This window comes from Dendrobates tinctorius, unplaced genomic scaffold (assembly GCF_039654945.1).
Source record: "Dendrobates tinctorius isolate UK_male_01 unplaced genomic scaffold, ASM3965494v1 ptg000224l, whole genome shotgun sequence".
Taxonomy (NCBI): Eukaryota; Metazoa; Chordata; class Amphibia; order Anura; family Dendrobatidae; genus Dendrobates; species Dendrobates tinctorius.
Window position 1 is genome coordinate 5924933 of NW_027361891.1, and position 144179 is coordinate 6069111.

Here is a 144179-nt window from a genome sequence, read left to right on the forward strand (position 1 = left end):
AAAATTAGAAAAACCGAAAAACTTCTGGAGAGCCTTCAAAGAAGTGGGCCGAACACAATCATAAATGGCCCGCACCTTGGCCGGGTCCATTTCAATAGTTGACGGAGACAAAATAAATCCCAAAAATGAAATCCTCAGGGCACATGAAAACCTGGCGCCAGCCCTACCCCCCCACAACTTTAGCCAAATAACCCCCAGTTTTCAATGCGTAACTATTATTATAAAGTAAATTAAGGTTGACAAGCTTAAGTAGTGAAGAATTGATGTCGTTGCCATTGAAATGGGCACTGTAGGTGTGTTTCCTGTCCTCCACTCCCTGCCGACTTTGCTTCCCCATTGACTTGCATTGGGTTTCATGTTTCAGTCTGACCCCGACTTTTCCATATAGTTGGCCGATTTCTTTCGACCCCACTTTTAAGAAAGTCAGGTTTCATGAAACCCGACTCGACCCGATAAAAAGGCAAAGTCGCTCATCTCTACTTATAACCATGTGATATTTCCATTTTTCTTTTTTAATAAATTTGCAAAAATTTCTACATTTCTGTTTTTTCAGTTAAGATGGGGTGCAGAGTGTACATTAATGAGAAAAAAATTAACTTTTTTGATTTTACCAAATGGCTGCAATGAAACAAAGAGTGAAAAATTTTAAGAGGTCTGAATACTTTCCGAACCCACTGTATATAGTATGATGGCCCCAGTTCTCCCCATACAGTATGAGGGCCCTAGATCCCCCCATATATATAGTATGATGGCCCCAGTATACCCCATATATATAATATGATAGGCCCAGTTCTCCCATATATATATATATAGTATGATATCCCCAGTTCTCCCATATATATGGTATGGTGGACCCAATTCCCCACATATATTGTATGATGGCCTCAGCTCCCCTCATATATATATATATATATATATACAGTACAGACCAAAAGTTTGGACACACCTTCTCATTCAAAGAGTTTTCTTTATTTTCATGACTATGAAAATTGTAGATTCACTCTGAAGGCGTCAAAACTATGAATTTACACATGTAGAATTATATAATTAACAAAAAAGTGTGAAACAACTGAAAATATGTCTTATATTCTAGGTTCTTCAAAGTAGCCACCTTTTGCTTTGATTACTGCTTTGCACACTCTTGGCATTCTCTTGATGAGCTTCAAGAGGTAGTTTGGTTTACACTTCACAGGTGTGCCCTGTCAGGTTTAATAAGTGGGATTTCTTGCCTTATAAATGGGGTTGGGACCATCATTTGTGTTGTGCAGAAGTCTGGTGGATACACAGCTGATAGTCCTACTGAATAGACTGTTAGAATATGTATTATGGCAAGAAAAAAGCAGCTAAGTAAAGAAAAACGAGTGGCCATCATTACTTTAAGAAATGAAGGTCAGTCAGTCCGAAAGATTGGGAAAACTTTGAAAGTGTCCCCAAGTGCAGTGGCAGAAACCATCAAGCGCTACAAAGAAACTAGCTCACATGAGGACCGCCCCAGGAAAGGAAGACCAAAAGTCATCTCTGCTGCGGAGGATAAGTTCATCCGAGTCACCAGCCTCAGAAATCGCAGGTTAACAGCAGCTCAGATTAGAGACCAGGTCAATGCCACACAGAGTTCTAGAAGCAGACACATCTCAACAACAACTGTTAAGAGGAGATTTTGTGCAGCAGGCCTTCATGGTAAAATAGCTGCTAGGAAACCACTGCTAAGGACAGGCAACAAGCAGAAGAGACTTGTTGGGGCTAAAGAACACAAGGAATGGACATTAGACCAGTGGAAATCTGTGCTTTGGTCTGATGAGTCCAAATTTGAGATCTTTGGTTCCAACCACCGTGTCTTTGTGCAATGCAGAAAAGGCGAACGGATGGACTCAACATGCCTGGTTCCCACCGTGAAGCATGGAGGAGGAGGTGTGATGGTGTGGGGGTGCTTTGCTGGTGACACTGTTCGGGATTTATTCAAAATTGAAGGCATACTGAACCAGCATGGCTACCACAGCATCTTGCAGCGGCATGCTATTCCATCCGGTTTGCGTTTAGTTGGATCATCATTTATTTTTCAAGAAGACAATGACCCCAAACACACCTCCAGGCTGTGTAAGGGCTATTTGACCAAGAAGGAGAGTGATGGGGTGCTACGCCAGATGACCTGGCCTCCACAGTCACCAGACCTGAACCCAATCGAGAAGGTTTGGGGTGAGCTGGATCACAGAGTGAAGGCAAAAGGGCCAACAAGTGCTAAGCATCTCTGGGAACGCCTTCAAGACTGTTGGAAGACCATTTCCAGTGACTACCTCTTGAAGCTCATCAAAAGAATGCCAAGAGTGTGCAAAACCATAGTCAAAGCAAAAGGTGGCTACTTTGAAGAACCTAGACTATAAGACATATTTTCAGTTGTTTCAGGCTATGTGCACATGTAGTTTTTTTGGTGTGCGGATTTTGGAGAGAAAACCGCAGGTAAATCTGCAGGACAAAAGTCTTGCGGTTTATCTGCGGTTTTGCCTGCGGTTTTACACCTCATAATGGATGAGGTGTAAAACTGCAGCGTTTCTGCACCAAACAATTGACATGCTGCGGATTGAAAACCGCGCGGAAAAATCCGCAGCATGTGCACAACGTTTTTTAATTTCCATAGGAAATAAAGGTACTGTACAACGCAGTAGAATCTGCTGCGGACCCGCAGCTGCAGAAACGCTGCAGAACCGCAGCAGAATCCGCACCGTGTGCACATACCCTTACACTTTTTTGTTAATTATATAATTTCACAGGTGTTAATTCATAGTTTTGATGCCTACAGAGTGAATCTACAATTCTCATAGTCATGAAAATAAAGAAAACGCTTTGAATGAGAAGGTGTGTCCAAACTTTTGGTCTGTACTGTATATATATATATATATATATAGTATGATGGCCTCGGTTCCCCCTGTATATATAGTATGATGGCCCCAGTTCCCCATATATATATATATATATATATATATATATATATAGATATATGTATAGTATGATACCCTCAATTCCCCTTTATATATAATATGATGGCCCCAATTCCCCCATATATAGTATAATGGCCTCAGCTCCCCCTATACTGTATATATAGTACTAGCTATGAACCCGTTCTACGCCTGGGTGGCGGGCATTTTTATTGGTATATGGTCTCCCATCCTGGTATGTGCTGCCCCCTCCTATCCTGGTGTGCATGGCACCCCTCTTCCCTTTCCCGGTATGCATGGTACCCTCACCCCCCCCAATCCTGGTAACCTTGGCACCCTATTCCTCATCCTGTTATGCATGGTCCCCTCATCCCCCCTATCCTGGTATGCATGGCCCCCTCACCCCCAATCCTCGTATGCATGGTCCTCTCACCCCCCCCAATCCTGGTATGCATGGACCCCTCACCCCCCAATCCTAATATGCATGGTCCCCTCACCCCCCTTTCGTGGTATGCATGGTCCTCTCACCCCCTATCCTGGTATGCATGGTCCGCTCACCCCCTATCCTGGTGTACATGGTCCCCTCACCCCCCTTTCGTGGTATGCATGGTCCTCTCGCCCCCCAATCCTGGTATGCATGGTCCCCTTGCCCCCCAATCCTGGTGTACATGGTCCCCTCACCCCCCTTTTTGTGATATGCATGGTCTCCTCACCCCCCTTTCGTGGTATGCATAGTCCCCTCACCCCCTATCCTGGTATGCATGGCCCCCTCACCCCCCAATCCTGGTATGCATGGTCCTCTCACAACCCTATCCTGGTATGCATGGTCCTCTCACCCCTCCCTATCCTGGTATGCATGGTCCTCTCACCCCCCTATCCTGGTATGCATGGTCCTCTCACCCCCCCTATCCTGGTATGCATGGTCCTCTCACCCCCCATCCTGGTATGCATGGTCCTCTCACCACCCATCCTGGTATGCATGGTCCTCTCACCCCCCCATCCTGGTATGCATGGTCCTCTCACCCCCCCATCCTGGTATGCATGGTCCCCTCACCCCCCAATCCTGGTATGCATGCTACCCCTCGCCACCCAATCCTGTTATGCATGGTCCCCTCGCCCCCCAATCCTGGTATACATGGTCCCCTCATCCCCCTTTCGTGGTATGTGTGGTCCCCTCACCCTCCTTTCGTGGTATGCATGGTCCCCTCACCCCCCTTTTGTGGTATGCATGGTCCCCTCACCCCCCTTTCATGGTATGCATGGTCCCCTCACCCCCCTTTCGTGGTATGCATGGTCCCCTCACCCTCCTTTCGTGGTATGCGTGGTCCCCTCACCCTCCTTTCGTGGTATGCGTGGTCCCCTCACCCCCCTTTCATGGTATGCATTGTCCCTTCACCCCCCTTATCCTGATATGCATGGTCCCCTCACCCCCCAATCCTGGAATGCATGGTCCCCTCACCCTCCTTTTGTGGTATGCATGGTCCCCTCACTCCCCTTTCGTGGTATGCATGGTCCCCTCAACCCCAATCCTGGTATGCATGGTCCCCTCACCCTCCTTTCGTGGTATGCATGGTCCCCTCACCCCCCTTTTGTGGTATACATGGTCCCCTCACCCCCCTTTCGTGGTATGCATGGTCCCCTCACCCTCCTTTCATGGTATGCATGGTCCCCTCACTCCCTTTTCGTGGTATGCATGGTCCCATCAACCCCAATCCTGGTATGCATGGTCCCCTCACCCTCCTTTCGTGGTATGCATGGTCCCCTCACCCCCCTTTTGTGGTATGCATGGTCCCCTCACCCCCCTTTTGTGGTATGCATGGTCCCCCATCCCTCTATCCTGGTATGCATGGTCCCCTCACCCCCCAATCCTGGTATGCATGGTCCCCTCACCCTCCTTTCGTGGTATGCGTGGTCCTATCACGCTCCTTTCATGGTATGCGTGGTCCCCTCACCCTCCTTTCGTGGTATGCGTGGTCCCCTCACCCCCTATTCTGGTATGCATGGTCCCCTCACCCCCCCTTATCCTGATATGCATGGTCCCTCTCACCCCTATTAATCTACACGCAAACAAAAAAAAAATACTCACCCTTCTTCCCTGTGCTCCAGCGCTGCCTGTCCATTTCTGCTGGAGGCCGGGGGGAGGAGTCTGGCACTGGAGTACGCACATGCCCATAGTGCTGTCCGGCGCAATATTGCTGAAGACACACTGCAAATGTGTCTTCAGTAAAATGGCGCCGGATCGCGCTATGCGCATGCGCGATTCCGGCCGCACTCCTGCGCCGGTCTCCGGCCGAAAAGAAGCGCCGCGGCAACGCTTCTCCCGGTCAGGTAAGTATGTAAGTATGGCGCCGGACATAGCGGTATGCAGTGTGTATGCATACCACCATCTCCGACGCCATACACACTCCTCACCGCGCTGCCTCATTTTGTCTGGAGCCAGACTGAGCAGGCGCGTCGTACTTGCGCAGTCTATAAAGTCTTCGGACAGAGTGACGCTTAGCCGGTTATATTATAGATGATGGCCCCAGTTCCCCCCATATATATATAGTATGATACCCTCAGTTCCCCTTTATATATAATATGATGGACCCAGATCCCCCCATATATATAGTATGATGGCCCTAGTACTTCCTATATATATAGTATGATGGCCCCAGTTTCCCATATATATAGTACAATAGCCCCACAGTCCGTTCATATAAAAAATAATTACGTTTATACTCGCCTCATTCTGATTCCTGACACTGCAGTTTCCGTCTTCTATTCCAGCCTGCAGAGCAGCGCCAAACAATGATGTAAGTGCGCCATCTGCTTGAGCACGCTGATGTAGTAAGCCATGGTCTGCGGCTAATGAGACAGACTGTGATGCGTGCAACCATGTCTACTGCTGGCCACATCACAGTACAGTACAGCAGACACGGCCTGTGTGCGGCCATCAGGCGGACAGGCCAGCATTTGCCTCCCTGCTCCCCGCCGAAGCCCACCCCAACCACATACTATATACACACGGCATAGTATACACAAATACATACACATCACATACTATATACAAACACACCACATGCTTTATACACGCGACATACTATATACACATACTACATACTCACCACATGCTATATACACATACTACATACACACCACACAATGCTGTGCAAAACTTTTAGGCAAAGTACTTGGGGTCAGATTCATTATATGCTTTTTTTTCCCAAGTCACATTTTCTTGTATTTGTTGATTTTTTTTACCAAATTCTTCAAAATGACTCACATGGTTCATGAATTTTGCAAAAACAATTGAATGCTTCATGTTTCTTTGATCGACGTTTTGACTTTTCAGTGCAAAAAGTCACACATTTCTCAAAATAGAGTACGATTTGCACCAGAAAATCTGGCATATGTAAAATTACTCTGGGGGCAACAAAAATACATTTGTGAAAATGTTGCACCTTTTTAAAAAGTAATAATTGATGAATAAGTCAAATACATCCAGAAAACAAAAACAGAACCCCTACTGGTGAGCATGAAAAAGGAGAAAACATAAAATAGGCTTTCAAAAAGGTTCAAATTGAAAGAAGAATTAGGAGCGAAAGAAATACAGGAGATGAACAGCAAAAACTGGACAAAAAACATGTGCAAACACAACAATGAATCAGGTCCTAGAAATTTTGCCTACTACTGTGTATACATATCGAACTTTCCCTCACAAATATAATAAAGGGAAAGAGGAGTGTGTATATCAATCAATAATTTTATTAAACACATACATACAGAAATGAATAAAAGAATGCCTCATATCAGGCTCAATACCAGGAAAAAGTGGCTAACTACTAGTTGTGGATTATGTAAATATTGCCCAAAAACCTAAATGGTTCCATGAATCACATACAGTTGTGGACAAAAGTATTGACACCCCTGCAATTCTGTCAGATAATACTCAGTTTCTTCCTGAAAATGATTGCAAACACAAATTCGTTGGTATTATTATCTTCATTTAATTTGTCTTAAATGAAAAATCACACAGACAATGAAGCAAAATATTGATCATTTCACACAAAACTCCAAAAATGGACCAGACAAAAGTATTGGCACCCTCAGCCTAATACTTGGTTGCACAACCTTTAGCCAAAATAACTGCGACCAACCGCTTCCGGTAACCATCAATGAGTTTGTTACAATGCTCTGCTGGAATTTTAGACCATTCTTCTTTGGCAAACTGTTCCAGGTCCCTGATATTTGAAGGGTGCCTTCTCCAAACTGCCATTTTTAGATCTCTCCACAGGTGTTCTATGGGATTCAGGTCTGGACTCATTGCTGGCCACCTTAGAAGTCACCGTGTTCTTTTCTTTGAATGCCTCTTTTTTTCTCCTGTAAACTCTATGTTGATGCCTTTGCCCAAAAAGCTCTACTTTTGTCTCATCTGACCAGAGAACATTCTTCCAAAACATTTTAGGCCTTTTCAGGTAAGTTTTGGCAAACTCCAGCCTGGCTTTTTTATGTCTTGTGGTAAGAAGTGGAGTCTTCCTGGGTCTCCTACCATACAGTCCCTTTTCATTCAGATGCCGACGGATAGTACGGGTTGACACTGTTGTACCCTTGGACTGCAGGGCAGCTTGAACTTGTTTGGATGTTAGTCGAGGTTCTTTATCCAACATCCGTACAATCTTGCGTTGAAATCTCTTGTCAATTTTTCTTTTCCGTCCACATCTAGGGAGGTTAGCCACAGTGCCATGGGCTTTAAACTTCTTGATGACACTGCACGGTAGACACAGGAACATTCAAGCCTTTGGAGATGGACTTGTATCCTTGGGATTGCTCATGCTTCCTCACAATTTGGTTTCTCAAGTCCACAGACAGTTCTTTGGTCTTCTCTCTTTTCTCCATGCTCAATGTGGTACACACAAGGACACATGACAGAGGTTGAGTCAACTTTAATCCATGTCAACTGGCTGCAAGTGTGATATAGTTATTGCCAACACCTGTTAGGTGCCACAGGTTAGTTACAGGTGCTGTTAATTACACAAATTAGAGAAGCATCACATGATTTTTCGAACAGTGCCAATACTTTTGTCCACCCTCTTTTTTATGTTTGGTGTGGAATTATATCCAATTTGGCTTTAGGACAATTCTTTTTGTGTTTTTTCATTTAAGACAAATTAAATGAAGATAATTATAACAAAGAATTTGTGTTTGCAATCATTTTCAGGAAGAAACTGAGTATTATCTGACAGAATTGCAGGGGTGTCAATACTTTTGGCCGCAACTGTACACATGAATTAAGCTTGACAATGTAAGCTGAAATTGACTATGTACATATTTTAATAAATAGATAATAATTCATAAGCCTACGCGAAAAGCGCGTAGGGGCTGGCATTGTGGTGACAGGTTTGTGACCGATATGGGTGAGGATCAATTTTGAACTATCCACTATACTGGTTGCCTCTTAAAGGCCCATACACACTGGTAATTATGGTTTAGCCTTTAGAACTTGGTCCTACCGGTCATATACTTTCATTATCGTGCTGCCTTCCAGACTTTCCTATTTTTGTCCTGTGTCCTTTGCATGAAATTCTACCTATATAATACTCTTACATCTAGTATTCTAGTGATTTTATTGTTATCTATACTTTGTCTATGTAGAAATAAACTAATTTTGATATACCTTTAAGACAGATTTTATGACTCTAATTGTTCTAATTTTATACATTTATGGGAGTTTTTCTGTCGTTTTGACAAATTTGAGGAAGTCATCTCTGACATGGTCAGACATTGTATGATCTGGATTTTTGCTCTTATTTAAATTGTTCAGGTCTAGAAAATAATGCTGCAAAGGAAGAATGCTTTTCAAAACTAGAAGTTCTAATAGTTTATTGTTATTTATTTTTTACATTTTACAGAATGCAAAGTGAATGAGCATCGGTTCTTCTAGGTACACTTGCACACAATTTTTGTAGGAACTTAGAAAAGTGTTTGTTCCACACATCTTGGAGAAAAGACCACAGCTCTTCTGTGGATGTTGTCTTGTGCAAATCCTTCTGTCTCTTCATTTAATCGAATGCAAACGGGATGACAAACTGGATGACAAACTGCACTCTGTTCTAATTTCATGCCACATGTCATTTACCTTGGTAAAACTGAGAAAGCAACAAGACACAAAGTAGGCTGAGCTCCATAAGAGAATCACAATTTTACTATTACTATGGTAATGCAGTACATCATTGATTGAACAATCACAGGATCAAGTCCCCTAAAAAGGCTAAAAAAAAGTAAAGTATAAAAGATAAATACACACAATTTTAAATCCTCCTCATACAAAAATAACAAACTTATGAAAAATTAAACATATATATTGTTGCGTACCCCAAAAATTAGATCTATAAAATTATACAGTTATTTAAATTATGCATCCCAAAAGAAAATAAATAGTAATGCAAAATTTGCCGTTATTCAGTTGCACTTTCCAAAACAACACAATAAAAACATATGTATGCCTGATACCAATAAAAATAAATATCAGCTCAGAGTATAAGAAAACAAGCTGTTACACAGCTCCATCAAAGTAAAAATAAGTTATTATTTATTACTTAACAGCATTCGACTCCATCTCGAGCCATGGTGACTTTATGGAGGAGCGATCTGTAGGAAGATCAATCTTGTACAAGCCTAGATAGGTCCACCAGGGTCTTCTCTGCCATTATTTTGACTGTATCAAGCCATCGAGTTACTGGTCTTCCCTCTCTGTGTTCCTTCTATTCTTCCGACCACGATGTCCTCCTCCACTGACTGCTCTCTTAGTATGATGTGTCCAAAGTAGGCAAGTCATAGCTTGTTGAGCAATGATTTTGGAAAACTGCAGAAAGTAAAACGTAATTAAACTTATTTTCTGGCTGTAAGTAAAACTCAGAAAAAAACAAACAAAGAGATCAATAGAACATAAAAACAATAAGTCTTTATTAACTATGTATAAAACCAGTAAAAATATTAACTATTATGCCTCAAAAAAGGGAACACTAAAGTAATCTGATCAAGGAAAAAATATTTAAAATCTCCTATGTAATTATTAACAATAGTTGAATATAAAAGGTAAAAAAAAATACAAAATTGAAATATATATGCATAATTAAGTCATGTGACCACCTAATACACTGGGCTAATATTATTGGCAGTTTATATAGCTAACCACTATCAGAAAAAATATGACACTATATTGACAAAAGATGACTTGATTATGTCTATACAAAGGAGGAATAGGACAACAAAATAACTTAACTTTTTTTTATTATTCTATTTTTTACATATTAATTTTGGTCTTTCACATTTATATTCTAATATAAATTCAATGTCTTATCTCAAGTCAAACGCAATTGGTGCCCCTGCTCCTTGACGACTATCCCTTCTAGCCCTATAAGGCCCTGGCAAAGAGGCCAAGAAAGGAATATAGGGACACAAATGTTGGACACTGCCTATGAGCGGAGGTTGGCACCCTATGTAAGCCCAAGTGGCACCCCCTGCTCCTGACGGCTTACCCTTCTGTCCACATTGGCACAATCTGTGAAGGGGGGCGGTCTGGTGCGGTCCGGTCTGATGGGTGTTGCAGGTCCAGGTCCGGCGCCTCCCATCTTCTTGCGACACGCCCTCCTGTTTGCTTCATCACTCTTCGGCATCGCACTCCTGCACAGGTGTACTTATCTGCCCTATTGAGGGCAGAGCAAAGTACTGCAGTGCGCAGGCGTTGAGCAACTCTCACCAGAGAAGTACGCATGTGCAGGAGCACGATGCCGGGGAGTCATGAAGTAAGCAGGAGGGCGTCGTCGCAAGAAGGTGGGAGGCACTGGACCAGGACTTGCGACACCCATTGGACTGGACCACCCCACCGGTGAGTATATTAAAACTTATTTTTCTTATCTTGCAGGTCGGATCGAGGACTTATCTACAGCATTATAGAATGCTGTAGATAAGCCCTGAAAGACAGTGGCCGCATCTTATAGCGGCCAAAACAGCTGACAGGTTCCCTTTAGCTATCAACATTGAGATACTGAAAAATCCTGTCTGTTTCATATTGAATCTGTTCATTATGGTACTAACAAATTACATAATCTTAATCATTAATACCAATGGTAGAGAGGTTTTTTTTGCCATGTGTCAATATTGTAGTATGTGAAAACACAAAACTAGCATCAATCAAAGTGGAAGCTTTATATAGCAGTATCCTACATGAGAACAGAATTCTATCTTAGGTCTAGAGGTGTGCACCTAACTCCACATAATCAATTTATTTGTGAACTCCTGAGATTTATACTAACGCACATTTATTTTTTATTTGATGTCCGGATCCACCACGAGCTCTGAGGCATGGCTATGGGGAGACCTTGCAGCTGCACTTATGTCAACCTGCTCCTGGGCTGGTGGGAGGACACTGTAGTGTTTGGTGAGGACAGATCCTCTCTTAGTGGTGCCCCCAGATATTATTCTGGGCGCACTACACAGACGATATCCTAATTTTAACCCCTTTACCCCCGAGGGTGGTTTGCATGTTAATGACCAGGCCAATTTTTACAATTTTGACCACTGTCCCGTTATAAGGTAATAACTCTGGAATGCTTCCATGGATCCTGGTGATTCTGACATATTGTACTTCATGATAGTGGTAACATTTCTTTGATATGACTTGAATTTATTTGTGAAAAAAATGGGAATTTGGAGAAAATTCTGAAAATTTCGCAATTTTCCAACTTTAAATATTCATGCCCTTAAATTACAGAGATATATCACACAAAATCCTTAATAATTAACATTTCCCACATGTCTACATTACATCAGCACAAATTTGGAACCAAGATTTTTTTTAGTTAGGAAGTTATAAGGGTTAAAAGTTGACCAGCGATTTCTCATTTTTACAACACCATTTTATTTTTACGGACCACATCACATTTGAAGCCACTTTGAGGGATATATGTGATATAAAATACCCAAAAGTGACACCATTCTAAAAACTGCACCTCTCAAGGTGCTCAAAACCACTGTCACGAAGTTTATTAACCCTTCAGGTGCTTCACAGGAATTTTTGGAATGTTTAAAAAAAAATGAACATTTAACTTTTTTCACAAAGTTTACTTCAGATCCAATTTGTTTTATTTTACCAAGGGTAACAGGAGAAATTAGACCCCAAAAGTTGTGAAATTTGTCCCGAGTACGCTGATACCCCATATATGTAGGGAAACCACTGTTTGGGTGCATGGCAGAGCTCGGAAGGGAAGGAGCGCTGTTTGACTTTTCAGTGCAAAATTAGCTGGAAATGAGATCGGACGCCACGTTGTGTTTGGAGAGCCCCTGATGTGCCTAAACAGTGGAAACCCCCAACAAGTGACACCATTTTGGAAAGTAGACCCCCTAAGTGAGCACTTTGAACCCCCAAGTGCTTCATAGAAGTTTATAATGTAGAGCCATAAAAATAAAAATTCATATTTTCCTCACAAAAATGATTTTTTACCCCCCAATTTTTTATTTTCCAAGGGTGACAGGAGAAATATGACCCCAAAAGTTGTTGTGCAATTTGTCCTGAGTATGCTGATACCCCATATGTGGGGGTAAACCACTGTTTGGGCGCATAGCAGAGCTCGGAAGGGAAGGAGCACCGTTTGACTTTTTCAACGTAGAATTGGCTGAAATTGAGATCAGACGCCATGTCGCGTTAGGAGAGCCCCTGATGTGCCTAATCAGTGGAAACCCCCCAATTCTAACTCCAACCCTAACCCCCACACCCCTCTAACCACAAACCTAACCCTAACATACCCCTAACCCTAATCCCAACCCTAACCCTATCTTAATCCCCAACCTTAACCCTAACTTTAGCCCCAATCCTAACACTAACTTTAGCCCCAACCCTAACCCTAACTTTAGCCCCAACCATAACCCTAACTTTAGCCCCAACCCTAACCTTAACCCCACCCCTAACTTTCACCCTAACCCTAATGGGAAAATGGAAATAAATATATTTTTTTTACTTTATTATTTTTCCCTATTTATGGGGGTGATAAAGGGGGATTGATTTACTATTTATAGCGGGTTTTTATGTTTGGCAGCTGCCATACGCTAAAAGATGCTTTTTATTGCAAAAAATAGTTTTTGCATCACCATATTTTGAGAGCTATAATTTTTCCATATTTTGGCACACAGAGTCATGTGAGGTCTTGTTATTTGCGGGATGAGTTGATGTTTTTATTGGTACCATTTTTGGGCACATGACATTTTTTGATCGCTTTCTCTTCCGATTTTTGACAGACAGAATGAGCAAAAACCAGCAATTCATGAATTTCTTTTGGGGGTGGGCGTTTACACAGTTCCGCGTGTGGTAAAATTGATAAGGCAGTTTTATTCTTCAGATCAGTATGATTACAGTGATGCCTCATTTATTTTTTTTAATGTTCTGGCACTTTTATATAATAAAAACTATTTTATAGAAAAAATAATCGTTTTTGCATCACTTTATTCTGACAGCTATAACTTTTTTATTTTTTCGCTGATGACTAGTGTTGAGCATTCCGATACCGCAAGTATCGGGTATCGGCCGATACTTGCTGTATCGGAATTCCGATACCGACTTCCGATATTTTTTCAATATCGGAATTCGGCATCGGAATCGGAAGTTCAGTTGATTGACGGCCTGACGTCATCATGATGCGCGGTGTGTGCGCATCATGATGCGCCGTCATTTCGGGCCTTCCGGGGGTCTCTGCCGGCCTGCCGGGGGGCTGTGCCGGCCTGCCGGGGGGCTGTGTGGACTGCCCGGGGTCTGTACCGGCCTGCCGGGGGGCTGTGCCGGCCTGCCGGTGGTCTGTGCACCCTGTGGGGGTCTGTACCGGCCTGCCGGGGGGCTGTGCCGGCCTGCCGGGGGGCTGTGCCGGCCTGCCGGGGGGCTGTGCCGGCCTGCCGGGGGGCTGTGCTGATGTCCGGGGGTCTGTGCAAGCATCGTCCGATGGGACTACAAGTCCCATCGGGCGATGCCTGCTACCATGACAGTGATTGACACATTAGCCAATGATGGGACAGTAGTAGTCCCATCATCCGGCTAATGTGTTAAATGTTAAAAAAAAAAAAAAAAAAAAAAATACTACATACATACTACATGCATGCTACATACATACTACATGCTACATACATACTACATACATGCTACATACATACTACATGCATGCTACATACATACTACATGCATGCTACATACATACTACATACATACTGCATGCTACATACATACTACATACATACTACATATATACTACATGCATGCTACATACATACTACATGCTACATACATACCACATACATACTACATATATACTACATGCATGCTACATATATACTACATGCTACATACATACCACATATATACTACATACATACTACATACATGCTACATACATACTACATGCATGCTACATACATACTACATGCATGCTACATACATACTACATACATACTGCATGCTACATACATACTACATACATACTACATATATACTACATGCATGCTACATACATACTACATGCTACATACATACCACATACATACTACATATATACTACATGCATGCTACATACATACTACATGCTACATACATACCACATATATACTACATACATACTACATATATACTGCATGCTACATACATACTACATATATACTACATGCATGCTACATACATAACACATATATACTACATACATACTACATACATACTACATGCTACATACATACTACATGCTACATACATACTACATATATACTACATGCATGCTACATACATACTACATATATACTACATGCATGCTACATACATACTACATGCTACATGCATGCTACATACATACTACATACATACTACATGCTACATACATACCACATATATACTACATACATACAATACATTCATACAATACATACATAGACATACAGTACATATAACATAGAGTAACATACTTACCAATACTTGTCACATTGTTCCCCGAAGCCATTGTCGTCTACGGAATAAATATTAACATAACAAACCACAAAAATACTCACCCACGATCCGAAGCAGTCCACGAGTGTGTCCCACGACGATCTTGGGTAGAGAACGGCAGCATCAGATGATGCTGCCGTTCTCTACGGGCTGCAGGAATCCAATGACGGAAGGTAGGTATCCTTCCGCACTGTATTCCTCCGCCACTTAAAAAAAAAAAGTCCCTAGTCTCACTTTATGCCATTGCTGTGTGGGAAATTCCCACACAGCAATGGCATAAAGTGAGACTAGGGACTTTTTTTTTTTAAGTGGCGGAGGAATACAGTGCGGAAGGATACCTACCTTCCGTCATTGGATTCCTGCAGCCCGTAGAGAACGGCAGCATCATCTGATGCTGCAGTTCTCTACCCAAGATCGTCGTGGGACACACTCGTGGACTGCTTCGGATCGTGGGTGAGTATTTTTGTGGTTTGTTATGTTAATATTTATTCCGTAGACGACAATGGCTTCGGGGAACAATGTGACAAGTATTGGTAAGTATGTTACTCTATGTTATATGTACTGTATGTCTATGTATGTATTGTATGAATGTATTGTATGTATGTAGTATATATGTGGTATGTATGTAGCATGTAGTATGTATGTAGTATGTATGTAGCATGCATGTAGTATATATGTAGTATGTATGTAGCATGCATGTAGTATATATGTAGTATGTATGTAGCATGTAGTATGTATGTAGCATGTAGTATGTATGTAGTATGTATGTGGTATGTATGTAGCATGTAGTATGTATGTAGCATGCATGTAGTATATATGTAGTATGTATGTAGCATGCAGTATATATGTAGTATGTATGTAGTATATATGTGGTATGTATGTAGCATGTAGTATGTATGTAGCATGCATGTAGTATATATGTAGTATGTATGTGGTATGTATGTAGCATGTAGTATGTATGTAGCATGCATGTAGTATATATGTAGTATGTATGTAGTATGTATGTGGTATGTATGTAGCATGCAGTATGTATGTAGCATGCATGTAGTATATATGTAGTATGTATGTAGCATGTATGTAGTATGTAGTATGAATGTAGTATGCATGTTGTATGTATGTAGCATGTAATTTTTTTTTTTTTTTTTTTTACATTTAACACATTAGCCGGATGATGGGACTACTACTGTCCCATCATTGGCTAATGTGTCAATCACTGTCATGGTAGCAGGCATCGCCCGATGGGACTTGTAGTCCCATCGGACGATGCCTGCACAGACCCCCGGAGCCTGCACAGCCCCCCGGCAGGCCGGCACAGCCCCCCGGAGCCGGCACAGCCCCCCGGCAGGCCGGCACAGCCCCCCGGCAGGCCGGCACAGCCCCCCGGAGCCTGCACAGACCACCGGCAGGCCGGCACAGACCACCGGAGCCTGCACAGACCCCCTGGCAGGCCGGCACAGCCCCCCGAAAGGCCCGTACAGACCCCAGAGAGGCTGTACAAGGGCAGGAAAGGGTTTTTCTTATTCCGATACCGGAAGTCCCATAGACTTGAATGGGACTTCCGGTATCGGAATCGGCGATACCGATACTTTTTTTAAAGATCGGCCGATACCATCCGATACGATACTTTGAAGTATCGGACGGTATCGCTCAACTCTACTGATGACTTTACATGAGAAGATGATGTTTTCAGTGGTACCATGTTTATTTCTATCCGTCTTTTTGATCATGTATTATTCCAATTATTGTTCGGCGGTATGATGATAAAGCATTGTTTTTTTGCGTTTTTTTATGGTGTTCACTAAAGGGGTTAACTAGTGGGACAGTTTTATAGGTCGAGTCATTATGGATGCGGCAATACAAAATATGTGTACTTTTTTGTTTAGATTTTGTTTATTCAAATATTGCTTTAATAAAAGAATAAATATTTTTTATTTTTTAAATATTTTTAAAATTATTATTTTTTTCAAATTTCATTCTTACTTTTACACATTGTCCCACTGACACTCATTTTGTGCAGGCTGATGGCTTCTATTGCATGCAGATGAAGCAGCATCTGCATGCTAGAGAAGCTTGCAGCGCTGCAATTCGTGCACAGTACTGACATGGAGACTTGCTGGCATGCACTACACATGACAGGAAGTCTCTCAGCTCTGGTAACCCGGATGTCGTCTTGACATCGGGTTACCATGGAAGTGATTGGGACCCAGCGTCATGCCGCGGGAACTCAGATACAAAGGCAGAGGGGCTGTCAGCACTTCTCCCGGCACTGGAACGCTGCTATCTTGTTTGATCGCAGTGTTCCGTGAGTTAAAGTGCCGGAAGCGGTCCGTGACTGCTCCTAGCACTTAGTGCCGAGTGTCAGCTGTGAGAATCAGCTGATACCCGGCCGCAATTGGCCGCGCTTCCCCCGTGAGCGCGACCAATTGCTATTGTGTACTATTCCATCCATGGTCAGACGGGCGCAGGGCACATGGATGGAATAGTACATCAGAGGTCGTAGAGGGGTTGATATCATGGTTTTTGTTTCCTGGAGAAGTGGGCTACACTTCAAAACGCGTAGAGAAAAAAAAGTCCACTATCTCCGGCATTTGATGTTTCTTCGTCACCTGGCAGCGCAGATACAAATCACAAGCCTTCACATTTCTCTGGTGAAATCACCTATGGATCTTTCTCTGGTGAAATCACCTGTGGATATTTCTCTGGTGAAATCACTTGTGGATCTGCAGCAGCCATACAACCTGGGATCAGGTCAGCATATATCTATACCATTTTTAGTAATTACTATCAGACCCTATTTTGCATTATTTTTTCTCTTCATCTGTTTATATCTCAGACTTTTATTTATGACACAATTCATATAAACTACTCCTTTCAGTACATATCATCATGGGCGGACATACCAGCTGTGCAGCCTATGCGGCTGCACCGGGCCTGGAGGTGGAGGGGGGTCCCTGCAGGACAGCTAATAATGAGGGCAATCTGGCCTGTTTCTCCGGGCCCGAAGCACCGGGAGGCCCCTGGCCAGATTGCCCTCATGTGCAGCGGGCAGGGAGCGATCTCAGCAGCTCTGCTGCTGCCTACAAGAGAAAATAGCAGTGGAGCGGACCTGCAGGGATCCATCCTGCTTCCTGCCCGGTGCCCGTGCTTCCTGTCTCTGACACAGACAGCAGCGCCGCTGGATGATGTCATCATTCAATGGTCAGCTGCGCTAGAGCAAGGAAGTAGCTGGCGATGGTGATGCTGCGGATGCAGATAGGTGAGAGGTGCTGTGTGTTTTGTATGTATGTGTTGTGTGTGTAGAGATGAGTTGTGTGTGTGTGTGCTGGAAGGCATAGCGCTGCGGGGGAATGTGCAGAGAAGTGAAGGGCTCTGTGTGTGTGTATGGTAAGAAGAGGGGAATGATTGGGGAGAAGGCAATGATGGGGGTGCTGGGGAGGAGGAAATATTGGGGGTGATGGGAAGAAGGCAATGATGGGGTGATGGAGATGGCAATGATGGGAGTGACGGGGAGGAGGCAATGATGGGAGTGATGGGGAGGAGGCAATGATGGGAGTGATGGAGAGGAGACAATGATGGGGGTGATGGAGAAGGCAATGATGGGGAGTAGGCAATGATGGGAGTGATGGGGAGAAGGCAATTATGGGGTGAAGGAGAAGGCAATGATGGGAGTGATTGGGAGAAGGCAATTATGGGGTGATGGAGATGGGAGTGATGGGGAGAAGGCAATGATGGGGGTGATGAGGAGAAGGCAATGATGGGGGTGATGGGGAGAAGGCAATGATGGGCATGGTGGTGGAGGAGGAAATAATGGAAGTTGTGGAATGGGCAAGGATGGGGATGTGGGGGAGGAGGAAATGATGGAGAGGGTGGAAGGGCAATGATGGGGGTGGGGGAGAAGGCAATGATGGAGATGGGGAGAAGGCAGTGATAGGAGTGGTGGGGTAGGAGATAATGATGGGGGTGGTGGAGAAGGCAATGATGGAGGTGGTGGAAAGGGAAATGATGGGGTGATGGAGAGGGCAATGATGGGGTGGTAGGGGAGAAGGCAATGATGGAGGTGGTGGAAAGGGCAATGATGGGGTGGTGCGGGAAAAAGCAATGATGATGGGGTGGTGGGGGAGAATGCAATGATGGTGGTGGTGGAAAGTGCAAAAATGGGGGAGGTGGGGGAGGAAATGTTGGAGGTAGTGGAATGGGCAATGATGGGGTAGCAGGGGAGAAAGCAATGATAGTGGTTGGGGAGAAGGCAATGATGGAGGTGGTGAAGAGGGGCAAGGATGGGGTGGGGAGAGGACAATGCGATGCGGGGGAGGAGGACAATGAGGGGTGTGGGGAATTGGGATGGGAGGATGGGGGACTTAAAATGGACTTAGGAACAGGGGGAGATGGCGGAAGACATTATTATCGCTTATTATGTCTAACATAGTCCCTTATTATATAGTGTACATACTTATTATGTATAACACAGTCCCTTAGCATATAGTGTACTCATTATTTCTAACACAGTCCCTTACTATATAGTGTACATACTTATTATGTCTAACACAGTTCATTAGTATAGAGTGTACGTACTTATAATGTATAACACAGTCCCTTAGTATATAATGTACTCACTAATTCTGTATAACATTATCCTTAGTTACATAGTTTCCTCTTTTATTATGTATAACACGGTCCCTTAATATGTACTATCCTCTCTATATATTGTGCCATCCCTTATTATATAGCTTCCTCTGCAGTTATGTATAGTGCTGTCTCTTACATAGTGTATTCTTGTTAATTTTGTTATTCACAACGCCCTCTTTTATTACATAGTCCCTTTTTTTTTAGATATAAAATGATTGCTGATGGAGGAGCCGGTGACCAGACTACCAATCCATCAGCTACTCCATTAGAAAGGAAGCTTTCCCATGCTCCATCAGCCATCATTGCATTATACAACTAACAAGACAGGATGGTATGTAATAAAAAACAGGGCTCTATATAATCCAATATGTAAGGGACGGTACTGTACATAACAAGAGATGGCCCTGTATAAGGGACAGCAATATATAGTTAGATCCATTTATATTTGGACAGAGACAACATTTTTCTGATTTTGGTTCTAGACATTACCACAATGAATTTTAAACAAAACAATTCAGATGAAGTTGAAGTTCAGACTTTCAGCTTTCATTTGAGGGTATCCACATTAAAATTGGATGAAAGGTTTAGGAGTTTCAGCTCCTTAACTTGTGCCACCCTGTTTTTAAAGAGACCAAAAGTAATTGGACAGATTAAATAATTGTAAATAAAATGTTCATTTCTAGTACTTGGTTGAAAACCCTTTGTTGGCAATGACTGCCTGAAGTCTTGAACTCATGGACATCACCAGACGCTGTGTTTCCTACTTTTTGATCCTCTGCCAGGCCTTCACTGCGGTGGTTTTCAGTTGCTGTTTGTTTGTAGGCCTTTCTGTCTGAAGTTTAGTCTTTAACAAGTGAAATGCATGCTCAATTGGGTTGAGATCAGGTGACTGACTTGGCCATTCAAGATTATTCCACTTCTTTGCTTTAATAAATTCCTGGGTTGCTTTGGCTTTATGTTTTGGGTCATTGTCCATCTGTAGTATGAAACGACGACCAATCAGTTTGGCTGCATTTGAGCACAGAGTATGGCTCTGAATACCTCAGAATTCATTCGGCTGCTTCCGTCCTGTGTCACATTATCAATAAACACTAGTGACCCAGTGCCACTGGCAGCCATACATGCCCAAGCCATCACACTGCCTCCGCCGTGTTTTACAGATGATGTGGTATGCTTTGGATCATGAGCTGTACCACGCCTTTGCCATACTTTTCTCTCTCCATCATTCTGGTAGAGGTTGATCTTGGTTTCATCTGTCCAAAGAATGTTCTTCCAGAACTGTGCTGGCTTTTTTAGATGTTTTTTAGCAAAGTCCAGTCTAGCCTTTTGATTCTTGATGCTTACAAGTGGCTTGCACCGTGCAGTGAACCCTCTGTATTTACTTTCATGCAGTCTTCTCTTTATGGTAGATTTGGATATTGATATGCCTACCTCCTGGAGAGTGTTGTTCACTTGGTTGGCTGTTGTGAAGGGGTTTCTGTTCACCATGGAGATTAATCTGCGATCATCCACCACTGTTGTCTTCCGTGGGCGCCCAGGTCTTTTTGCATTGATGAGTTCACCAGTGCTTTCTTTCTTTCTCAGGATGTACCAAACTGTAGATTTTGCCACTCCTAATGTTGTAGCAATTTCTCGGATGGGTTTTTTCTGTTTTTGCAGCTTAAGGATGGCTTGTTTCACCTGCATGGAGAGCTCCTTTGACCGCTGGTTTCCTTCAAGGCATAACCTTCCAAATGCAAGCATCACACCTCAAATCAACTCCAGGCCTTTTATCTGCTTAATTGAGAATGACATAACAAAGGGATTGCCCACACCTGTCCATGAAATAGCTTTGGAGTCAATTGTCCAATTACTTTTGGTCCCTTTAAAAACAGGGTGGCACATGTTAAGCGTCGCTCCTGATCGCAGCCTTTGAGCGTAGCAAGGCTCAGAGGGGGGGCCCCTAGGAGGGGTGGTAATGTTAGGTGTCGGATTCCTGCAGCTGCACAGCGGGAATCCAGAGCCATACATCCAGCGGTCTCCCATTCCTTTCCAACCACTCAGGGACCTGCACAGCAATCTCAGTGATCCAGGCGCCCTGCTCAGACCAGCTCTCTGGGTCTGGATATTGCTGCCACCTCTGGACCAGCAATGGTAGCGCAACCTGCTTTGCAGGAAACCACTCCAGAAGCTAAGTCCTTTCGCTGTGACGACCTCTCAGTGGAGATCGGGGGTCACGTGCTCAGGTCCTTCTCCTGATCTGATTGGCCCATCTCAGAGGTCTGGAAGGTCCCGGAAGCACATGGCTATAAAAGACCCGCATGGCCGCTTGGCCATGCGCTAGTATAGACTATACTTGCTATGTGTGAATGGTGACGGATGTATGATTCTGGTGACTGACTCATTTGAAACCCCTTCCCTCTGATATTAAGTATGTGGTTAGGGAATTAGAGTTATAGTCAGCGCCAGTCAGTGGCAAGCCTTACGCCACAGTGCATACCACACCGCTACACTAGCGTCCGATAGTGTTATGCCTCACGGCACTGTCGTACAGCGGCAGTAGTTACCGCCACTCTGCAGTTAGCAGCCGCACGCACGGTAGGTCAAGACGGACACAGACCTCTGCCTTGGGCCGTGTCCTGTAACCATATACCGTGTGTGCACACCAGCTGAGACCTATGAAGCTAACAGGCTCGGCGTTTATGCTTTATTTATAATAAAGCGCCTCTGTGAGCTTAACAGAGTCCGTTCTGCGCACCTTGGGTGACGTTTAACCCGAGCGCAGTATACCGCCATATAGCGAGTCTGCCATTACTCAGCAGCGGTTGTTACACCTACTGCACGGTGGACCCCGGGTGGCGAACGCACTTCCTATTATTTATATTTAGTGCGTTCCGCCGTCCCTAACATTATACTAGCGCCAGGGTCTGGCTAGTATTGGCAGACCTGCAGCAGCTGCAGCGGTACATTCGGCAGCTGGATAGCAGGTTGGCGGCTATCGAGAGCTCCACCTCAGCTGCGAATGCTACGGTAGCCGCTGGTCAGGCAGTCACAGAGGCTGTCTCACGCGTGCCCACACTCACACCTATGTCGACAATATCTCGCCTCCCGCTCCCCAAGTTTTTGGGTGACAGCGCCACCTGTAGGGGATTCGTGAGTCAGTGCTCTATCCAGCTTGAGTTACTGGCTGCATGGTTCCCTACAGAGCGGGCTAAGGTGGGGTTTATTGTTTCTCTTTTATCTGGCAGGGCATTAGAGTGGGCTACGCCATTGTGAGAGCGTGATGATCCCGTGGTTCAGGGTGCTGCTCAGTTCCTCGCGGCTCTGAAGCAGGTATTTTTGGGACCATGGATCTCGCACGACACCTCTCTCCAATTATTGGCCCTAACACAGGGGTCTCTCTCGGTCAGCCATTATGCCGTCCGATTCCGGACATTGGCTTTCCGAACTAGAGTGGCCTGATAAAGCACTCATCCCTGTGTTTTGGAGAGGGTTAGCAGAGCATGTCAAAGATGCTCTAGCAATCAGAGAGGTCCCCACAAGTCTGGAGGAAGTGATTGCCATCTCCACCCGCATTGATCTCCGGTTTAGGGAACGCGGGCTGGAACGTGCGCAATCCAGACGAAGGGTTAACTTGGCTCACACCTTCACCGGGCCGCTAAGATCTCCCACTCAGGAGCTTACATCCTCCAAACCTATGGAGGTGTCTCGCGCCAGCCCCAAGCCACGTCCGGTGCGAAGCTCCGCACGTTGTTACCAGTGCCGGCAGTTTGGTCACTCGGCTAGCACGTGTCCTCTGCGGTCGGAAAATCGATCAAGTCCAGTGGTCGTAGGTGGTGGTCAGACAAATATGAAACCCTTTTCTCCCAAAATGGTATTAAGAGGGACCTTACATAGCGGGCCTCCACCTGGGAGGTAGAGGTTACCATGGATTCCGGGGCTGAGGGGAACTTTATGTCCTCAACCTTCGCCCAGAAACACGCTATTCCACTGGTGTTACTGCCCCAACCTCTGACCATCAGGGTGGTTAATGGTGCACCTTTACCATCTCAGGTGACCCACCAGACAGCCCTACTCGGGCTCTCAATCTCACCCTCTCATCGTGAGATTCTGTCCTTGTTCATTTTGCCAGATGGCATCGACCAGGTGCTTCTCGGAGTTCCCTGCTCCGGTGTCACCTCCCTCATATTGATTGGGCTTCGGGGAATATACTGGGTTGGAGCAAGGACTATCAGGGAAGGTGCCTGAGGGGCAGTGTTCAGGTAGGTTCCACTGAAGTGCCCGCGGATCTCTCCGCGCTTCTTAAACCTTACCACCAGTAAGCGGACGTCTTCTCTAAAAAATCTGCGGAGACGCTCCCGCTGCACTGTCCTTACGATTGCCTGATATATCTTCTGCCAGGCACGGAACCTCCTAGAGGCTGTGTGTATCCGCTGTCACTCCCTGAGACAGAGGCTATGTCTCAATATATCCAGGAGAAACTGGCTAGAGGTTTTATCAGAAAGTCGGTGTCGCTGGCTGGTGCAGGGTTCTTCTTCATGCAGAAGAAGAGCGGAGAGTTACGTACCTGCATTGACTACAGAGGTCTCAATGCCATAACAGTTAAAAACAAATACCTCTCCCGTTGATCTCTGAGCTATTTGACAGGTTGCGAGGGGCCTGGATCTTTACGAAAGTAGATCTACGGGGGGCGTACAACTTGATCCGCATTCGCTAGGGAGACGAGTGGAAGACAGCCTTTAATACCGGGGATGGCCACTACGAATATCTGGTCATGCCCTTCGGCCTTTGTAATGCGCCTGCTGTCTTCCAGGATTTCGTCAACGGTCTATCTGGATGACATCCTCATCTTCTCGCCAAATTTGACCTCCCACCCGAGAGACGACTGCAGGGTCTTCGACCATCTGCGGGCGAACTCTCTTTTCGCCAAGCTGGAGAAGTGCCAATTTGAGCAGGAGGCCTTGCCGTTCCTGGGCTACATCTCGGCCCAGGGGTTGGCTATGGATCCGGCCAAACTGCAAGCGGTAATGGATTGGCAAGAACCACACTCACTCAAAACGGTGCAGCGCTTCCTAGGGTTCGTCAACTATTACCTCCAGTTCATACCTCACTTCTCCACACTGGTAGCTCCTTTGGTTGCTCTCACAAATAAAGGAGCTAATCCTAACGCTTGGTCTGAACAAGTCTCCAAGGCCTTCTCGTCTCTAAAATCCCATTTTGCTGGCGCTCACATCTTACACCGTCCCGATGTGGATAAACCGTTTATTCTGGAGGTAGATGCCTCTTCCATCGGTGCAGGAGCAGTCCTTTTCCAGAAGGATGCTCAAGGTCGGAAGCATCCCTGCTTCTTCTGTAAGACCTTCTCACCGGCAGAGAAGAATTACTCCATCGGGGACAGCGAGCTGCTAGTAATGAAGTTGGCCTTTTCCGAGTGGAGACATCTCCTTGGAGGGAGCCCGGTTTCCCTTCCAGGTGTATACGGACCATAAAAATCTGGTCTATTTACAAACGGCCCAGCGCTTGAACTTTCGTCAAGCTAGGTGGTCGCTCTTCTTCTCCCACTTCCGCTTCACCTTGCATTATCGCTCTGCAGAGAACGTCCGTGCGGATGCTCTCTCGCGCTCGGTGGTCTCAGCAGAGGAAGGGGAGGTTGAGCCACGGCTAATTCTCCCTTCAGAGAGCTTTACGACCGTGGCTCCAGTTGCTCTCGTGTCAGTGCCACCGGGCAAGACCTTTGTGCCTCCTCAGCTACGGCCGGAGGTTCTCGCCTGGGCACACGCGTCCAGGGTGGGTGGTCACTTTGGCAATAAGCGGACCACAGAACTCCTGGCAAGGTCGTATTGGTGGCCGCACATGGCTCAAGACACTAAGGAATGCATACAAGCATGCGTCTCGTGTGCACGGAACAGGTCCTCTAGACAGAGGCCAGCTGGGTTATTGTATCCTCTGCCGGTGGCGGATAGACCTTGGGAGATGGTTGGCATGGATTTTGTGGTTGGCCTGCCCAAGTCTGGTGGCAGTATGATCATCTGGGTGGTCACCGACCATTTTTCTAAAATGGTGCATCTGGTGCCACTCGCACGGTTGCCTTCCGCTCGTGGGCTTGCCACACTGTTCATAAAACATGTATTCCGTCTGTATGGCATGCCGGACAAGATTGTTAGTGATCGAGGTCCCCAGTTCGCGTCCCGGTTTTGGAGGGAGCTCTGCAGCCTACTCAGCATTGAGCTAAACCTGTCCTCCGCTTACCATCCTGAGACGAACGGGTTGATTGAGAGAGCCAACCAAACCTTGGTCAGGTACCTGCGGCATTTTGTCTCTGCCAGGCAGGATGACTGGGCATCCTTGCTACCATGGGCTGAATTTGCCTTGAATAATGCAGTGGCTGATTCCACTGGTCAGACGCCGTTCCTTCTAAATTACGACCAACATCCGCGCGTCCCTGTCCCGATGCCAGTGTCCTCTGCTGACTCCAGGGTGGCAGACTGGGCAGTGGAGGCTCACAACATTTGGGATCGCACTCAGGATGCTATTCTTGCCTCTAAAGAAAGAATGAGGGCATCCGCCGACACACATCGGCGTCCCGCTCCAACCTTTTCCCCCGGTGACTTGGTGTGGCTCTCTGCTCGAAACATCAAGCTGCGGGCCGAGTCCACCAAGTTTGCGCCGCGATACATCAGACCTTTTAAGGTTCTCGAGCAAATCAGCTCGATGGTCTACCGCCTGGCTCTTCCTCCACATTTAGTCATTTATGACGTTTTCCACGTGTCCCTTCTCAAACCTGTTCACATGGCCCGGTTCTCTGAGTCATCTGCCGGGTCATCAGACTTGTCTTTGGACAAGTTTGAGGTTAACGCCATTGTGGGATGCAGGATTGTGCGTGGCAAAAAGTTTTATTTGGTGGACTGGAAGGGTCCTGGTCCAGAGGCCCAGACCTGGGAGCCAGTGGAGAACATCCACGCTCCGCTTCTGATCGCAGCCTTTGAGTGTAGCGAGGCTCAGAGGTGGGGGCCCTAGGAGGGGGGGTAATGTTAGGCGGCAGATTCCTGCAGCTGCACAGCAAGAATCCAGAGCCACATACATCCAGCGGTCTCCCATTCCTTTCCAACCGCTCAGGGACTTGCACGGCAACCTCGGCGATCCAGGCGCCCTGCTCAGACTAGCTCTCTGGGTCTGGCTGTTGCTGCCACCTCTGGACCAGCAATGGTAGCGCAACCTGCTTTGCAGGAAACCACTCCAGAGGCTAAGTCCTCTCGCTGCGCTACTGGGCATACCCACGAGACGATCTCCCAGTGGAGATCGGGGGTCACGTGCTCAGGTCCTTCTCCTGATCTGATTGGCCCATCTCAGAGGTCTGGAAGGTCCTGGAAGCGCACGGCTATAAAAGGCCTGCATGGCCGCTCGGCCATGCGCTAGTATAGACTATACTTGCTATGTGTGAATGGTGACGGATGTATGATTCTGGTGACTGACTCATTTGAAACCCCTTCCCTCTGATATTACGTATGTGGTTAGGGAATTAGAGTTATAGTCAGCGCCAGTCAGTGGCAAGCCATACGCCACAGTGGATACCGCACCGCTACACTAGCGCCCGATAGTGTTATGCCTCACGGCACTGTCGTACAGCGGAAGTAGTTACCGCCGCGCTGCAGTTAGCAGCACTTACCGGCGTCCGCGGTAGCGACGCCGCACTCACGGTAGGTCAAGATGGAGACTGACCTCTGCCTTGGGCCGTGTCCTGTGAAGCTAAGGGTACCGTTACACCTAGCGATGCACCAGCGATCCCGACTAGCGATATGACGCGGTCAGGATCGCTGGTGCATCGCTAGGTGGTTGCTAGTGAGCTGCCACACAGGCAGATCTCACCAGCGACATCGCTGGGGACGGGGATCGCTACTTACCTGTCAGACGCTGCGATCCTGCGTCCTCCCGCCCGGCTCCACGCGTCGCTCGTCGGCGCCACAGGAAGCCCAGCAGGAAGTGGCCGATGAGGAATGGTCCAGGAGCTTCTCGTGCGATCAGCGATAACCAGCGGGGAGCCGGTCGGAGGTAAGTATCACATGCAGCGATATCGCTAGCAATATCGCTGCAACGTCACAAAATCGGTGACTTTACAGCGATATTGCTAGCGATATCGCAGTGTGTAACGGGGGCTTAACAGGCTCGGCATTTATGCTTTATTTATACTAAAGCGCCTCTGTGAGTTTAACAGAGTCCGCTCTGCGCACCTCGGGTGACGTTTAACCCGAACGCAGTATATCGCCATATAGTGAGTCTGCCATTACTCAGCAGCGGTTGTTACACCTACTGCACGGTGGACCCCGGGCAGTGAACGCACTTCCTATTATTTATATTTAGTGCGTTCCGACCGTCCCTTACATTAAGGAGCTGAAACTCCTAAACCCTTCATCCAATTTTGATGTGGATACCCTCAAATGAAAGCTGAAAGTCTGAACTTCAACTGCATCTGAATTGTTTGGTTTAAAATTCATTGTGGTAATGTCTAGAACCAAAATTAGTAAAAAAGGTTGTCTCTGTCCAAATATATATGGACCTAACTGTACATAATAAAGGAGACTATGTAATATATATACATGTATGTGTGTGTGGCTATATGTAGCTTTTTCGCCATAAAAGGAAGTGGGCCCAGACACATTTCTTGCACAGGGGCCATAAGCTGTCAGTGTCCGGCTCTGCATATCATGATGCACTTTACCTATCTGGGGCCTTATTGTACACAGGTATGTTGGATATGAAGTAAAAGAATATTTGCATATCTCATTATCACATTTTGTTATATTTGATTCATTTACTATGCTGAAAGCCCATATGTCTGTATCTATCAACTGTACCTGTTACACTTGATTTTATGTCTTGAACTATTATGATCGATTTAGATAGCTAAGGTAACCTAATTTGCATGTGCACGGCACTTTATATTATAGTTTACTGACTTACCTTAATTTGCACTGCACTTTATATAATTCCCTTTTCTCTCTTTTTTTTTTAATCCTTCTTTGGTTTGGATTTCACAACTATGGTGTGCATTTGCGCTTTATAAATAATATTCTCAAACTTATCATTAACCATCAGTGCTGTGTATGCTGGTATACTTGTATTTGTTTTTTTATATTATGTTGCTTTTTTTATTATGTTTGTATAATTTATGGTGTCTCCAATAAAATCATGTCATTTATTAGTACCTACTTTGTGGTTTCAATTATATTTTTCAAGTAGTTTTTGGAACACTGCAGTTTCTACCTGCCAACAAGGATGAATCCTCTAAACTCTTCAGGACTGAAGTACAGCATGTCCCATGAATTATGCATGTTTTACATTTAGCAATGCACCAGTGATCCGACCAGCGATACGACCCGGTCAGGATCGCTGGTGCATCGCTAAATGATCGCTAGTGAGCTTCCACACAGGAAGATCTCACAGCAATGCAGCAGCGACGCAGCGGACGATACTTACCTTTCACACACAGCGATCCTGCGTCCTCCCGCCCGCGTCCAGCGTTGCTCGTCTCACACAGCAGGAAGCCCAGCAGGAAGCAGACGACGAGAAATGGAGCCGCCCGATCTCGCACGATCAGCGACAGACAGCGGGGGAGCCGGTCAGAGGTAAGTATCACACATAGCGATAGTGCTAGCAATATCGCTATAACGTCACAAAATCAGTGACGTTTTAGCGATATTGCTAGCGATATCACTATGTGTAAAACCCCCTTTAGAGTCCATCACCATAAGCCACCAATCCTTACTTCTAACAGTCTAATCAGACTTTATGAAGATAACCACTAATCATAGACTCGGCCATCAGGTGTACGGTGCTAGCCAACATAAAACACTCACAGGTCCTCCTCCTTCAAGGCACAACTTAGACCTCTCACTGTTTGTTCATGGTCTGCTCCCTGACACCAGGCCCCATTTGGCAAGGCTGCCATATTGCTCTAAATTCTTCGGCATCAGCAGCCGACACCCCTACTCAGCTTTGTACAGACCTCCGTCACTCTTTAGCAGCCAGTAGCCCTGCTCAGCTTCATATAGACCTCCCTGTCACTCTTTAGCATCCGATAGCACTACTAAGCTTTTTACAAACTTCCCTGTCAATCTTCAGCAGCCGACAGCCCTGCTCAGCTAAGGTCTCTTTCACACTTCAGTCTTCTGGCGTTAGTCAAAATCCGTCATCGCAACGGATCGACAAATCCATCAAAAATAGTGAAAAACGGAAGTGACGGATCTGGATTTTCGACAGATCCGTCTAGCGGATCCGTTGAAAAAACGGATCCGTTGCATCAGTCGCATCCGGTTTTTCCATCCGCTTCTTCGACGGATTGGTTTTTTTCATATCTCCAAATGGGAGGCTCCCAAACATGATTGGATACTGGAAACCTATATATTGAGTGTTTTAACACCCCATCTTTGAGAGGTTGTAAAGCAAGTGGCAGAAATGGAAGGAGTTCTAGCAAATATTGTGACCATCTATGCGGATTTTGCTTTTGAGGCCAATAGGTTGGCAGTGATTGTTCGGGAAAAGGAGGAAGCAAGACAGCGCATCCTTCGTCTGCGGCATCGGCGAAGTCTTTGGATCCATCCGATCATTGCACAGCTCTTGACCCGTGGGGTCTATTCAACACTGGATATGGAATTGAGGCAAAACCCTGAGTTATTCAATTACGTACGCATGAGAGCTGAAAACTTTGACATTTTGGTGGAATGGGTTGGAGAACTAATCAGGAGAAAGGACACTTATTTGCGCTTTTCCATATCACCAGCGGAGCATCTGATGGTGACTCTTCGGTAAGCCTTTTTTTTTTGTTATGGTTTCTCATTCAGCAGACTTATAAGTGTCATGTTGTTGCTGGTAGTTTGTATTATTGTCTTTGTGTAACGCCGCTGTGTTTGGACCTTGATTCACGGCATTACTCTGCATCTCTGCTTTAACCCTTTGCTCTTTTTCCCTCTAATGTGCTGGAATCCTGTTGTCAGTTATCTGTGTGGATGCTGCCGTGTCCAGCACCGCCGCATAGCCGTACATGCGTGCGTGGTTCCTCTGCGCTGCATGACCACCCGTGTGTGCGGTCCCTGGCAGCCACCCGTGGGTTAATAGGTCTGCTAGACATTGCGTGTTTTACCACGTGTGTTCAGGCTTCAGCTTCTGCCAGGTGTCCTTTGCATTGCTGATTATGTTCTGTCTTGCTTAGGGCACACGTGGCCACACCTCCCTTCCTTTTATCAGGAAAGGGTGTGTGCTACAATTGCTGCTCCAGCCTATGGCTGTGTGGCAGCACCTGTATAAAGGTCCCTCCCCCCTTTGGGGCGTTGCCAGAGCTTCGCATTGAGTTCCTGAACCTTGCCATGTGAGTTAGTGATGGGCAGTCCGGCTCTTTTTGGTGATCTGGCTCACTCGGCTCCGCTTTGGCTCAAAAAGCGTCTCTTCTTGCAAAAAGTGCTCCTTTCCCCACTTTTATCACTCCAGTCTCTTAACTATAAAGCCTGGGCCTCATTATACTGCTGTACAAGTGTCTAGTGAAGGCTTTTTAGCCATTTTCTCAAAGTGTAAGCTCCTGGGATCAGGCCCTCACTCCTGTCCATATTGCTGATTTGTGTTCTCTAATATCTGATATTTGTCCATGTGGTTTCTACATTAGTCAGTGCTGTGACATCTGCCGGCACTGAATATTCTAAGGGTATGTGCACACGATGCAGATCCACAAGTGATTTACAGTACAATGTTATTCTATGGGGGAAAAAACCGCTGTGTACATGCTGCGGAAAAATCCAAGCGGAAACGCAGCAGTTTATTTTCCGCAGCATGTCAATACTTTGTGCGGATTCCACATCGTTTTTACACCCATTCCATTATAGGAATCCGCAGGTGTAAAAACACAGGCCAAATCCGCACAAAATCCACAATAAATCCGCATAAAAAACGTACAGATTTAGACCTGCGGATTATGCCAAGAGATGCAGATTCCGCACAGAAAATTTCACACAGCAATCCACAACATGTGCACATACCCTTATAAGTAAATCCTTGGAGACATGTTCCAGGTTCTTACAGAGTAACTCTGATATCTGCACCATACATGGCACCCCTTACCTACCAATTCTGGTATGCATGGTCCCCTCATCCCCAATCCTGGTATGCATGGTACCCCTCATCCCCCTAACCTGGTATGCCTGGTCCCCTCACCCCCCAATCCTGGTATGCATGGTACTCTCCCCCCCCAATCATGGTATGCATGGTCCTCTCACCCCCCAATTCTGATATGCATGGTCCCCCCTTATCCCTATCGTAGGATGTATGGTCCCCTCACCCCAATCTTGGTATGCATGGTCCCCTCACCCCCCAACCCTGGTATGCATGGTCACCTCACCCCCAATCCTGGTATGCATGGTGCCCTCACTCCCAACCCTGGTATGCATGGTCCCCTCACCCCCCAACCCTGGTATGCATGGTCACCTCACCCCTAATCCTGGTATGCATGGTCACCTCACCCTCCAATCCTGGTATGCATGGTCCCCCCATCCCTATCGTAGGATGTATGGTCCCCTCATCCCCAATCCTTGTATACATGGCACCCCTTACCTACCAATTCTGGTATGCATGGTACCCATCACCCCCCTATCCTGGAATGCATGGCCCCCTCACCCCCCTATCCTGGTATGCATGGTCCTCTCACTCCCCTATCCTGGTGTGCATGGTCCTCTCACCCCCCTATCCTGGTATGCATGGTCCTCTCACCCCTAATCCTGGTATGCATGGTCCTCTTACCCCCCCTATCCTGGTATGCATGCTGCCCCTCACCCCCCAATCCTGGTATGCATAGTCCTCTAACCCCCTATCCAGGTATGCATGGCGCCACAACCCGCCCTCTTCTGACTTCACGGCGAATACCCGATCGGTAATCTTTTGTGCCGTGATGTGAGGAGAGGGCGGGATGTTGGGCCGGAATTTGTGCCTGCGCATTCCTCTCTTTCTGGCGCCATTTTCTTGAAGACACTGCAGTGTGTCTTCCACAAAATGGTGCCGGAAAGTGCGGACTGCGCATGCGCCGATTCCAGCCCAACAACCCACCCTCTCCTTTCATCATTGCCAGATGCAAGACTTCGCGGCCACACCGAATCGGTAAGGTGTTGTGCCGTAGATCGCGGTATGCTTCAGTACTTACGCATACCGCGATCTCCTGGGGGGAGTGCGTCTACAGTGATCTCGTGGGGGGTGCGTCACTGTTGTTTGGAGCCAGACTGCGCAGGTGCGTCGCACTTGTGCAGTCTATAAAGGCTTCGGACAGAGTGACGCTTAGCCTGTTATATTATACATATACCCCGGATCTGTCCACAGAGTTTCTCTGCCTCAGATTTATATTATTACTTTCCCACTGTAGAGCAGCAGGAACTACAGAAAATAATGAGAGGGATAAGATGGCTGTCAGTGCTCATCCTGCAGCTGCCGGACATCCACTGTTATGTCAGTGACAGTCTGTGTGACTGCACATTGTGATCTATCACAGATCATGTGTGTGCACTCACTGCACTGAGCAGCCAATCACAGTACAGCTATGTGTTCATGTGGGAGGAGCCCAGTCGCAAGTCAAAGCATTGCCAGTCACTCCTCACTTGTACACATTGCTCTAAGTCTCCTCCTCAGCTCCTCCCAGCCCCCAGCCAGGCAGGAAGAAGCTACGCAAACAGCAGGGGAAAAAAAAAATTTGGCTCAGCTCCCAGTGGTGAGCCGACTCCCGTCGGTCACATGAAAGAGCCTGCTCTTTGTCTCGGTTCGTTCATGAACGACACATCACTAATGTGAGTCTGTGTTCTGCTCCTGCTCTGTTCAGTTCTGGGGGAACTGTTGCTCTTTATCCCTCTGTGAACTGTGTCTTGTATCTTGGCCTGCTCTGCGGGTATAATACCCAGATCGCTTTTCCTGGAGGCTGCATATCCTGGCCTGTCTGAATTGTGTCTTGTCTCTCCGCCTGCTCTGGGGGCAGTAATACCCAGATCGCCCTTCCTGGAGGCCGCATATCCAGGCCCCGTGTATGTTATGTGTTGTTTCCTGAGTCCTGGATCTGCTCCTTTACCTGACCCTGTCTGAACTGTGCTCACTGTGTGCTGTTTATGAGGTCCTTCCGTGCCTTGAACCCTGTGCCCAGTGACTGAGACTCTTTGTTACCTGACTTTCCGTGATCTAACCTGGGTTCATCTTGGAAGTAGAAGTCCAGTGTGTCCGCTGAGTTTCTGCTACTCAGTACTCAGCTGGGGATTCGGTGCAATTCCCTGCTGGCTCCTGTCCAACCTGGCAGGGTTTGCACCAGACCGCTTGGGTTCCTTTCTAGGTTGCTTCCAGATGTCCGGAGCCTGATGACCGTGGTCTCTCATCCGGAGCCTGTCGTCCATGGCCTGATGTCCGGTGTCTGACGACCCCTTCCAGATGTCCACCTGATCTGATGTCCACCAGATGTCCTGATGTCCACCAGATGTCCTGATGTCTTCCTGATGTCCACCCGGTGTCCTGATGTCCGCCTGGTGCCTTGTTGTCCACTCCATGTTCCTGATGTCCGCTTCGTAATCCTGATGTCCACTCCGTGATCCTGATGTCCACTCCGTGATCCTGATGTCCGACCTGAGTCCGGATGTCTCTCTGAGTTCTGATGTCCAGCCTGCGTCCAGATATCCAGTCCGTGGTTCTGGTGGTCCAAGTTGTGCTCTTAAGCCGGTCCCGTTCTCCTTCCTGGATGGAATCCTCCTCCATGGTTTCCGGGAGTTTCCAGCTCTGCTCCCTGGTGACGGTCCCACCTGCGAGTCCTGGATCTGACCAGCCTATGCCCGGTGCTGTAGTGCCACCACTCCTGGACCTGCATTATCCGAGTGCTGTTCTGTTGTCCTGCCAGTTCCCTGGGGTCTTACCCGTGATGACCTCTGCCATCATCTGAAGTCCACCTGTGGTCGGCGTCTGACGTTCTCCTGCTGTGCCTGTGCTACGCCCGTTGCCGTACATGCGTGCGTGGATCCGCTGCGCTGCATGACCACCCGCACGTGCGGTCCCCCCTGGTAAGCCCATGCCAGACAACCCTGGACCACGTCAACCCATGAAGACCTCCTGCTTCGCCTGTCAACCTGATGGGTTTCCTTCATGATGTGCATATTCCGGAACCTGGTGTTTCTATGTTTTTGCCTTATTTCAGTAAACTTTATTTTTTCTTCATACCTAAAGTTGTGCAGTGTCTTTTAGTCCTGCTTATGGCCATCTTGTCCGCAAGCTCAGCTGCCACAGACCCCGGTCGCTACCCTTCCCTAGTCCGGGTAGGTCCGGGTCCCCCCTGTGGTCCAGTGAGTCCACATTCCACGACCGCCTGGGACGCATACCCCATCGTCGTTATAGCTCGACGACACGGGAGCGTTGGCTGTAAGCCACGCTGTGTCCGCGATCGTAACACTTTGCCTTATTCCTTGCCACTGGTGAATCCTTTTCCTCCTTCCATTATCAATTCCGGCTTGGGATTTCTACTATACCAGGGATTGTAAAACAGACCTGCCGGGCACTGTGGGATTATTTATTGGAGGACTACATCCCACATCAAACACCGGAGAGGTGGCTGGAGATTGCCGATAATTTTCTCTAGATATGCCAGTTTCCTAACTGCTTGGGTGCTGTTGTTGGTAAGCACATAAGGATTGTTAAACCATCTGGATCAGAACATTTTAGTTATAATAAATATTTTTCAATTGTGTTGATGGCCATTGCAGATGCCCAATGCAAATTTATAGCGGTGGATATTGGTGCCTATGGCGGCTCAAATGATTCACAGGTTTTTAAAATGTCTGCAATGGGGCGTCGTTTACACCAGGGTTCCCCAACTCCAGTCCTCAAGGCCCACCAACAGATCATGTTTTCAGGATTTCCATTGTATTGCACAGGTGAAGCAATTATCACCTGAACAATACTAAGGAAATCCTGAAAACATGATCTGTTGGTGGGCCTTGAGGACTGGAGTTGGGGAACCCTGGTTTATACGGAGACACATTTGAATTTCCACCTAAAAGACCACTCCCTGGAACCGCTGGTCCACCAATGCCATTTGTGTGTTGGAGATGAAGCATTACAACTATCTCCACACCTGCTCAAGCCATATGGAAGTAGTGGATTGAAGCAAATTAAAAGAGTATTTAATTATCGTTTAACACGAGCACGAAGAGTGGTGGAGTGTGCCTTCGGGATTCTAACATCAAAATGGCAAGTTCTTTTGACCGCTATCAAGCTGAAAACTGAGACTGTGGATGAGGTGGTAAAGGCTTGTGTGGTCCTGCATAATTTTGTCATATCCAAGGAACAGGTATCCATGGAGGAAAATGTGTCTGAAACCACCTTGCAGGATTATCAAAATATAACTTTTCGGAGTGCTGTGGCAGTTTCCAGAATGAGGGACAAATTTGTGGAGTACTTTATGTCACCTCAAGGAAGAGTTGAATGGCAGGATGACATGGTTTGATATGTTTGTGTTTTCATATAATGTATGTTTGGATTACCAAACTTATTGCTGAACTCACACTTGTGAGTATACCATGTTTTTTGTATAACCCAATTTTTGTACCAGTCACATTTGTGATTACACCATGTTTTTTGTTATACCATATGCCATGTTTTTGTTATACCATGTTTTTTGTATTAACCCAAGTTTTGTACCTTCATCAAAATTGTCTTTTTTTTTTTTGGTAAACCCACAATTTTTTTACCTTTACAACTTATGTTGTATGTTTAGTACCTTTTATACAAAGTGTTGTAACTTAAATTAAATATAATTGACAGACAATAAATTATTTTTTAAACCAAAAACAAGTTTTATTTAACAAAAATTTTTACAAATTTGTAAACTGTTGGGTGGAGACAGTATCAGAGTGGCTGACAGGGTGGACCATGTCGATAGTGGGGGGAAAGGCGACCGGGTTGGGGTTGAACTGGAAAGGGTGGACAAAACATGAGGTTGAGCAGGGAGAACAGGTTGGGCGGGGGTTGGGTTGGTGTTGGTGGCAAATTATACACTCCAGGAAGCTGGGCCGGGGAAGGAATATGAAGCTGGGCTGGGGAAGGAAACTCTGGGGAAGGAATCTGGTACTGGGAAGAAGGATTCTGGAACTGGGAAGGATTATGGAACTGGGAAGGATTCTGGTAACGGCAAGGATTTTGGTATTGGGAAGGATTTTGGTACTGGGAAGGATTGGGAGGAGGGACAGTGGCTGGGGGGGCAGGTGTGGGAGGAACTACTGGGGTTGGTGGAGGGGCTTGGGAGATGGCCTGCGCTAGAGCAAGATGGCAGCTTTGCATTACATGCATCTGCTGGTCAGAAGTTAGCTTTTCCATTCTTGCGAGGACCGCCTGGAAAAAGTATGATTCGGCGATCTGCTTGCATCTGAATGCATCCTATCCAGACTACTGCCGAGTTCAAGGATGCTGGTGTTCAACATGTTGAACCCAGCAGTCACTTGCTCGGCCAAAAGTTTTATTGCGTTCTGGAAGGCTGCATTCAGATGGAAGAACTCGGGTACATAGCTCCTTTCCTGACCTCTCAGGTGCTGCCGGCCAGAACCCAAAGGTGTTCTAGAGGTAGCGGCAGTGTCAGAGGGGTGGGGTAAAGGGAAAGCTACCTCGTCACCAGCAGCTTCATGTGACGAAGTCTGACATGATGCTCCAGCGCTGGTTGATGGGGCCAAAGGACTAGAAGTGTGGGAAGGGTCAGATGGCTCGGGACTCTCAACGTGGTCCCCGGTCGCAGACTCCTGTGGGATCGCTCCAGAAGGGTCCAACTCAGCAGCAGGCTCCTGAGTGCTGCAGACGGTGCTGTCAAAGAAACGAAAAAAAAAAATTATATATTGATATTGCATTGCCCTGGCTGAAACCAAAAAATAAGGTTGGACATGTAAACATTTTGACTTGATAAATGGGTTGGGGAATATTTACCTTCTGCTGACCAACGTTGACCGGAGGAACAACAGGGCTCTAGCAGACTTGTACTGGCTCCTGTGTCCTCTCGATCCACTCTGGGCCTGCATCTCCTTGTTGAACTCCCTCTTGAAGCGATCCCTGAGTGACCTCCACCGCTAGATTACCCTTTCACCTGTAAAGTGAAAACCCAAATTGGTTACAACACATTCCGTCCTTCAACATAAATTACCGAACTGTGAGTACTTATGCGCTTGAGTCTGCTGCAGAGGGTTGAGGTACTCCCATTTTTCTACTACTACAAAACAAACTTGCTGCCAGAGCCAACGGGTGATGTGTTGATCCGCATGGCAGCGGTCCCCCGCGTTCCACAGCGGCTCCTGATCGTGTACCTCTTCGATGAGGAGGTCCACGTCCAGCCCCCTGTCCTCACCTTCCGAGTCGGGAGCACGCTGTGAAGACTGTTAAAAGATAAACAAAACAAGAACATTAAACTCAAATCCACATCTACTATAAAAAAAAAATATGGGTACTTACTCTAGGATGACCGCTGCAGCCATCGCGACGCCGACCCTGGGAGGTGCTGGAAGTACCTTCATGGTGATGACCAGAATGTGCAGCAGACTAGAAAAATAAAACATTATGTTGGAAGTAGGCATATGTTATGTGTGTACTGTGATGTATGATGATCTGTTATTTTATGTGTTGGGTGCACTGTGATGTCTGTAGGAACTGTTTGTGTGAAATTTACACGCGGCTGCTCCTGTCAATTCTCCACCCCGTCCATCTGCTTCTGGAAGGCTCTCTGCTACTTCAGCTTCCTGTGAAAACATATATAATGCATATAGTATTAACCCCAAAATTTACCATCAACCAAAAAGAAAAATTATTTTAATTACCTCAGTTCGCCGACGCTGTGAAGGAAGGCTCCCAGAAGCAGACATAATGGCTGTGTTTGGATATGCAATTATAAAAAAAACTTGTTAGCTACTATACAAATTATATTTTAAGCTTTCTGTCCTTTAATACTTACATCAGGAGTTTAAACGCTGGCCTGGTCCCTGTTTGGATCTGCAAGTAGAAAGAGATATTATAAAGATTATGTGTAGGCAGCTGAATTAGAAAATGAAAGATAGCTCCAGAGCTACTAGGATTTAACCCCCCTCCCCCAAAATAATCACCATAGGCCCCCCACAAAAAAAGTGCTAAGTGCTTTTATAGGTTTCTAAACCACCCCGCTCTAATTTTAGATATGAGCAAAAGTAATCTTAATAATCTTTATATAGCGCTAACATATTCTGCAGCGCTTTACAGTTCGCACACATCTTCATCACTGTCCCAGATGGGGCTCACAATCTATATTCCCTATCAGTATGTCTTTGGAGTGTGGGAGGAAACCCACGCAAACACGGGGAGAACATACAAACTCCTTGGTGGGATTCGAACCCAGGACTCCAGCGCTGCAAGGCTACAGCGCTAACCACTGAGCCACTGTGCTGTCCGGTGTGCAAGCAGACAAACCCCCACCCTTCTGTAATCCCAAATAATCTACCAAGGCACACAAGTCTGACCTTGATATCCTCCTTCGATAATATGCGAAATGCGCAAGCTTGGAAACCCTTCTGCTCTTGTAACCCCACAAAAAAAACAAACCTAGACCTTGCAAACAATACCCTCCTTCAAACTTGAAATAACTAAACCCCCACTTGAAGATCTATTGACCACAGATGCTATTTTTGTAAACCCCTTTTAAAAATTTAAATACCCAATTTCTGATATCCACAGTTTTATACACCTTTTATTTAAAAAATAGACCCTCAACCAACTCTGTATTGCATGTTGTGCTTTCCTGGTCTTCGCAAACCACAATTTAAAAGTTACCCTGGTGAAATGATACTACGGACAGTTTTTGTATAAATTTTTATTAATATTTTTTTTGTTTAATTTTTTTTTAAAACCAAATTGGAGCTACACTGCTCTTTATTTTAAATACAAGTACAGTAAATGCCAACTTAAAAAAAAAAAAAATATTGACACTCTCGGCACACACATACACACACGCCGCACACATGCTGGCAGGACTCACTTTGGCTGACAGGACTGTGGGTGGCAGGCTAACAGTCCTCTGGCTGGCAGAACTCTAGCTGGCAGTCCTCTGGCTTGCAGGAGTTGTTGCTGGCAGACTTCTTGGTGTCTTGATTTTTGCTGGCACATTGAGGAATGAAGCCACATGGCAGGTTTATATAGATTTGGGGCTGTCTGGCCAATTGGCTAATAAACACAGATTTGGAGCATGCTCAGTGTAAAAACACGGAATCCGTCGCTGGATTCCATCATTTGACGGACAGCGACGGATCCTGCGCCCATAGGCTTCCATTCTAGCCAACGACGGATGGCGCTGGATCCGTCGTTGTCTGACTTTTCAACGCAGACAAAAAAACGTTACTTTGTCCTTCCTCTCCAGACGACGGACAAACAAATTCCGACGGATCCAGCGCATGGCGGATGAAACGTGAGGCCATCCGTCATAATCCGTCGCTAATACAGTTATTCTACGGCCGATAATTAACATCAAGCTCCTCTCCTCTCTTCACACCGGTACAATCTCTGCTACTACTGCTACAATCCCTGTTTGCTGTCATCTAGTGCAACATTTCATTTAATGGTATATAACAGTGCCTACTGAATGTTTGCTAAATTCATTTGTTGCATTGAACTCAATACTTACTGCTGTATAGCCATGTTGGGACCAGTAGAGATGTTATCAGGTGTAAGGTGTTACTAGCTGTGAGAATCATGTGGGAATAGTGGATGATGGCAGGTATATCTTGCCCAGATACCTTTCCTATGTGGCCTAGTCTGGTCAGTATCTCACCTGGTTACTAATGAATAATGGGAGGTGGATATAAAAGGATGCCAGGTGGTTGTGTGAGTGTCTCAGCCTGGCGACACAGAGAGCCTGTCTGTGTGAGAGACACATGTGAATGAAAGCAGTGCCCACGGTAACTGTGGTTTGGCTGGACGGGAGAAGCCCGCCAGTTGGTAGTTAGGTTGTACCTCCTCACTACTCCTCCGCTTCTCCCCTCTGCAAATCTCTTCACTGGCTTCCATTCCCTCAGCGTATCCAGTTCAAACTACTAATACTGACCTACAAGGCCATCTATAACCTGTCTCCCCCATATTTCTCTGAACTAATCTCCCGATACCTTCCCTCACGTAATCTCCGGTCCTCCCAAGACCTCCTTCTCTCCTCCACACTTATTCGCTCCTCACCCAACCGCCTCCAAGACGTCTCCCGAACTGCCCCTATTCTCTGGAATTCTTTGCCCCAACAAGTCCTATCAACGACTTTTGGATCCTTCAGACAGAACCTGAAAACCCACCTCTTCAAGAAAGCCTACAGCCTGCAATGACCCCGCTACCGCCTTCTCTCTCACCACTACCGGTGATATTTGTTAGGCGTCGGATTTCTGCGATCTCATTGGTCCATATCAGAGATCTGGAGGCTTGCAGAAGGTCCCGGCTGTTATAAAAGGCGTGCATGGCTGTTTCGCCATGCGCTAGTATAGACTTACTTGCTGCTTTGTGTATGAGGACGGATGTATGATTCTGGTGAATGAATCATTATAAAACCCCTTCCCTCTGATATTACGTATGTGGTTAGGGACTGAGTTAGAATCAGCGCCAGCGCTCCTCTGCTGCAACATCCACAGCTGCTAGCGTCCAACATTGCGCTTGCGTTATAGCTTTGTCGTTTAGTGGCAGTTTCCACGCAGCGCTGCAGTAGCAGCTCTCCTTAGTGTCCGCAGCTGCGACGCCGCACACACGGTAGGTCTAGACGGACGTAGTGCCGCCGTCTTGGGCTACTCCTGTGACCTGATACCGTGTGTGTATTTATACTGAGTACTGTGACCGCTCAGTCTGTGTATTTGTGTTTATTTGGCATCTCTGTGACTTAAGAGATTGCTCTGCGCACCTGGGTGACGTTTAACCCTGTGAGCATTACCGCCATATTGCTCCTGCCACCACTTAGCAGCAGTTATATCATCTACTGCACGGTGGACCCCAAGCGGCGAACGCACTTTATTATTATTTTTATTTAGTGTGTTCCGCCGTTCCTAACATTATACTAGCGCCAGGGTCTAGCTAGTGATGGCAGAGTAGCAGCATCTCTTACAGTGTATTTGGCAGCTTGAGGGCCGGTTGGCCACTCTTGAGAGGGCTCTCTCAGCTGCACAATCCACCGAAGCTGCTGTAAAGGCAATAACAGACGCGGTTTCATGTATGTCCACGTCCTCCCTCGCACCGACAGTTACCCGCCTCCCGTTGCCCGATAAATTTTCTGGCGATGGCGCCTCCTGTAGGGGTTTCATCAGCCAGTGCTCTATCCAACTGGAGCTACTGGCTGCACGATTCCCTACGGAACGGGCCAAGGTGGGGTTTATTGTATCCCTTCTGTTGGGTAAGGCGTTGGAGTGGGCTACGCCACTATGGGAGCGTGGTGACCCAGAGGTTCGGACTGCTGCTTAGTTTTTAACAGCTATTAAGCAGGTCTTCCTCGGTCCATGGGTCACGCACGACACCTCTCTTCAGCTTCTCGCTTTGACTCAAAGTTCTCTCTCGGTTAGTTAGTATGCCGTCCGTTTTCGGACACTGGCTTCCGAGCTGGAGTGGTCCGACAAAGCCCTCATCCCTGTGTTTTGGAGAGGTTTGGCGGAGCACGTTAAAGATGCCCTACCAGAGAGGTTCCTGCAAGTTTGGAAGCACTGATTGCCATTTCCACCCGCATTGATCTCCGTTTTTTGGAGCGCGGTATGGAGCGTGCTCAATCCAAACGGAAGGTTACCTCGGCTCCCAATTCTTTTGAGCCTCTGGAATTACCCGAGCCAGAGGTTCCACCCCCAGAGCCCATGGAGGTGTCTCGCGCCGTTCTCCAGGTGCGTCCGGCACAAGGCTCCAGCTGCAGTTATCATTGTCAACAAGTTGTTTCTCAGGACAACAGTGCCCCGCAACGACCAAACTCTGTGCCGCCGGGCAAGACCCTTGTTCCTCCTCGCCTTCGGCCGAAGGTTCTCGCGTGGCCACACGCGTCCAGGAGGGGTGGTCACTGTGGCTATATGCAGACCACAAAACTCCTGGCAGGGTCTTAATGGTGGCCGCATAGGGCTCGGGATGTTAAAAAATATATTCGGGCCTGCGCCTTTTGTGCTCGGAATAGCCTCTCTAAACAAAGGGTGGAGACGCCTGCCGACACACGGTGGTGTTCCACTTTAACTTCCGCTCCCGTCGTCTCCCACGGGTCCCTTCTCAAACCTGGCGACCTTGCCGCCCCTGATACCTTCCACTTTTCCCGGGTCTCTCTGTCACCTACCGGGACATCTGACTTGCCTTCGGACGAGTCTGAGGTCTATACCTCTGATGGGCACAAGTTGCTGGATCAGAAGGCTCAGGGGGAGGGGTCCCTAGGAGGGGGGGTAATGTTAGGCGTCGGATTTCTGCGTTTACTCTGCAGGGATCCAGACCCTCACATTCTGCAGTCTCCTGCTGTTTATCTACTGCAGATGAGATTGCAGAGATTAATACTCCGGAGGGACATTTTGAGTACCTGGTGATGCCTTTTGGGCTCACTAATGCCCCTTCTGTCTTCCAGTGCTTCATGAACGATATTTTCCGAGACTTTGTCGATAAATTTTTGATTATCTATCTGGATGATATTTTGATCTTCTCCGAGGATTGGGATTCTCATGTGGAACATATTCGGACTGCGTTCCGGATCTTGAGGGAGAATTCCCTGTATGTCAAAGGATCGAAATGCCTTTTTGGAGTACAGAGGATTTCATTTTTGGGATTTATTTTGTTTCCGTCAACTACTGAAATGGACCCGGCCAAGGTACAGGCCATTTATGATTGGGTTCAGCCCACTTCTTTGAAGGCCCTCCAGAAGTTTTTGGGTTTTGCTAATTTTTATCGGAAATTTATAGCAAAATTTTCTAGTATTGCCAAGCCATTGACTGATCTGACTAAGAAGGGTGCTGATGTGTTCAATTGGTCTCCGGAGGCTGTTGCTTCCTTTCAGGAGCTGAAGCGAAGATTTACCTCCGCCCCGGTTTTGCGGCAACCTGATGTCTCACTCCCGTTCCAGGTAGAGGTGGATGCTTCTGAGATTGGTGCAGGAGCTGTTTTGTCCCAAAAGGATCCTGTAACATCTAAAATGAATCCCTGTGCTTTCTTTTCCCGAAAGTTCTCTCCATCTGAACGTAACTATGATGTGGGGAATCGGGAACTGTTGGCCATGAAATGGGCATTTGAGGAGTGGAGACATTGGTTGGAGGGAGCTAAACATCAAGTTGTGGTCCTCACTGACCACAAGAATTTGATTTACCTAGAGTCGGCTAAACGCTTGAACCCTAGACAGGCTAGGTGGGCCTTGTTTTTTACACGTTTTGATTTTGTGGTCTCTTTTCTTCCTGGAACTAAGAATGTCAAGGCAGACGCCCTCTCTAGGAGTTTCTTTGCTGATTCTCCTGTGGTGACCAAGCCTGCTACCATCTTAGGCGAAGGGGTAGTTCTTTCTGCCATCTCGCCCGATTTGAGACTTGTGCTGCAAGAGTTCCAGGAGGACAAACCTGAGCGTTGTCCCAGTGGAAAGTTGTATGTTCCTGACCAGTGGAAGAAGAGAGTGATGTCTGAAGTTCATTGCTCTGCATTGGCTGGTCATCCAGGTATTTTTGGTACTAGAGATCTGGTGAGTCGCTCTTTTTGGTGGCCCACCTTGTCTCATGATGTCAGGAATTTTGTTCAGTCCTGTGGGACTTGCTCCCGGTCTAAATCTTGTTCTCGCTCTAGTGGGTTGTTGATGCCTTTGCCGGTCCCCAGGAGGCCATGGACCCATATTTCAATGGATTTCATCTCTGATATGCCGGTTTCTCAAAGAATGACTGTTATTTGGGTGATTTGTGATAGGTTCTCTAAGATGGTTCATCTTGTACCACTCCCTAAGTTGCCATCTTCCTCTGAGTTGGTGCCCCTGTTTTTGCAACAGGTGGTTCGCTTGCACGGGATTCCTGAGAACATTGTATCTGACAGAGGAGTTCAGTTTGTGTTTAGATTTTGGAGGACTTTGTGTTCCAAGCTGGGAATTCAGTTGTCCTTCTCCTCTGCTTTTCACCCTCAGACCAATGGGCAGACAGAGAGAACAAACCAGACCTTGGAGTCGTATTTGAGATGTTTTATTTCCGCTGATCAGGATGATTGGGTTTCATTTTTGACCTTGGCCGAATTTGCTTTAAGTAATAAAGCTAGTTCTGCCACTTTGATGTCACCTTTTTTTTGTAACTTTGGGTTTCATCCTCGATTTTCTTCAGGGCAGGTGGAGCCTTCTGCCTGCCCAGGTGTTGACACTGTGGTGGAGAGAATGCACCAGATCTGGGACCAAGTGGTGGATAAGTTATCTCTCTCCCAGGAAAAGGCCCAGCGGTTTTCCACTCGACATAGGACCATTGGTCCCCAGTTTAAGATTGGTGATATGGTGTGGTTATCATCAAAAAATATTGCTATGAAAGTGGCTTCTCCTAAGTTTAAGCCTAGATTTATTGGACCTTACAAGATTTTGGAGATTATTAATCCGGTCTCTTTTCGTTTGGCTCTTCCTGTCACATTTAAAATCCATAATGTGTTCCATAAGTCCTTGTTGAAGAGGTTTGTTGAACCAGTTGTTCCTGGGGTGGCACCTCCAGACCCTGTATTGGTTGAAGGTAACATGGAATATGAGGTAGAGAAAATACTGGATTCCCATCTGGCTAGACGGAGACTCCAGTATTTGGTTAAGTGGAAGGGTTATGGTCAGGAGGATAATTCCTGGGTCTCTGCCTCTGATATTCATGCCAAAAGATTGGTGCGTGCCTTTCATCGGGCTCACCCTGATGGCACTGGTGGCGTGGTTGAGGGTTCGGTGACCCCTCCTCAAGGGGGAGGTACTGTTGTGAGTTCATTTTCCCCTTCGTCACTGAGGTCTGGTGAACTCCCTATTCTGGTAAAGGAAGGTAATGAGCCTGATTATCACTGAGGATGACTGGCTGAGTGGAGTCACTGACTGGATATAAGGCTGCCGACGCCCTTCTGCCCTGCGGGTGATTTCTCTGTGGACTTCTAGGACACCAGTCTGATTCCTGCTTCCCTAAAGCTAAGTTTTCTGCTTTGCCTGTTTGCATTTATGTTTTGTTTTTGTTTTCCTTGCTTTTATGGATTCTGCCATTCCCTGCTGGGATGAGCTGAATCTCCTTTTGCCGGTTGCTCTGTCTTCAGAATATTCCTGAGTGCTGACATAGCTTTTTTGAAGCCTAGCGTCTTCAGGGCCTTTTTCACTGTCAGTGTGTTGGCTCCTATTTTCATAGGGTTTTTCACGGATTGCAGACAGCAGCCTTCCTGTCCTTTCCTATCTAGGTAGTTTGGGCCCCGTATTTGCTCAGTCTATCTTTCTGTCTGTGTTAGTGTTTTCATCTTGCTTCACCGTCATTATATGTTGGGGGCTGCCTATTGCTTTGGGGTCTGCTCTGGGGCAGTTTACATTTCCCCTTTCTTTCTTTAGGCCTATTTAATTCTCCGGCTGTGATTGAGGGGTCTAGGGCATCGTAGGAACCCCCCACGGCTACTGTTAGTTGTTGTGATAGGATCAGGGGTCTGCAATCCGATAGCTGCCAACCTCTCTGGTTTTCTGGACTTCGGTGACTCAATCATAACAGTTGTCTATTGATTCGTCTCACTCTGTTATGCATGACAGGGGCGACCGAGTCAATGGCTGATGCAAGAGTGGCATTGTAGAAACTAGTGGCAGTGTCTGTGTCATGGAATGAAGATATGGAGGACAGTGGTAGGACAGAGTCAGAGAGCATGCGAGTGTCTAGATGTGCAAGGTTTCTGCGGGGGTGCAAATGTTGCTGGACATGGGTGACAGGTGAGGAGGACAGGGATGAGAAAGTGAGTAGATGGTGGTCAGATAGAGGGAGTGGTGAGGTTGTGAAGTTAGAAAGAGAGCAGAGGCGGGTGAAGACCAGGTCTAATGTGTGTCCGTCTGTGTGGGTGGCTGAGGAGGACCACTGAGTAAGTCCAAAGGAAGAAGTGAGCGACAGAAGTTTTGAGGCTGCTGACTGGTGGGTGTCAATGGGGATGTTGAAGTCACCCATGATGATGGTGGGAATGTCAGCAGAGAGAAAGTGGAGGAGCCAGGTGGAGAATTGGTCAATAAAGGCAGTGGTGGGGCCTGGAGGTCGGTATATGACAGCCACTTGGAGGTTGGAGGGAGAGGAGATGCGGACAGAGTGGACTTCAAAAGAGGGGAAGATAAGGGAGGGTAGAGGTGGGATTGGGTTGAAGGTGCAGTTGGAAGAAAAGAGAAGGCCCACTCCTCCACCATGTCTATTGCCAGGTCTATTGCCAAGTTATGTGTACCTGGAAGCCACGGTAAGGCATTTCTCATTTTCCAGGACCCTATCTAATGCCAATCCTCACTTAGACTGAATCATCTGTTTAGACTGAAGTCTATATCTCTGTGGAGGGGTAGTGGCCCTGCTTTGATTAAAAACGCCTGCGGCTAACAGGTGGAGTGCTCAGTCAGAAGGTTAATGAATACAAATTTCAAAAACTGACCGTCACATCCAAGTGTAAGCATAGTGTGAACAGGTGCCTAACCTAGAGTCACCAACTTTCATGTTTGCATGTTATGGCGCTACAGTGTGCTTCATTTTTTGTTTGAATGTATATGATTTGGTGACTCTAGGTTAAGCACCTGTTCACACTATACTTATACTTGGAAGTGACAGCCAGTTTTTGAAATTTGTACTCTTCAGCACCTACAGCCCTGCTAAGCTTCTTACAGATCTCCTGTCACTTTTTAGCAGCCGACAGCCCTTCTCAGCTTCCTCCAGACCTCCGTCACTCTTCAGCAGCTGACAGCCGTGATAAGTTTCTTACAGCCCTCCTCAACTTCGTACAGACCTCCCTGTCACTCTTCAGCAGTCGATAGCCCTGCTTAGCTTTGAACAGACCTCCCTGTTACTCTTCAGCAGTCGAAATTTCTGCTCAGCCATTTACAGACCTACCTGTCACTCTTCAGCAGTCGAGAGCCCTGCAAAGCTTCTTACATCCCTCCTGTCATTCTTTAGCAGCCGAAAAGTCCTGCTCAGCTTTGTACAGACCTACCTGTCACTCTTTAGCAGTTGAGAGCCCTGCTCAGCTTCTTACAGACCTCCGCGTCACTCTTCAGCAGCCGACAGCCCTGCTCAGCTTCTTACACACCTGTCACTCTCAGCCGCCAGCCCTGCTCAGCTTCTTACAGACCTCCGTCACTTTTCTGCAGCCAAAATTCCTGCTCAGCTTCCTACAGACCTCCCTGTCACTCTTTAGCAGCCGACAGCCCTGCTCAGCTTCTTACAGACCTCCCTGTCACTCTCCAGCAACCGGCAGCCCTGCTCAGCTTCTTACAGACGTCCCTGTCACTCTTCAGCAGCCGACAGCCCTGCTCAGCTTCTTACAGACCTCCCTGTCACTCTTCAGCAGCCGACAGCCCTGCTCAGCTTCGTACAGACATCCCTGTCACTCTTCAGCAGCCGACAGCACTGCTCAGCTTCTTACAGACCTCTGTCATGATCACGTGTGTCAGGACGCAGATGATGTCGCAAGGCGAACCCATAACACACGTGACCCTGGATACACCGCCTCCAGTGGGGCGAATTTAAATAATAAAGCGTGCAGGTGGATACGCCGCCTCCACCTGGCGGATTTAGGTATTACACGCCATGCATACATATATCTGGAAACACCGCCTCCAGTAAGGTGCATTTAAATAATAAGGGGGGAACCTGGGTAACTTTAACAATGGTGGGCCCTGCGATAGGGAATGGGGAAATGGAGACCTCCTGCACTCCCCTGAGCCAGTGTCCCTACACTCCTCACATTCCCTAAACAGGCTCCGCACCTGTCGCCGCACGCGTACCTTAACGCCCTTGCTCGCCCTGAGCCTAAACCCTCACTAGGGAATAGGTCGGTGCAGAGACTAATCCCACCACTGCACTAACAACACACATGAGGAAAGAGACAATACAGGGGAAACACCACTTATCTTTGCTCTGTTGCGTGCGCTCCTAGCAACAGAGCCCACCACCAGTGTGCATCTTCTCCTCCACCCTGATCCATCACATAACTGGATCCGTCACCATCGTGCAGCCTGGGAGCAGAGTCCATCACCACTTGCAGCAGTCCAGTACACAGAGTCCCAAGATGAGTCCAGCCTCTGCCAAGAATCCAAGCATGCTCGAGTCCAGTTCTCAGCAACCAAGTAGAGCATGCTGAGTGCAACTCTCTTCCTAGTCGCCACTCCTATAAGCCATGCCCGCACTTCCCGCCGACACCATAAACTGCGACTCCACCAAGCCATGCCAGTCCTTCCTGCAGACACCATTAGCTGGCACTCATTCTCTCTGGCTGACTGCGCAGGACTCCTATCCCGCTCCATCCTTCCACCAGGCTCTCCAACAACTCAGCAAGAAATATCACCAGCAGTGAGTGAACACCCTGAGACCCATTTATAGAGTGTCACACCTGATTCCCAATTAAGTGCAACCTAACCTAAACCTAAGGTGCGATACCGCTAACCACCACCGGGGACAGTCAAAACACCTTTGAACTCAACCAAAGTAAAAAAAGTTCACTTTGTGCTTTTAATACCGCCAGATCCAACACTGGATCATGACAGTACCCCCTCCTTAATGAGGGGCCTCTGGACCCTCAAGACCACCCCTCATTAGGGAAACACCTACAGCGGGGACGCCCAGACCCTGAGTTCACCCCACCATTCCCTGACACTTCAGGTTTATGACAAACACCGCTGATATTGGCAATATATGTTCCTTTTGGAGGGCAGCTGCTTAGTACCAGAGTCCCAAGGAAGTGTTCAGCTTCTGCCACGAAGACAAGCATGCTTGAGTCCAGTTCTCAGCAACCAAGTAGAGCATGCTGAGTGCAACTCTCTTCCTAGTCGCCACTCCTATAAGCCATGCCCGCACTTCCCGCCGACACCATAAACTGCGACTCCACCAAGCCATGCCAGTCCTTCCTGCAGACACCATTAGCTGGCACTCATTCTCTCTGGCTGACTGCGCAGGACTCCTATCCCGCTCCATCCTTCCACCAGGCTCTCCAACAACTCAGCAAGAAATATCACCAGCAGTGAGTGAACACCCTGAGCACACCTTTATAGGGAGTCACACCTGATTCCCAATTAAGTGCAACCTAACCTAAATCTAAGGTGCGATACCGCTAACCACCACCGGGGACAGTCAAAACACCTTTGAACTCAACCAAAGTAAAAAAAAGTTCACTTTGTGCTTTTAATACTGCCAGATCCAACACTGGATCATGACAACCTCCCTGTCACTCTTCAGCAACCGGCAGCCCTGCTCAGCTTCTTACAGACGTCCCTGTCACTCTTCAGCAGCCGACAGCCCTGCTCAGCTTCTTACAGACCTCCCTGTCGCTCTTCAGCAGCCGACAGCCCTGCTCAGCTTCGTACAGACCTCCCTGTCACTCTTCAGCAGCTGACAGCCCTGCTCAGCTTCTTACAGACGTCCCTGTCATTCTTCAGCAGACGACAGCCCTGTTCAGCTTCGTACAGACCTCCCTGTCACTCTTCAGCAGTCTAAATTTCTGCTCAGCCATTTACAGACCTACCTGTCACTCTTCAGCAGTCGAGAGCCCTGCAAAGCTTCTTACATCCCTCCTGTCATTCTTTAGCAGCCGAAAAGTCCTGCTCAGCTTCGTACAGACCTACCTGTCACTCTTCAGCAGTTGAGAGTCCTGCTCAGCTTCTTACAGACCTCCCTGTCACTCTTCAGCAGCCGACAGCCCTGCTCAGCTTCTTACACACCTGTCACTCTCAGCCGACAGCCCTGCTCAGCTTCTTACAGACCTCCCTGTCAATTTTCAGCAGTCGAAATTCCTGCTCAGCTTCTTACAGACCTCCATCACTCTTCAGCAGCCGACAGCCCTGCTCCGCTTCTTACAGACCTCACTGTCACTCTTCAGCAGCCGACAGCCCTGCTCAGCTTCTTAGAGACCTCACTGTCACTCTTCAGCAGCCTGTGAAAAATGAGGATGAATGAACTCATGGAGATCAACATCCAACACTGCGGAGACACCATCACATGTTTCTCAACACAGTGATTCTAGAGCAATGCCCCCATCCCTTATGGGAAATATGTAAAAACATGCAAAACACAAGCCGCGGAGACACCATCACGTTTCTCAACGCAAGCACTGACTAGCCAGGTCTTTCCCCGGGAAGGAACAACCACGGGAAGGGCAATCTTCCAATGAAGGAAACCACCTATGCCAAAACATGGTATCCATCCACAGACAGCTGTTTCGGGGTATTGCCCCTCATCAGTGTGGCATGAGGAAGTCTGCAGCAGTGCCTGTGACAGATCGTTGATCTGTCACAGTGATCTGTGATGTGACAGATCAGCGATCTGTCACAGGACAGTGATGTCCCACCTGTGACAATTTAATAAAGTTTAAAAAAAAAAAAAAAGTGTAAAAATAATTTAAAAAAAATCGCTAAATAAATTAGTAAAAAAAAAAAAAAAATTCCCCAATAAATTCTTTTTTTGAAAAAAAAACAAAAAAACAATCAAAGTACACATATTTGATATCGCCGCGTCCGTAACGACCCACCCTATAAAACTGTCCCATTAGTTAACCCCTTTAATGAACCCCTTAAAAAATAAAAATAAAAAACAAAGCAAAAAATAATGATTTATTATCATACCACCGAACAAAAAGTGCAATAACGCGCGATCAAAAAGATGCATATAAATATCCATGGTACCGCTGAAAACGTCAGCTTGTCCCGCAAAAAACGAGCCACCATACAGCGTCATCCGCAAAAAAATAAAAAAGTTATAGCTCGCAGAATAAAGCGATGCAAAAATAATTATTTTTTATATAAAATAGTTTTCATTGCATAGAACTGACAAAACATAAAAAAACGACCTAAATGAGGTATCGCTGTAACCGTACTGACCCGAAGAATAAAACCGCTTTATCAATTTTACCGCACGTGGAACGGTGTAAAGGCATCCCCCAAAAGAAATTCATGAAACGCTGGTTTTAGTTCATTCTGCGTCCCAAAAATCGGAATAAAAAGCGATCAAAAAATGTCACGTGCTCGAAAATGGTACAAAAAAAAATGTCAACTCGTCCCACAAAAAATAAGACCTCACATGACTCGGTGGGTCAAAATACGGAAAAATTAGAGCTCTCAATATGTGGTGATGCAAAAACTATTTTTACAATAAAAAGCGTCTTTTAGCCTATGACAGCTGCCAAACATAAAACCGGCCATAAATAGTAAATCAAACCCCCCGTTATCACCCCCTTAGTTAGGGAAAAATAATAAAATAAAAAAAATGTATTTATTTCCATTTTCCCTTTAAGGTTAGGGCTAGGGTTAGGGCTGAGATTAGGGTTAGGGGTGTGTTGGGGTTAGGGTTGGAGTTATAATTGGGGGGTTTCCACTGTTTGGGCACATCAGGTGCTCTCCAAATGCAACATGGCGTCTGATCTCAATTCCAGCCAATTCTGCGTTGAAAAAGTCAAATGGTGCTCCTTCCCTTCCAAGCTCTGCCATGCGTCCAAACAGTGTTTTACCCCCACATATAGGGTATCAGCATACTCAGGACAAATTGCAAAACAACTTTGAGGGTCCAATTTCTCCTGTTACCCTTAGGAAAATAAAAAATTGGGGGCAAAAATATCATTTCTGTGGAAAAAAATGATTTTTTTATTTTCACGCCCAGGCGTTATAAACTTCTGTGAAGCACTTGGGGGTTCAAAGTGCTCACCACACATCTAGATAAGTTCCGTGGGGGGTCTAGTTTCCAAAATGGGGTCACTGATGGGGAGCTTCAATAGTTTAGGTACATCAGGGGCTCTCCAAATGCACATGACACACGCAGACCAATCCATCAAAGTCTGCATTCCAAAACGTCACTACTTCCCTTCCGAGCCCCGACGTGTGCCCATACAGTAGTTTTCTCCCACATATGAGGTATCATTGTACTCAGGACAAATTGGACAACAACTTTTGGGGTCCAATTTCTCCTGTTACCCTTGGGAAAATAAAAAAATGGAGACTAATTGATCATGTTTGTGGAAAAAATAAGATTTTTTATTTTCATGCCTGGGCATTATAAACTTCTGTGAAGCCCTTTGGGGTTCAAAGTGCTCACCACACATCTAGATAAGTTCCTTAGGGGGTCTAGTTTCCAAAATGGGGTCATTTGTGGGGGTTTCCACTGTTTAGGTGCATTAGGGGCTCTCCATAGGCAACATGACACCTGCAGACCATTCCATCAAAGTCTGCATTCCAAAACGTCACTACTTCGCTTCCAAGCCCCGACGTGTGCCCATACAGTCGTTTTCTCCCACATATGGGGTGTCAGTGTACTCAGGACAAATTGGACAACAACTTTTGGGGTACAATTTTTCCTGTTACCCTTGGGAAAATAAAAAAAATGGGGACTAAAAGATGTTTGTTGAAAAAATACGATATTTTTATTTTCACGCCCGGTCGTTATAAACTTCTGTGAAGCACTGGGGGGTTCAAAGTGCTCACCACACATCTAGATAAGTTCCTTAGGGGGTCTAGTTTCCAAAATGGGGTCACTTGTGGGGGGGTTTCCACTGTTTAGGTACATCAGGGGCTCTCCAAAAGCAACATGACACCTACAGACCATTCCATCAAAGTCTGCATTCCAAAACGTCACTACTTCCCTTCCGAGCCCCGACGTGTGCCCATACAGTAGTTTTCTCCCACATATGGGGTGTCAGCGTACTCAGGACAAATTTAGCAACAACTTTTGGGGTCCAATTTTTCCTTGTACCCTTGGGAAAATAAAAAAATTGGTGACTAAAAGATTATGTTTGTGGAAAAAATACGATTTTTTTATTTTCACGCCTGGGCGTTATAAACTTCTGTGAAGCACAGGGGGGTTCAAAGTGCTCACCACACATCTAGATAAGTTCCTTGGGGGGTCTAGTTTCCAAAATGGTGTCATTTGTTGGGGGTTTCTACTGTTTTGGTACATCAGGAGCTTTCCAAACGCGACATGGTGTCCGAACTCAATTCCAGCCAAAAACGTCAAATGGCGCTGCTTCCCTTCCGAGCTCTGCCATGCGCCCAAATAGTGGTTTACCCCCCACATGTGGGGTATCAGCTCACTCAGGACAAATTGCACAATATCTTTTAGTGTCCTGTTACCCTTGGAGAAATAAGAATTGAGGGTGAAAAGATCATTTTTGTGGAAAAAATATGATTTTTTAATTGTTCGGCTGTATGTTATAAACTTCTGTGAAGCCCTTGGGGGTTCAAAGTTCTCACCACACATCTAGATAAGTTCCTTGGGGGGTCTAGTTTCCAAAATGGTGTCATTTGTGGGGGGTTTCCACTGTTTTGGTACATCAGGGGTTTTCCAATCGCGACATGGTGTCCGATCTCAATTCCAGCCAAAAACGTCAAATGGCGCTGCTTCCCTTCCGAGCTCTGCCATGCACCCAAATAGTCATTTACACCCACATATGGGGTATCAGCGTACTCAGGACAAATTGCACAATAACTATTAGGGTCCTGTTCCCCTTGGAAAAATAAAAATTGGGGGTGAAAAGATCATTTTTGTGGAAAAAATGATTTTTTAATTGTACCGCTGTACGTTATAAACTTCTATGAAGCCCTTGTGGGTTCAAAGTTCTCACCACATATCTAGATAATTTCCTTGGGGGGTCTAGTTTCCAAAATGGGGTCACTTGTGGGGGGTTTCCACTGTTTAGGTACATCAGGGGCTCTCCAAACGCGACATGGCGTCCGATCTGAATTCCAGCCTATTTTGCATTGAAAAAGTCAAACGGCGCTCCTTCCCTTCTGAGGTCTGCCATGCGCCGAAACAGTGGTTCTCCCCCCACATATCAGGTATCAGCATACTCAGGACAAATTGCACAATAACTTTTGCAGTCCAATTTCTCCTGTTACCCTTGGTAAAATAAAAAAAATTGAACCTGAAGTATATTTTTTGTGAAAAAAAGTTAAATGTTCATTTTTTTTTTAAATATTGAAAAAATTCCTGTGACGCACCTAAAGGGTTAATAAACTTCTTGAATGTGGTTTTGAGCACCTTAAGGCTGGGTTCACACGTGGCGTTTTTTTCGCGTTTCCGCGGCTGTTTTAACCGCGCGATTTTGCCGCGAAAACGCGAAAAATAAGCATCCCATGCATTCCTATGGGATTCCGCAATGCTGTGCTAATGCTGCGGTTTTTACCGCGGCGGAATTGCTTCGCGGTAAAAACCGCAGCATGCTCATTAATTTGCGGAATCGCGGCGATCCCGCACCCATAGGAATGCATTGTTCCGCTTATTTCCCGCATGTGGCTGTGCACACCATGCGGAAAGTAAGCAGAACATTTGCGGATGGTACCCACGGTCCGGAGGAGAGGAGACTGTCCTCCGGGCTTTGGGTACCATATCCCTGTAAAAAAAAGAATTTAAAAATAAAAAATATTGTTATTCTCACCCTCCGACGTCCCGCGCAGTCTTTCCGCTTCTCTCCACGCTCTCGTTCCCAGTAATCCTTTGCGAAAATGCCCGCGATGGCGTCCGATTTCGCGGGATCGCGAAGTCTCGCGGTCATTCGCGCGACGTCATCGCGAATTACCGCGAGACGTCGTGATCCCGCGAGAACTGACGTCATCGCGGGCATTTTCGCAAAGGATTACTGGGAACGGATGCGCGGGACGTCGGAGGGTAAGAATAACACCGTTTTTTATTTTTTTTTACATTTTATCTTTTACTACTGATGCTGCATACGCGGCCTCAGTAGTAAAAAGTTGGTCACACTCGTCAAACACTATGTTTGACGAGTGTGACCAACCTGTCAATCAGTTCTCCAAGCGATGCTACAGATCGCTTGGAGAACTCTAGCATTTTGCAAGCTAATTACGCTTGCAAAATGCTAGTTTTTCCGCGGGAAAATCGCGGGAATTTAAAATGCGATTTTCCCGCGGACTGGAATTCCGGAATTCTCGCGGTAATTTCCGCGAGAGTTCCGGTACGTGTGCACTTAGCCTAAGGGGTGCAGTTTTTAGAATGGTTTCACTTTTGGGTATTTTCTATCATATAGACCCCTCAAAGTGGCTTCAAATGTGATGTGGTCCGTAAAAATAAAATGGTGTTGCAAAAATGAGAAATCGTTGGTCAATTTTTAACCCTTATAACTTTCAAACAAAAAAAATTTTGGCTCCAAAATTGTGCTGATGTAAACATGTGGGAAATGTTATTTATTAAGTTTTTTGTGTGCCGTATCTCTGTGATTTAAGGGCATAAAAATTCAAATTTGGAAAATTGCGAAATTTTCTAAATTTTCGCCAAATTTCCGTTTTTTTCACAAATAAACGCAAGTTATATGAATGAAATTTTACCACTAACATGAAGTACAATATGTCACGAGAAAACAATGTCAGAATTACCGGGATCCATGGAAGCGTTCCAGAGTTATGGCCTCATAAAGGGACAGTGGTCAGAATTGTAAAAATTGGCCCGGTCATGAACGTGCAAACCACCCTTGTGGCTTAAGGGGTTAAAGGGAACCTGACAGCGACTCACTGGCAGCATCTATCAGACACTGGCTGTATAATTTCCTCAAGGTATGTGTGACTCAGAAACACTGCAGCAGACGGGAGCTGAGATGCACAGGAGACTTCTACGCCGCCACCTGCAGTTTTTGACAGGTCTTTCCTTATAAACACGCACACAAGAAGACCCGTCACTCCAGGACAGCGGCCGGCAGAAGTTGCAGGAGACCCTCCTGTCCGAATAGTCTATTTGGCGCAGTCCCCGGCAGGTACTAAGCTATGTCTAGCCAAACATACTTGGATCGGGCAGCATGTATCAGCTGTCAGGTTCCCTTTAAGGCTGTGTGCACATGCTGCGGATTCTGCTGCGGATCCACAGCGGATTTGGCCCTGTGGATCCGCAGCAGCTTGTACAGTACCATTATTCCCTGTGGGAATTGAAAACCGCTGTGCAGACGCTGCGGAATTTTCCGCGTGGATTTTGCTGCAGTTTCAAATCCGCAGCGGTTTACCATCTCCTCCATTGTGGAGATGATAAACCGCAGGCTAATCCGCAGATAAACCGCAGGTCTTTTAACCTGCGGATTTACCTGCGGATTTTGCACACAGCCTAATGTCATACAACTCTACAGCCAATGATGCCGATGTAGCAGCATTCACTGGAAACTGATGATAGTCATAATAATCCGCAGAAGTTTCTCCATCGTCATAAAGAGTCATGGACATGTCGCTTTTTTCTTTTTTTTTAAGTAAATGCTAAGGACTGTCCAGGAATATCTGGATGGTTGGCAACCCTGCCCGTCTCATTGATCTAGTTGACAGCCACTGTACAGACCTTCATCACTCCGCTCCGGGCACCTCAGGGCAACCGCACACTCGCAGAACAGTGCCGGGAATATATGGGCTCTGCATTGCCCCCCACCTGAGGTGCCCAGGTGTCCTGGGCCATACCCGACCTCTGCGAGGGTGGCCCAGAAGGCCGAATCTTGGATGGATCCGCTGCAGCCGCTAAATGCACGAAATTTAAAGGGAGAATTTTTTCGCCGCTCTCAGAACGCCGTTTAGGGTTAAACTGCATGACAGGGAATATCTTCTGCGCAGCTTACAATAGCGGTCCGCCGCTGGAAAAAACGTTACATTGTCTGTCTACTCCAGCCGGTGGATGCTAACATTCTAACGGATCCGTCAAGAAACGGATGCAACGGACGACCATCAGTCAAAATCTGCCGCTAATGCAAGTCTATGGGAAAAAACGGATCCACCACAAAAAATGGCGGCTCTGTTTTTTTCTAAAATCGGCGGATTTTGACTGACGTCAAATAACTGAAGTGTGAAACAGGCCTAATTGTGCATATGCAAGGGGGGTATTATAGAGCCTCCAGCTGCTCTACTGCCCTCTGTTATCAGCCCTTACTGGGTGCTGTCTGCAGAGTCCTCGGAGGGGTTGTGTGACAGGAGAGTCCATTCCCAGACTTGTCCTAGGCCGCACGGACCCGGCCACAGTGCACGGCCAGGCTGTGGGAAGCGCCTGTCACACGCAGGCATTTCAGGACAGCTTGTCAATCATCTAGACTGACAGCTCGCTCAGCCAATCAGAGTGTTGGGCTCACACAGCGCGGATGGCGCCAGAGGAGGCTTACTTTCCGACAGCCCCGCCTCCCCCTCCAGAGAGCTCCGCCTCCCCTCCAGAGAGCCCCGCCTCCCCTCCAGAGAGCCCCGCCTCGGCTGCGGGGCTTTGCGTGAGACGGAGGGGTCGCTGTGTATTTCCTCCCTTCCCTGGAGGCCTCGCTGCGGCCAGGCACAGACTTTGTGGGAGCGGATCTGGGCGGGGACAGCCGGGGACGCTCACGTATACTCACGTACACGGGGCAGGCGGCCTGCGGATACAGCATCGTGGACGCGCCCGGCCCTCTCCTCGTCTGCTGCAAGGAGCCTTGTCTGCGGCTGGAACCGGGGGATTCCACGCGCACGCACGGGGCCCCGGCGGGGGAGGATTCAGCAGCGATATCAGCGGAGGCAACCGCAGCGGCAACATGGCGAGCGCCTCATACCACATCTCCAACCTGCTGGAGAAAATGACGTCCAGCGACAAGGACTTCAGGTGAGAGGCCGCACAGAGCGGAGCCTTGTCACCTGGGACGTAGCGCCGTGTGCGGGGGACGGGTGCGGCCTGCCAGTCACTAGTGGGCGCTAGGCCGCGGCTGTGAGTGGCGGGGCCCGGGGTGAGCGGCCTGGTCTGCTCCATGTGCTGCCGCCGGTGCCTGCAGGTGGGGAGATGTTACTGCGGATGGGAATGGAGCAGACATGGCTGTCAGCTGTCTGTCACAACCAGCAGCATGCACGCTCCAGGCTGCCAGCTGTACCGGGCTGCAGACACATCCAGTGCCAAGGATCAGCCAGGCCATGCAGAGTGGTGGGCGCATCCTGTAGGCATCTGGGACGCCGCATATAGTAACAAGGCGCCCCCGCGTAGTGACGGGACGACCCGCGACTATGTAGTAACAAGGCGCCCCCGCGTAGTAACTGGACGACCCGCGACTATGTAGTAACAAGGCGCCCCCGCGTAGTAACTGGACGACCCGCGACTATGTAGTAACAAGGCGCCCCCGCGTAGTAACTGGACGACCCGCGACTATGTAGTAACAAGGCGCCCCCGCGTAGTAACTGGACGACCCGCGACTATGTAGTAACAAGGCACCCCCGCGTAGTAACGGGACGACCCGCGACTATGTAGTAACAAGGCACCCCCGCGTAGTAACGGGACGACCCGCGACTATGTAGTAACAAGGCGCCCCCGCGTAGTAACTGGATGACCCGCGACTATGTAGTAACAAGGCGCCCCCGCGTAGTAACGGGACTACCCGCGACTATGTAGTAACAAGGCGCCCCCGCGTAGTAACGGGACTACCCGCGACTATGTAGTAACAAGGCGCCCCCGCGTAGTAACGGGACTACCCGCGACTATGTAGTAACAAGGCGCCCCCGCGTAGTAACGGGACGACCCGCGACTATGTAGTAACAAGGCGCCCCCGCGTAGTGACGGGACGACCCGCGACTATGTAGTAACAAGGCGCCCCCGCGTAGTGACGGGACGACCCGCGACTATGTAGTAACAAGGAGCTCCCGCGTAGTGACGGGACGACCCGCGACTATGTAGTAACAAGGCACACCCGCGTAGTAACGGGATGACCCACGACGATGTAGTAACAAGGCACCCCCGCATGGTAACGGGATGACCCACGACTATGTAGTAACAAGGCGCCCCGCGTAGTAACGGGACGACCCGCGACTATGTAGTAGCAAGGCGCCCCCGCGTAGTAGCGAGACGACCCGCGACTATGTAGTAGCAAGGCGCCCCCGCGTAGTAGCGAGACGACCCGCGACTATGTAGTAACAAGGCGCCCCGCGTAGTAACGGGACGACCCGCGACTATGTAGTAACAAGGCGCCCCCGCGTAGTAACGGGACGACCCGCGACTATGTAGTAACAAGGCGCCCCCGCGTAGTAACGGGACGACCCGCGACTATGTAGTAACAAGGCGCCCCCGCGTAGTAACGGGACGACCCGCGACTATGTGGTAACAAGGCGCCCCCGCTTAGTAACGGGACGACCCGCGACTGTGGTAACAAGGCGCCCCCGCTTAGTAACGGGACGACCCGCGACTATGTAGTAACAAGGCGCCCCGCGTAGTAACGGGACGACCCGCGACTATGTAGCAAGAGGGCTGCCCCGTGACTATGTAATAACTGTGAGGTCAGTGAAGAGTCCCGCCACTAGGACTGAATCCGTTATCTCTGTATCTTGGGGTAGACAGAGAATCCCAGTGTCACATTGTGACTTTACATCTAGGGCTAAATACATATGTCCATTAATCAAACAGAAAACTGGCTTGTTAGTGGAGCCGTTTTCCATAGAATTGAATGTTTGTTTTTTTTTTAATAACAGATCAAGTTGTAATCCCTCTTTTAGCGGACAAAAAAATGTTATCTGGTCACCTTCTTTAGGATCACACGTGAGAAACTCGGCCGAGTCTCGCATGTCAATACTCGGGAGCGGAGCGGAGCGTTCAGCTCTATGTATTACTATGCGGCCGCACGCTCCGCTCCCAAGTGTTGGCAGCAGTGCAGGGTATTGACATGCAAGACTCAACCGTGTTTCTCGCATGTGTGATCCCGACCTTGTGGTAAGATAACTGGATCTGTTTCGAATGAATGATTACTGGCCATGTGACCTCTGCCTAATGATCGTCATTGGTCTGGTTGCTGCTGGGGGTGAGCAGAATGGACTTGGTCCATGGCCCGCTGGGACAGAGTCCTGTGAACCTCATCCTACCTGCCGGCATCCCTGACACCTCTTTTGATAAGAAGTTGTGATTTCTTGTGGGTGCCTGCAGATCAGGATATGATCCAGGGATGCCCAGGGTAGGATGAGGTTCAGAGCTCTGGTCCTGCTTCCAGGCACTCCCCATGTATCAACTTGGTCAGGGTCCTGTGACTCTTTTTGCTCAGCTCTAGTAGCAGTTTTTTATTTTAAGCTGGGATTGTCAGATAGTGGACAGCTCCTTTTAACTTTCCATGCTGGATATAATTATTTAAAAATATATATTTTTATGTAGATAAGCTCTGTCTTAGTACAAGGGTTGTTCATAGTAATGTGCCCTTATGAATGATGATGCTGAAGGGTGCAGACCTAATGTTATTAACTGGGAAGGTATCACATTGCATGGATGCTTATTAACCCTGAGTTTGTGAATAGATTTATTTCCATCAAGCAAAACAATAAATGTGTTAATGGCAGGGCTGTGGAGTCGGTAAGCCAAACCTGCGACTCCGACTCCACAACTCCGACTCCAACATATATTGCTTATATTTAAGTGAAAATGTATTGTAGTACAATGTGAACATCAGATATTTAATCATTTTTATGATACAATAATCAAGACATTTAGATAGAACATAATATATTTATTGGAATACAACTTTAGAACACAAAAAGCAGTACTAAATTGTAAATATGTAAAACACTATGTAATATCGATTATATATATATATATATATATATATATATACACTATGTAGTGAACTATGTAAGTGGCAAAAACAGTTTTCAACAAAAACATACTAAATAACATTTGTGCAGTCTATGAATTTGTTCTAAGAAATAGTATCGCCTCCTTCATAGATGACCTCACATCTGACCTAATAATTTTAAGGCCAGAGAACAACCTCTCTACACTAACTTGGGTTGGTGACAAAGCGGTAACCACATGGGCAACATCTTTAACAATTTCCGGATATAAAGGAATTGCCTCATGCACAGTCAGTTTTGATGAACGGTTGAATTTTTCTATTTCTTTGAGAGCAAGTGAAACATTTTGCTGAAATATGGTCAATCTGCTTGGCTATAGGAGACGGAGTGAAATCTTTTTCCTTGCGGCAAAGCTTTGCCTGCTCCATATCATCCAAATACTTGTCAAAGTCAAACTCCTCATCTGATGAGGATGAAGATATGGCAGCAGTAACACTGTCAGGACCCAAGTCCTTTTGCACCTGGCAGTCCTCCTGTAGGCCACTCATCCTAACTGCTACCTCAGTCAGAGCTTCTTTTCCTTTAGTAAGCTGTTGATTATCAAGCAGTATACGATGATTTGGGTCCACATAAACAGCTGCCAGAAAAATTTTATTTTCCAATAGCTGTGTCTCTCTCATTGAAGCAGAAATGCCATCTGCGATTAAATCTCCTCTTTGAGACAGGCAAAATAGCAAGTTCTTCCACTCCCTTATGAAAATGCCAGGAGATAAATTCTCAGCTTGTAATATTTTAGTCACGGTAAATGGGTGATTAAGCAATTCCTTCAATTCAGCCATCTGTGTCCATTGACCTTCATTTAGGGTTACCTGAGGGTTCACCATATCTATAAGAAACGGTTTTAGTTCAAGCAATCGCTCAATCATTAAATAAGTGCTGCCCCACCGAGTGGCTTGATCGACAATTGCCCCTTTCCCAGCACGTCTCTTCAAGATGGAATCAATATTAGGGGTTCTGGTGGCAATAACCAATTTCGTCACTTTTCCAATCAGATTTCCAGCATGTCCGTCTTGCAGACTATCTCATTGCCAGCTGCAGTATGTGCACAACTTTCTCACTTTCTCCAGCTCAGGGCCCAGGAATTGGATCCTGTGCAGGGCAGGCACCCCTCCCCCTCCTCTCTCTGGTGAAGACAGCAGAAGACAGGACAGAGGAGGGGAGATTGCCCCCTGCAGTCTGGAGCCGGTGCAGGACGGGAGCACTGCAGCATACAAGTGAGTTTTGATAGGTTCAGCGCATTCCTCAACCATGAAACCACAAAAACACTAGTGCACGCCCTTATCTCCCACCTCGACTACTGCAACCTCCTACACTCTGGCCTCCCCTCCAGCACTCTGGCACCACTCCAGTCTATCCTACACTCTGCTGCCCGACTAATCCACCTGTCCCCCCGCTATTCCCCAGCCTCCCCCCTATGCGAGGCCCTTCACTGGCTTCCTATTGTCCAGAGGCTCCAGTTCAAAACCCTAACCATGCCACCTACAACCTGTCTCCTCCGTACATCTGTGACATGGTCTCCCGGTACCTATCCGCACGCAACCTTCGATCCTCTCAAGATCTCCTTCTCTACTCCCCACTCATCTCTTCCCACAACCGCATACAAGACTTCTCCCGTGCTTCCCCCATACTCTGGGACTCTCTGCCGCAACTCATCAGACTCACCAACAACGGAAACCTTCAAGAAGAACCTGAAGACCCACCTGTTCCGACAAGCCTACAGCCTGTAATGATCCTCAGTCTACTGAATCACCGCACAACCAGCTCTCCCCTCTCCTAGTGTATCCTCACCCATCCCTGTAGACTGTGAGCCCTCGCGGGCAGGGTCCTCTCTCCTTCTGTACTTGTGTCCCTTGTCTTGCACATGTTTATTGTACTTGTCTATATTTTCCCTTTTCGCATGTAAAGCGCCATGGAATAAATGGCGCTGTATAATAAGTGCGTGCCCCTGCTTCTAGGGGGGGCAGCTGCCCCCCCGCCCTTCGCTGGCTACGGCCATGATTCACACAGCACTTTTGCGGATCCATCTTTTGCAGTAAAATGCAGTGACTGGGCATCCCAGCAAAGTCAATGGGTTTCAAGATATGACATTCAGACACATTGTTTTGTGATGATCCGTTTTTGGGCTGAATGAGCATGTCAGTATGTGTGGCTTTTTTCTAATCTGCTTTTGCTATTGAAAACATTATCTATGAGCTCAAAAACCTTTCAGGTGTTGCTGTTTTTTAAAAAGCTGATCTGCTTTTGCAGTTGAAAAACGTATCCTCAAAAAAAGCAGCAAAAACGCTGTGTGTGAATGTAGCCTTAGATCAGGAATAGAACAGTCATTTATAGGACATTTCATAACTTTCCCAAATTCCTATGAAAAAATCTTCAGCACATTCTGCATTGAACTACTGTACCCAATTTATTATATATTTTAGGAGTCGGTCCATTTTATACCGACTCCACCAAAATGAGCACCGACTCCACGACTCCGACTCCACAGCCCTGGTTAATGGACTGGATAAAGAGTGAAAGAAAAGCATTCTTTTTTTTTTTTTTTTTTACCATTGCGTCTCACTTGTCCTGTATCTTGTGGGTGCAAGTAATTTCTTAAGTCTATTTTTCATACTTTAATTGTTGAGTCATGTGACATTAAAGCTTCCTCTGTTCCATACATAATAGCTATTCGTGATGACCGAGTGTGCTCGGGTAAAATGTTAGACGAGCGTGCTCTAATACTGTGTTTGAGTTGTCATGGCTACATGTCTTGCAGCTGTTCGACAACTGCAAGACATGCATGGATTGCCTGGTTGTTAGAACAGCCACAAGACATGCAGCCACAGTGATTCAAACATAGTATTAGAGCACGACGAAGATGCTCTATTAGCACTCGCGCATGCTCGTCTAACACTTTATCCGACCACGCTCTCTCGTCACTAATGGCTATTTCTCCTAATATAGTATTACACCGGTGTTTCTCACCCCTTCTCAGCGGTACCCTACTCGTTTTGTTTACCGTTATGCTTCTCCAGTGGCAGACCATCTCCCTGAGCTGCCTTGTATTCACTGCCAGCTCTACTCATAGAGAGTCTCCACCTAGCTATAGGGAGACATGGCCAGATCCTGCAGAAATTTAACCCGGCTGTGTTGTGCAGGATTTGCCTCCTCCAGCCAATCCCTAGGCAGCACAGAGTTTTTAGGCAGCTTCTCCCAGTACTCTTGGTCAGATTGTTGGTTCCCAGGTGCTTGTCTGGATCCTGTGGACCTATTTTTGTTCTGTCTCTCCAGTTATCAACCTGGCTTGTATACCTGTCCTGTCTGATCTCTGCGCCCCTGACTTCAGCTTTATACTCTGATCCTGTCCTGTCTTGACCCTGGATTGACCATGTATTTGTCCTCCTGTTCCTCGTACCCATGTCTTTGATCCTCAAGTCACCTGTTGATGACCCAGGGACTGCCCTGGAGTGGTACCTGGTGACTACCTGTGGTCAAGTCTATCCTCACCCCCAGAGGCTTTAGTGAATACCAAGTAGTTGCTTAGTTACTCCCCCACAGGGTAATCCTGGCACATGGAGCAGAGAGGCCACACCAACCCGCGTTACGCACAAAAGATTGGTTCCGCCAAATTATATTATTAAATGGGTGATTAGACGTGTCCTGCCAGACCACTTTGTTAGATACCGGTACTTAATTCTTTAATAACAAAAGGATTAGGCGTTAAAATTCAAACTGCTTGCAACATAATCTGTCAGGGAAGAGTTAGGTGGCCCCATACAAATTGACTTCTGGCCGCCGATATTGATGTGTTTAGCCCACGGCCTAAATATGGGGACCTTTACTCTGACTACCCATTTGCTTCATGACTTGCTGTGTGGACTGGAGGTCTCTTGACTTCCTTTAAACTAGTGTGAAAAGGGTTTTGTACTAGTGTGACGCCTCTCAATTCGGCCTCCTTGCTCCTCCCCGTCACTGCTCTGCTGCTTCTCTGCTAACTGGAACAACCTTTTAGCTGTGAAACAGCACTCTTATTTTCAACTGCTACCCTCTGTAACCCTCAATAAAAAATGAAGCTGGGATATCATATTGGCCACACATTTACTGATTAAATCACACTTATTTTTTCTGAAAATCTCCCTTTGCTGTCAAATTGTGACAAAATGGCAGAAGTAAACTATGGCAGTTTGCCCCTATTTAGTTGTATTTGTTTTCAAACCAATTTTATTGAGAGTTTTACAATAGTGAGGAAGGTCTCAGGGGGAGGGTGGGAGGAATGGGGAGGGAAGGGAAGAAAGGGGGGAAGGACCAGTTGGTCCGAAGAGGTTTTTATTAATATAACAATATTTGTGAGATATGATTGACTAGGTTATTTTATAACCATAACCATGCTATAATATGTTTAATACAAGCCAGATTGTCTCTGGAGCAAAGAACAAACAACAAAATATCAGTGCAGCAATTGCTATAAAATTAGCTTGTAGGAAATAATGTAATCCATCTGTGCCATTTATGAGTGAAGAGGCTAATATTATCATTAATAGTGGCTAGTTTTAGTTCGAAAGATTTGTGTAAGGAGATTTTTTCCTTTATATCTTCAATTGTTGGAATATCCTGTCTTTTCCAATTAAAAGCTATGGAGCTTTTGGTAATAAGGAGGATGAGAATTATTAGAGGTGAAAGTGTTTGGAGTGATTCTTGTGAGGTAATAGAAAACAAGGCCAATTGGGGAGAGAGGGTGATGGGTTTTTGAAGAAGGGAGTTTATTAGGAGAGAAATATTTCTCCAGAGAGGTTTGATCACTGGGCAGTGCCAAAATATGTGAAAAAGATTCCCGTGATGTCCACATCCTCTCCAGCACAATGGGGAGATCTCAGGGTATATCTTGGCTAATCTGGCTGGTGTGTAGTACCAACGTGAAATAATTTTCTGGTGGGTTTCCAAGAGAGACATGGATAACGTGGCGGACATGGAGGAGGAGCATGCCTGTTCCCAGTCCTCTATTCCTGGATTTATCCCAAGTTCCGTCTCCCACTTGATTATATTATTTGTTTTGGTAAATTCGTGGCACTTATTGAGCCACATATAAATATATGAAATCTTCCAGAAAAGGCAGTGGTTTATGTTATTAATGAGATTGGAGAAAGGCTCAGAGGGTTTTGCGTCTTTCTTTTTAAGTTTGGTTGCTATTTCTTTTAGTTGAATATAGTCAAGAAATGATGATGATGGGATATTGAACTTATTTTTCAAATCGCTAAAGGGATAGATGTGGTTGTGTCCGTAAATGTCTCTGAATTTTTTGATACCGTGGTCAGACCAGATTGAGGGTAGATCTGACTCAAAAAGAGACGCTATAACAACGAGAGATAGAGACCCTAATGGGGCAGTATTCTTGACGCTACTTTTTTGTTTAGCTAGGAGTCTCCAAGCTTCCAGGGTAGCTTGAAAGATTGGATGAGTAGTGGAGAGAACCTTTTTAAGAAGGATGGATTCCAGAACGAGAAAAGAAGGAGATCTGTTGTTGTTTAGAGCCTTTTCAATGTCGGCCCATGCCGGAGGATCCACGGTTGACCACCAGTGGAGACTGTTTTTGACAAGGAATGCGGAGTAGTAGGCCGAAATATTTGGAAGGCCAGCTCCTCCAAATCTCCTGTTGCCATATAAAACATTTTTCGCAATTCTGGCTTTTTTTCCGTTCCAAACGAAATTGTTGGTCATGAGTTGAAGACTGGTAAGGGCAGAGGTGGAAATGGGTAGAGGGAGAGATCTAAAGAAATAGATTATTTTGGGGAGGATATAGGCTTTAAAAATTATAATTTTACCCCACCAGGAGAGGTTTTTCTCCCCGTATGTGTTTAGGTCTTTAGAGATGGACTCTGTGAGGGATTTTAAATTTAGAGGTATGAGGGAAGGGACTTTATTTGTGAATTTGATTCCCAAATATGTGATGTAATCTGTAGTCCAGCTCCATGGGCATGAGCAACTAATAGAGTTGGTTAGAGTGTTGTCCAGATTAAATGCTAGCATTTTGGATTTTGTTATGTTGATTTTGAAATGGGAGATGTCCGAAAACTTCTGCAGAAGTTCTTGGACTTTAACAATTGATTTAATTGGGTTTGATAAAGTGAGAATGTCGTCAGCGAAAAGGCAAATTTTATATTCTTTATCCCCTACTTTGATGCCTTGGATATCTGGGTTGTCTCTAATAGATTGAGCTAGGGGTTCAATTGCTAAGGGCAAAGAGAAGAGGGGAAAGTGGGCATCCTTGTCTGGTGCCGTTGGATATTTGGAAAACTTTTGAAAGGTGGTTATTAACATATATTTTGGCCGTTGGGTCGGTGTATAATGCTCTAATGCTCGTAATTAGTTCATGGTGAAAGCCGAATTTATGTAGGGTGGCGAAGAGGTAATCCCAATTTAATCTGTCGAAAGCCTTTTCGGCGTCAAGAGAAGCTATGACGGATTTGGTTTTGTGTTTATTGATGAGTTTTATAAGATTGATCAATCTTCTGGTGCCGTCTGTAGATTGTCTATTGATTATGAACCCGATTTGATCTTTATTGATCAGTTTGGGGAGTATGGAATTCAGTCTGTTTGATAGTAGTTTTGCATAAAGTTTGATATCTGTGTTTATTAGCGAAATTGGCCTAAAATTTTTCATAAGAGTGGTATCTGAATTGGGTTTGGGAATAAGGATTAGGGTGGCCTCAAGCATTTCCTTAGGGAAGTAACCCACAGTAGAGGCTGTGTTAAAAATTTTCGTCAAGTGAGGAGTGAGGATTTCGGCAAAAGTTTTATAGTAATTATTCGTAAATCCGTCGGGGCCAGGGGCCTTGAAGGATTTGAGGTGTTTTATGGCTTCTAGAGTTTCTTTTTCGGAAAAGGGGGATGACAGAAAAGATCTGTCATCCTCATCTAGTTTCGGGAGGTTAATTTTGGCCAGAAAAGAAGTGATATCTAGAGGATTAGGATGGGGGAGGGGTGAGTTTTGATTGATATTGTAGAGATTTTCGTAAAATGTGGCAAAGGAGTTAGCAATATCTTGTGGGTGGGACAGAGGGATAGCTTTAGGGGAAAGAATGGTGTCGATTCTGTTTTTCCGTCTATGGTTTTTCAAGATGTTAGTCATGTAACGCGATGGACGATTTAGATTTTGATATAGTCTAAAGCGGTTGTTTTTAACTGCTGAGTCATGGAACGAGAATATCAGGGCTTTAAGCTCTTGTCGTAATTTGAGGAGTTCCGAACGTACAACTGAACCCGAATTTGTGTTGTCAGTTATCATTGATTCTTTAGTTTTGATTTGATTCTGGAGATCTGTTATTTTCTCTCTATTTGCCCTTTTGTGTCTCGAGGATATTCTAATTAGGATGCCTCTTAGAACAGCTTTGTGGGCATTCCACAGGGTAAAAGAGTTAGAAAGTTCAGTATTGTTCTCTTTGAAGTAATTTAGGAGGGCTGTAGTAATCTCTGCATTATAATGTGGGATATTAATTAAAGAAGAGTTACACTTCCATAAAAATTGTTGGTTGGTAGCAGGGCCGAGGGTGAATGTAGCTACTACTGGAGCGTGATCAGAGATCGTTTTAGGGCGGATAGAAATGGAAGTAAATTTGGGGAGTGAAAAGACATCGGTTAAAATTAGGTCAATACGAGAAGCAGTGTGATGGACATCTGAAAAGTGAGTGTACTCCATTGAAGTCGTGTTTATGGAACGAAATGTGTCGAAGAATTCATTGAGATATATCCATTTGTTTAGTGTTTCTGCCTTGTGTCTATTGGGGGCTGAGGAATCCAGTTTTCCGTTTGGGACCATGTTAAAATCTCCCGCGAATATTAAAGAACCCTTTTTTATTAGGTTGATTTTCTTTAGAAGTTTGTTTAAGAATCTGATTTGACCTGTGGTGGGGACATAGACGTTTACAATAGTGACAGTTGAGTTATTGATATTGCAAACTAGAATGTGGTAATGGCCTTTCTCATCTCTTAGTTCTTCTATGAATTTAAAGTTGATGGAATTTTTTTATCATAGTAAGAACTCCTGCCTTTTTTTTAACTCCCGAAGATTCATATATGTGGGGAAAGTTTTTGTGGGAAAAGTTGGGGTGGGCCTCTCTTTTAAATTTCGTTTCCTGAAGACACACAACATCGGAGCCCAGCCTGTTGGCCTCGTAATGTATTACATGGCGCTTCCTAGGGCTGTTCAAACCCCTGACGTTGTACGTGGCCAGGTTTATTTTCATTGTCAGAGTGGTGTTTTGTGGTTGTGAAGGTACCTGTGATGCTGTTAAACTCGGTTGGGTTGTGGCTGACGAAGAAGTTTAGGCACGGATGGATAAAGTTGAGGTTGAATTGGCTGCAACTGAAACACAATATAATGGAAAAAACAAGACAAATTAGACAAATTTGTAGCAAATTTGGTCAGAATTATCTTATATGGACCAACAGGAGCAGATTTCTGCGACGAACTCTGCTCAACTCAGGGGGGGACCACCAGGAGAAGGTTGCCTAGGCAAACTCTTCTCTAACTCGGTGGAAAGTCCGTGGGAGAAAATCCCGAAAACAACCTTTAAAAGGAATAAACCAACATCCCAGCCAAGTAGGGCACTTGACAGGAAAAAAGAATCTGCAGTCCATCTTTGCAATTTAAATGATGATGACAAAATTAGTGGCCCAAAAGGTAAATACTGTGTGTCCTACTAAATAAGAGGAAGAAAGAAAAAAGTCTTGTGGTGGTTAAGACCGCTCGGGTGATCAGGTCGGAGTCTTGAAGTCTTGGGATGAAGCTGGTCTGTTCCTGGGTTTGATGTTCATTGATTTCAAAAATCTGTGGCCTTCTTCTATGGAGGAAAGGACTGTGGTTTTGCCATTGTGGAGGACCAGGAGTTTAAGGGGGAAGCCCCATTTGTATTGAATACCATTGTCTCTCAAGGGGATGGTGATATCTTGAAAAGCTTTTCTTCCTTCTATGGTGTGCTTTGAGAGGTCTGTGAAGATCTTGAGATGGGAATATGGGTCTGGGAAGCCTCCATTATCTCTGATGTTATTTTGGATTCGTTCTTTGGTGTGGAAAAAATGGATTCGAAGGATTGTGTCTCTTGGGGTGTCTTTAGGTAGGTGAGCCGGTTTTGGTAGTCTGTGTATTCTGTCAATGATGGTATCATGGGTTGAGAGAGTCGGTTCGATTTTTTTGAAGACTTTTTGGACATAGTCTTCTAGTTTGGAAGAGGTAACGGATTCTGGAATCCCTCTTATTTTTATATTGTTTCTTCTGCTGCGATCTTCCAGGTCTGCCAGCTTGTGTTTCAATTGGGTGATCTCTGTTCTGATTTGGTGACTCTCGTTAGTTGACTCCTCGGATTTCTTTTCTACTGTGACAATCCTGGATTCGAGGGTTTCTAATTTTTTGTTAAAAGATTCAAATGTAGATTGGAAGATTTTCATTTGAGATTCGAGGGTGGCTTCCAGGGTAATTTTGAGATTATTTATTTTTTCAGCCAAGGAGGTCATATATAGCTCAATAGAGTCAAGGTTTGCTTTGTCAAGGGAGTCCAGTTTTGGTTTGGATTTTGCTGGGCTGGAATTCGGAGATGAGGCCCATGAATCATTATCGGAGTCTTCTTTATGGTCGATTAGAGGTGCGAATCTCTCGTTTCGGGCTCCTGGGTGCCTTCTTTTTGTGGAGACAGAAGTGTCCATATTGGGAGCGATTTTATGTGGGGTCCTGGATCTAGTGGGGCTGATCGTGTTGACTTTGTCCGAGGCCGGATGAGATTTGCCCCCCTTGTCTCCACCCCCTTTAGGGGATAAGGAGGCCGAGGGGGCCGGAATTTTGGTTTGTTTAACATTATTTGATTTATTCTGGCTCATTTTTTTTTTTTTTTTTTTCTTTTCCTAAGCTACGTTTTTTGCGCAGCCGGGTAACGTAAGCTACGCAATTGGCGTAAGGAGTGTGCGCGCCTGCGCACTGAGGTATCTCTTAGTCAGCGGTGAACTCCGCTCTGATGTCGGGATACTGGAGGCTGCAGACAACCCGGGTGGCTCTCCACTGATGTCCAGCGAGGAGGGAAGGATCCCCCGGGATCTGAAGGAGTTGGGAGCGGTAATGTTTTAGCCTCCTTTTTATTACAATTACCCGCGGCAGACGGGGATGACAGGCGGGGTTGTGGCTAATGCGCCTGTGTGCCGGCTTGTATAATTAGCCTCCTAGCCGTGGCAGCAGATTCTCCTTATTTCCTCCTCACTCCCGATGGTCAGTGGGGGGTCCCGGTTAGTAGGAGGAAATGTTTTTGAGTGCGGGTAGGGGCCACAGGGTTTTTCGAAGTCAGCGGAGGTTGTGGAGGAATTAATAACAGTACTCCGGTTGCCGCTATTGTCCCTGTCGCCTCGGAGTTATCAGCCCAGGTGTGGGGCTGTTGCACATGCGCAGTAGGAAGGAAACTCGTTTGGCTGAGGCGGCAATGTAATAAAAGAAACGGCCGCGGCGGTTCTTACCGGGGATAGTAGTAGGAGTAAATTTGAGTACCGGCACCTTCTCGGGGAGCACCGGGGGCCCCTCTTTCTCTGTTCTTTGCTGCGATGTAACTTGAAGGAGCCGCGGTGCGGGCCGGAGAGGTGGGCCGACAGGAACAGGGAGACAGGGGCTATAATAGTTTTTCCTGGGCCAGATGAGCCCTTCTGTGAAAGGCACCCGTCAGGGAAGTCTGTGGGGATAGATTAGTCCACGGATAATCTTGGAGGGGACAGTCTTGGTAGAGATAGGACCGGTAGGCCTAGTAGGCCTCAGTAGGTCTCAGAAATGAGGTCAGGCCTTGCAGTTCTAATTTCTCCTGAATTACAATCAATGGGGGTTTCAAAGTAGGTCTGTGATAGCCGTTGAGTATTCTTTCAATGTAGAATTGGTCAGGATGGGTCTTTCCTGGTTGATGGATGTTGATTTAGAAAGGCTGTGTCAGGAGCTCTCGGGCTGCACCTCTTACTCCATTGCAGTCCAGGCCACGCCCTCATTTAGTTGTATTTGTAACAAAATGTTTCAACGTCCATGCACCTCGTGAACGCCGCAGATGGGTGAATGTAATAGTTGACAAAGCTAGACTGGCCCGTGGCAAGAGAGGGGAGCGATTTTCCAATAACCAGCTGATTACTCAAGTTCGAGGACAGTTGGATACCACTGAGCTGGCATCTCCTGGGAATAAAGGCTTGCCCTGCTGCCGATGTCCAGACCACTGGATATCACATGTCCCCTTACTGGGACTAAGAACTGTTGGTGCCCAATGCACTGGCTTCAAAGTGTGCTGGCCCTAAAGTTCAGGTCAAGTCTAATGCTGAATCATTCACGTGACGCCAGTATTTGAGCAAAATACAAATTATTGTGAATGTGTCTGCAGACATTTATCTTGTACACATACTGCACATCTGTATGTACTACATATCTGTGTGTGTATATTCAATATAACAACTGCATAAATTCCAGATACTCTGCAGACCTGCATGCACATTGTGTTCATCTGACTAGTTACTGACCTTTATACCCATCTCCAGACCCTTGAACACAATCACCATGTACAGGGTGGGCCATTTATATGGATACACCTGGGTGGGCCATTTATATGGATAAACCTAAATTAAATGGGAATGGTTGGTGATATCAACTTCCTGTTTGTGTGACATTAGTATATGAAGTCGGCCATTTTGGATTCCAACTTTATAAATAGCCCACCCTGTATATGCCCACTGCATGTATCTGTACTCTCCTGAGACTGACACCGTATGCTGCCTTGGTATGCAGTGGATAATTATAAGGCTGTGTTCGCATGTAACTTTTTTTGCGTTTTCGCAGCGATTTTGCCGCGAACACGCAAAAAAAAGCATCCCATGCAATCCTATGGCATTCCGCACATGCTGTGCTAATGCTGTGGACTTTTCCGCAGCGTAATTGCATCGCGGAAAAATACGCAGCATGCTCATTCTTTGTGCGGAATCGCAGGAAAATCCGCACACATAGGAATGCATTGTTCTGCTTACTTTCCGCATGTGGCTGTGCCCACCATGCGAAAAGTAAGCAGAACATTTGCGGATGGTACCCATGGGCTGGAGGAGAGGAGATCTCCAGGCTCTGGGTACCATATGCCTGTAAAAAATAGAATTAAAATAAAAAAAATTATCATATTCTCACCTTCTGATGTCCCTCGCAGCGTCCCCAGGCCTCAGCGATGCGCTCGGCAGGTCCCGTTCCCAGTGATGCATTGCGCCAATGACCTTTGACGTCGCCACAGCGTCATCAAAGATCATTGTCGCATTGCATCACTGGGAACGGGACCTGCCAAGGAGCATCACGATGATCGGGAACGCTGCACGGGACGTTGGAAGGTGAGAAAAGCATGATTTTTTTATAATTTAACATTAGATCTTTTTACTACTGATGCTGCATAGGCAGCTTCAATAGTAAAAAGTTGGTCACACTCGTCAAACACTGTTTGACGAGTGTGACAGGTTGGTCAATCACTTTTCCAAGCAATGCTACAGATTGCTTGGAAAACGCTAGCATTTTGCAAGCTAATTACGCTTGCAAATCGCTAGTTTTTCCGCAGGAAATAGGCGGGAATTAAATGCGGTTTTCTCGCATATTTCCCGTGGAATGGAATTCCATAATTCCCGTGGAAATTTCCACGGAAATTCCGAAACGTGTGATCATAGCCTAAAGATGGATGCTGGATAAAGAATGACAAAGTTGACAGCAATAAAACTCTTCGTATCACTTCTGAGTCTTTTGTCCAACGTATACTTTAGAAGCCTTTCCTGACATATACCTCCTATGGAAGATTCTGATATCTCACTGTATAGGCATATTTTAGTTTTTCTCATAGACTCACGTGAAACAATGCAAAATGTACTTTTTGCCAGATGTCACCACATTGGCAAGTAATTACCTTGTGGAGATTCTGCAGTAGAAACTTTTTAACCAGCTGCAGGTGTCACAGGTAGCATTTGTGCTTCTCTGGATGTTCTCCATCCCTTCCGACATTGAGCTTCTGCAGCTGCAGGTTGGGCACCTCTCCCAGTTAGTTCTGGGCACCTCTCCTAGTTCTAAATGGACGCATCTGATTAGTTGGAGCATTAATTAACCAAAAAAATAAATAAATGCAAGAGCAAGTAGTAGAAAGATAAATACGGTATATTCAAATTTTATTACTAAATATACAAAAAATGACAAGTAAAAATACGAGATATAAAATTCCTATAATAAAAAAGGAGATGGTGCCATGTCTAATATGGTTGGTATACAGATTAATAATTATGCCAAAACAGGGTACAAGGGTGTTTAATCCAAGAGAGAAGTACTCAAGGTTATATACTAATAATAGTGCACAGTAGAGTCAATCAAAAAAACCCTTTTCATTATAAAAGACTTTATCAAACTATATAAAGTGGCAAGTGCAGCAACGTGGTCATATCAGACCTACGCATAGGTAAAGAGAACTTTTTATAATACAAAAAAGCAGGGTTGTCCCAATCAATTTAGTGCAATTGAGAAAACACATCGATAATGAAAAGATGCAAGACCTGTATAGAAACCATGTGGTCAGCTAGGCATACAAAGCGATGAAGGGACCAAACTTAATGAGCACATGGAAAGAGGGACCCCAACGTGCGTTTCACAATCGTGCTTCTTCGGGGGGGCTGGATAATTTTCTGGTCCAGCAACCACACTGATTAATTGTTCTCAGTGGCAGTTGCGGAGCTGAACAGCACAGCTTTGTCACATGTAGTGACTGCACACGCCCTGCGCTGTTCAACTCTGCAACTGCTAGCCACCGGCCTTGGAGAACAGCTGATTGGTTGGGTTGGTGGTTGTCGGAACCACAGCAATCTGATATCGGTGACAAATATTTTGGATTATTCGTCAATATAAACGTAGTGGGACAACTTCCTCCTCTTGTCAAGAACACATACTTAGCATACATGAATATGCAGAGTCGTGAGTAATGGATAACTGTTGGCTGAACAAGTGTTCAGATGACAGCTAAGTTCTGTGGTCACCTTTAGACTGATGGGCTTTGCTTTGTAACCAATGAGCCGTTATCTTTGCTGCAGATGGCGCACTAGTCACACTGTCAGCATCTGTACTATATTAAGTCGCTCACCTATGGCACGGGGCAGTTATACGATAACTTCATGGGGTCCTGTAAAGTGGCTGCATTGTGCTGCTTTTTGTGTGGATACTTGCCTATCTCTGGATGGGACTCTACTCTCATGAGTTTTTATTCAGTAAATTTGTTCTTTCTAAAATTACAGTATATACTCGTGTATAAGCCGAGTTTTTCAGCCCCATTTTTTGGGCTGAAAAAGACCCTCTCAGCTTATACACGAGTCATACACCTGAAAGCCAGCGAGGGAGGGGGAGCAGGAGACATGATACTCACCCTCCTGGCGTCTGCATATCAGGCTCTGCTACATCTCAGTCCCAGCGTCTGTATCTCCCGTCTTCTTCCTGGGCAGTCACATGGTACTGCTCATTAAAGTCATGAATATGGATGTGTCTCCACTCTCATAGGGGTGGAGCCGCATAGTAATGACTTAGAATCGTAGAGTTGGAAGGGACCTCCTGGGCCATCTCGTCCAATCACCTGCTCAAAGCAGGATTCGCTAAATCATCCCAGACAGATGTGTCCAGCCTCTGTTTGAAGACTTCTTTTGAAGGAGAACTCACCACCTCTCGTGGCAGCCTGTTCCACTCATTGATCATGCTGTCAAAAAGTTTTTTCTAATATCTAATCTGTGCCTCCTCCCATTCAGTTTCATCCCATTGCTTCTAGTCTTTCCTTGTGCAAATGAGAATAAAGATGATCCTTCTACAATGTGACAGCCCTTCAGATATTTGTAGACAGCTATTAAGTCTCCTCTCAGTCTTCTATTCTGCAAGCTAAACATTCCCAAATCCTGCAACCTTTCCTCATAAGACAGGGTTTGCAGACCGGTCACCATTCTGGTCGCTCTTTTCTGAACTTGCTCCAGTTTGTTGATGTCTTTTTTAAAATGTGGCGCCCAAAACTGGACACAGTATTCCAGATGAGGTCTGACCAAAGGGGAGTAGAGGGCAATAATGACTTCATGTGATCTAGACTGTATGCTTCTGTTATTGCATCCTAGTGTACATGAAAATCCCCTTAAACACAATTTTATTAATGATCATAAAACACACCTTCCCAGTGACGTTGAAAAAATGTCAAAAATTAGACCTTGCATCCTAGAATTGCATTTGCCTTTTTTGCTGCTGCATCACACTGTTGACTATATTCAGTCTGTGATCTATTAGTATACCCAAGTCTTTTTCACATGTGCTGTTGCTTAGCCCAATTCCTCCCATTCTGTATAGGCTTTTTTCATTTTTATTGCCCAGATGTAGTACTTTGCATTTCTCCCTGTTAAAAACCATTCTGTTAGTTGCTGCCCACTGCTCCAGTTTATTTATATCTTTTTGAATACTCTCTCTCTTCTCTAGTATTAGCTATCCCTCCTAGCTTTGTGTCATCAGCAAATTTAATCAGTTTACCCTCAATTCCTTCATCTAAATCGTTGATAAAGATGTTTAACAATACAGGGCCCAGGACAGAGCCATGTGATACCCCACTTGAGACATTCTTTCAACTGGAAGTGCAGCCATTTACGACCACTCTTTGGGTCCGATCACTAAGCCAGTTTTGAATCCACCTAACAGTTGCCTTGTCCATTCCATACTTAGCCATTTTTTCAATAAGGATTGTATGAGAGACTTTGTCAAATGCTTTGCTGAAGTCAAGATATACTATATTTACAGCATTTCCCTGATCCACCCAATCAGTGATTCTGTCATAGAAGGAAATTAAGTTAGTCTGACACGACTTATTAGTTACAAACCCATGCTTACTCTGTTTAATCACTTCATTCTTATCCAGGTACTTACATACATGTTGTTTAATAATTTATTCAAAGATCTTTCCTGGTATAGAAGTCAGACTCACCGGCCTATAGTTGCCTGGGTCCACCTTCTTCCCCTTTTTGAAGATAGGAACAACATTTGCTCTTCTCCAGTCTTCTGGGACTTTAATGAGCGGTGCCATGTGACCGCACAAGGAAGGGAGATACAGACGCTGGGACTGAGATGTAGCAGAGCCGGATATGCAGACGCTAGGAGGGTGAGTTGCACTGGGGGTGGGTGAGCCAGCCATGCCATAATGATGTCATAAGGAGAGGTGAGTATGTCATTTTTGTTTTTTTTTAATCGCAGCAGCATTATTATATGGAGCATATTATGGGCCACCAGTAACCTTTGGGCAGCATTATTATATGGGGCATATATTAATATGGAGCATGTTGCATTTCCCACCATCGACTTATACTCGAGTCAATAAGTTTTCCCAGTTTTTGTGGCAAAATTGGGGGTCGGCTTATGCACAAGTATATACGGTAAGTTTGATAGTGGCCAAGTTGGCTTCCTGCTTTGGAATACTTTCTCTACATTTATTCTAATCATGGGGCATACTTTTTTGATACAGTTTAAAGCGGATCTATCACCGTATTACGAACACCCTTGTAAGGGCAATTTATCATGGAACCGTTCCACTGCCCTATTTGGGATAGGCAGGAAGCTCCGGTGACCAGTAGGCAATGCAGTTTTCAAATTGCTGTTTCACCTGCAAAACTGCTTGGCCAAATCCAGCCGTCTATAGTTGTTCATATAAGTGTTATCTGCGGATTAGCATGCGGTTTGACACCTCTACAATGGAGCAGGTGTGAAACCGCTGCGGTTTCCGCACACAGAAGTAACATGCTGCGGTTTTGAAACCGCAGCAAATTCGCGCGGAAAAATCCACACTGTGTGCACTGTGGTTTTCATTTTACATAGAAAATAAAGGTACTGTACACCGCAACAGAAACTGCTGCGGATCCGCAGGGCCAAATCCGCTGCGGAATCCGCAGCGTGTGCACACACCCTCACGATGGGAGGACTCCTGTGCCTCCTCAGAAAGTAGGAAAGCTGGTGTAGTACATATATTCTTTCATCAGCCTAACAAAGGGATTACAAGAAAGAGAAATGCAGGTTACATTCGCTTTACATCTTGTTTAGGCAGAGAACCTGTCATGAGGATTTTGTATCTCAAACTATTGTGTGATCAGGCACTTTCTTGCTGATTAAATCCCCATACCTTGATTGTAAAAGTCTGTTTTGTATTGGAAGCGGGGAATAGTGAAGGAGGACAGCACAGCTGCAAGTGCAATGTCCCATGTCGATACACTTGCAGCTTATTTGCATACGATTTCACTTCTGGATCTCTCAAACTTCTATACGTATTTCTACAATTGAGGTACAGATTTAGTCAGCATGAACACGCCTGTATGTACATGCCACTAACTTGAGGTACAAAATTGTCATGTTGGGTTCCCTTGAAAATTGCTAGATGCTGAATCTATGAAGGTATACATTGGTGTTCCCCCACCCCTCTACAATATAGTAAACCACCATAGAAAACATATATGAATAGCTTTGCATTTATTCTATTGTGGTCATTGTATGTTTGGCGAATTCTCTCATATACAGACATAATATTCCTACTTGCCATATATTCAGTAGATGTAACGTATGAAGGGATTCTTATTTTGTAATGTAAAGCATGCTTTGTTCTACAGTCAGTCCCTTGTTCAATTTTTTTTTTTCTTTTTAGATTTATGGCAACTAATGACTTAATGACTGAGCTCCAGAAGGATTCCATTAAACTGGATGATGATAGTGAGCGTAAAGTGGTAAAGATGATTTTAAAGCTTTTGGAAGATAAGAATGGTGAAGTGCAAAACCTAGCGGTGAAATGGTAAGTTGTATCAAGAAACGTAAGCTTGTCCTTCCACCTTTCTCGTCAGTCATTCCAGATAATGGATTCAAAGAAGGAATTTTTATGGATTAAGCGTGCGCTGCCAGACCATCACTCCTCACAAGTTGTGTGTTTCATACATTTAATTCCCAACGCGTTTCAAAGTTAAAAACTTCTTCCTCAGGGGATGATATGTCATGAAACACACAACTTGTGAGGAGTGATGGTCTGGCAGCGCACGCTTAATCCATAAAAATTCCTTCTTTGAATCTGATGATTTTATGGCCACGGCGTGGTCATTTGGATGTGCAGCAGGCTGACCTTGTTCCTTTATGTCTGATACTCTCCTGCACAGGGTGAGTATAACTAATTGTTTTATATTCTTATTTTCTCGGGTAAGACCCTATTGCGCTCTTTGTCTTTCAGTTTTCACTATTCCAGATAATGGAGAATTTTAATATTCACAGACTTCATGACACACCAAAGTAGTTACTACAGTGATTAACAAAAGTTAAAGTGTGACTCATTTTGGAAAAAAAAGTGTATATTGGAAGCACTGCAAAATATTGCTGACAGTGTCCAACTCCTGCTTGAGCTGCATGTACAGAGCGGTGTACGGGCTCAGTAGTAAGTCTATGGGTCTGTACACCGCACCGAGTGACTGTACAAACCCTTACTATTGAGCACTGCTCTGTGCACATACTTCATGCAGGAGCGCACACTTTAGGATCGTGTTTTGACCGATTAGTAGAGGACTCGGGACCTAAACACTATGCAACATTTGTAACATTAAACCTTCAAATTGACACACTTTAAAGCAGCATAAATGTAGAAAATATCTCTAATTCACATTGTAGTATGAAAAATACAGAAACATGTTTTTTGCAGTACTGTGGGAAAAATGGTGCAAAGAAAGAATACTTTAAAAAATACAAGTGTTAATAAAGATCTTTAGTGACCGAGCCAATTTTTTCCATTCTACATGACGGCACCACGAGAGAGAGGGGATCCGCCCTACGAGGACAGGAAACCTTCAAGATAAAAAGGGCGGCTCCTCTCTCCGCATCAGTTGGTTTCCTGTCCTCGATGGGGAACCCTCAAGATGAAAACCTCTTGATGGAAGAAAGAAGAGGATGCCTGGGCCTGGGTCGGGTGATTACTGGCAGGCACCGGTCTGCTACACCCGTCACCAGGTACCGGTAGTCGCCTCGGGGGCCATATATTCCTATGCCCCCCCTGAGCGAGAGCATGGCCACAGCCGGGCACATACCCAGGCGAACGGAGGCGAGGAGGTCCAGGGAGGCCACTGATAGTGTCCCTCCCTGTTGACATATAGTGGCCATGCAGCCCGGGAGGCACATCAGTGCCCGGGCAGAAGAGCTCCTCGGAGGCCACAGATTGTGTACCCTCCCTGTGAGCACCAGACACCGGACCCCGCAGCGGAGGTCGTTCCGCACATACCTGCGCCAGAGCAGGGAGATGGGGTCCACCATGCAGGTAAGAGGTGTCCGGGGGTCCCGAAATGCAGACGCTCACTCGGCCAGGCCGCACCGGGAGGCGCGCGCACTGAGAGCGCGCATCATGGCCGACGAACCGGAAGTGGTGCGGCGACCCGGAAGTAGAGCGGCGCGCACGACACCACGGGGCCTGGGAAAGGCAGAAGGTGTGCACGGTCCCGGGAGGGGCACGGAGCACGCATGCGCACGCACGTCCACACAGAGGCGCGGCAGGTGCAAGACCAGTTGGTCTAAAAAAAAAAAAAAAAAAAGACTGCTCTCATTTGGCTCCTGCTAAGCAGCTGGAAGCTGGGGGCTGCTATTTAAACCGGTAGTGGCTGGCGTCACTACACCATTACATGGTCAGGTGTGACTGCTCTCAGCACAGGATAGCAGCAGACATATACGGCAGGATGGAGAGCCCCTCGCCAGAGCATATACAACCACGCCAGGAAGCGAAGGAAAGGCGGTCAAGCTCACACGAAAAGAGCCAGACACGCCGCAGCAGCAGTGGAAGCCGCTCGGGCAGCGCACGGGCGGATCGTCAACGCAAGAAGGAGGGGTCCCTAGTCTCCTTAGGAGACAGTGAGAAGACCAGTCAGCCTCCAGATCCGGTACCCGTTTTGTGAAAGCGTCCGAGTGGTGAGTGAACTACGAGAAAGTCCAGTACTCTAATGTCTGTTCTCTTTCTCTTGTCTCCTCTCTTCCCTCTCCTCCCTCTCTTACATACATTGGCGGGGTGGAGTATAGAAAGTCCCTAAGAAAAGTAGGGGAAAATCTAAGAATAAAGAATGTGCTTTATGCAAAAGTCCCGTAGGAACAGCCTGGAATAAAAAGTTATGCCAGGAGTGTATTAACAAAACAATAGCGGAGGAGACTCCCTCATTCTCGGATAGTCTGAGGTCCCTAATTCAAACAGAGGTTTGTAAGTCAGTAAGTGCATTACAATCTGCGGATGCAGATAGGAAAACTAGGGGTAGATCCAGCCCCTCAGGGGTCTCTCAAGAAGACTATACAGGATCAGAGGAGGACTCAGATAAAACGCACTATTCAGATAGTAGCTCAGATGGGGAAGATACGTTCCCAGTACAATCTACGGATGAACTTATTAAAGCAATCAGATCTACCATGGGGCTGGTAGAGGAGCGAGCAAAAAAGACAGCCCAAGAACTCATGTTCAGTGGACTACAAAAGAAAAAGCGTAAGACCTTCCCTATTAATGAGCAAATAGAAGAGCTCATAAAACGCGAATGGGAAAAACCAGAGAAAAAGTCCCAGATATCTAATTCTCTGAAGAGGAGGTATCCCTTTGAGGAAGAGGCATCCTCATCCTGGGATAGGGCTCCCAAAATCGATGTAGCGATATCAAAAGTCGCCAGGAAAACCTCTCTACCCTTTGAGGATCTGGGGTTTCTGAAAGAACCGCTGGACCGGAAGACTGACAATTGCCTTAAGACAGCCTGGGAAACCTCGGCTGGGGCGCTAAGACCGGCTATCTCAGCTACGTGTGTGGCTAGGTCTCTAAAGATATGGGTAGACAACTTGGAGGATCAACTAGAACGTGGAGTTCCCAGAGAGTCAATTCTGGAAGCATTACCGGCTATTAGAGCGGCGGCAGACTTTCTCGCAGAGGCTTCTGCAGACTCGGCCAGACTAGCAGCAAAGTCAGCAGCCTTAACCAATGTAGGACGGCGCGCAGTATGGCTAAAATGCTGGCCGGGGGACACTCAGGCAAAGATGAAACTGTGCTCTCTGCCATGTGAGGGAAATTTCTTGTTCGGACCTGCATTGGATGACGTATTGGAAAAAGCGGGTGATACAAAGAAAAATTTTCCAAAACAACCATTTCAAGCGTTTCGGCGCTCCTTTCCATTTTTCAACGGATTATGCTTATGTGGGGGAAACCCATAATAGATCTCTTCGCCTCAAAAACCAACAGAAAGGTTCAAAAGTTCTGCTCTCTAAGTCCAGCAGACATGCCACTGGCGGTAGACGCCTTCAGGATAAAATGGACATCAGGTCTCCTGTACGCCTTCCCCCCGATATGCCTCATTCCGTTAGTCCTGAAGAAGATCAGGGAGGACCGAGCCAGAGTAATTATGATAGCTCCCTTTTGGCCAAAAAGGCCGTGGTTCTACTGGCTAAGAGTGATGTCGGTGACAGACCCATGGGTACTCCCAGAGGACCACGACCTCCTAACACAGGGTCCCTTCAATCACCCTCCGAACTCCAGGTTGCATTTGACAGCCTGGAATTTGAAAGGTCACTGTTAGAGAAAAAAGGGTTTTCACAAAGGTTAATTTCCACCCTAATCAGTAGCAGAAAGCCAGTGACTACAAAAATATACGGGAGAATATGGAGAAAATTTTTGTCCACCTCAGGCCCAATACGGGAGGGAGAAGTACCGGTGAGGGCAGTGCTAGAGTTTCTTCAAAGGGGTTTAGACTTGGGCTTAGCTGTCAGCACCCTCAAAGTACACGTTTCAGCCCTGGCAGCATTATTCAACTATGACCTAGCAAATGATAGATGGGTGGCCAGGTTTATCCGGGCCTGTACTAGGGCTAACTCTGTCCCATCTCCTAAACCTCCTCCCTGGGATCTAAACTTAGTCCTATCATCTCTAACAGAAAGTCCATTTGAACCACTAGACATGACATCAGATAAAGTGTTAACTTTAAAAACAGCCTTATTAGTGGCACTTACATCGGCACGTAGGGTGGGGGACTTACACGCACTGTCAGCAGACCCGCCATACACTCAGGTTATGGACGATAGAGTTGTCTTAAGATTAGACCCAGCATACCTCCCTAAGGTAGTGTCGAAATTCCACAGAGCTCAGGAAGTAGTCTTGCCATCCTTTTGTCCCAACCCCGGTAACAAGAAGGAGGAGAGGCTACATTGCTTAGATGTTAGGAGATGTATCCTACAATATTTAGAGATGACAAAACCCTGGAGGAAACAGAGGGCCCTGTTTGTTTCATACCAGGGGGCAAGGAAGGGCCTTAAAGCCTCTAAGCAAACTATATCTAGTTGGGTGAGAGAGGCCATCATACTAGCATATGGTAGTGCAGGCAGGGCTGTTCCAGAGGGCCTAAAAGCCCATTCCACGAGGGCCATGGCAACGTCCTGGGCGGAGAGAGCGGACGCCTCCATCGACCAAATCTGTAAGGCGGCCGCTTGGTCCTCTCCGTCTACCTTTTTCAAACATTATAGATTAGACCTATCTGCTACCTCTGATCTCACATTCGGGAGAAGAGTGTTACAGGCAGTGATCCCCCCCTAAAGAGAATACAAATCTCTGTAACTCTCTCGTGGTGCCGTCATGTAGAATGGAAAAACACTGGTATTACATACCTGGTAATGTGTTTTTTCATGAGACATGACGGCACCCTTATATTCCCGCCCTATCACGTCATTAGTTGGGTGTTTCGTTAGTATTATACACTCCCTTGGTGTTGGAAATTTAACAGTATTAAAGTTGTATTATTTATGTGTACACTAACCTGCGGAGTTCCTCTCGTGCTCTGTAAAACAACTGATGCGGAGAGAGGAGCCGCCCTTTTTATCTTGAAGGTTTCCTGTCCTCGTAGGGCGGATCCCCTCTCTCTCGTGGTGCCGTCATGTCTCATGAAAAAACACATTACCAGGTATGTAATACCCGTGTTTTACAATTCTGACCACCGCCACTCAAGAACGCTGCAATGTATCCCACTGGTTTTGAGATTTTTTTCGTGACGTATTGTATTTCACGTTAGTGGTAAAATTTCTTTGATATTTCTTGCGTTTATTTATGAAAAAGAGTGGAATTTTGGCAAAAAATTTGAAAATCTTGCACTTTTTAATTTTTGTGCCCTGAAATCAGTCGTGTCACACTAAATAGTTAATAAATAACATTTCCCACATGTCAACTTTACATCAGCACAATTTTTTTGGTAGGACGTTATAAGGGTTAAAAGTGGACCAGCGACTTCTCATTTTACCAACCAAATTTACAAGACCATTTTGTTAGGGACCACCTTACTTTTGAAGTGCGTTTGAGGGGCCTATATGACATAAAATACCCAAAAGTGACACCATTCTAAAAACTGCACCCCCTCAAGGTACTCAAAACCACATTCAAGAAGTGTATTAACCCTTCAGGTGCTTCACGAGAACTAAAGCTTATTGGAAGGAAAAAAAGGACATTTTACTTTTTTCACACAATTTTTTAGACCCAAACTTTCTTTTTTTTTTTTTCCACAAGGGTGTTAGGAGAACATGGACCACAAAATTTGTTGTGCAATTTCTCCTGAGTATACCAATACCCTGTATGTGTGGGGGAAAGCCACTTTTTGGGCGCATGGCAGAGCTCAAAAGGAAGGGACTTTTGACTTTTTGAACGCAAAATTGTCTGAAATCAATGGCGGGTGCCATGTCATGTTTGGAGACTTCCTGAGGTACCTAAACATTCTAATCCCAACCCTAGCCCAACACCATAACTCTAGCCCAAAATTAGAAAAAAAAATACTTATTTTTTTTATTTTATTATTTTTACCTAACTAAGGGGGTGATAAAGGGGGGTTTGATTTACTATTTTTTTTTTAGTGATCAAAATAGATCACTATGATAGGGTCTATAACATTGATAAAAATGAACCAATAGTAAAAATCTATTGTTGCCGAGTACTGGCCGGCAGATCTCTGCGGGTGCACGTCGCGTGTGCCGACCACTTCCGGGAAGTGAGAGCTGCAGCTGGCTGTTCACTTCCTGTTTGTGTCTGAAGGTGGGGAGAGTGACACTACTGCAGAATTGGGTGCATGGCTCACGTGACATATGTGAACCCCGGGAGAGCGAGTACTGACTCTAATTGAATTCCGCCGGCATGAGAGACGAGTATAAGCATAAGGATTGTTATGCATGTTCTTATGTGGCAGATATCTTGCAGAAATCAAAGTTTCCCATTCATTTGAATAGGACTTTAGCTTTCACATTTGTTCAACTTTTGCATTTATTTTTTTTTGTAGTTTAACAAGCTTACTTTTATAACGAAATAACATTGTTTTCTTATCAAACGTCGTGCTTGAAATGTACGTGTTCTTATTCTGTTTAGTCTCGGCCCTCTTGTAAGTAAAGTAAAAGAATATCAAGTAGAGACCATTGTGGACACTCTCTGCACCAATATGTTGTCCGACAAGGAACAGCTACGCGATATATCGAGCATTGGACTGAAAACTGTGATTGGAGAGCTTCCGCCAGCTTCTAGTGGTGAGTTACAGGATTCCCCTTACAATGAATGCTTATAGGGGTTTTCCCACAAGTAAAGATAATTTTAATCAACATTTTAATCTATAGTTCTTTGAATAATAATTCCACAATTGGATGTGTTTAAAAAACAGGAGCTGTGGTATGATCAGACTATGCTCCTGCACGGTAAGACATGGCCATTACACAGGTTATTACGGGTTCAGACAGCAAACATGTATCTAGAGGTTCTTCTTAATTTAAGTGGTAAAAAAAATTCCAAAATGTGGTTTAAAGAAGAAAAAAACATTTTCCGGGACCTGTATCTTCTCCATTTTTCGTGATCTGGGGTTGGGTGAGGGCTTATTTTTTGAGCACTGAGTTGACACTTTTATTGATACCGTTTTGGTGTATATACGATCTTTTGATCGCACGTTATTGTATTTTATTGCATTGCAGCAGTGACCAAAAAAATAATTCTGGCGTTTTTAATTTTTTTTCTCGTTACCCCATTTATCGATTGGGTTAATTGTTTTTTTTATATTGATCTAGCGATTCTGAACATGTCGATAACAAATGTGTGTATTTGATTTTTTTTTTTTTAATTTTTTTTTTTTATTTTGATTGGGGCAAAAGGGGGTGATTTGAATTTTTTTTATATTTTTAAAAGCATTATATTTTTGTACTTTCTGCATGCTGCAAAGCATGAATTGTGTCTGCTACACACAGACAATCATATCTCCTGTGTGTAGCAGAAATGCTCACTTGGTATGAGCGCCGACCACGGGGTGGCGCTCATAACAATCTGGCAACGATAACCATAGAGGTCTGCTGCAGACCTCTGGTTGTCATGACGACCCGTCTGTGACCCACGATTATGTGATGGGGTCTCTGATGGGCGGGATTAGTGACATGCTTCTGGTAAGCACGAGCTAAATGCCGCTTCCAGAGATTGACAGCGTCATTTAACTAGTTAACGGCCGCGGGTGGATCGCGATTCCACCCGCAGCTGTTGCAGGCACGTCAGCTGTAGAGATCAGCTGTTGTGCCCAGAAAGGTGCAGGCTCAGCACCAGAGCCCACACCAAACGGGGAGTCCGAAGTGGGCGTACTACTAAGCCCAATGTCGGAAAGAGGTTAAATTCTCTCCCCCACACACTAAACTTCGTATATGGGCCTGCAGGTCTTGGAAATGTTAGTGCATTGACTTTTATAGCTTCTATCCATACCTGCATTCCCAAGTAGCTAGCGTTTTCATATGGGAATTAATTCTTAAGTGCTCTGGGAGTGACCATGCACTTAAAACAAAAACAAAAAAACACTGCTTCCTTAGGTTGCTTCTCTGTCCAGCACCAGTCTCTAGCTTGATAGAAGGCTCAGTCTGAGAGGTCAGGCACCAAGTAAGGAAATCAAACAGTGTGCTGTCACTCAGTTCAAACTGATCACTTTAATCTTGTTAACATGATTTCCGTCACTAATGATTACATTTTACAGTTGCTTTCCTAATGTCGTGACCCACCCTCCAATATGAGATTTTTTAATAAGTAATTTTTTTAACCTGGTACTTTTAAGAAAATCTGAAACTCAGATTTGTGCTCGGTGTCTATTTATTGTTCTACAGGATCTGCTTTGGCTGCAAATGTTTGCAAGAAAATTACTGGACGTCTCACCAGTGCTATTGCAAAGCAGGAGGATGTGTCCGTGCAGCTGGAAGCCTTGGACATCATGGCTGATATGCTGAGCAGGTACAATTCATATTGGCTAATCCTGATACTTGACACACTAGAAAGTATTGACATTGATTACATTTTACATACCAAATGATTGATATTTAGGTTTCTGTCTTCAGACAGGGTGGCTTGCTTGTAAATTTCCACCCTTCAATTCTGAGCTGTTTGCTTCCACAATTAACAAGCCCAAGACTGGCCGTAAGGAAAAGAACCATCATTGCTCTTGGTCATCTGGTTATGAGTTGTGGGAATATTGTGTTCATTGATCTCATTGAGCACCTCTTGGCAGAGCTTTCTAAAAATGATTCAATGTCTACCACTAGGACCTACATACAGTGCATTGCTGCCATCAGTAGACAGGCAGGTCACAGGATTGGTAAGCATGTAATTTTTGTATGTTCTACATGTATCTCTTGACTGTATGGTATCTAAGCATTAAACACATGTCATCAAATTCTTCTTGCAGGTGAATATTTAGAGAAGATAATTCCTCTTGTGGTTAAATTTTGTAACATTGATGATGATGAACTAAGAGAATACTGCATTCAGGCTTTTGAATCATTTGTTAGACGGTAGGTTAAAATGTCTGCATTCACTCATACCTACACATGAGCCCAGACCTAGGGCCTATTAAGCTGTCATTCTGGTTCTATGCCAGGCAAAAGCTCCTGGCTTATCTGCCAGGTGTGTTCATTTAATCCAATGGAAGCTCAGGATGCTTTCCCACGATCAGTGTTTGTTGGGTTTCTGGCGTTGCGTAATTCTGCAACCATGTTAGTTTACTTGCGTTTTTTCCTTGCGTCTGTGTGCGTTTTTTACATGCACTTTTTTATGCGATTTTGTCTTCAAGTGGGCTGAGACACAAGCAGCAGAGCAAATACAAAGTTTCCCAAAGCAAAGAGTTAAATACTTAAACACATATGGACACAAAACAAAAATATATAAAGATATAGCTAGATAGATGATACAAATGATATCCTTCAAAAATCTAATTTCACAACACCTCCCTACATATTATAAGCTTTCACTCTTTAGTGCCTTTCATGTGGCACTAAAGGGTCATTAGCAGTGTTTAACCTAATAAATAATTAAAAAAAAAAAAAAAAAAAGTGGGCTCTCCCCTATTTTTTGCTAACCAGCAAAGGTAAAGCAGACAGCTGTGAGCTGATAGTATCTGGTTGGGAAGATCCATGGTTTTTGGGTCCTTCCCAGCCTAAAAATACCAAACCGAAGCCACGCCAGAAGTGGCACTATTAGATGCGCTAGTTCTGGCGCTTTTCCTCTCTTCCCCAATTGCCTTGTTGCAGTGGCAATTGGGGTAATGGTTTATTAGGTTGATGCCAGCTGTGTAGTGTCAGCTGACTTCAAGCCCTAGTGGTGTTAATGGACAGGCGCCTGTCTGACATCCCTATTACTAACTCAGTAAGTATAAAGATAGTTTTATCTTTGTGTGTTTTTATTTTTAAAAAGCACTCTCCAATTTAGTAAGAAAGCAGTTTCCTGCTTTGATGTAGTCCAATGGTTCCCACGACACTTCTCAATAACCTAGATCAATGTCTATGAATACTTAGAACGAGGCTCCGTAGGCTTTGAACAGCGGCCTCTTCCCGCTCACCCGAGACCCGGGGACTGATGAGCAGTGACGTCTGGAATCTGCACAGAAAACTTCAGCGTACCCGCAAGAGAAATTGACATGCTGTGACTTGGAAAAACGTAAAAAAGCACTGTGGGTATGAGACTTCTGTTAATCCCATCCACTTTGCTTGTACTATAAAACGCATCATTTTGGGTGCCGTGAAATTGTGCTGTCAACCGCTAGTAGCACTGATCGTGGGAACGTACCCTAAGAGTGTGCTATTTTGGCCTTTGCTTTAATAATCTGTATGTGTGCAGCCTTCCATGAGAGATGTATTTCAGGAGCTTCTCCCAGCATTTATTAAACACAGGCTCAAAATGTAATGTGGACAGTGTCTGAGTTAGATGTGAATGTCTTCAGTTCATACTGAAAATTCATCTACTTTGGAAAAAAATAAAAGTAGTAGGTTGAAACTTAGACTTACTTCTTGCTGCCCACTTCCAGTAGCTGGAGGTACTGCGTGACAGAACACACTGTCTGCATCATTATATTCAATGGCTTCATCTTTCTTTATGCTTGTATTTGTTTCTAAAAATAATTTTTGAAGGTGGGTTTCATTAAAAACTATTCAGTTTGGCTCTTTCATATGTTTTCTTGTACATTTAATATTGTATAGCAAAAATAGTGGAGAAACTATGATGGTCTTTGGAGGTTCCCCCCAATTTCCAAATGGAGAGAACCCCAAGTAAACCCTCACTAGAAGAAAATAAAATGTAACTTAGCTTTTATTTCTATTACCGTATTTTTCGGACCATAAGACGCACTTTTTTCCCCAAAAATTTTTGGGGAAAGTGGGGGGTGTGTCTTATGGTCACAATATACTCCTGTGGCTGGTGCGTGTGCGGCGGGGCTCTGTAGTGTGGTGGTGGCGGCAGGCTGTGCTCCGTTGCAGGGGCAGAGGCGCTCTGTGCTCCGTGGGGGGGGCTCAGCCGGCATTTCCTCAAAGCCCGGAGGCCCCCGCACATCCGTTGCTGCCATGTTGCGGTGGCCTCCGGGAACATGGACGCCGGGAAGATGGCCGCAGGTCATGATCTCGGGACGAGATTTGAACCTGAGCATGCGCCGTCCCCGGACCGGTGGCCATCTTCCCGACATCCGTGTTCCCGGAGGCCACCGCAACATGGCAGCAACAGATGTGCGAGGGCTTCCGGGCTTTGAGGAAATGCCGACAGAGCCACCGCCCCTGCACTGGAGCACAGTGCCCCGGCGCAGCCCCATCGCACCAGCCTGGACCACCGAATGACCCCTGTGACCACTCCTCCACCTGTGCCGGATCCCTTCCCTGGTAAGCTGAATTCGGACTGTAAGACGGACCCCCATTTGACACATAATTGTTTTTTCCTTATTTTCCTTCTGAAAATTTGGGGTGCGTCTTATGGTCCGGTGCATCTTATAGTCCGAAAAATACGGTAATTAAAGTATCTACAAAGGGTATAAAATGTTTTGTCACTAATCTCTCAGAAATCTGCAATTATTTTATGCAGTGTTCCTGCTAATACATATTGGTAGAATAGGACAGCAGATTTTAGCATCAGCATTCCCCCAACATGTTTCACCGCGCTAGCGGCGTCATTAGGGGATGGGACATAGGATTAATCTTAAATCTTGTAAATGTTCTGTGGTTAATATTCAGGGTCTAAAATTTGATATTTCTCTCCATATTGGCTCCTGGCATGTAATGTTTTATGGTATTTAGAAGGAGATTGTATTCACCAGCACAGAATGACTTTGCATCTTAATCTTTCTTATAGTTGTCCCAAGGAAGTGTATCCACATGTTTCCACTATCATAAATATTTGTCTTAAGTACTTGACTTATGATCCCAATTACAACTATGATGATGAGGATGAAGATGAAAATGCAATGGATGCTGATGGTGTCGATGATGACGATCAAGGTATTGTGAACAAGTGACTAAAATTCAACCAAAAGTTAAACTTCCGGCAAGCCAGCATATCTATCAAAAGAAAAAACAGCAGCCTGAAAGTTCTTCCTGTACTTTCCTTAAAGAATTAAGTGTCAACTATTGTAGTGCAATCACCTGCCAAGTATGAATGAAGTTATGCTATGTTTGGTGGCAGTAAGTGACTGTTGTTGTAACCTTCATGTAAAAGTGTGCCACTATAATACATCTATCTGGCTGCAGGTAGTGATGACGAGTATAGTGATGATGATGATATGAGTTGGAAGGTGCGACGTGCAGCTGCTAAGTGCCTGGATGCCGTGGTCAGCACTCGCCATGAGATGCTGCCAGAATTCTACAAGACTGTCTCTCCAGCACTAATAGCCAGGTTTAAGGAACGTGAAGAGAATGTTAAGGCTGATGTGTTCCATGCATATCTATCACTTCTAAAGCAAACCAGGCCGGTGCAAAGCTGGCTTTGTGACCCAGATGCGATGGAGCAGGGCGAGACGCCCTTGACGATGCTGCAGAGCCAGGTTGGTAACTTTACTGCCTTTTATTTTGTAATGCATCATTGAATGGCTTTATTTTATAGAACATAAACTAATAGGTCCTGTGCGCAATACTTGGTGTTGTGCAGTTGCAAGTTCTCACCTGATGTCTGAACTGTCATGAGACTGAAGTCATATGAAGTATGTGTCTCTTGTAACTTGAGCACAAACGTTACAGTCCTTTAAACTTTCTAATAGGCGAAGGAGTGTTTGTTTTTTTTGTTTTTTTTCCTGGAAAAACTTGTTCCCGTTTATTCATTAGGGTAAGTAAATAGTGATGAGTGCAAGTGCTTGTTCTAGTTTGCCTAGGGTGCTCGGGCATGCACTGTGTATCGCGGGTGCTTGAGTGACATGTTTGAGTCCCCACGACCACCTGTTTTGAGGCTGCTAGACAGCCAAAAAGCATGCTGGGATTGGTTTAACAGCTGCAAAACATTCAGTTGCGGGGACTCGAACGTGTCACTCCAGCACCCGCTATACTCGTGCATACCCGAGCACGCTAGGCAACCTCGAGTAACAAGCACTTGCGCTCATCCCTATAAATAATCACCTTACTCTGTGATTGGATTTTTATTCATGAAGTTAAATCACTTTTATTGGCAGCACGTAGCCCTGTGTAACATGCTGACAAGTTTGGTATACAGGGATAGAATGATGGTATATTTCATTGTATTGTTAATCAGCACCTGTTAATAGAATGGTAAAGGAGCACTGAATGACTAGAATACTGTCGATAGTGCTGGTTACTGGCCAGTGTACATGGGCCATAAGACAAAGATGATAGAATGTATGAATGAGTAGTGAAGTATAGAAATGTAAAATAAACCAATGCCCAGATCAGTTCAAAAAGATTACTGGGTTCTGAGCATGCTGTCCAGTGTCTGGGTGATCTCCATTTTCTTGAAGTGATGCAGAGAAGGTTTTCCAAGAATTGGGTAGAGGCAGGTATGGGGAGAGCTTCTAATTCTTTTTTTTTTTTTTTTTTTGTTTGTTTTTTGGCGCAGTTATTAAGAGTCAAAACCTAAGCTAAAAACAAAATTAACAAATACCCTGTAGTAAGTAAATAAATGGCATATAGTACTTGCAAATTACATGGGGTACTTGGTTGACTGCGATAAGGTGTACCCAATGGTGTCGTCACTTGCGTTCCCTGTGACTCGCATGAGGTTATGTCACGGGAGCCCTGTGCCCAGTTAGCGCTGGTGTCACTGTCGCCGCCTTCAGTTGTATATGTAATGAAGAGTAATTGAGCAGTCAGCTGCAGCTCTGACTTCCTGTTGATTACCTTTACGTCTGAAGGTGGGGACAGTGATGCCAGCGCTGAGTGAGTGCAGGGATTGATGTGACATTCTCACGAGACTGGGAACACGAATGTTGACACCACTGGAATGGTGGCAGCATGGGAGGGAAGTGTATGTGTTTTTATTTTAAAGAGGGGTTGAACACTCAGATTGAGAAGTGACTGATCCCTTTAAACATCACCCTGTGCCAGCAGGCCTTGAGGGGAGTTAAATTTAATTTTTTGGTAAGGTTAGTAATGGAGGTTAAGCCTACAAGTGCTTTTAAGATTGGTAACTGTGAGTTTTTAATGCACTTTGCAATAAAAAGGTTGCTTTATTATTAATCCATTATCATTCTTTGCTGTTTTATGTGCATCCTCCACCATAATGGAATTTTCTTAGCAGTGGTTCCTACAACTTCACAGAAGTAGCAAGACCCACTTTACCCCCTCCCTCCCCATCCTCTTTAATAATAATAATAATAATAATAATATATATATATATAATCATGTCTGTAACCGAAATCCCGCTGCGCTGATCAGCAACAGGCGCAGTCCGCATTTAGCAGGACGCACGCCACCGCTACCGTGCCGTTGGGTCATCTCCCGACGGTTGCCGTGGGTCATCTCCGGGCGCACGGGCGTCGGCGACGCAGCCGGAGATGCCCAGCGCTAGCCGGTACCCAGGGTCTGGAGGAGAAGAGACTCCTTCGGACCCTCGGTACCATAAACGTGTAAAAAATAGAATTAAAATAAAAAATAGTGATCTACTTACCTTCCGAAGGCCCCCGGAATCTGTCCCTCCTCTCCACGCTGCCGGCATCTTCCGTTCCCAGTACTGGTTTGCGCGAAATACCGCTGATGACGTCGCGCTCTCGCGAGAGGACGTCGGCAGCGGTCTTTGGTGCAAAGCAGTACTGGGAACGGAAGATGCCGGGAGCGTGGAGAGGAGGGACAGATTCCGGGGGCCGTCGGATGGTAAGTATATCACATTTTTTATTTTAATCTGCCGCTGGCCATATTCTAGAGTACCCGATGCTTTAGAATCGGGGCAGCAGCTAGTTACTATATAATCTTTATGTAGCAACAACATATTCTGCAGCGCTTTACAGTTCATATACAAGTCATAAGTAACTTCTATTTATATAATTGCCTTAAAGTGTCCGTCATCCACTTCCGTCTGTATGTCCTCGAATCCCACAATCCGCTGCATCGGAAGTACGCCGACCGCCATATTGGAATACCCAAGTGATGGGGTATTCTAATATGGCACCCGCTGGTGGTACCAGGCCCTTCCACAGTACCACCAGCGGAACACCGCCAGAACCCCCACGCCGGCTGGACCCGCCACCGAAACCCCCCCCCCCCCCCCCCCCCGCCGCTTGACCTGCCGCCATACCCGCCCCTGCTTGCCCACCCAGCTCCGTGCAGTCACAGCCGGCAGGAAAGACTGCGGCCTGTGCTGGAGATGGGGTGCGGGCGCACTCTGGTGGCGCCACACCCCATCTCCAGCACAGGCCGCAAACCACCGTCTTTCCCGCCGGCTGCCCACCGCCAGGACAGCCCCCCCGCCGCTGGACCGGCCTCCAGACACCCCCCCCACCCCCGGCTCCACCAGAGGGTGGCTGCACCCCATCTCCAGCACAGGCCGCAAAAGTCTTTCCTGCCGGCTGTGACTGCACGGAGGTGGGTGGGCCGCTGCCCCCATCGTGATGTCACTGCCCTCCCAATGCAATAGAATTGGGCCCACATCTAGTAATACAATAAAGCAAAATTAATGACGACCCTGGCCGTAAGAGCTTAGAATCTACATCCCTTCCTCTCAAACGCATATTCAAGAACATGGATATACAAAGATACCATAGTTTAATTTAATTTAGGGATACTCTCCATCCAATGGCAAAAACATCAAGAAAAACTGAGTGTTTATCCCTCTTGTTTCCTCCCTCTACTAACCTACCTATGCCCGACATTGCCATTTCCGTGTGTGGTTCCACCATTACTCCCCAGCAACATGCCCACTGTCTTGGGGTCATACTTGATTCAGAGCTTTCTTTCACCCCCCCACATCCGGTCATTGGCTCGCTCTTGTTATCTGCACCTCAAAAACATTTCTAGAATTCGACCTGTTCTTACTTTCAACTCTGCAAAAACTTACTGTTTCTCTTATTCATTCTCGTCTGGACTATTGTAACTCTCTACTAATCGGTCTCTCTTAACAAACTCTCCCCTCTCCAATCCATCCTGGATGCTGCTGCTTGGATCATATTCCTCACCAATCGTTATACCGATGCCTCTTCCTTGTGCCAGTTCTTACACTGGCTACCCATCCACTCCAGAATTCAGTATAAACTTATTACCCTCACCCACAAAGCCCTCCATGGCTCAGCACCACCCTACATCTCCTCCTTCATCTCAGCCTACCACCCTACCCATGCCCTCCGTTCTGCAAATGACCTGAGGTTAACATCCTCATTAATCAGAACCTCCCACTCCCGTCTCCAAGACTTTTCGCGTGCCGCGCCAATTCTTTGGAATGCACTACCCAGGCGAGTACGATTAATCCCCAATCCCCACAGTTTTAAGCGTGCCTTAAAAACACATTTGTTCACACTGGCCTATCGCCTCAACACATTAACCTCAATATCCCTGTGTGGCTCATTTCAAAATTTTTTACCATAACCAGGTTCCTCGCATCATGTTATCGCATGCTTTTTGCATTTAATAGCCCTCTGTGTCTGTACTGTTACATATTTAGACTGTTAACTGGTTCATGCAGCAACAGGAACACCTTTTTACACTAGGGATGGTCCAAACAATAATATATATATATATATATATATATATATATATATATATATATATATATATATATATATATATATACACTCACACACACTCACTTTATTAAGTACCAAGATTTCACCAAAGACAAGACATAATGTACAAGATTACAAAAAATTGCAAAAAGTAAGATACATAAAAAAGGCTGTATTAATGCATAAAATTGCCAACTCTTGGCATAGAGGTAAGCAGAGGTAAAGGGAAGCAATCACAATACAATCATCCAAGCAGCGTTAACAATAGTAACCATATTTTTAGACAGCAGGAGTTCCCTTACCCATCGTAAATGTGTCACCATGTCACGCGAGCACCCTGACGCGCGTTTCACACCTTGCTTCCTCGGGGGGCGATCCCTTCCTCTCTGTTGGGAACTGGCCATGTTTTCCACTCACATGGTGTATAAATACATAAGACCCGGCAGGTAGTTAGGACATCCTCAAATCTTTTTGGTGTCTTATTGTGCAGTTGAAAATATACATGCGCTGTCCATGCAGTCAGCGTTGTCCCCCATATGCACATTTTCAAATGCACAAAAGGATGCGCCAAAAACGTTTCACTTGCTAAGTGCAGGGTCCCTCTAATGTGACTAGTAAACATGAAAGGGTTACATAACTGCTGGGAAGTAGGCAAACCGGACACTTTTTGCTAATGTAAGTAATTTTCAAATCTCTTTATGTAATGAAACACGTTTTAGAACTGACAGCTTAGCATTAAAGCTAGTTTAGGCAGTATGCAATATTTCACCATCTCTAAGCCTTTGACCATTGACCATGTATACAGTCACTATATTTCCTTTGTGTATGTAGGTACCTAACATTGTTAAAGCGCTACATAAACAGATGAAGGAAAAAAGTGTGAAGACGCGGCAGTGTTGTTTTAATATGCTCACCGAGTTGGTGAATGTACTACCTGGGGCTCTGACACAGCATGTTCCTGTTCTTGTGCCAGGTAAGTGGTCATCTCCTTTCTGTGTATCTTTTTGTCCCCCTCTCCCCAGTCTTCAAAATATTCTGTGTAGAGTGAAATTTTAAAATCCTTAAAAAAACAAAAACGTTTTTTCTTAATGGTTCATTACTTTTTTTTTTTTTTTTTTTTTTTTTTTTTTTTACAGGAATTATCTTTTCATTAAATGACAAGTCAAGCTCCTCTAACCTGAAAATAGATGCTTTGTCATGTTTGTATGTAATCCTCTGCAATCATTCTCCTCAAGTCTTCCACCCACACGTCCAGGCCTTGGTGGCACCTGTAGTGATCTGTGTCGGAGATCCCTTTTACAAAATCACATCTGAAGCCCTGTTAGTTGCGCAGCAGCTTGTGAAAGTCATTAGACCGCTGGACCAACCTTCTTCCTTCGATGCAACCCCATACATAAAAGATTTGTTTACATGTACAATCAAGAGGTTGAAAGCCGCCGATATTGATCAAGAAGTAAAAGAACGTGCAATCTCCTGCATGGGTCAAATAATCTGTAGTCTCGGGGATAATTTGGGAAGTGACCTCCCTAGTACCCTTCAAATCTTCCTTGAGAGACTGAAGAATGAGATCACTCGGCTTACTACAGTGAAGGCTCTAACATTAATAGCTGGATCTCCATTGAAAATAGATCTGAGGCCAATCTTAGGAGAAGGAGTGCCTATCCTTGCCTCATTTCTCCGGAAAAATCAGAGGGCGTTAAAACTGGGCACTCTTTCTGCTCTAGATATCTTGATAAAAAATTATAGCGACAGCTTGACTGCTTCCATGATTGATGCAGTACTGGACGAGCTTCCGCCTCTCATTAGTGAAAGTGATATGCATGTGTCTCAGATGGCAATAAGCTTTCTGACCACATTAGCTAAAGTTTATCCATCTTCTCTGTCAAAGATTAGTGGATCTATCCTTAATGAACTGATTGGGCTTGTGAGGTCACCATTACTTCAAGGAGGAGCTCTTAGCGCAATGTTAGAGTTTTTCCAAGCCTTAGTCGTGACATCAACTGCGAGTTTGGGCTACATGGATTTGCTGCGCATGCTGACTGGTCCAGTATATGCCCAGAGTACTTCTCTCACCCACAAGCAGTCGTACTATTCTATTGCCAAATGCGTAGCAGCACTCACTCGGGCATGCCCAAAAGAAGGACCAGCTGTTGTTGGTCAGTTTATCCAAGATGTTAAAAACTCTAGGTCTACAGACTCCATTCGCCTCTTGGCTTTGCTTTCTTTAGGTGAAGTTGGACATCACATTGATTTGAGTGGACAGATAGAGCTAAAATCTGTTATATTAGAAGCCTTTTCCTCTCCTAGCGAAGAAGTAAAATCTGCAGCATCGTACGCACTTGGAAGTATCAGTGTAGGCAATCTACCAGAGTACCTGCCATTTGTCTTACAAGAGATAACTAGTCAACCCAAAAGGCAATACCTTCTACTTCATTCCTTAAAAGAAATAATAAGCTCTGCATCAGTAGTGGGCCTTAAACCATATGTGGAAAATATCTGGTCTTTATTACTGAAACACTCTGAATGTGCCGAGGAAGGAACCAGGAATGTTGTTGCTGAATGCTTGGGCAAGCTGACATTGATAGATCCCGAGACGCTCTTACCACGTCTCAAAGGATACTTGGCGGCCGGTATGTGTAGAAATATTAAGCTTATAGTGTACAGTCTTGTAGCTCTATATAATCAGTCTTATTCATTAAATTTACTGCTTAATTATAAGCTGTGCAGTATGGCTTCTTTTTAGAAATACCAGTGATATTATTTCTTATGGCTGTATTTTAGCCATGTAACTGCCATACTGTTTCTTGCATGTAGTCTTTTAATGTGTGGACACTTAAAACTCAATATGGTTAATTATTTATCTGATTAAATACACTTCTAGACTCCCTTGCAGGGCGAAACACATATTTTGCCTTTTGGTACTTTTCAGCCTGGAGCATTGACATATTGCCATGGTATTCTAGAACTCTAAAGGCATGAAACAATCTTCGAAGCCTCTGCGAAAACAAAGGAACAGAGCACTCTTGGGCATTCCCCATGCTCAGTGGCTGATCAGAAGTGTCTCTGTCCAGGGAAAACTTTTTAATGAAGATTTTATAGAGGTTGTCACATTTGAAATATTTTAGCCCACAGGCTCATTGATGTTCACATTAACAAACTGCGCTTTATTCACCCTTCCTGGATCCAGTGCTATATCGCTCTGCTCTTTGACTGGCTTCAGTGGTGACGTTACATTGGCAGTGCTGCAGCTAATCGTGGAGCTCAGAGGCTCATGCTGTTGATACAGGTTGAGCCGCTGAACTTAGCGACTGTCTGCAGTCCTGTAAATAAGACTTCATTGATGCTGTTGATCAAGAGTGATAAAGTTGTTCTGGACCTGGGAAGAGTAATTACAGCGCAGTTTCTTTTTATTTTTTATGCTAGTAAACCTGTGGGTTAAAAATATTTATATCTGGACAGCCATATAGCCCTTTCATTATGTGGATTATATGTGTCATTTGGGCTCTCAATAATTTGGAAGTGTTGGCATAAGGAAAGAAAAGTAGAACACAGGCATTTTTTTCTATTTAATCGGTTTAGCTAGGCCTCAAATGTCAGCCGTGGAGAGATGCAACTTCATACTGAGCGGGACTGTCGCTTAACAAAAAATGTTGGACATGTAGTGATCGTACATCAACACATTACATTATATGACATGATACCCATTATGAGTTGGTTCCTCAGCAATTGTCGCATCATGGGAAAAGTTGTCTCTGCACCATATCAGAAACAAGAGCCTGAGCAAGCCATTTTAATGTCTGCAGATTTGGTACCCTCATTATGTGTTTTATGTTTTATTTATTTTAATATTTCAAGGTTCATCATATGCACGGAGCTCTGTAGTAACGGCTGTTAAGTTTACAATTTCTGATCATCCTCAGCCCATTGATCCACTGCTGAAGAACTGTATTGGTAAGCTTCATATACTGATGATATATTCAATAGTCCCTGAGGCGGAGGGAGTTCATGTTGATGTGTGCCTATGTTGTTTTTTTTCACAGAACCGTTATAAAGTTAGTGTTTCACACCCCTTTATTACATGAAAACTCTTTTCCCTTTTCTAACAGGTGACTTTTTGAAGACCTTGGAGGATCCAGACTTAAATGTGAGACGAGTAGCCCTAGTGACATTTAACTCTGCTGCACACAACAAGCCATCATTAATTCGAGATTTGCTTGATTCTGTGCTTCCTCATCTTTACAACGAAACGAAAGTCAGAAAAGAACTAATAAGAGAGGTTAGTGAAGGACATTATGGTTTTCCTATAATTATCTTTCCATCTGTATTCCAATGTATTAAATATATTTATTTCAGGTGGAAATGGGTCCCTTCAAACATACAGTGGATGATGGCCTGGACATCCGGAAAGCTGCCTTTGAGTGTATGTACACCCTTCTTGACAGTTGTCTGGACAGGCTGGACATCTTTGAATTCTTAAACCATGTGGAAGATGGCTTAAAGGATCATTATGACATTAAGGTAATGCAAGACTAGATTGCTTTTACGTGCAGATAGACTTTACAATGTGTGATATTATACACTGTTCAAAAAATAAAATGAACACTAAAATTGAAATATTCCAGTTGAACATCTTTATTCATTACATAGTAGAATGCGTTGAGAACAATAAAGTAAAAATGATGAATGTAAATCAAAATTAATATCCTATGGAGGTCTAGATTTAGAATGGCACTCAAAATCGAAGTGGAAAATCAAATTATAGGCTGACCCAACTTCAGTGGAAATTCCTCAAGACAATGAAATAATGCTCAGTGTGTGTGGCCTCCACCTGCCTGTATGACCTCCCTACAATGCCTGGACATGAGAGGCAACAGATGTTCTCCTGAGGGATCTCCTCCCAGAACGGAATTAAAGCATCCAGTCAACTTCTGGACAGTCTGTGGGGAAACGTGGTGTTGGTGGATGGAACGAGACTTAATGTTCCAGATGTGCTCGATTGAATTCAGTTCTGGAGAACGGGCAGGCCAGTCAATAGCATAAATGCCTTCATCATGCAGGAACTGCTGACACACTTCAGCCACATGAGGCCTAGCATTGTCATGCATCACAAGGAACCCAAGGCCCACTGCATCTTCATATGGTCTCACAATGGGTCTGAGTATCTCATCCTGGTACCTAATGGCAGTCAGGTACCCCTGACTAGCACATGGAGGGCTGTGTGGCCCTCCAAAGATATGCCTCCCCACACCATTACTGACCCACTGCCGAACCTGTCATGCTGGAGGATGTTGCAAGCAACAGAATGTTCTCCACGGCGTCGCCAGACTGTCACGTCTGTCACGTATTCAGTTTGAACCTACTCTCAGCTGTAAAGAGCACAAGGCGCCAATATTGAATCTGCCAATATGTTTCTGACCATTTGAGCAGACACATGGATGTTAGTGGCCTGCTGGAGGTCATTTTGCAGGTCTGTGGCACTTCTCCTGTTCCGCCTTACACAAAGGAGGAGGTAGCGGTCCTGCTGCACAGTTGTTGCACCAACAAGGCGCCAATATTGAATCTGCCAATATGTTTCTGACCGTTTGAGCAGACACATGGATGTTAGTGGCCTGCTGGAGGTCATTTTGCAGGTCTGTGGCACTTCTCCTGTTCCGCCTTGCACAAAGGAGGAGGTAGCTGTCCTGCTGCACAGTTGTTGCCCTCCTACGGCCCCCTCCACGTCTCCTGGTATCTGCTTCATGCTCTGGACACAAGTGTTGACAGAAACATCTACCCTTCTTGCCACATCTCTCATTGATTTACCATCCTAAACCTCAACAACTTCTGTGGGTTGTTACTGTAGCTTTACGGGTGAGGGCAATGACAAAATGCAAAACTGACAGAGAACAGAGAAATGGTCTGAGGTCTCCCCCTGCAGAACCATTCCTTTATAGGGGTTGTCTTGCTAATTTGACTATCATTTCTACCTGTTTTCTGTTCCATTTGCACAACAGCAGGAGAAATGGATTCAAAATCATTGTTTCTTCTTAACTGGACAAGTTGATTTCACATAAGTGTGATTGTCTTGTAGTTAGTGTTGTTTAAGTGTTCTCTTTATTTTTTTGAGCAGTTTATATACATCCTACGGATCAATGGGTGTCCTTGCAAAATCTATGAACCTGTACACCGTTGTGGACACATGCTCATGCTGGATGTCAGCACGTGTCCTCAATTCAGCACTGTGTAGCAGTGTTTTGAATGATGAGTAGAGGTCTCAGGACCTGGCTCCCCTACTAATCTGCAGGATGTTTAGAAACGTTTCCATAATGTAAATCTAAAGTGCAGTTACGTTTTATAATTATTGCAGATTACTAATGTGTTACACCTTTCTTTATTGAATTCACAAACAACCAGTCAAATAGTCTATTTATTTATTTTTTCATTTTCTCCTGTACAGATGCTGACATTTTTAATGCTGGTAAGGTTGTCTACCTTATGTCCAAGTGCTGTACTGCAGAGGCTGGATAGATTAGTAGAACCCTTGCGTGCCACCTGTACAACCAAGGTTTGTTACTTTTTTTCCTATTCTCTTCTGATCTATTTTGGAACAATTCCATATTGGAGCATTATATATCAAAAGAGGGCTTGACCGCAGACTGAGAAGTTATAATGAAAATCTTTGCATCTCTTCTAATTATGGCTAACAAACGTTGATGCAAAATACAGACCAAATTGCTGCTATTTAACCCCTTTACAACCTTGGACATATCCATACGTTAGAATTTGTCACGTCGGTTGAGAACAGGACTGGAAACCAGGGAAGACTGATCAATGAGCATATTAACTCTTACACTATATGAGCTACACTTTTACACAAGGTTAGGGAGTATTAAAATTTGTTCGTTTGCTTCTTAGTAGTTTTAGTGCAATCCAAGGTCTATATAAATCCAGTCCTGCCTGCAAAACCACATATTTGCATTCTGAGATTTGAAGTGTGAAAGAGAGAGGGCATCAAACCATGTGCTGTGATCCTCTTAATAAGGAGTGCTGTGATCTTCTTAATGAGTTTTTTTTTTCATTTCATAGAATCTGGACTAATTTTTTTTTTTTTTTTTTTGCCATTGCAATTAAAACCCACATAGAGCAGTGACTACATTACACTAAGTCAGAACACTATGTAGCTTATTTCATCAGGGAGTTTAACCCCTTAACGACCGCCGATACGCCTTTTAACGGCGGTAATTAAGGGTACTTAAACCACAGCGCCGTTAATTCACGGCGCTGTGATTTAAGTGAATAGCGCCCCCCCAGTGTCGGATTTTCTCCGGGGTCTCGGCTGCCAGGGGTAGCCGAGACCCCAGAGAACATGAATCGGTCGGTTTTTACCGACCCCCGCTTTTGCGATCGCCGTTATTAACCCTATAACGGCGACCGCAAAGGAAAAAAAAAGCCGCAATTTTACATTTAATTTCTCTTTCCTCTGATGTGATCGCACATCAGAGGATAGAGAAATAGGGTCCCCGGTCCCCTCCCGGTACCTCTCCCTTGTCCTCCGTCCCCTCCCGGTGGTCCCGCACCCGCCGGCGTCATCCGATGGGCGCCGCCATCTTGAAAATGGCGGGCGCATGCGCAGTGCGCCCGCCGGGAATCTGCTGGCTCCAGCTGGCAGATTCCATTCATTATTTTGATCACTATGATAAACGATCATAGTGATCAAAATAATAAAAATAGTACATAACCCCCCCTGTTTATCACCCCCTTATATAGGCACACATAAATAATAAAAATATTTTTTTTTTCAGTTTTCCATAAGGGTTAGGGTTAGGCTAGGGTTAGACTAGGGTTAGGGTTAGGTTAGGGTTAGGCTAGGGTTAGGGTTAGGCTAGGGTTAGGGTTAGGCTAGGGTTAGGGTTAGGCTAGGGTTAGGCTAGGGTTAGGGTTAGGCTAGGGTTAGGTTAGGGTTAGGCTAGGGTTAGGCTAGGGTTAGGCTAGGGTTAGGCTAGGGTTAGGCTAGGGTTAGGCTAGGGTTAGGCTAGGGTTAGGCTAGGGTTAGGCTAGGGTTAGGCTAGGGTTAGGCTAGGGCTGGGCTAGGGTTAAGGGTTAGGGTTGGGCTAGGGTTAGGGTTGGGCTAGGGTTAAGGGTTAGGGTTGGGCTAGGGTTAGGGCTAGGGTTAGGGCGAACTAGGATTAGGGTTAGGATTAGGGATTATGGTTGGGATTAGGGTTAGGGGTGTGTTGGGGTTAGGGTTGGAGCAAGAATTGAGGGGTTTCCACTATTTACCAACTTTGGGGGTCTAAAAATTGGGGTCTAAAAAAATCACTTTTGTGGAAATAAAAAAGACTTTTTATTTTCACGGCTCTGCGTTTATAAACTTTTGTGACGCGCTTGGGGGTTCAAAGTGCTCACCACACATCTAGATAAGTTCCTTAGGGGGTCTAATTTCCAAAATGGGGTCACTTGTGGGGGGTTTCCACTGTTTAGGCCCATCAGGGGCTCTGCAAACGCAACATGATGCCCGCAGACCATTCCATCAAAGTCTGCATTCCAAAATGGCACTCCTTCCCTTCCGAGCTCTCCCATGCGCCCAAACAGTGGTTCCCCCCCCCACATATGGGGTATCAGTGTACTCAGGACAAATCGCATAATAACTGTGGGGGTATGATTTCTCCTGTTACCCTTGTAAAAATAAAAATTTGGGCGCGAAAAGATCATTTTTGTGGAAAAAAAAAATGGATTTCTTATTTTCACGGCTCTACGTTATAAACTTCTGTGAAGCACTTGAAGGTTCAAAGTGCTCACCACATATCTAGATAAGTTCCTTAATGGGTCTAGTTTCCAAAATGGGGTCACTTGTTGGAGTTTTCCACTGTTTAGGCACATTAAGGGCTCTCCGAACGCAACATGGCATCCGATCTTAATTCCAGCCAATTCTGAGTTGAAAAAGTCAAACGGTGCTCCATCCCTTGCGAGCTCTGCCGTGTGCTGAAAAAGGGGTTTACCCCCACATATGTGATATCGGCGTATTCAGGAGAAATTGTACAACAAATTTTGTGGTTGATTTTCTCTTTTAACACTTGTGAAAATAAAAAAAATTGGTTCTGAAGTAATTTTTTTCCAAAAAAAAGTTAAATGTTAATTTTTTCCATCCACATTGCTTTCGTTCCTGTGAAGCACTTAAAGGGTTAATAAACTTCTTGAATGTGGTTTTGAGCACCTTGAGGGGTCTAGTTTTTAGAATGGTGCCACTTTTGGGTATTTTCTGTCATGTACACCCCTCAAAATGACTTTAAATATGATGTGGTCCCTAAAAAAAAATGGCTTTGTAAATTTTGTTGTAAAAATTAGAAATCGCTGGTCAACTTTTAACCCTTATAACTTCCTAACAAAAAAAAATTTTTGCATCCAAAATTGTGCTGATGTAAAGTAGACATGTGGGAAATGTTATTTATTAAGAAATTTATGTGACACATCTCTCTGATTTAAGGGCATAAAAATTTAAAGTTTTAAAATTGCAAAATTTTAAAATTTTTTGCCATATTTGTTTTTTTCATAAACACAAGACTTATCGAAGAAATTTTACCACTAACATGAAGTACAATATGTCACGAAAAAACAGTCTCAGAATCAGCAGGATCCATTAAAGCGTTCCAGAGTTATAACCTCATAAAGGGCCAGTGGTCAGAATTGTAAAAATTGGCCTGGTCATTAAGCTGCAAACTGGCTCTGTCGCTAAGGGGTTAAGATATGTTAAAGCTTGGATGACACATTTTTTTTTTTTTAATTTGCAGGTGAAGGCAAACTCTGTGAAACAAGAATTTGAGAAGCAAGACGAACTAAAGCGCTCAGCAATGCGAGCAGTGGCAGCACTTTTAACCATTCCTGAAGCAGAGAAGAGCCCCTTAATGAGTGAATTCCAGTCCCAGATCAGCTCAAATCCTGAACTTGCCACAATATTTGAAAGTATTCAGAAAGATACTTCATCTGCCACCATGGAATTAATGGACACAACTTAAATATTCCTTAAGTGGGACCATAACATTGAACCATATAATGCACTGAAATTAAAAGGTTCTGAATAAGGCAAACGATTGAAATCTTGCGTATCAAGCTTCACAATGTTCCACATTCTATAAGGAGGGGGGTTGGCTTAATTCCATTGTTGCTTTTTGTAGCCTTTATTCCAAGACTATGTTTCCATGATAAAGAAGTTATTGGTTTAGCCATTTTAAAGATGGTCATCAGTTAGAATATATTATGTATGGGAATACCTTCCAGAATCCATTTCCACTGTATTGTTTAGGATTAAAACTGTTAAAACGGACCATGAACATATTTTTATTCCATTTTTGTCTCTGGTTTCAGAGCTGAAGACAAAACATCTAGATTTTTTTATATACTTCTGTTCCCTTCATTCCTCTATGTAAAAGGCTTCTGGCTTGCAGATCAAAGTCTTTGTAATATTTATTACATCAGACATAATTGAGACGTTCCCTTTTAAATTTGTTGTGGTAGAACTCTTTCCTTAATCTGCACTTAGATTGCATGACTGGGTTCACACACACAGTATATGAAGTCTGTAAGAGAGCATGCATTTCTACAGAAACTGCTGATTGTTTTCCGTGCAGTTTTAATGTTACAAATTTGAGAAGCATTTAAGTGTATTATAGCATTTTGTCCTAGTGTCTTTGCAGAACACTCAATAAGTTCTGTGTAGGCTCCTGACTGCTCTACATTAGAGTTGAGCGACTTTGGTCGGATCGGGTTTCGTGAAACCCGAATGAAACAAAATAAGTTTCAGATGAAACTCGTCCGACTAGAGCAAAACAAAGTCGGAGTTTCGTCCGACTTTTATTTCCCATTGACTTGCATTGGGGTCGGGTTTCGGACGAAACTCCGACTTTGTTTTGCTCTAGTCGGACCAGTTTCATCTGAAACTTATTTTGTTTCATTCGGGTTTCACGAAACCTGATCCGACCAAAGTCGCTCAACTCTACTCTACATAACCTATTTCACCAAGGTTTTTATAAGTGCTGTGAAAATATAGCTTTTGTTGGAGAGTTGGCCAATTCCAACAAATGAAAACCGAAAAAAATAATAGAAGTAAAGAGAATTGACATTTTGGAAATAAAACTCTGTTCATACTACATACCTGGGAACATCAATAAATACCTGGCTTATGTGCTCTTTTCATTTTGCATTTGTTTCACAACTTTTCAGTTGTGTACATTGTGATAATGTACCATACAAGTAGTAAGTGCAGAAAAAATATATTCTAAATATAAACAAGGGGCTAAGGTTTTGTTCTCTTTTGTTTGTTTTGATCACAGGAGCAGAGTTTCAACTAATTTTACCTTAACAATTCTACTAGTGAAATTAATGGTATAACTCTATATATCCTAGTATAACAATAAAAATGTTACCTCTTGTAGTAATTTGATGTGCTGATGCTGAGAAATAAAGCTGTGAAACCACATGTAAATTAGCCAAGGGAGTGGCTAGACTAATTTGCATGTGACACCAAAGTTTGATTTCTCAGCGCTTGCACTTCGGATTAATAAACTGTTATAATCATTAGTGTTATACTAGGACCTCCACAGCCATACCGCTAGTTTCACTAGAAAAATAGTTCTTGCAAAATTCATTATGTAACAAAAAATAATATACAGCGTATGACAGAATCTGACTATAATGGGCTCAGGCTAGTGTTCATGGGATAAAATGGCACAGCACACTGTTTTTTGCTTCACCTCAAGGCTGTGGAATTGGGATAAAATGGACCGACTCTTAAAATATATAATAAATTGGGTACAGTAGTACAATGCAGGATGGGCTGTAAATGTGTTTATAAGAATTTGGGAAAGTTATGAAATGTCCTATAAATGTCTATTCTATTCCTGATCCAAGGATCTTGGTTTTTAGCTGACATGAATCTGTGCTGCACTTTATGTACATGCTCAGTAGTGAGGCAGTGATGTGGGGTCGGGGTATGTACACGCTCAGTAATGAGGCAGTGCTGTGGGGTTGGAGTATGTATGCGCTCAGTAGTGAGGCAGGGCTGTGGGGTCAGGGTATGTACACGCTCAGTAGTGAGGCAGGGCTCTGAGGTCGGGGTATGTACACGCTCAGTAGTGAGGCAGGGGTCGGGGTATGTACACGCTCAGTAGTGAGGCTGGGGTCGGGGTATGTATACGCTCAGTAGTGAGGCAGGGCTCTGAGGTCGGGGTATGTACACGCTCAGTGAGGCAGGGGTCGGGGTATGTACACGCTCAGTAGTGAGGCAGGGGTTGGGGTATGTACACGCTCAGTAGTGAGGCAGGGGTCGGGGTATGCACACGCTCAGTAGTGAGGCTGGGGTCGGGGTATGCACACGCTCAGTAGTGAGGCTGGGGTCGGGGTATGCACACGCTCAGTAGTGAGGCTGGGGTCGGGGTATGCACACGCTCAGTAGTGAGGCAGTGCTGTGGGATTTGGGGTATGTACACGCTCAGGGCTGTGGTGTTGGGGAAACTGAGGCGTTTGAGGTTTGGCTTAGCGACTCTACTGCCCTGCTTAACCTACAGTGGAGGCTCCAGACAGCCTCAAGTGCCAGTGTGACCATACCAAAACTGTAATGCCAGACAGCTGTAGGCAAAAGTGATGGTGTTTTTGGGGGGATGGGATGTGATAAAACATGTTTTTTTTTTTTTTTTCCACAAAGAAATGCATAGTAAAGTTTGCCTCTGATTTTGTATCTATTAACTAGACATGCAATACCTCTGGTGGGTTAATATTTCAAAATCCTGTATGCAATCTCAAAAATACCTACACTTTGCTCATGTTGGGTATTTAAAAAAAAAAAAAAATCTGAGTGATTTAAAACCTTTTTAAATCTATCATTTGTTCAGTATAAGTGTTACATTAAAGCAATCTAGCTTTAAAATATATACAAAGTACCCGGAAGCCAGTAGCATGTCTCTACTGTTCAATACTCTTGACCATTATAAAAAAAAAAATGGCTGTTTTATTCGGACTCCTATGACAGCACTACGAGAGAGGGGATCCGCTCTTCAGGAACAGGAAACCTACAGCTACAACAGGGCGGCACCTCTCCCACACATCAGTTGGTTTCCTGAGGGGACGGGATCCTAAAGACGGAATCCGATGGATCCCAGTCTGACCGGTCGGTAAAGGTAGTGGGGGGGGTCTCCTACCTCGGCCAGGTGCGGAGCTCCTGGAAGACACCACGGTGGTCCTGGATGGGCAGCATGGCGGTGGCGTGTACAGCAGGGAGCGGTATCCGGAGGATGTCCGTCTCCAAGGAGTGATCAGCGCCGCCTGTAAGTATGCCCCCCCGGGGGTCTCCCAGCTCAGGCGGCGCTGCGGAGGGCCAGGGAGCGCTGTATGGACAATGCCCGGGCGTCCCGTGTGACTTCCGGTTACGGCGGGGTCCGGGTGACGTCGGGGCGGAGCCTGGAGGCGCTTCCGGGTCGGCGTCACTGCGCAGGCGCGGGGGCTCCAAGATGGCGGCGCCCATCAGAAGAGACGCTGGTATGCGCTGGGTCACTGGCCAGTGGCAGTGCCACCTGGGGAGGGGGGGAGCCCAATTAAGGAGGGGGCGCAGCATATCTGCTGTCCGGAGGAGGGGTATATAGGCAGGACCCAAGATGGGTTCCATGCTTTGGCCACATTATTGCACACAGTAATGGAGAGCGATCAAGAGCAGCGACAATCATCACTGCCGCCCCTAGAGGACCTACGGCAGGTCAAACAAGAAAAAGGAGTCCCATGACAGGAGCGTGCGTGATGAAGTGACCAATCCAGTCATAATAGCTCCTCTAGACAGACAGGAGCATCGGCTGAGAAATATCCCCCTCATTCTCAGGTACTTATTTTCGGCACTGGTAAGTGATCTACGTGAATGTTCACTCAGTGACGGGGCCTCCCACTGTGTTTATTTTTAGGGGAAGAAGTCTACGAGTAAAACAAAGCACAGAGAATGTGCGCTTTGTGCATGCCCGTTACCAGACTCATGCCCCAAAAGGTTGTGTCCCCCCTGTATCCAGCAGACAGTGGTGGAAGAATCGCTCGTAGTAGCTGCAAGCTTAAAGGACCTAGTCAGGGCAGAGATGAAGGAAACCCTGAAATCCCTGTCTCAACCGGAAATCTTAAGGGGTGGGGACCCGGTGGAGTCAGATTCCTCGGTAGAATGGAGAAGCAAGGACTCCCATGTTTCATCCTCGGAGGAAGAGGATTCTGGTCGGTTTTGTCTGCCGCTTGACCGGGTGGACAAGCTGGTAAAAGCGGTGAGAGGAACAATGGAAGTGGAGGAGGCTAAACCTCAGTTATCCATGCAGGATGTCATGTTCGGGGGGCTGAAGCAGAGGAAGCGAAGGGTCTTCCCCTTGAACGAAAAGATTCAAGATCTAATCCGTAGAGAGTGGAAGAAACCAGATAAGAGAGGTTCGCTACCACCAGCCCTCAACGTAGATACCCCTTCGATGATCCGACGGTGAACACTTGGGACAAAGCCCCCAAATTAGATGCGGCAATCGCAAAGGCATCAAAAAGATCCTCACTGCCTTTCGAGGACATGGGGTCCCTTAAAGATCCTTTAGATAGGAAGGCAGATGCCTTCCTTAAAAGTACCTGGGAGATGGCAGCCGGTTCCTTAAGACCAGCAGTAGCCTCAACATGTACGGCCAGGTCCATGATGATCTGGTTGGACCAGTTAGAGTCCCAGTTGAAACAAGGAACATCTAGACAGACAATTCTTGGGGCCCTACTAGTAGTCCAGGAGGCCACAGCCTTCCTAGCGGACGCCTCTGCAGATGCGGTAAGAATGGCCGCCAGGGCAGCAGGACTCTCTAATGTGGCTCGTAGAGACCTGTGGCTAAAGTGCTGGCAGGGCGATATTCAATCCAGAGCAAAACTCTACTATCCCATTTGAGGGGGAATATTTGGAGCAGTCCTGGATGAGCTGCTTGAGAAAGCCGGGGACGATAAGAAAAAGTTACCGAATATGTGGTCCGCATCCTACCGATGTCCATTCAATAGAAGGAGATTCGGTCAGGGGAGAAGGCGCAATCCTTCACCTAATAGAGACCGTCCCAGATGGGAGGATAGAAGGAGAAGAGGTACGGGCTTCATGTTCAGGCGTTCGTCAAGAGCGAAAGAAACCGAGCCAATGACTAGCAATTCCCGTGGGGGGTAGACTGTCAGCTTTCCTCCCATCATGGTTGCAGATCACCAATAGTGACTGGGTGCGGGATGTGATATCCCCCGGGCTCAGATTGGAGTTCAGTTATGTTCCACGGGATACCTTTAAATAAACTCCCTTAAGATCTTCACCCCTTGAACAAGCTGCGTTAGAGGCAGAAGTCTTGAGCCTGTGCTTGAAAAATGTCCTGGTGAAGGTTCCGGAATCGGAGAGAGGTAGAGGCTTCTACTCTCCCTTATTCCTGATCCAAAAACCGGATAAAACATTTAGAACCATTATTAATTTACGCTCCCTCAATGAATTTTTGGTTAATCGCACCTTTAAGATGGAATCCATCAGTTCAACAATAAAGATGTTGCTTGAAGGGTGTTTTATGGCAGTCGTGGATTTGAAAGACGCGTATTATCATGTGCCTATCCACATAGTCTTCCAGCAGTACCTGAGAGTAGCGGTTTCAATAGACGGTTTGATCCATCATTTTCAGTTTAGAGCTCTATCCCTTTGGTCTCTCAGCAGCGCCCCGGGTATTTACGAAAATAGTGGCCGAAGTCATGGCTCATTTACGGGAGGCCAATATCTTGATTGTCCCGTACTTAGATGATTTTTTGATTGTGGGGAACTCAGTGGACCATTGTCTATCCCAGATAGAGAAGGCTAGATCCAGACTAGAGAGCCTCGGATTGATAATAAATTACGAGAAATCCCGATTTAAGCCCCTAAGCGTCCAAAAGTTTCTAGGCTTACTGTTAAATTCAGAAACTCCGTAGTGTCTTTTGTCATCAGATAAATTAGAACATATACAACAGCAGGTACTTCGGGCAATTAATAGATCCTCCATGACCCTCAGACAAGCCATGTCGCTGTTAGGCTCTCTAACCTCATGTATCCCGGCGGTCAGGTGGGCACAATTTCACACTAGATCCCTTCAGAGAGATGTCCTTCTTAGCAGCAGGGCCTTAGAGGGGTCTCTACAGGGTAAAGTGTCTCTAAGCCCTATGACTCTTACATCTCTTAGATGGTGGCTCGATGACAAAAACTTTCCTCAGGGGTGCCCTGGGTGACGCAGATAACCTGCATAATAACCACAGATGCTAGCCCCTTGGGTTGGGGGGCCCATATGGGGGACATAGTGGTACCGGGACATTGGGACTCCGATGCTGAGACCTCATCTAACCAGAGGGAACTGTTGACAATTGAGTTAGCAGTTAAAAAACTCATTATGTACCTACAGGGTCAACTTGTGAGGATCCTCTCGGACAACCAGGTAGCAGTAGCCTATATCAACCACCAAGGGGGAACACACGCCGAGGCCCTGATGCAGATAACGGAACGTCTCTTTCAGATAGCCGAGGAAAATTTTTAATCTTTAACTGCGCTCCACATCAGGGGGAAAGACAACATGAAGGCAGACTTTCTAACTCGCAGGGCCCTAAGGCAAGGAGAATGGGCTTTAAACACGGACATTTACAACCTGATTGTCTGCAAATGGGGTCAGCCGGAGGTAGACCTCTTTGCCACCAAAGAAAACAGAAAGGAAAGAACATTCTGCTCTCTGAACCCCCAGGAAAAATCCACTGGCAGTGGATGCCTTCCTAATAAAATGGGACTTCTCTCTGGCATATGCCTTTCCACCATTAAGCCTCTTACTTCTGGTAGTAAGAAAGATCAGGGAAGATCGAGCAAGAGTCATATTAATTGCCCCCTTCTGGCCCAGAAGGACCTGGTTCGCATGGTTGAGGACCATGTCGGTAGGCGATCCCTGGGTACTGCTGAACCTTCCGGATCTCCTCTACCAGGGGCCAGTCAACCACCCACAGGTAGCGGGACTCCATTTGACGGCGTGGTGTTTGAGAGGGCACTATTGAAGAATAGAGGTTTCTCCAAAAATTTAATTGATACCCTCCTGAATAGCAGAAAACAAACTACCACAAATATCTATGCTAGAACCTGGAGGCGATTCCAGGTGTCAGGGATGGAATACCCACAAAACAAATTTTGGAATTCCTCCAGAGGAGTCTCGAATTGGGTCTCTCCACAAGTACATTGAAAGTACAGGTTTCAGCCTCGGGGGCCCTATTTGCATGTGATATTGCCAACAACTATTGGGTGGCCAGATTCATTAAAGCAGCTGCTAGATCTAGACCCATACACAAGGACAGATGTATACCAGGGGACTTAAATTTAGTCCTTACAGCCATGACAGTAAAACTATTCGAACCTCTAGATTCGGCCTCACTTAAGGTTATATCACTTAAGACAGCCTTTCTGGTAGCGATAACATCCGCACGTAGAATAAGCGATATACAGGCACTTTCCAGATTGCCTCCTTACACAGTATTCTTACAGGATAGAGTAATCCTAAGGCCGGACCCAGCATACCTTCCCAAAGTAGCATCACACTTTCACAGGACACAAGAGATAGTTCTGCCTTCCTTCCTCCCTAATCCGACCAATCCTAAGGAACAAAAGCTTCAGGCGTTAGATGTTAGAAGATGCCTGCTTAAGTATTTATCAGCCACTGATCCTTGGAGGAAAGAGAATGCATTATTTCTATCCTTCCAAGGTCCCAGGAAAGGGTTTAGAGTATCGAAACGCACGTTAGTAAGGTGGATTAGGGAGGCTATCTCTCTTGCCTACACAGCAGGTGGCGGTCTGGCTCTACAGAATTTGAGGGCGCGTTCCACTCGTGCCATGGCGTCATCTTGGGCAGAGAGATCTAGAGTGTCAATTGACCAGATATGTAAGGCGGCCACCTGGTCATCTCCTTCCACCCTTTTTAACCACTATCGGTTAGACATGGGTGCCTCCTCGGATCTCACCTTTGGGCTAAGGGTGCTGCAGGCTGTAGTCCCTCCCTAGCTTAGTTTACGTCTCTAATTCTCTCTTGGTGCTGTCATGGGAGTCCGAATAAAGTATTAAGTTACGTACCGGTAACGGTATTTTTTGGAAGCCCATGACAGCACCCTTAGTTCCCTCCCTTGTTCACATATAGGGGTGCACTCCTTTAGAAGATTGTTTCACTGATTTACCTTATGTTGGAGATGGTATAGAACTGTAAATAGGATAGATAGATTGTATATATTGTGCATATGCTGTGCACTAACTAGCCTCTCAAGCTCTGTAATCCAGCTGATGCGTGGGAAAGGTGCCGCCCTTTTGTATCTGTAGGTTTCCTGTTCCTGAATGGCGGATCCCCTCTCTCGTGGTGCTGTCATAGGCTTCCGAAAAATACCATTACCGGTACATAACTTAATACTTTCCTGTATCTTAAACAATACTGGTGTTTACCCTGAAAGTAAATTCAATAAAATGAGACCCCCTTCAGAATTGTCGCTCTCCCACTGTTAAAGGTGTATCTATATTCTGTTTCTCTTTTTTATAAGACACAGGAAAAACTTGCAAACGTGAGGACCTCCTGCTGTGTGTGGCACAAAATCCAAGAGATGTGGTTAGGAAAAGTCTAGTATGCTTTCTGCAGGACTCCTTGAAGGACAAGACTAAACCATGCCCTTGGATGCTATGCAAATTGTTTCATTAAGTAGCAGAAGAAAGTAAAATGCTTGTTTGTTGAATTCTAACCTTTCTTAAAAATAATCATTCTCTGCAGCACGTCTTATGTAACCGAGAGCAATAATAATGTGTGAACGCCTAGTGATAATTTGTCTAATCGGGCTATTAAATGATTGCCGAGTGACAGTCATTTAATAACTGCAGTTGGCCAGTGTAAATACAGGCACAGTCTCAAAATAAGATTTGTAAGCAAATATGGGAAGACGCTTCATTGAGATGAAATGTTACAGCTCTGCATGCGCGAGTCCTGACAGGCACTTTTGATGTCATGCAACGGAGCTGTTCATACTAGTGATGCACGAACGTGCTTGTGCGCTAACATTGTCTTCGGCGTGCTTGAATAACATGTTCGAGTCACCACGGCTGCATGTCTCGTGGCTGTCAAACAACCGCCAGATGTGCATGTGCGGGGACTCAAACATAATATTCGAGCACGCCAAAGACACTCTGCACACGAGCATGTTTGCTCATCACTAGTGCATACCTTTTTGCTATGATATTGGAGCCTCCAGCTGCGTATGAAAATGGAAATTGTCTAGTTAGAAACTTGCAGCTAAAAACAACCCAAAGATGCATATTTTGATGCACATGACTAATGCAAGATGAACCGCATTCATGAAGACCTTGCTATTGCTATGAATTGGCAGGTCACCAAGTGCAATGGCCAATTATTCCAGTCGCAAGTTTCTGTTCATCGTTCCATTATTTGTTACTTAAGCTTACCGCTGGCACTAGTTCTTTAAGTGTAACTGATTATATGAACAGAACTGATCCTTGTAATACATCATTCTCCCTGAACATGTATAATGGGGGGTGTTGCCAGGAATGGCTGTGGGCTCAATAAGCCTTCAATAAACAGCTTTCTTAGGCTGGTTTCACACTTGCGTTTTTTTGCGCTGTAGTTTAGCGCTAAAAAACGCATGCGTTTTTTCCCTATATCTTGCATGGGATGCGCTTATGTGCGCATACACATGCGTTTGTATGTGTTTTTACGCACATGCGTTTTTTTGTGGTGCGCTCGGGCGCACAAAATGCATCCTGTTGCATTTTTTGGGCGTCCGACTTGCCTCAAAAAAACGCATGCGCGCGCAATGCATTTTTTTTTACAGCAAGACACCCATTATAAGTCTATGGGTGCGCATTGGCATGCTCATGTATGCGTTTTTTGCACATGCGGTTTTTTTGTTGACCATTGGTTTGACAATGCAAATTAGGGGTTTGGGTTAGAGTTAGGGTTAGTTAAGGGGGGTTAGGGTTTGGGTTAGGGTTAGTATGGTTTGGTTAAGGGTTAGGGTTTTGGGTTAGTTAGGGGTTAGGGTTAGTATGGTTTGGTTAAGGGTCAAGGTCAGGGTTAGGGTTATGGTTAGTATGGTTTGGATAAGGGTTAGGATTAGGATTAGGGTATGGTTTGGTTAAGGGTTAGGGTTAGTAAAGTCATGGTTTGGGTAAGTGTGAGTGGCCAACTAATGTTGGAAAAAAACGCAAACGCTGTAAAAACGCACTACAAACGCATAAAAACGCGTTTTTTCATGCATGCGCATAAAAATGCTTGAAAAAAACGCAGCATTTGTATGTGTTTGTATGCGTTTTTTCCATGCGTTTTTTTGCGGGAAAAACGCGCTGCAAAAAAAGCAAGTGTGAAAGTAGCCTTAGGCCAAGTTCACACCATATTCAGCACTGTCAGGGGGGCTTGCGCCTATATAACAGTCTTTCAGATGTGACTCTGCTTTAGCCGTTGATTTGAATGAGAAAATATAAAATATATTTTGATCTCCCACCCGAGTCCATCTTGTTTGCCAGTCGCATACTTTGGTAAACTATGCTATTGTCTGTTCTTCTCAAAATGGGAACAATTACAATGTTAACATCAAGCTCTCGCACACCTCCATTGCTGAAAGGAGTGTGGCAAAAAAAAAAAAATATATTTTTTAAAATTGCTGCTTTTTAATTCATTCACACCGGTCTTGAGGGGGTGTGCTGGAGTTAGGCAATCCTGATTTACGAGGTTTGAAGAGGTGCACGGGTTTGATAAGCTGCATATACCTCTGTGCACTACACCTGAAGTCTTACTTAAGTAAGATTACTGGTGTATGGAACTCCACAACTCCCCATGAATTACACGCGTTATGGCATCCAACCACACACTCATCCCACTCCGCCCATTTTGATGGAGCTCGGAGGAAGTGGCATAAAAGTTGCAAAATTTTGTCGCAACACCGAGTTCCACCTAAATTTTATAACTTACCAAAACTTTTTCTCCAGAATTCTGGTGTGAAAGTTTTTTTTTAAATTGGAGCCATGGTGTCTGATGTGGATTTCTCTTAAAAGCCTACCAAGTTTTCCCCCCCCCCTCAATCTGTGTGATCATATTATATATTGCCAAAAATATCAACAATGGGAAAACCAGGGGCATGGCCTGTGACTGATTCTGAGACAGGCCTGCTCAAACTTCACTGCCTGACCTCAAAAATGCCCACAGACACATGCCAACACCTTGTAGAAATTTTAGGAAGGGTAGAGAAGATTTTTCACACTTACAAAAGAGTGCCAACCTGCATTGTTTTAGAAAAGTATTCCCGACAACGCATATAGATACAAGCAGAGGTGTAGCTAGGGGTTCAGCTCAGGAAGTGGTAGGGGGGGCGAAACATCTGAGTGCACCCTCAACTGGTAATCCTAATTACAATTACAGTGGCGCAGCCTAAGGCCGAGGTCACACTTGTGAGAAATTCACACGAGTCTCGCGTCTCAATACCCAGCACTACCGCCGCCACTCGGGACCGGAGCGCTCAGCTGCATAGAAATACGGCAGCCGCACTCTCCGGTCTCGAGTGACGGTGGCAGTGCCGGGTATTGAGACGCGAGACTCGCAAGTTTCTCGCAAGTGTGACCCCAGCCTAAATGTGGGTATAGGGGAACCTCAGCAGATGACTGTGCTGCTACTAGAAAAAAAAATCTATAAAGACCAAGATCTACACTACTCACAAAAAGTTATAGATATTTGGATTTCGGGCAAAATTTGAGGCTGAACAAAAAATGAACACTCACCTTTTCAGGTGAACTTAATGTGACCGTCTCTAAACTTTTGAATGCACATGTCCAACAGTTCAGTGTTTCAGTACATTTTGCACAACTTGCTGTTCACTAACAAGGAGCTCAACCCCTTAACGACCAGGGGTTTTGCATTTTCATTTTTTTGCTCCCCTTCTTCCCAGAGCCATAACTTTTTTTTACTTATTGGTCAAAATGGCAAGGTGAAGGCTTGTTTTTTGCGGGATGAGTTGTGCTTTTGAACAACACCATTGTTTTTACGATGTCGTGTAATAGAAAACGGGAAAAAAATTCCAAGTGCGGTGAAATTGAAAAAAAAAAGTGCAATCCCACACTTGTTTTTTGCTTGGCTTTTTTACTAGTTCAATGCTAAAATTGACCTGCCATAATGATTCTCCAGGTAATTACAAGTTCTTACACACCAAACATGTCTAGGTTCTTTTTTATCTAAGTGCTGAAAAAAAATCCAAAGTTTGTAAAAGAAAAAAAAAAAGTTGCCATTTTCCTAGACCTGTAGCGTCTCCATTTTTCAGGAACTGGGGCTGGGTGAGAGCTTATTATTTGCGTGCCGATCTGACGTTTTTATTGATATCATTTTGATGCAGATATGTTCTTCTGATCGCCCGTTATTGCAATGTTGCAGCGACCAAAAAGATGTAATTCTGGCATTTCGATTTGTTTTCTCGCTACGTTGTTTACTGATTGAATTAATAATTTTTATATATTGATAGATCGAGCAATTCTGAACACGGCGATGCCAAATATGTGTATGTTTGATTTTTTTTTTTTTATTTTGAGTTGGGTGAAAGGGGGTTGATTTGAACTTTTATTTTTTTTAATATTTTTTAAAACATTTTTTCTTTTACTTTTTACTTGCTTCAATAGTCTCCATGGGAGACTTGAAGCTGCAGTTGTCCGGTCACCTCTGCTACATAATGTAGGGCTGCAGCCATGCTCTATGTAGCAGGAATGCTCACTTGCTATGATTGCCGACCACCAGGCAGCGCTCATAGAAATCCAGCATTGACAACCAAAGGGGTCTTCTACTGACCCCAGGTTGTTATGCCAATCCATAACCATGGCGACCCGCGATGGGAGGTAAAGATGCGCTTCCCGCGCATGCATGTTAAATGCCATTGTCAGAGTTTGACAGCGGCATTTAACATGTTAACATCTGCAATTTCACCTGCGGCTGTTCCGAGCATGTGTCAGCTATACAGATAGGCTGTCATGTGCTGGAAAAAGTGCGGGCTTATCGCCGGAGCCCGCACCAAACAGGTGGAGTCATCCAATGACGGACTCTGTCCGTCATTGGACGTTAAAGGGTTAATGTCAAAATTCAAAACAGGTGTGTTTGATCCATGAATTAGCCAATACATTTTGGAGTTCAATTAGAATTGGTATTTAAACAGTCTTCCTCATCATGCTGTTCACATTTTGATATCATGGGACCAATATGTCACCTAACAATTGATCAACAGTATCTCCTAATTCCGAGGCTTCAAGCAGGATGTTCTCAGACAGAAGTGGTCACTGAGCTTAGAGTCACAGAGTCATCAGCAGGTTGCAACACAGATATAGAGAGATTGGAAGAGTCAAAGAAAGGCAGAGAAGTGGACTTCCTTTGGCTACATCCCACACTCATGAATAGAGGTAAGCAACTTTGCCTCTGGGAGGGTCGAGTCGGGTTTCGGACCACCCGACTTTACCAAAAGTCGAGTCGAACAAAATCGGCCAACTATCGGCAAAAGTCGGAGTTCCGACCGAAACCCGACCCCAATGCAAGTCAATGGAGAATAAAAGTCGGCAATGAGTGGAGGACAGTAAACACACCTACAGTTCCCATTTCAATGGCAACGACATCAATTTTTATTACTTAAGCTTGTCAGCCTTAATTTACTTTATAATTATAGTAACGCATTGAAAACTGGGGGTTATTTGGCTAAAGTTGTGGGGGGGTACAGCCCAGTTAGGGAGGTGGAAAAACTGGCATATGTTGAGGTGTAGCCAGGACGTTCAGCAGCTGCAAATGGAGGAATTGGAGAAGTCGGAGGAAGAGGAGGACAAAGCGAGCCATTTTGCTGGCAACCTATGTGTCATCAGGGGAAGGTGGTACAAAATCCTTTGAAACCCTGACGGTTCATTTTAATGAAGGTGAGATCACCTACATTTTGGGTCGACAGCCGGGTCCTTCCTTCTGTCAGGATTGATCCAGCAGCACTGAAGACTCTTTCTGATAGCACACTACCAGCAGGGCAAGCGAGCTCCTGTAAGTCATATTGTGTTAATTCAAGCCCTGTGTCCAGTTTACAGGCCCAGTAGTCAAAGGGGAATGAACTGTGAGGCTATGTGCACACGTATGCAGAAATTTCTGCATAAAAACCAGACTCCCTTCCCTGAAAACGCGCGTTTTTTTCCGCGTGTTTTTTATGCGCTTTTTGCCACGCGTTTACAGACTCATATAAAATAGCTAGAAACGCAGAATTTTCCGCAAAATTAATTAGCATGCTGCGTTTTTTACCGCGAAGCGTTTTTTCACGGTAAAAACGCATCAATATGCACAAAAAATGCAAAATGCATAGAAATGAATGGGAAGCTTATTTAAGCGTTTTTTGAGCGGATTTTTTGGCAAATCCGCGACAAAACGCTACGTGTGAACACAGCCTGAAGGAGAACATTGATAGGGGAGGAGAGGTAATTTTGAACCATATTTGACAACTGCTGTCTCCTGTCTGTTGCAATCGATTCAGTATTACCAGTCGTGTGAGCGGTACTCGAGAAATCAGTCCACAACATGGTCATGAAACCCCTGTCTCCAACGCCACTTCGGCTGTGTGCACCACGAACACCTCTTCCGTGTTGCCCCGTACGGCTCGTGGTAGAACCTGCACCGCTGCTGTGTGCTGGGAATGTCTCTAACAAACGGTTTACCAGAGTTGCTTGTTTGTTCGCCAGTATTAGCTCTAGGTTCTCTTGTGGCATGATGTTCTGTAATCTGCCTTTATAGCGTGTATCGAGGATGCTGGCCAACCAGTAGTCGTCATCCTTCATAATTTTGGCAATGCGGGGTCCCTTTTTAGGATCTGCAAGAGATAATCACACATGTGGGCCAATGTACCAGGTGTCAATGATACACTGCTAGTGGTGAGTGGAGGAGCACTTTCTGGCAAATCCACATCCCTCCAGTCACGCACAAACCCTGTACCTGACCTTGGCAAGCCAACATTTTCTCTTGCCCCCTGAAAAGCATCCTCCTCCCCAAAATAATCATCCCCCTCATTCTCCTCCTCCTCTTCTTCCTCCACCCCGTCCAGGACAGTTCCCTGAGCAGACAATGCCTGACTGTCATCAAGGCTTCCCTCCTCCTTTTCCTCCGCTGCAGACACCTGATCCTTAATGTGAGTCAAAGTTTTCATGAGCAGACGCATAAGTGGGATGTTCATGCTTATGATGGCGTCGTCTGCGCTTACCAGCCGTGTGCATTCCTAAAAACACTGAAGGAATTTACAGATTTCGTTTAGCTTTGATCACTGCACACCCGATAACTCGATGTCTGCCCTCAAACTGCCTGCCCGTGTATCCTCCCATAAATGCATTACAACCTACCTCTGTTCACACAGCCTCTCAACCATGTGCATGGTGGACTTCCACCTTGTTGCAACGTCTATGATTAGGTGGTGCTTGGGGAGGTGGAGTGATCGCTGCAGCCTCTGCATACGACTGGAGTCTACGGGCGAGTGACGGATGTGCTAGCACAGTCTTCGCACCTCATGGAGCAGGGCTGGTAACTCCAGACAATTATTTATGAAGCTCTGCACCACCAGGTTCAAGGTGTGAGCCAGGCAAGGTATGGGTCTGAGTTTTGCCAGGGCTATGGCCGCCACAAAATTACGTCCGTTATGACTGACTCCCTTGCCTGGCTCAAGATGTAAACTGCCCAGCCATGACTCAGTTTCTCGCTGCAAGTAGTCAGCCAGTACCTCCGCGGTGTGTCTGTTGTCGCCCAAAGACATCATCTTTAAAAAAGCCTGCTGACGCTTACCACTAGCTGTTTGACAGTGGGACAACTCTTGTGCAACACTGGCAGCTGTGGATGGAGTGCTCGTGCGACTGCACTCTGTTGATGAGCTTTCGCTTCTGGAGGAGGAGGAGGCAGAGGGTCGAACGCCTACAGCCAACTGTTGCCTATACCGTGGGCTAGGCAGCACTGTCCCACCGCCGCTGTCCCCTGTGGACCCTGCATCTGCCACATTCACCCAGTGCGCAGTGATGGAAGCGTAATGTAATGGCCCTGGCCATGCCTACTGACCAATGCATCTGTTGTGAGGTGCACCCTTCCATTCACTGATTGAGTGCATGGACAATGAGGTCTTTCACATGCGGGTGGAGGGCAGGCATGGCTTTTATAGAAAAGAAGTGCCGACTGGGTAGGTCATAGCGTGGGACAGCTGGCTACCTTCAGTCGAAGCAGGTGCACGTGTGCTACCTGGGGTTTTGTAGTCCGTCCACGCTTGCAAGTGCATGGTGTTTACATGTCTAAGCATGCAACTGGTATTCAAATTTCGGAGATTTTTCCCTCAGCTAAAGTTCCTTCCGCACTTCTTACAGATAACCTTTGCCTCATCAATAGGATATTGGTCAAAAAAGTTCCACACTGCACTCTTCCTACTATGGGAAAAATTTTCAAGGCTTGCACGCTGTGCTAATTTGACCGTCCGGCCAAGATGTCCTGCAACTATTTTTGTTTTTTTAACACGTGTTTGGACTGCTACGGGCCTGCCAGATAACTAGCTGCGATGTCGATGCCTGCTGCGGATCCTCCTCCTCTTTTGAGCTATTGCCAGAGGCACCCTATTCCCCCAATGGATGCCAATCCGGGTCAACAACTGGGTCATCCATCACCTCCTCTTCAATTTCATCTGCACCTTCCTCTGTGTCACCGTGTAAGGTGGTATAGTATGCGGGAAGGGGCACCTGAGTTACATCAGGGTCAGAATCTGGCTCAGTAGACTGCGAGGGCAATGCAGTGCTCTGGGTGAATGTACCAGCAGAATCATATAGCACTGGCTGTGCATCAGTGCACTCCATGTCATATTCATCTTGGACTGGGGAATTCAGGATTTCACTTGATAACTTAGGCATTGTATGTGAAAAGAGCTCCAGGGAGTAAACTAAAGTGTGGCCTGCCGCATCCTTCACTTTTGGTGGGGGTGAAGGACACAAGGAAAGGTGTTGTTCCTGACCAGGAGCCTGCACTGACGACTCAGTGCTTGCAGTTTTTGAAACTTCAGAAGAGGAGGCGATAGAGCTGGAGGCTGTTTCGGCAAAGTAAGCCAAAACCTGTTCCTGATGCTCTGGCTTTAAAAGCGGTTTACCTACTCCCAGAAAAGGGAGCCTTGCAGGCCTTCTGGAGCCAGACGATGACGCAGGCTCAACACCTCCTGCCTTAGGTGCTATTGTGCTTTTGGCACTACCAGCAGATGCACCACCACCACCATCAGTACCAGCTGGCTCCCCCGCCCACATCCGCGGCCTCTTCCACCATACTTCCTCATTTTTGGGAAAATGTACCAAAAATACCAGCAGATATACGGTACTGTATGAGGAGCGTACAGCTGTATACGGTGTAGGGGAAAATTTAAATCTCCGTATTTATTTCCAGAGTCACACACAGACGATTTCTCAGTATGGATTTCACCATAATACAAGCAGCAGATATACGGTACTGTATCAGAAGCGTACAGCTGTATATGGTGTAGGGAAAAATTTAAATCTCCATATATATTTCTGGAGTCACACTCAGGCGCTCACTCAGTATGTAGTTGACCATAATACAAACAGCAGATATACTGTACTGTATGAGGTGCGTACAGCTGTATACGATGTAGGAGAAAATTTAAATCTCTGTATTTATTTCCAGAGTCACACACAGCTCTATACGGTGTGGGAAAAAATGAATGGTTGGTAATTGTGCAGGAAAAAAGAATAAAAGTGTTAGTGCTGTGTAAAAAGCAGTCTGCACAGCAGTGTACACACAGCAATACAGCTATCAGGCAGCCTAATAACCAACGCTGCTGCACACAAGAAAATCCTCCCCTGTCACTAACTGTACAGCACAATTGCTATCAGCACAAGCACATAAGAACTTCTTATATCTTTACAACCCTAACTCTCTCCCTACTGATAAACAGCAACCTCTCCCTACTGTTAACATCGGCAGAAGTAAAATGGAGGTCGGCGGTCAGGGCTTTTATAGACACTATGATGCCCCCCAAAGCAAACCAATCACTGCAATGCCCTTCTCTACGATGGTGGTGGACGCTGCACATGTCATCTCGTTGCCCACAGTGTACATCTTTACTCATTGGCTGAAAAAAAGGCACCTGCAAGCATTCTGGGAAATCTGACTTGGGCGCTCATTTTGCCGACCGCATGGCCGACTTCACGCTATGGTCGGGTTTCGGTCGGCGAAACCCGACTTTGGCATAAGCCGGCGACTTATGAATCTGGCTGACCTGTTTCGCTCAAGTCTACTCATGAACACTTCATTGTGAAAGCAACGCGCTGTTATCGAGCTAATGCACATACACAAAATCACTGTACCAGGACTGTGACGTCAAGTGTATGCGTTGGCGCTCAACTGTTGGTTAGACAGCAGGCTCAGGGTTCACTCATATCTGCGTATAAATTGTACGAGTGCAATGTGAAAAAAACATTGTATTACACTCCAACCAATGTTAGTAAATGAGTCAGCACTCTCTGACTCTTTGGAGTGTTGGATTTAGGGTTCAATATTTGCTATATTTATATGTGACCCCTTGCTTACTTGCCTTATTTATTTACGAGCACATTATTTTCTGATTTATAGCGCTGTCTCTATATGTAAATATCTTTATATGCAGCTCTGGCAAAAATTAAGAGACCACTTTCAAATGTTCAGTTTCACTGTTTTTTCTCTTTATAAGTATATTTTTGAGTAAAATGTAAATTGCTCTTTTAGTCTACAAACTTCTGACAACACGTCTCTGAATTTCCAAGCAATAAATTTTGTATTTTTTTCTGACAAAGAAAAATGGTCCAAATTAAAAAAACAAACAAAACAAAACAGTGCTTTCAGACCTCAAATAATGCAAAGAAAACAAGTTCATAATCATTTAGAAACAACAATACTAATGTTTTAACTCAGGAAGAGTTCAGAAATCAATATTTTCTGGAATAACCATGACTTTTAGTCACAGCTTTCATGCATCTTGGCATGCTTTCCACCAGTCTTTCACACTGCTTTTGGGTGAGCTTATGCTACTCCTGGTAAAAAAATATAAGCAGTTCTTTGTTTGATGGCTTGTGACTATCCATCATCCTCTAGATTACATTCCAGAGGTTTTCAGTGGGGTTCAGGTCTGGAGAATGGGCTGGCCATGACAGGGTTTTGATGTTGTGGTCTTTTAATTTTTGCCAGAGCTGTATATAAAAGAGAGGAAAGTGCTTCGAAAAAGGCAAAAGTCAGTAAAGAAGATTATTACGTGAAGTTACTGTATTAAATGAATAAAGTACAGTACAATAGTTTTTTACACATTGAATAGTTTTTCATACTATACATTACTATGATGGTTGTTAATAAACTTATTTTTTCTTATTTAAAAACACAAAAAAATGGTGTGTTTTTGGGGGGCTGGAATAGATTAATAGCGCTTCAATTAATTTTAATGGGGAAACTTAATTTGATATATGAGCAAATTGAGTTTAGAGCTCGGTCACAGAACAATTTAAACTCGTAAGTCAAGGTATTACTTTACAGTTATGGGGTAGCAATTCTTTTTCGTGGGCCTCTCTGAGCATGGGCCCTGGAGAAACTGCACCCTCCACTCCAGGGGTCCTCAAACTTTTTAAACAGGGGGCCAGATCACGGTCCCTCAGACCATTGGTGGGTCAGAATATAGTTTTAAAAAAACTACAAACAAATTCCTATGCACACTGCACATACTGTATATTATTTTGAAGTAAAACAGCAAAACAGGAACAAATACAATATTTAAACTGAAGAAGTAAAGTTAAATCAACAAACTTACCAATTTTTCAATGGGTTACTTGAATATCCTACACTTCGAGTCAATTTTTTCTCTTTCTTGATATCATTGTTTCCTAGTGATTCCAAATTGCTATTAGTAAAATACCAATATATATACAGTGCTACAAAAAGAATATACCAGCAATAAAATTGCCCACACAGAGACATACAGATGCCCAACAATGCAGCCTCACCAGTGCCCATATTGGTGGAAGTCCACTTTTACCTCAGGCTCAGACTGGTGTGGCCCGAGAGTCCCCAATAGGCAGGTAAATGTCCCCAATAGGCAGCATAGGTCCCCAATAGGCAGTATAGGTCCACAATAGGCAGGTAAATGTCCCCAATAGGCAGCATAGGTCCCCAATAGGCAGCATAGGTCCCCAGTAGGCAGCACAGGTCCCGAATAGGCAGGATAGGTCCCTAATAGGCAGGTAAATTTCCCCAATAGGCAGCATAGTCCCCAATATGCAGGTAAATGTCCCCAATAGGCAGCATAGGTCCACAATAGGCAGGTAAATGTCCCCAATAGGCAGTATAAGTCCCCAGTAGGCAGCATAGGTCCTCAATAGACAGGTAAATGTCCTCAATAGGCAGCATAGGACCCCAATAGGCAGGTTAAGGTCCCCAATAGGCAGTATAGGTCCCCAGTAGGCAGCATAGGTCCTCAATAGACAGGTAAATGTCCTCAATAGGCAGCATAGGACCCCAATAGGCAGGTTAAGGTCCCCAATAGGCAGTATAGGTCTCCAGTGGGCAGCATAGTCCCCAATAGGCAGCATAGGTCCCCAATAGACAGGTAAAGGTCCCCTATAGGCAGCAAATGTCCCCAATAGGCAGGTAAATGTCCCCAATAGGAAGGTAAATGTCCCCAATAGGAAGCATAGGTCCAAAATAGGCAGGTAAATGTCCCCAATAGGCAGTATAGTTCTCCAGTAGGCAGCATAGTCCCCAATAGGCAGCATAATCCCCAATAGACAGGTAAAGGTCCCCTATAGGCAGCAAAGGGCCCCAATAGGCAGGTAAATGTCCCCAATAGGCAGTATAAGTCTCCAGTAGGCAGCATAGGTCCTCAATAGACAGGTAAATGTCCTCAATAGGCAGCATAGGACCCCAATAGGCAGGTTAAGGTCCCCAATAGGCAGCATAGGTCCACAATAGGCAGGTAAATGTCCCCAATAGGCAGTATAATTCCCCAGTAGGCAGCATAGGTCCTCAATAGACAGGTAAATGTCCTCAATAGGCAGCATAGGACCCCAATAGGCAGGTTAAGGTCCTCAATAGGCAGTATAGGTCCCCAGTGGGCAGCATAGTCCCCAATAGGCAGCATAGGTCCCCAATAGACAGGTAAAGGTCCCCTATAGGCAGCAAAGGGCCCCAATAGGCAGGTAAATGTCCCCAATATTAAGCAAAGGTCCAAAATAGGCAGGTAAATGTCCCCATTAGGCAGTATAGTTCTCCAGTAGGCAGCATAGTCCCCAATAGGCAGCATAGGTCCCCAATAGACAGGTAAAGGTCCCCTATAGGCAGCAAAGGGCCCCAATAGGCAGGTAAATGTCCCCAATAGGAAGCATAGGTCCAAAATAGGCAGGTAAATGTCCCCAATAGGCAGTATAGTTTTCCAGTAGGCAGCATAGTCCCCAATAGGCAGCATAGTCCCCAATAGGCAAGTAAATGTCCCCAATAGGCAGCATAGTCCCCAATAGACAGGTAAATGTCCCCAATAGGCAGCATAGTCCCCAATAGGCAGGTAAATGTCCCCAATAGACAGCACAGGTCCACAATAGGCAGGTAAATGTCCCCAATAGGCAGGTAAATGTCCCCAATAGGCAGCATAGTCCCCAATAGGCATGCAAATGTCCCCAATAGGCAGCATAGTCCCCAATAGACAGGTAACTGTCCCCAATAGGCAGCACAGGTCCCCAATAAACAGCATAGTCCCCAATAGGCAGGTAAATGTCCCCAATAGGCAGCACAGGTCCACAATAGGCAGGTAAATGTCCCCAATAGGCAGGTAAATGTCCCCAATAGGCAGCACAGGTCCACAATAGGCAGGTAAATGTCCCCAATAGGCAGGTAAATGTCCCCAATAGGCAGCACAGGTCCACAATAGGCAGGTAAATGTCCCCAATAGGCAGTATAGTCCTCAATAGACAGGTAAATGTCCCCAGTAGGCAGCACAGGTCCCCAATAGGCAGCACAGGTCCCCAATAGGCAGCATAGGTCCTCAATATGTAGCTAAATGTCCCCAATAGGCAGCATAGTCCCCAATAGGCAGGTAAATGTCCCCAATAGGCAGCATAGTCCCCAACAGGCAGGTAAATGTCCCCAATAGGAAGCACAGGTCCCCAATAGGCAGGTAAATATCCCCAATAGGACCGAGCGTTAAAAAAAGAAAAAAAATACCAGTACTCACCTATGTCCCCCGCTGCTCTGAAGAGGCACCCACTCAACTCCGTGTTCTTCTGGCACAGGCACAGGTGGCGTGATGACAATCATGCCGTCTGTGTGTGCTGCATACGGAGGGCTGCGCAACGCCTTTCCTGGCGCCTTGTTGTTCCACCCACGATTACAGGGTCCGCCGGCATTGAACTACAGTGAATTTCAATGTCAGCCGGGCCCAGGGGCCGGATAAAAGTCCTCGGCAGGCTGCATATGGCCCGCGGGCCGTAGTTTGAGGACTCCTGCTCTACTCAGTAGCTACGCTGCTGAGTGTGAGATGCAAGGGCCCCTGCAAAACATGGACATGTGTGAAGGACGCCTGATAGCTACGGTATATGTTTTATTAATTTCTGATTGGAAGGTAAAATTCTTGTTTTTTTTCTCTATCCTATCTATGCACACTTCGCTCTCCATACTTTGAGCTAGAATAATGCAGATTCATGCATTAGCTACTTTTACATGTGCTTAGATTTTCCTAGGAAAGCAACCTGCAGTCAATAAGCTTTGATCGGCTACATCTACTCAGTGACTACCACTTTTTCCTATTGATTGCACAGAAGTAGAGGGAATCTTTGCCTAAAACAATTTACTGTCTAAAAAGAATTAATTGCCATCCATTAAACTAATTATACTGATCAGGCATTTCCTGAATTTCAGCGAGGATACTACACTTGGTTTAGTAGATGTAGCGTACAATATTTAGCCAGAGCTAAGACATTAGCTAGTGAAGAAGAATCACCCTGTAGGATAAGCTTACAAATAGAAGATTTGCTGCATATTTTCCTGTACCATATCTGCATGTAGATTTCACTCTTTACAAAGCAAAGGGTGAAATTTGTGATGAGTTCCGCCCATTTTTTGTGCAGAAATTTTCAGCAATGTGTAGAAAATCCAACAGCAAATATTAAAGGGATCAGTTAGCAGGTTTTTGTTAACTAAAACGACAGCAGCTTGAGATAGGGTCAGAGATCTTGATTCCATTGATGCATGACATAATTTACTGGGTAAAAAGAAAGAAAAAATACTTAGTAACCCTCCAAGGGCTAAAGTCCCAAGATTCACATTTTCAGGGAGGGATGCACGGATAATTAACCAAGTTGGTTTACTAGGTGCAGAAGTGCCAATTATGGAGTAGAAATCCAGCAATGCCAAGAAATTACTTAAAGTTCAGCTTTAATCAACATTCTCTTAAAAATATTGTGAAAAGATAGAGAGAAAAAAGTATAAAGTCATGTGGGTGATGCATTTCGAACTGCACTGGTTCTTAATCATAGCCTATCAGTGCAAAAGCAATCAAACATATAAATAGAGGATGGGCCATTTATATGGAAACACCTAAATAAAATGGGAATGGGTATGGATATCAACTTCCTGTATGTGGCACATTAGTATATTGGAGGGGGAAAACTTTTCAAGATAGGTGGTGACCATGGTGGCCAGTTTGAAGTCTGCCATTTTGGATCCTACTTTATTTTTTTTAATGGGAAGAGGGTCGTGTGACACATCAAACATATTGATAATTCACAAGAAAAACAGTGGTGTGCTTGGTTTTAACGTAACTTTATTCTTTCATGAGTTATTTACAAGTTTATGACCACTTATAAAATGTGTACAAAGTGCTGGGCATTGTATTGGATTGTCAATGCAACCCTTTTCTCCCACTCTACCAGCCCATAAATTGTAGGCTTAGCCCAGTAGTGACATGTTTGTCCAAAATTGTAGACTGGTGGCCCAGAAGTGGCTTGTAGTGTAACATAGTAGCATAGTTTTGAAGGCTGAAGGAAGACCTCATGTCCATCTAGTTCAGCCTATTTTTAGTGCAGCTGTTCTGCATTGTTGATTCTGGGGAAGGCAAAAAACCCACAGAGTAGAAGCCAATTTTCTCCATAGGGAAAAAAATTCCTTCCCCTAAGCTGGGTCAACCATCTACCTATAATATTCTGTTATTCGTAACCTTCTATACTGTTACTCACAAGAAAAGCATCCATTCCTTTCTTAAATTCATTCAGTGAGTTGGCCATCACCACTTCCTCAGGAAGAGAATTCCAGAGCCTCACTGCTCTTACCGTGAAGAACCCTCTTCTATGCTGGTGCAGAAATTGTCTTTCCTCCAAACGACGAGAATGCCCCCTTGTTCTTGTCACAGTCCTTAGTACAAACAGTTCATTGGAGAGATTTCTGTATTGCCCTCTGATATACTTGTACATATATATTAGGTCTCCCCTAAGTCTTCTCTTTTCTAGAGTAAATAGACCTTATTTTGATAAGCTTTCTGGGTATTGTAGTGAACCAACTCCATTTATCATTTTAGTAGCCCGCCTTTGAACCCTTTCAAGTTCAGTAATGTCTTTCTTGAGCACCGGCGTCCAAAATTGCACACAATACTCCAAGTGTGGTCTGACGAGTGATTTGTACAGAAGGAGAATTATGTTTTCATCTCGTGTCCCCAGACCTCTTCTAATGCATCCCATGACCCTATTTGCTTTGGTGGCAGCTGCCTGACACTGGGCACTCCAATTTAGCTTCTTATTGACTAAGATGCCTAAGTCTTTTTCCATGTCTGATTTCCCCAGCAGTTTCCCATTTAGTAATTGTAGCATCTGTTTCTCCTTCCCATGCGCATAACCTTACACTTATCTGTGTTAAACCTCATTTGCCATTTTTCAGCCCAATTCTCCAATTTACTCAAATCTGTCTGTAGTTGCAAACTGTCCTCCTTTGTGTTAACTACCTTACATAGTTTTGTATCATCTGCAAATACTAATATTTTACTTTGTAAGCCATCCACTAGATCATTAATAAATATATTAAATAGTAGGGGGCCCAATACAGAACCATGTGGTACCCCACTAGTAACCCTGGCCCAATCTGAGTATGCCCCATTAATAACCACTCTTTGTTTTCTATCACTAAGCCAGCTACCTACCCATCTACACACATTTTCCCCTAGCCCAAGCTTTCTCATCTTACTTGCCAATTTTTTATGTGGGACAGGGTCAAATGCTTTAGAGAAGTCGAGATAAATGACATCCAATGATTCTCCTCGATCCATTTGAGAGCTTACATCCTCATAGAAGCTGATCAGGTGACTTTGACAGGAGCGATCCTTCATAAATCCATGTTGATATGGAGTTAAACATTTATTAACATTGAGATATTCCATAATGGTATCCCTTAGAAACCCTTCAAAAATTTTACCCACAACAGATGTTAAGCTTACCGGCCTATAGTTTCCAGGTTCCCTTTTACACCCCTTTTTGAATATTGGTACCACATTTGCTTGCCGCCAATTAAAAGAAACAGACCCTGATTCTATAGAGTCTTAAATACAGTTGTGGCCAAAAGTATTGACACCCCTGCAATTCTGTCAGATAATACTCAGTTTCTTCCTGAAAATGATTGAAAACACAAATTCTTTGGTATTATTATCTTCATTTAATTTGTTTTAAATGAAAAAACACAAAAGAGAATGATGCAAAAAGCAAAACATTGATCATTTCACACAAAACTCCAAAAATGGGCCAGACAAAAGTATTGGTACCCTCAGCCTAATACTTGGTTACACAACCTTTAGCCAAAATAAGTGTGACCAACCGCTTCCGGTAACCATCAATGAGTTTCTTACAATGCTCTGCTGGAATTTTAGACCATTCTTCTTTGGCAAACTGCTCCAGGTCCCTGATATTAGAAGGGTGCCTTCTCCTAACTGCCATTTTTAGATCTCTCCACAGGTGTTCTATGGGATTCAGGTCTGGACTCATTGCTGGCCACCTTAGAAGTCTCCAGTGCTTTCTCTCAAACCATTTTCTAGTGCTTTTTGGAGTGTGTTTTGGGTCATTGTCCTGCTGGAAGACCCATGACCTCTGAGGGAGACCCAGCTTTCTCACACTGGGCCCTACATTATGCTGCAAAATTTGTTGGTAGTCTTCAGACTTCATAATGCCATGCACACAGTCAAGCAGTCCAGTGCCAGAGGCAGCAAAGCAACCCCAAAACATCAGGGAACCTCCACCACGTTTGACTGTAGGGACCGTGTTCTTTTCTTTGAATGCCTCTTTTTTTCTCCTGTAAACTCTATGTTGATGCCTTTGCCCAAAAAGCTCTACTTTTGTCTCATCTGACCAGAGAACATTCTTCCAAAACGTTTTAGGCTTTTTCAGGTAAGTTTTGGCAAACTCCAGCCTGGCTTTTTTATGTCTCGGGGTAAGAAGTGGGGTCTTCCTGGGTCTCCTACCATACAGTCCCTTTTCATTCAGACGCCGACAGATAGTACGGGTTGACACCGTTGTACCCTCAGACTGCAGGGCAGCTTGAACTTGTTTGGATGTTAGTCGAGGTTCTTTATCCAACATCCGCACAATCTTGCGTTGAAATCTCTTGTCAATTTTTCTTTTCTGTCCACATCTAGGGAGGTTAGCCACAGTGCCATGGGCTTTAAACTTCTTGATGACACTGCGCACGGTAGACACAGGAACATTCAGGTCTTTGGAGATGGACTTGTAGCCTTGAGATTGCTCATGCTTCCTCACAATTTGGTTTCTCAAGTCCTCAGACAGTTCTTTGGTCTTCTTTCTTTTCTCCATTCTCAATGTGGTACACACAAGGACACAGGACAGAGGTTGAGTCAACTTTAATCCATGTCAACTGGCTGCAAGTGTGATTTAATTATTGCCAACACCTGTTAGGTGCCACAGGTAAGTTACAGGTGCTGGCTTTAGGACAATTCTTTTTGTGTTTTTTCATTTAAGACAAATTAAATGAGGATAATAATACCAAAGAATTTGTGTTTGCAATCATTTTCAGGAAGAAACTGAGTATTATCTGACAGAATTGCAGGGGTGTCAATACTTTTGGCCACAACTGTATAAGGAATAGAGGCCTGTCTATCACATTACTTAACTCCCTTAATACCCGAGGGTGAATGCCATCAGGGCCTGGTGATTTGTCAATTTTAAACTTACTAAGGCGGTTCTGCACTTCTTCCTTGGTTAGGCAGGTAATACTTAATGGGGAGTTTATATTACAGTATCACTCTGCTTTTGCCCTGGCAAATCCTTTTCCTGTGTGTAGAGCAGGGACACATCAGAGGGAGGTCACCTTGCCATGGTTGATGAGCATACATGAACTGGCCAATTTTTGCACTAAGAACCTTCATTTTTTCATCTATTACTGTAAGTAAAAAAAAATTTTGGAAAATTTTGCTAACTTGAATATTTTTAATGCTTTTCTGTGTTTTCACATGGCCTAGATTCATGCACATGTGCCGCTGTGTTCATTTTTTTGTGTGTGTATATATACTATATATATATATATATATATATATATATATACACTCACTGGCCACTTTATTAGGTACACCATGCTAGTAAGGGGTTGGACCCCCTTTTGCCTTCAGAACTGCCTCAATTCTTCGTGGCAGAGATTCAACAAGGTGCTGGAAGCATTCCTCAGAGATTTTGGACCATATTGACATGATGGCATCACACAGTTGGCGCAGATTTGTCGGCTGCACATCCCTGATGCGAATCTCCCGTTCCACCACATCCCAAAGATGCTCTATTGGATTGAGATCTGGTGACTGAGGAGGCCATTTGAGTACAGTAAACTCATTGTCATGTTCAAGAAACCAATCTGAGATGATTCGAGCTTTATGACATGGCGCATTATCCTGCTGAAAGTAGCCATCAGATGTTGGGTACATTGTGGTCATAAAGGGATGGACATGGTCAGCAACAATACTCAGGTAGGCTGTGGCGTTGCAACGATGCTCAATTGGTACCAAGGGGCCCAAAGAGTGCCCAGAAAAAATTCCCCACACCATGACACCACCACCACCAGCCTGAACCGTTGATACAAGGCAGGATGGATCCATGCTTTCATGTTGTTTACGCCAAATTCTGACCCTACCATCCGAATGTCGCAGCAGAAATCGTGACTCATCAGACCAGGCAACGTTTTTCCAATCTTCTACTGTCCAATTTCGATGAGCTTGTGCAAATTTTAGCCTCAGTTTCCTGTTCTTAGCTGAGAGGAGTGGTACCCATTGTGGTCTTCTGCTGCTGTAGCCCATCTGCCTCAAAGTTCGACGCACTGTGCGTTCAGAGATGCTCTTCTGCCTACCTTGGTTGTAACGGGTGGCAATTTGAGTCACTGTTGCCTTTCTATCAGCTCGAACCAGTCTGCCCATTCTCCTCTGACCTCTGGCATCAACATGGCATTTCCGGCCACAGAACTGCCGCTCACTGGATTTTTTTTCTTTTTCGGACCATTCTCTGTAAACCCTAGAGATGGTTGTGCTTGAAAATCCCAGTAGATCAGCAGTTTCTGAAATTCTCAGACCAGCCCTTCTGGCACCAACAATCATGCCACGTTCAAAGGCACTCAAATCACCTTTCTTCCCCATGCTGATGCTCGGTTTGAACTGCAGGAGATTGTCTTGACCATGTCTACATGCCTAAATGCACTGAGTTGCCGCCATGTGATTGGCTGATTAGAAATTAAGTCTTAACACACAGTTGGACAGGTGTACCTAATAAAGTGGCCAGTGAGTGTATATATATATATACACACACACAGTACAGACCAAAAGTTTGGACACACCTTCTTCAAAGAGTTTTCTTTATTTTCATGACTATGAAAATTGTAGATTCACTCTGAAGTCATCAAAACTATGAATTAACACATGTTATATAATTAACAAAAAAGTGTGAAACAACTGAAAATATGTCTTATATTCTAGGTTCTTCAAAGTAGCCACCTTTTGCTTTGATTACTGCTTTCACACTCTTGGCATTCTCTTGCTGAGCTTCAAGAGGTAGTCACTGGAAATGGTTTTCACTTCACAGGTGTGCCCTGTCAGGTTTAATAAGTGGGATTTCTTGCCTTATAAATGGGGTTGGAACCATCAGTCATTTAGAAACAACAATACTAATGTTTTAACTCAGAAAGAGTTAAGAAATCAATATTTTATGGAATAACCATGATTTTTAATCACAGTTTTTATGTGTCTTGGCATGCTTTCCACCAGTCTTTCACACTGCTTTTGGGTGACCTTATGCCACTCCTGGTACAAAAATTTAAGCAGTTCTTCTTTGTTTGATGGCTTGTGACTATCCATCTTCCTCTTGATTACATTCCAGAGGTTTTCAATGGAGTTCAGGTCTGGAGATTGGACTGGCCATGACACGGATTTGATGTGGTGGTCCTTCATCCACACATTGATTGACCTAGCTGTGTGGCATGGCGCATTGTCCTGCTGGAAAAACCAGTCCTCAAGAGTTGGGGAACATTGCCTGAGCAGAAGGAATCAACTGTTTTTCCAGGATAACCTTGTATGCGGCTTGATTCATACGTCCTTCGCAAAGATTAGGCTGCCCAATTCCAGCCTTGCTGAAGCATTCCCAGATCATCACCAATCCTCCACCAAATTTCACAGTGGATGCAAGACACTGTGCCTTGTATGCCTCTCCAGGTCTATGTCTAACCATTAGCCTGGCTCTCCTTTGCTTCTCATTCATGAAAGGCTTTTTCTAGCTTTACAAGACTTGAGCCCTGCCTCTAGGAACCTGTTGTGAATGGTTCTTGCCGTGCACTTCACCCCAGCTGCCATTTGCCATTCCTTTTGCAGCTCACTTGATGTCATCCTGCGGTTGCTGAGTGACATTCGAATAAGATGACGGTCATCCCGGTCAGTGGGGAGTTGTTTTCACCCTCTGCCGGTCTGTAGCTTTGTTGTCCCCAATGTCTGCTTCTTGACCTTGTTGTAATGGACTGCCATGTTAGAAATTTTAAGGATGGAGGCAACATGACGCTCACTGTATCCCTCTGCTAGTAAAGGCAGAATTGAGCCCTTCTTTTCCTCACTCAAGACTTTTCTTTTCAACTCCTTTGGCATTGTTAAAAGTTATTTTTTCATTCCTATTACTTTTGGGATATTACTAGCACTTGTTTTGCCATCCAGCTTGTCCTATTGCAAGAGGATTGTGAACACCACAGCAGGGTTTTTTATACTTTCCTTCGTTAAATAAGATTTGGTTCAGGTGATCACCTAATCAGAAGCACATTAAGTAGAATGAGGTGTACTCTGGTTGGAATTCAACTGACTCTGGAATGGGATGGCTGTCAGCATGTAGAGAAGCTGATTTTCATAAAACTGTGCAATGGTCTCTTAGTTTTTGCCAGAGCTGTATATATATACACACGTAAGCAACAGAAAGGAGAATCCGAAGATCAGTGGCCACACTGGTCAGTTGGATACAGTTACCATTATAGAAGTATCTGCAGATAAACAAGTAAATATTAAGATAAAACTATAATAAAATACATAGTCCAGGTATCAATGTAGAATATACATGGATGAACACTTTGGATGTATAAGATATATCACTTGTAAGTTCCAATGTGAATAATTGAAAAAGAAAATGTATGACATATACATATACTGCCCCCTAGTGGGCAATAAATAGATGACATTCTATTATCTTTTTGCTGTCAACCAGCCTCCCTTTCACAGGAATGCCACTCTTTCTGCTTTTGCAATGTGAAAAAGGGCATTTGGCAAATAAATTTAAAAATTATTTGCTTTTGTGGGTATAGATTAAAAGAAACACTATAGGTAAAATTGATGCATTGTGTTATGCAGAGTGAAATAGGCCGTACAGAACAGAGAAAATAAAAAAAAACTAAAAAACACTAAAGTGAGAGAACTTGTGCCATGCCAAACAGCTTCAATTGGTGGGTTTTCTTCCATGAACTGCTAGTCTAAATGGATGTTTAAGGTACAGGAAAACAGCCATTTTTTTTATTGGTCAGAGTATTAAACAAGTAGACACATGCTACTGGCTTTCTGCTACTTTTGATAGTCAGGTGAAGACTGCAAGATGTGAGTAGTCTGCATAAGAAATCCATTTGAAGATTGCTTTATTCATCATATATTTTTTCCGTTTATTGATTCATTAGGTTCTGTGATAATCTGCAGTTGGGTGTTGGCGTGGCTGCTATTAACCCCGTGCATATGTGTTTTACTTACTGAAAATTTGTGGCAAATATCCTGTTGACTTAACTATGTATAAGGTGTCTTAGGGAGAACATTTCTTCTTATACAAAGTGCCAAGTTACGTAAGGAGAATTAAAGGTCTTGTAATTCTCCTCTGGGAAATTATACAAGCAAATAGACTTTTCAGACAGTAAAAGAACTAAAACTCCAGTGCCTCCTATGGGATGTAGAAATCCTAAAAGTCAATATTTAACGAGCTTTGACATATGACTTAAAAAATGAATGTGAATAAAAATAATAATAAACATGAATAAAGTCCTAAACCAGAAATTCTATTTTCAGACACGTGTTTTGAGGTATTGGCTCCGCATCAGTGCAAAGGATATTTGCATAAATATGTATACAGTGCCTTGCGAAAGTATTCGGCCCCCTTGAACTTTTCAACCTTTTCCCACATATCATCATGCTTCAAACATAAAGATACCAAATGTAAATTTTTGGTGAAGAATCAGCAACAAGTGGGACACAATTGTGAAGTTGAGCGAAATGTATTGGTTATTTTAAATTTTTGTGGAAATTCAAAAACTGACAAGTGGGGGGGCAATATTATTCGGCCCCTTTAACTTAATACTTTGTTGCCCCACCTTTTGCTGCGATTACAGCTGCGAGTCGCTTGGGGTATGTCTCTATCAGTTTTGTACATCGAGAGACTGAAATTCTTGAAAAAGATAAATTTCAGCTCACCTCTTGTAAGTTCGTAAGAACTAATGAAAAGCTCTGAGCGCGGACACGTCTCTGCCAGGACGTATAATGACTCCAAGAAAAGGAAGAAAGGTCCAGCTCCAGAAATTTAAAATCCAGGATTTTTATTGTATCATGTTTAAAATACATTCATGGCTGCTTGTGATCAAGTAACTCTGAGTCTAAGAGCATTTGTGCTCGAAACGCGTACAGAGACCTGGAGAATATCCTCATGCGGTGAACTTTGTTGCCGTTACTTGATCACACGCAGCCATGCATGTATTTTAAACATGATACAATAAAAATCCTGGATTTTAAATTTCTGGAGCTGGACCTTTCTTCCTTTTCTTGGACTGAAATTCTTGCCCATTCTTCCTTGGCAAACAGCTCGAGCTCAGTGAGGTTTGATGGAGATCGTTTGTGAACAGCAGTTTTCAGCTCTTTCCACAGATTCTGAATTAGATTCAGTTCTGGACTTTGACTTGGCCATTCTAACACCTGGATACGTTTATTTGTGAACCATTCCATTGTAGATTTTGCTTTATGTTTGGGATCATTGTCTTGTTGGAAGACAAATCTCCGTCCCAGTCTCAGGTCTTTTGCAGACTTCAACAGGTTTTCTTCAAGAATGGTCCTGTATTTGGCTCCATCCATCTTCCCATCAATTTTAACCATCTTCCCTGTCCCTGCCGAATAAAAGCAGGCCCAAACCATTTAAGCTGACACCACCATGTTTGACAGTGGGGATGGTGTGTTCAGGGTGATTAGCTGTGCTTCCTGTACGCCAAACATATCGTTTGGCATTGTTGACAAAAAGTTTGATTTTGGTTTCATCTGACCAGAGCACCTTCTTCCACATGTTTGGTATGTCTCCCAGGTGGCTTGTTGCAAACTTTAAACAACACTTTTTATTATTATTTATTATTATTATTTATTTATATAGCGCCATTAATTCCATGGTGCTGTACATGCAAAGCTATAGATATCGTTAACATTAAACAAATTTACAATGACAGACTGGTACAGAGGGGAGGGGACCCTGTCCTTGCGGACTTACATTCAGGACAGTGGGGAAGAGGCAGAAGGTCGGGGGTGCAGCAGCTCTGGTGGTGATGAGGCGGCAGCTCAGGCGGTGGTGAGGTGGCAGAATGGTCATTGCAGGCTGTAAGCTTTCCTGAAAAGATGGGTTTTCAGGTTCCGTTTGAAGGATCCGAGCATGGTGGATAATCGGACGTGTTGAGGAATGGCATTCCAGAGGATAGGGGATATTCGGGAGAAATCTTGGAGGCGGTTGTGTGAGGAACGAATAAGTGTGGAGGAGAGTAGGAGGTCTTGGGAGGATCGAAGATTACATGAGGGAAGATATTGGGAGATTAGTTCAGAAATATAGGGAGGGGAAGGGTTGTGGATGGCTTTGTAGGTCAGTGTTAGTAGTTTGAACTGGATTCGTTGGGGAACTGGGAGCCAGTGGAGGGATTTTCAGTGGGGGGAGACAGGGGAGTAGCAAGGAGAGAGGTGGATTAGTCGGGCAGCAGAAAAGAGGACAGACTGGAATGGTGCAAGAGAGTTAGCAGGGAGGCCACAGAGGAGAGTGTTGCAGTAGTCAAGGCGGGAGATGATGAGGACATGTTCAAGAGTTTGAGTAGATTGAGGACTGAGGAAGGGACGGATTCTGGAAATATTTTTGAGTTGGAGGCGACGGGAGGTGGCAAGAGATTGGACGTGTGGTTTGAAGGACAGGGCAGAGTCGAGACTTACTCCGAGGCAGCGGATTTCAGGTGCAGGAGAGAGCGTGATGCCGTTTACCATAATAGAAAGATCGGGTGGGGAAGATATGTGAGATGGAGGAAAGATAATGAGTTCAGTTTTGTCTATGTTGAGTTTTAGGAAGCGGGAGGTGAAAAAGGAGGATATGGCTGATAGACACTCCGGGATTGTGGACAGCAGAGAGGTGACATCTGGGCCAGAGAGGTAGATCTGAGTGTCATCTGCATACAGGTGGTACTGGAAGTCATGGGACCTTATGAGTTGTCCTAGGCCAAGAGTATAGATGGAAAAAAGTAGGGGCCCCAGGACAGAGCCTTGGGGGACTCCAACAGAGAGGGGGCGGGATGAGGAGGTAGTGTGGGAGTGGGAAACGCTGATGTGCGGTCAGAAAGGTATGAGGAAATCCAGGACAGGGCAAGATCTTTGATGTCAAGGGAAGAAAGAATCTGTAGCAGTAGGCAGTGGTCAACTGTGTCAAAGGCAGAGGACAGGTCAAGAAGGAGGAGGATGGAGAACTGTCTGTTAGCTTTGGTTGTGAGTAAGTCATTAGTAATTTTGGTCAGGGCAGTTTCAGTGGAGTGGTGGGGGCGGAAGCCAGATTGCAGGATGTCAAGGAGGGAGTTAGATGAGAGATGGGAGGAAAGTTGAGCATGGACACGCTGTTCAAGGAGTTTGGAAGCAAGCGAGAGCAGTGATATGGGGCGATAGCTGGGCATAGCAATTGGATCAAGGTTTGATTTTTTGAGGATGGGTGTAATGGTGGCATGTTTGAAGGCAGAGGGGAAGGTACCAGAAGTTAGGGAAAGGTTGAAGAGATGGGTTAGGGCTGGAATTATCATGTTAGTGAGGTTGAGGAGCAGGTGGGAAGGGATGGGGTCAAGTGCACAGGTGGTGAGGCGTGATTTGGAAAGGAAATGAGTAAGCTCTCCTTCAGTGATGTTGGAGAGGGAGGTTATTAGGGAAGGGCAGAGGTCTGGTATGTGGAGTGGTTGGGGTGGTGGAACTGTAAAGGTTTGCCTTGTTTGGTCAATCTTGTTTCTGAAGTAGGTGGCAAAGTCCTCAGCAGAGATGAGGGGAGTTGGAGGTGGCAGTGGTGGGCGGAGGAGAGAGTTGAATGTGCTGAACAGTTGTTTTGGGTTGTGGGATAATGAAGATACAAGGTTTGTGAAATAGGTCTGTTTAGCAGAGGTGAGGCTGATTTAAAGGCAAATGTAGCTTATTTGAAAGCAGTGAAATCGTCTGGCAGGCGTGTTTTCTTCCAACGCCGCTCCTCGACCCTGGATGCTTGTCGAAGTTTTTTGGTGAGGTTGTTGTGCCAGGGTTGCCTATTGGTTTGTCGCACTTTGCCATGCATGAGAGGAGCGACTGAGTCTATGGCTGATGTGAGGGTGGCGTTGTAGAAAGCGGTGGCACTGTCCGTGTTGTGGTGTGAAGATATGGAGGACAGAGGTAGAAGAGAGTCTGAGAGTCTGTGGATGTCTAAGTGTGCGAGGTTTCTGCGAGGATGTGCTAGTGGCTGGACATGGGGGGCAGGTGAGAAGGACAAGGATGAGAAGGTGAGTAGATGGTAGTCAGATAGGGGGAAGGGAGATGTTGTGAGATTAGATAGGGAACAGAGGCGGGTGAAGATGAGGTCTAATGTCCATCTGTGTGGGTGGCTGTGGAGGACCACTGAGTTTGGAGGCTGCTGGCTGGTGGGTGTCAATGAGGATGTTGAAGTCCCCCATGATGATGGTGGGGATGTCAGCAGAGAGAAAGTGGGGGAGCCAGGTGGAGAATTGGTCGATGAAGGCAGTGGCTGAGCCCAGTGGTCAGTATATCACAGCCATTTGGAGATTAGAGGGAGATTAAATTCGGACAGAGTGAACCTCGAAAGAAGGGAGGATAAGGGAGGGTGGGGGTTGCATAGGGTTGAATGAACAGCTTTTAGAAAGGAGGAAACCCACTCCTCCACCTTGTCTGTTGCCAGGGCGAGGAGTGTGGGTAAAGTGGAGGCCGCCATAACTCAGTGCGGCCGGGGAGGCCGTGTAAGGGGGTATCAGCCAGGTCTCAGTGAGGGCTAGGAAGTAAAGGTTGCGGGAGGTAAAGAGGTTGTGGATCACGTGGAGCTTGTTGCAGATGGAGTGCACATTCCAAAGTGCTCCAGAGAGAGGGTGCGGGAGGGGGTAAGCGGCACAGATTTTAAGTGTGAGTGTGACGTCCGTCTGCGAATCTGGGCTGCTGTAGTAACAGCGCCCCGAGTAACCCCGAGACCCTTAACCCCTATACAGGGATCTGGAATTGTAGCAAGGCCCAGGGGGTAGCTGTCTAGGGGAGCAGTGGACCAGAGCAGAGAGGTCGTCAATGGGTTAAAACTAAAAACCCGTAATCGTGGTCCGGAGGCAGGAGTCGGAGGCAGGCGGGCAGCAGAGGTACAAAATCAGCAGGCAGAAGAAGGGTCTAAAGTCCGGGCCAAGGTCAGTAAAAAGCCAGGAGGGCAGCAAAGGTACAAAATCAGCAGGCAGAAGAAGGGTCAGGAATCCAAGCTAAGGTCAGCGTCACAAATCGGGAGAGAGGCAGAGGTACAAAAACAGCAGGCTATAGAATGGTCAGAAATCCAGGCTGAGGTCAAAGTTAACTATAGCAAATCACACAGTAGTACGCAGGGGAACCAAGAATATATCCGGCGGCTTGCAAGACCAGTCCCAGGGTATTTTAGGGATCAGGTCATCCCTCACAGGTTCCCAGGCTGATGATGTCATTAGGACCGCCCCCAGGACTAGGCCAGATGGTGATGCAGTAACCCTTTGATGACTGACAGAGGTGCGGAGCCTGCGCCCACTAGATGCCTGCGCAGGAGCCCCTTCTCTGTCCCCACCATCACCCATGGGCGAACCACGGCACCTCCCAGTGGCCGAGGCAGGAACAGCCATCCCCGAGTCTGACGGCGAAGTGACGGTCCGGCGCCTCCTAGTGGCCGAGACCGGAACAGCAGGCCCCGAGTCTGAAGGCGACGTGACAGACCAGCACCTCCTAGTGGCCAAGGCCGGAACAGTAGGCCCAGAGTCTGGCGGCGACGTGCCAGTCCGGTGCCTCCTAGTGGCTGAACCCGGAACAGCAGGCCCTGAGCCTGACAGCGACGTGACAGTGAGGGATTGCGGTAGTTTCTCTTAGTGTGAGAAAGATAGGGGTGAGGATTAGTGGGATGTATGAGGCAGGGGGGGCCAGGATTGGGGGATATGTCACCAGCAGTGAGAAGAAGCAGAGAAAGGGAAAGCAGGTGGGTGAAGGAGAGTGATTGTCTGGTATTGTATTTTAGTAGGAGAGGTCTGAGGTTAAGGAGTATGTCTGCAGATAAAGCGAGGTGGGGGGGTAAGAGAGAGGGGGAGATAGTTATTCGGTTCGATGGTGCAGGGGTTTGGGGATAGCAAAGGAGAGTGAAGATTAGTGGAGCAAAAACGGTCATGGCAAATGTGAGCATGGTTAAAGAGCAAGGTAAAAAAAAAAAAGCAAGTAAAGTAAGAAAGCAGTGGTTAGTCTTACCGTCTGACCGATTTCTGGACTATATCTGGTATATTTCTCATGTATCACTTAAAAGATGTCACTTCAAATTATGTCACATCTGACCAAGGTCATATCTGACCTGCTCTGTTCAACTTTTACCATTCAATTGTCCATGAAATGAAGCCAGGTGAGTGAGGGAGGGAGGAGGAGAAGGGGGCTGGAGGACAGTTCACAGAAGGGGGCAATTAACAGATTGCAGTTAATGGGACATTTGAGTAGCATCAAAGTTGAACAAAGAGGTGTGATAAAATGGAAGGTGTGAGGAGCATGGGTATTGAGCATACAGTCAATTTGAAGTATGATACATGGGATTAAAGTCAGGGGAAAAAACAGAGTACAGACATACCAATTAAAAACAGAGGGTGAACAATGCATGAGGGTTCAGGGGTTCAGTGAGTATTCTGGATTAAGAAGCGGGTTCAGCAGACATACCTGTGGATGAAAGCAGATGGATCAGGACATGGCAGCATGAAGGAGAATATACCATGGTTTATCAATCGGGTATATTTCTCATGTATCACTTTAAAGATGTCACTTCAAATGATGTCACATCTGACCAAGGTCATATCTGACCTGCACTTTTTATGGATATCTTTGAGAAATGGCTTTCTTCTTGCCACTCTTCCATAAAGGCCAGATTTGTGCAGTGTATGAATGAGTGTTGTCCTATGAACAGACTGTCCCACCTCAGCTGTAGATCTCTGCAGTTCATCCAGAGTGATCATGGGCCTCTTGGCTGCATCTCTGATCAGTCTTCTCCTTGTTTGAGATGAAAGTTTAGAGGGACGGCCGGGTCTTGGTAGATTTGCAGTGGTATGATACTCCTTCCATTTCAATATGATCGCTTGCACAGTGCTCCTTGGGATGTTTAAAGTTTTGGAAATCATTTTATATCCAAATCTGGCTTTAAACTTCTCCACAACAGTATCACGGACCTGTGATACTGTGTTCCTTTGTCTTCATGATGCTCTCTGTGCTTCAAACAGAACACTGAGACTATCACAGAGCAGGTGCATTTATACGGAGGCTTGATTACACACAGGTGGATTATATTTATCTTCATTAGTCATTTAGGACAACATTGGATTATTTAGAGATCCACAATGAACTTCTGGAGTGAGATTGCTGCACTGAAAGTAAA

At 45.2% G+C, this 144179-nt stretch overlaps 1 protein-coding gene and 1 long non-coding RNA gene across 3 annotated transcripts; one reads left to right on the plus strand and one right to left on the minus strand.

Annotated features, from left to right (window-relative positions):
* Positions 1 to 36350: 36350 nt before the first annotated feature.
* On the minus strand, positions 36351 to 57711 carry LOC141059193 (uncharacterized). Of its 2 annotated transcripts, XR_012222398.1 has the most exons (7): positions 57561 to 57711; positions 38507 to 38544; positions 38373 to 38422; positions 38225 to 38294; positions 38011 to 38097; positions 37492 to 37934; positions 36351 to 37371 (listed from the first exon to the last, which is right to left on the minus strand). It is a non-coding gene; the product is annotated as an uncharacterized lncRNA (long non-coding RNA). The 2 variants fall into 2 exon arrangements; XR_012222397.1 differs by having other exon boundaries at positions 38011 to 38294.
* A 170-nt stretch (positions 57712 to 57881) lies between these two features.
* Positions 57882 to 105989, plus strand: CAND1 (cullin associated and neddylation dissociated 1). Its single transcript, XM_073555481.1, has 15 exons — positions 57882 to 58247; positions 78913 to 79056; positions 85642 to 85796; positions 87393 to 87516; positions 87621 to 87877; positions 87968 to 88073; positions 90889 to 91034; positions 91284 to 91576; positions 96521 to 96662; positions 96826 to 98319; positions 99545 to 99640; positions 99796 to 99965; positions 100043 to 100207; positions 102126 to 102233; positions 105457 to 105989. Exons 1-15 carry the CDS (start codon positions 58180 to 58182, stop codon positions 105679 to 105681), a joined length of 3693 nt encoding a protein of 1230 aa, XP_073411582.1. The 5' UTR covers positions 57882 to 58179; the 3' UTR covers positions 105682 to 105989.
* Positions 105990 to 144179: the final 38190 nt, after the last annotated feature.

Excerpts from the sequence above, each read along its gene's own strand:
- CAND1 (XM_073555481.1), top strand. The coding sequence starts at position 58,180 with ATGGCGAGCGCCTCATACCACATCTCCAACCTGCTGGAGAAAATGACG. Across the intron at positions 88,074-90,888 it reads TTTGAATCATTTGTTAGACG|TTGTCCCAAGGAAGTGTATC; the intron begins GTAGGTTAAAAT and ends TCTTTCTTATAG. Across the intron at positions 91,577-96,520 it reads TGACGATGCTGCAGAGCCAG|GTACCTAACATTGTTAAAGC; the intron begins GTTGGTAACTTT and ends TTGTGTATGTAG.